The sequence below is a fragment of the Leptosomus discolor genome, chromosome 21, assembly GCF_034619465.1.
Source record: "Leptosomus discolor isolate bLepDis1 chromosome 21, bLepDis1.hap2, whole genome shotgun sequence".
Classification (NCBI taxonomy): Eukaryota; Metazoa; Chordata; class Aves; order Leptosomiformes; family Leptosomidae; genus Leptosomus; species Leptosomus discolor.
The window spans coordinates 3,462,268-3,598,679 of record NC_141411.1 but is presented as its reverse complement, the minus strand read 5'-3'; the positions used below and the strand labels follow the sequence as shown (position 1 = coordinate 3,598,679).

The 136,412-nt window shown below is 56.4% G+C and overlaps 5 protein-coding genes across 9 annotated transcripts; all 5 read left to right on the top strand.

The window, feature by feature from the left end:
• Positions 1 to 4,106: 4,106 nt before the first annotated feature.
• PRELP (proline and arginine rich end leucine rich repeat protein) lies at positions 4,107 to 7,078 on the top strand. The gene is made up of 2 exons (XM_009954613.2): positions 4,107 to 5,043; positions 6,900 to 7,078. The coding sequence occupies exons 1-2, from the start codon at positions 4,107 to 4,109 to the stop codon at positions 7,076 to 7,078; spliced, it is 1,116 nt and encodes a 371-aa protein (XP_009952915.1).
• A 6,101-nt stretch (positions 7,079 to 13,179) lies between these two features.
• On the top strand, positions 13,180 to 15,926 carry OPTC (opticin). The gene is made up of 6 exons (XM_009953375.1): positions 13,180 to 13,404; positions 13,843 to 13,978; positions 14,916 to 15,074; positions 15,184 to 15,386; positions 15,530 to 15,625; positions 15,756 to 15,926. Exons 1-6 carry the CDS (start codon positions 13,180 to 13,182, stop codon positions 15,924 to 15,926), a joined length of 990 nt encoding a protein of 329 aa, XP_009951677.1.
• A 58,085-nt stretch (positions 15,927 to 74,011) lies between these two features.
• On the top strand, positions 74,012 to 100,263 carry ATP2B4 (ATPase plasma membrane Ca2+ transporting 4). Its single transcript, XM_086476457.1, has 20 exons — positions 74,012 to 74,207; positions 78,727 to 78,924; positions 79,783 to 80,040; positions 80,833 to 80,958; positions 81,121 to 81,246; positions 83,149 to 83,184; positions 84,810 to 84,971; positions 85,096 to 85,310; positions 85,402 to 85,644; positions 85,765 to 86,006; positions 86,320 to 86,554; positions 87,699 to 87,878; positions 88,153 to 88,240; positions 88,380 to 88,486; positions 90,014 to 90,205; positions 90,325 to 90,538; positions 90,813 to 91,024; positions 91,388 to 91,495; positions 91,868 to 92,050; positions 99,958 to 100,263. The coding sequence occupies exons 1-20, from the start codon at positions 74,012 to 74,014 to the stop codon at positions 100,261 to 100,263; spliced, it is 3,627 nt and encodes a 1,208-aa protein (XP_086332583.1).
• An 8,471-nt stretch (positions 100,264 to 108,734) lies between these two features.
• Positions 108,735 to 124,320, top strand: ZC3H11A (zinc finger CCCH-type containing 11A). 5 transcript variants are annotated; one of them, XM_086476712.1, is made up of 17 exons: positions 108,735 to 113,738; positions 114,136 to 114,337; positions 114,542 to 114,661; positions 115,404 to 115,527; positions 115,921 to 116,118; positions 116,438 to 116,554; positions 117,089 to 117,166; positions 117,635 to 117,742; positions 118,481 to 118,543; positions 118,711 to 118,806; positions 119,034 to 119,087; positions 119,621 to 120,121; positions 120,749 to 120,822; positions 121,524 to 121,848; positions 122,154 to 122,323; positions 122,732 to 122,799; positions 123,597 to 124,320. In XM_086476712.1, the coding sequence occupies exons 2-17, from the start codon at positions 114,281 to 114,283 to the stop codon at positions 123,859 to 123,861; spliced, it is 2,418 nt and encodes an 805-aa protein (XP_086332838.1). In that variant the 5' UTR covers positions 108,735 to 113,738; positions 114,136 to 114,280; the 3' UTR covers positions 123,862 to 124,320. The 5 variants fall into 5 exon arrangements, with proteins under 5 accessions (XP_086332838.1, XP_086332836.1, XP_086332837.1 ...); XM_086476710.1 differs by having other exon boundaries at positions 117,632 to 117,742; XM_086476711.1 differs by having other exon boundaries at positions 117,089 to 117,169.
• A 1,466-nt stretch (positions 124,321 to 125,786) lies between these two features.
• On the top strand, positions 125,787 to 128,619 carry SNRPE (small nuclear ribonucleoprotein polypeptide E). Its single transcript, XM_086476548.1, has 5 exons — positions 125,787 to 125,877; positions 126,058 to 126,084; positions 127,253 to 127,315; positions 127,638 to 127,716; positions 128,373 to 128,619. Exons 1-5 carry the CDS (start codon positions 125,824 to 125,826, stop codon positions 128,426 to 128,428), a joined length of 279 nt encoding a protein of 92 aa, XP_086332674.1. The 5' UTR covers positions 125,787 to 125,823; the 3' UTR covers positions 128,429 to 128,619.
• The last annotated feature ends 7,793 nt before the right edge of the window (positions 128,620 to 136,412 follow it).

Sequence of the window (136,412 nt, the reverse complement as noted above, 5' to 3'; positions counted from 1 at the left end):
ACAGCTGATCGGACCCAAACTCTTGCCGAGATATGAACGGGCTGTTGCAGTGGTTGGACACGAGGGAAGCCGACAAGGGAGCTTTGCTGGCTCCTTTCGGTTATTTTTAGCTTCTCCTCCTTGTTCTGCTCCAACGTGCAGCTTCCCAGGCTGAGTGGGGACATTTTCCAGCCTGGGGGCTGCAGGGATGATGGGAATTGGGGGTCCCAGTGAGAAAACTGTGAAGGGAGCTAGCAGGGTTATGGACAACGGGCTGGAAAGGATCCCTGGTCCAGCTGTCTAGGCTTTCCCCTCTCCTCCCAAAACTGAAAGCTCCCTTTATCCCTCCCAGCCCCTCCACAGGAGCAGGGGTCCCAGCTGCATTGGCGATAGCCGTCCAGAGCCAGCTGCTGCTCTCCACATGCCTAACTGCTGCCAGAGGAGGTGGGGAGGGCAGGAGACCCCCAAGGGAGAGCGTTGGGACTTCTGCCCGTGACAAATCCCCCTGTGACCTTTACACAGCTCCCTCTTGCCCTGGAGCTTGTGATTTTTGCCTGCCCTTGGCACCGGTCACTGGGCTGGCAGTGAGCACCGCTGGGGAGCTGTGGGTTAGCGAGATGCAGCGAAGAGAAACGCTTGGGGAAGCAAGAACCCCGTGGCATTGGGGGCTGGAATTTCCAGCTGTTGTGCTGAATTTTTGTCAATCGTCATGGGATGACTGAGGGAGCAGCTGCCTCTTTCTGGGAAAAATCCTGGGCTGGCATCTGTCGGGTGCCTTGGTCTTGCACCCAGGCCAAGCTGGTCTGCCCAGCCCGCAGCCCAGGAGGTGTCAGAACCGTTTTTGTCCGTGAATCGAGCCTTTTCTCCACACCAGGCGGTTGGTCTCTTGAATGCATTCATTGCTTCATGATTTAACTTTATTCCAGTTGCGCGGGTTCCTTGTGGGTACCCGGGATCTGAGCTGTCCTGTCCGTCAGGGAGTGGTGAGAAAGGTCAAGTGGAGACATTTGCAGAGCAGGCACCGTGCCGTGGCTCCGGCCGCGGGTTCGGCCGCCGGTGCTCGTGCAGAATCAGGGTGTGGGATTTTGAAATCTGGCTTCTTGCATCCACGCCAGTGAATTCAACTGCATGAAACTGGATAGAGAACAGACTGCCGACTGTGTCGGGTCCAGGGAGAGCTGGCTTTGAACCTTCCAGTGTGTTGGAGGCAATTGTAAAGCTTGTGGTGGCCTCAGGCTTGTTGCATCCCTGTTATCCTGAACGCAGGGCTGTTGAGGGGAATGCTGGCTGTGAGCTGGTTTCCTGCAGATTGCTTGGAAGTGGGTCCTGCTTTCCCGCAGCAGGCTGGGGAGCGGTGGGCAGAGCCTCTGCGGGGAGCTGCAGCTCTGCAGGGGGAGGCTGGTGGGGACCCGCAGCAGAGCAGGGTCGTGGCAGTGCTGGCTGTGCCCTGCTGCGATGGGCAGAGGGGCTGTGGCAGTCCCCACGGGGCTGTGGCAGCGGGTTGCAGGCAGTACGGTGGATAAAAGGGGCTGCAGCCGCCTCCTGACTCTTTCCTTCTGTGCTGACAAACGCCACATGATGCTGCCGCTCTCCAGCCTGAATTTCTGGCTCGCTGACTGTTTCTGCAATATGCCAAGTCCTTAAACATCTGCAGCGTTAAAGCCTCATGCGGAGGGGATGGCGCAGGCTGTGCGGGGCCAGGTTGTTCCTGGAAGGGCTGAGAGCTCAACCGGCTCCTGAGACCAACGGGATGAACGCTTTGCCCTGTCCCCCACCCTCCCTGTGACATTGCCTGGGGTGGCTGCTGGGTGGCCCCGAGCTGAGCACCACCCTCTGAGCCGAGGGAGCCGAACACCCGGATCGCAGCATGTACTGGCTGGAATATCATGTCCGAGCTGCCTCCTCCCCTCTGCGACGGGCCAAACGCAGACCTCAGCCCCCACCGCTCCCCCCCCCGGGGGTTGTGGGTGTCAAAATCCAGGTCCGAGTTTTGGAGCGGAGGCAAAATCCCTAGGAAAGGTCTGGGACAGGGTGGAGGGAGAGCCAAGTGCATGGAGGGATGTGGCTGGGAAAGCAGCTGCGGGGCCAGGGAGGGGACTGCACGTAGAGCAGCTCCCTGTCGCGAATTTGCCCGTTCTCTGCAGCCCGCCTTTGAATCTGAACTCTTACAACACAGAAGCACGCACGTACATCCCCAAAGGGGACTTACTGCAGCACTGCTGAGCTGAGTATCTGGCAGCGTTCGGGCCCCGTTGCTCTTCCCCTGTTCCTCCCTTCCCCCAGCAAGATGCCAGAGCTCTGATTGAAAACAGGAGGCATGTGAGGCTTGTAGGGTTAAACAGAGCCAGATGGGAGTGGAGCAAGACAAAAAGGAAAGTTAACAGGCTGGGCCTGGAGGGGAGGGTGAGAACAGGATCTTTTCTTGGAGAAAGTCAATTACTTGGAGCCCCAGGAATGTGTGGGATGGCTTCAAAGGGAGCCGGGCTGGCGAAGCCCTGGGAGCGGTGGCCCATCGAGGGGCCTTCAGAGCATCCTTGGGTGGGATGCGGAGTCCAGTGGGAGGCTGTAAAGGGGGTTGGTGTGGCAGGGAGCTGCCGCAGCAGTGTTGGTCTGTGCTGCTTGCTGGTCGGATGAGGGCTGAGGACATCCCCCTGCTGGTATGCTGAGCTGAGCGGGGCTGGCTGCGCCCGTGGTGCCGATGCCCCTGGCCCCCGTGGCCACCACGGCTGCGCGCCAGCGAGCTGCGAGCTCCACTCCGTCGGGCTGCATGGGAGAGAGCGATGAGCTCAGAGAGCCTCATTTCTCTCCGGCATCAGCATCACCAGCTCCAGCATCACCAAAGGCTTCTGCCCCACTCTCCAGTCCCACCAGCACTGGCTCCCACAGCAGACGCTCCATTTCCCCAGGAGATCCAGCTTCTTCTGAGCCTCCTCATCTCACTTGATTCTCTTTCCCACCCTGCCTGTGCTGAGAGCCTCCATCTGCCTCACGGTGCATCCAGCTCAGCTCTGTTCCTGCTGGGGTGACAAATGCCACTGGGAAAAGCCTGGCGAACACCCTGCGGTATCTTCCCAGGAAGCCCACAGCCTGGTCTGCTCCAGCTGGCCCCGGGGAGTGTCGGAGCATTCAAAGCACCACCTGCACTGGGCTTTCTGGGGAGCTTGTCTGCAACAAGCTGGATCCCTCCATCCTCTGAGGCATCAGCTGGAGAGCTACCAGCAACAGTCAGTCTTGCAAGGATGATTGCTGCTGTTCCAAGCAGCAGCAGGGAGGGCAGAGATGGGACAGGCAGCTTTGGCAGGCTTGGTAATGACCCAGCGAAGAGGGAGGGGTGGTATGTGTAAGGTGTTGGGCTGGTGTCCAGGGGAAACTCTCTGGCTAGGGGTAAGCCTCGCCTCGTCCCTCCAGATCTCCCACTTCTACTGGTACTTTCGCTCAACAACCGGCCCAGCCCAGCACCCTGCAGTGGGACTGGAGGTGACGGTTCAGTTATTTGGGCAGCACAGGGAGCTGTAGAGCTGAACACTTTTGGTATTGCCCGTGAGTAGTCTTGCAAATACCCCTTTTAGCCCATGGCCTTGAAAATGGGCTGTCCTGCACTAAAGCCTTGTCCCTGAAGCACAGGGCCATCCATCTTTGCTGCCCCGCTAACTGCTGCTGGCCTCCTGGTGCTGTTGCTCAGCCAATTCGCTACTGAATCATTGATTTTTTGGCTCAAGTGCAAAATCAAGCCTAATCCATCAAGGTCTCTGAAGGGACAATGCATCTTTCAGGGAGAGGGCATAGTGGTGCTGGAGCTCCTGGGGGGGCCAGGCTCTGCGGGGTACTGCTGGGGGTGGCATGTGAAAAATCCTCAAACCAAATGAAAAAAAAACACCCCACCCAGCCCACCATGGCATAAAGCTGAGCCAGAGAGAGGGGATCTCAGTGTCTCACGCTCTGGAGAAGGATTGGATTTAAAGATAACTTCCAAGGGGAAGACGAGAAAATCGCAGGTTACTGGCAGGGATGTGGGGTAAATTCCTGCCTGTCAGTGATGTGGGGAGATAGGAGATGATGTGGTACCTAAACTGGGCGCTTCCTAACCCACCCCTTCTTGTTGCCTCCCTCAGGGAAACATCTGGACCATGAAGGTGGCCTTCAGATTGCTTCTCCCGCTTGTTCTTGTGCTGATCTCGGAGGTGAGCGGGCAGCGGAGGAAGCCTCCCCGGAAACCCACCCGCCCGCCTCCCGAGTTCGTCGAGCCCGTCGAGCCCACAGAGCTGCCTCCACCCCTGCCGCCGGGTCCCCCCTCCGTCTTCCCCGACTGCCCCCGAGAATGCTACTGCCCCCCAGACTTCCCCTCTGCCCTCTACTGTGACAGCCGCAACCTGCGGAAGGTCCCCATCATCCCGTCCCGCATCCACTACCTCTACCTCCAGAACAACTTCATCGACGACCTCCCGGAGGAGTCCTTCAGGAACGCCACGGGGCTGAAATGGGTCAACCTAGACAACAATCGCATCCGGAAGGTGGACAGGCGGGTCCTGGAGAAGCTGGAAAACCTCATCTTCCTCTACATGGAGAAGAACCAGCTCAAGGAGGTGCCTGCCTTCCTGCCACCCAACCTGGAGCAGCTGCGTCTGAGCAGGAACCAGATCTCCAAGATCCCTGCTGGGGTCTTCAACAAGCTGGAGAACCTGGTGCTCTTGGATCTGCACCACAACAAGCTAAGCGATGGGGTCTTCAACAAAAACACCTTCAAGGGACTCAAGAACCTCATGCAGCTCAACCTTGCCCACAATATCCTGAGGAAAATGCCCCCTGGGGTGCCCAGTGCCATCCACCAGCTCTTCCTGGACAGGAACAACATTGAGGACATCCCCAGTGACTACTTCAAGGAGTTCCCCAACCTGGCATTCATCCGGCTCAACTACAACCAGATCTCTGACAAGGGGCTCCCCAAGAACTCCTTCAACCTCACCAACTTGCTGGTGTTGCACCTGGCCCACAACAAGCTCACCAACGTCCCTTTCATCAGCCCCAAGCTGGAGCACCTCTACCTGAATAACAACTCCATTGAAAGTGAGTTGTGCTGGCCGGTCGGGAGGCTGTGGTGAGGTCTGGGGGGGAGCAGGTGGGCTTGAGGATGGCAAGTGTCTCGCTGAAAAAGGCCATTTTTCACCCAGTGGGGTGTGAACTCTTCAAAGGGGGGATGCGGTGGTGGGATGAGCTGGGAGCATTTTGTAGGTGAACAAGGCCCTAAGGGGGATGGATTTGCATGCAGGGATGGATGGCCTGAGGATGAAGGTGGCAGCTGAGGAGCAGAGCTGAATTCCCCCTGGTGCTGCAGGGCTTTTCTTGTTCATTGTCAGGGGCAGCTCTTCTTTGGGGCCACCTACCACCTAAATAGTTACTTCCCCAGCAGGGCTCAGAAATAGGGATATTTAAAAAGGAGAGTCTGTGCACATATTTTAAGAACAGATGCCAAATACGCAGTCAAGATGGTGAGAAATAACCCAGCTTAGCTCTCGAGCTGAGCCTCACAGAGAAAGGAACAGGGAGAACAAGGCTGCGATGGAGGTTGCCTTGGCAAACCAACCGGGGCAGTTTCACACCGTTCCAGGCAAAGCACTGCAATTTCATGGAAGAGGTGCTGGCCTGTGAGTTGTGTAACCGTAGCTAGCACATTCAAGAAGAAGATAAGAGACCCACTCCTGGTCAGCCCAGATGTTTCTGCTATTAGAGGTCCAGCAACCTGCTGTCCTTGTGGGGGAGCCAGAACGCGGCGCTCCTGCCAGCAACCCTCCGTGTGCACCAGCAAAAGCGTGCTGGGCTCTTCTGTTTCTGGCTGCGGTGGGGCGTACGGGGGCTGCAGGACCCACCCAGGGCCTTACTCACCCGTGAAGCCGCCGTCGGGCAGGACGCTGGTCCCCACAAGTGGTGTGACACCAGCACTTCCACGCTGCGGTGTTTTATTGTGCAGCAGCGGTGCGTGGCTTTACGTGTCAGGGTGACCCGCTGCCAACGAGGGGTTGTGCAATCACAGAGCAGCTTCAGCAAGGCCAGCTCCTGCCCAAACAGGGCACGGAACGAGCCCAGAAGGGATGAGCAAGAAAGCCGCCCTTTGCAGGTGAGCACTAGTAGGATGTTACGGGATGCGATGCCAGGGAGAGGGACAAAACCCTCACAAAGCCACATCCCTTCTCTCAGGGGCTCTCCAGAGTCGGTTCCCAGGGAATAATGATGCAGTGAGGAGCGTCTGGTTCAAATGCTGGTTAATCTGCATTTTATTTAAATACCACCAAACTGGAGCCAAGGGGAACCTTGGGGCAAAGGTGGTGACTGCTGCTGGCTTCACCGGTACCCAGGTCCTGCGAGGGCTTTCCATGGAGGCAAGCCTGCATGGCCGTGCACATCACGCCCCGGCTCATTTTTGCCCATTTTACCCAGCTTTTACAAGGTTTCAATCCCTGGAATTGGGTAACGACATAAGAATCCGCAGGTTTATTTTCCATAACGCAGGCCCTGGGGTGGGGAGAAACATGTGGAAATCCAGAAGCGAGCAACGAGCTGGTTATTGACGTTATCTTCAGCGTAACGGTGCTGGAGCGTGTTCCCTTGATGTTTTGTTGAAGGCTTAGGGCTGGCTCGGCAGGTTTCATGTTTGAAATAATCCCTTTTCTCTCTCAAACGACACTGCATCCCTCACCGCGCTTTGGCTGAACGTGACCTACTTCATTTCTGAACACCAGCAGGATTTTCCTCTCGCTGGGGCTGTGCCATCTTCTGGGAGAGGCTGGGGATTCTCCCCCTCAGTAGCAAAGCAGCCCCATTTTGGGGTTCCACAGACAGGCAGGCAGGGAGGGGGCGTCTGTAGCATCCCTCTCCGTCTTCCCTTTCCTCTAACCTGCATCCCGCTTTCCCTCTCCTCCCTGCAGAAATCAACGGGACGCAGATCTGCCCCACCTCGCTGATGTCCATCCACGATTTCTCCCTCTCCAACCTGGACAGCGTGCCCCGGCTCCGGTACCTGCGGTTGGACGGGAACCTCCTGAAACCCCCCATCCCCTTGGACCTCATGATGTGTTTCCGCCTCCTGCAGTCCGTGGTTTTCTAGCCCTGCCCAGCAGCACGCCTCTCCCAGGACTTGGCTTTGCACAGAGACTCGGCCCCCGTCGGTATTTGACACCTGGGACCCTCTTTGCCACCCTCTCCCCCTGCTCAACACCTCGCCTCCGTCCCCCTTGCCCTTCCCCCTTTCCTCCCCTGCAGTGGCTGTGGACACGGGGGGCATGTGTGTCCTTGGGGACCGCTGTCTGCAGGACAGCACCGTGTCGCAGCAGCCGTCCCAGGTCACAGCAGCAACCCCGGGGTGGCTGCCACGCTCGCCCCAGCTCCCTGCCTGGGGGCCCTGCCTTCTCTGCCCTCCCCCAGGCCAGCCCTGGAGCTGGCTCTGTCTCTCCTGGCAGATTTTCAGGAGGTTGGATTCGATCCAAGTCAAAAGCATCTCTGGATGGAGCTGACGAGGGAGCCCAGGGGCCACCTCGCTGCAAGAACTCGGGTCACATCATTGCTCCGGGTGGCTGCACCCAGAGAGTCCACGATGTCCCTGGGGAAAAAAAAACCCCTGTGACGGAGGTGGAGGAGGGATGCCCCGGGCCAAGGGTGCAGACGGCCACCCTGCAGCCCCGGGACGTGGGGTGATGCCATCTGGGTGCACCAGCGATGGGTGACTGGGGCAGGCAGAGGGTGGCCGGGTCTGGTGCTGACCGGCAGGACCGGCAACGACACCTCGTGGCCAGAGCCACGTCCCGGGGTCCCCAGTGGGGCGAGGGACACACTCCTCCTCCTGCCTGGACCCGCCTGGGGGGCTTTGGCCTTGGCTCTCCATTGCTCTGGAGGTCAAGGGGCTCATTCCCTCGTGGTGGTGTGAATTTGGCAGGAGGCTGTCCTGTGGCTGGAGCTGGGCTCTCCTGTGCCCCGGGCGCGTTACACCTTCCCCGCAGCAATACACCACACCCCCCCCCTTTGCCAGGCCAGCCCCCTCCCCAGCTTTCCTCCCTCCACTTGTGTTTCGGTACCTGGAGCCAGATGCTGATGTGGGTGTAAAGCCGGGCTTTGCTGGGGCTGGGTTGACCCGTGAGATCTCCGCTCTGCTCTCACAGTCCCTCTGCCCTCCTGCCTTGACTCCCTTCTCGTGGAAGTTTTACTTTCTGTTGCTTTCTTGAACCAAACACACAAGACTGGTTTTGCCTTTTTTTTTTTTTTTTTTTTAATAAAAAAAGAAGGAAAGAAAAAGAAAAGAGAAGCATTACTCTTTGGGAAAAGCTATTTTTTATTCCCCTTTCTCCCTGTTTTCACATGTACCGCTTCCCTCTTTGATAGCTGTACCTGCATATATAGGGTGTCCGGGTTTAGGGGGGGTTATACTCTTTTTTTTCTTCCTGATTCTCAGGATTTAGATTTAAGACCAGAGGGTAAAAAAAAAAAATCCAACCGAAATCAGCATTAAAGCAATAAACCAAGAAATCAGCCATTACCTCCTTTGTGTTCAGCCACCAAAACTGACCCTTGTCCAAGATGGGCATGGATGGGCACCGTGTCCTGCTCCTTGGGAATGGGGCAGGGATGCTCCCCGCAGCCTGGGGACACAGTAGCGACCTTGTGAGCTGGGTGGTCCCCCCTTCCCAGTTCCTTAAACTCCTGTGCTAATTCAGGCTTGTTTTCTCATGATAAAAGTTTCTTCTCCAAATTCTCCTCCAGTGGGCTTTATTGGGTTTGACAGGTTTCAACCTTAAACCCGGAGACCCTATGTATATATTTATATATAATGTGTATATATACTGGTAGACTGTACAGATATATCTAGAGACATATGTAGTTCTCGACTGATTGCAACTTAATGGTATTTTCACTCCTACTCTCCGCAGCAGTGAAAATAAAATGATTCACAAGGGACCCAGCGCCGTGGTCGGACCTGCCTCTCTCTGATCCATCCTCATCTTCCTCGCTGTGCAGGAGCTGCCGCCGCTTCATTCAGCAGCAGATTCCCTCCCTTGGGGCCAACCTTCCCGACGGTCGGAGCCTGGGAGACCCCGGGGGTCCCCGCAGCAGGAGGCTGGGGGGTTGTTTGTGGTGTGCCCTCGCTTGAACCGATGCTGGGTTGGACTGGCAAGCAGTGCCAGCGCCACAGGAGCAGGCATGCCTGCAAAGCCCCCTGTCTTAACGAGCACCTCTGCTAATTAAGAGAGCCCGACCTCGCTGCAGCTCCCAGGGCCGTGGCTGCAGCTGACGGGCGTTGTTGGCCCTGCAAGCCGACCGGGAGAAGCTGATGACTGTGTGCGCTGTGTGTCGGGGCAGAGCGCGTGAACTCGAGCAGAGCAGCCCCCGAGTGACCTCCATGTTCCCAGGAAAGCCAGACAAATGTCCAAGGGGTGAGTTTGCCCCCAGGGAGGGAGCAGCACGGAGGAACTTCAGGGCGTGCACAGGGGCAGCAGCCGGGGGGAGACACCTCTACCACCCACAGCAATGAGCCCGGATGGATCCCCAGGGCTGTGGTCATGCGGGGTGCACGCGTGCTTTCACACGAGCAGAACGGGTGTAGGCAGCGACTTCTCCTCCTGCCCAGCGCCTCGGCTTCACGAAATCTCCTCTCGCTGCCGCTGCTGCTGCTCTCCTCACGTGAATCGTGAGCGGAGAAGGAGGGCGGCTGTGGGCGTGGGTGCGAACGCATGGGCTGCGGCGTGGGGGCTGCCCACGGGAGGGTGCACGCTGGCAGGAGGGGGTGCGTGTGCACGCGTGTGCATGGGTGTGTGAGCGGGGCAGGCCCAGGCAGTGAGGTCCCCTTATGGTTTTTTGTGCTGGAGAATAAAATCTCCGTATTTTGTAAGCGGGGCGTGAATCATGCACGCCTGGGTGTGCATTCACTCGCCGCCTCCCCCGGGCAAGTCAGCCCTGTCGCCCCGGGGGAGCGGAGCACTGGAAAAGCAGGGGGGCTCGTTGCTTCTCTCTGCAAACAGTCGCCGTGCCACCTTGGGAGAGGGACCTGGGCCATCGGCGTGGGAAGTCTTCCCCTCACCGTGTGTGTCGTGGGGTCACGGGGAAGGCTGGAAACCCCTCGTTAGTGGGGGCTGAGTGGGGCTGCTGGGGTGGACATCAAAGGGGGGGCTCCTCAGCATGGTGGGTGCTGATCTCCCTGGTGCTGGGGAGGGGGCTGTGGCTCCACTGCGGAGTGGCTGGATATAGCGAGTGGCAGGTTGGAGCAGGATGAGTTAGTGCTCGAATCAAGCCCCCTTGCAGCTGGTGACACCCCCCACTCCCCCCCACCCCCCCCAGGCCACTTGAGGGTGCTTGAGCAGGGATGTCCCCTGCCGTGAGGGTTTGCACCGACCCTTCGGGTGATGCCATGCGGGCAGGCATTTGCTGCGGATGCCGGGGTGCTGCTGCCTCTGGGGATAAGGGAAGAAGTGGGCACAAGGATGGATTCCGGCTGCTTGCTGCCCTGGGGACCCTGCTGCTCTGGGGACCGTCACAAACCCAGGCTTTTGCTTTGCAGCCATTTCCCCCACGGTGGGCTTCAGGGCAGGAGCTGCCCCCCCTATCTCCCCCCGAGCTGGGGCAGAAGGTGCTCTGCGAAGGCCAAGTCCCCTCCAGCCACGCTGGACCAAAGCCCCTGCTCCCCAGGGTGGGGGACCAACCCTGGACAAGTGCCTGCAGCCCCTCCAAGGAGCAGAGGCACCACGGCAGCTGTAATGTGTCCCCCCCGCCAGCTGCCACATCGCCTCCATCACGGTGGCTGCCGAGCTGCCTAATGAGGGGCTTAACGAAGATTAGCGGCGGCCCTTTGCTCTGCTCCACGCTGAGCAGGGCTGGGGCTGCCCTGGCAGGGGGGGATGCCGTGGGCTGGGGGCTGTGGGTGTGTGGACAAGGCCTGTGCCCACTGGTGGGGGGGCTGCCAGGGTGTCCCTGCCTGCCCAGCAAGCACCGGCAGATGGGTGCGACGTCTCGGGTGGGTGAGCGCGTGGGCTGCGATCTGCCTGCGAGAGAGAAGAACGTGTTTATGGCAGTGGGTGGCTGTGTGTGCACAAGGCTGCCGAGCGCTGCCAGGAGCCCGTGGAGCTGCTGTGCCCACCCTGTGGGTGTCCCAACCCCACAGGACACATCCCTAGCAATGACATCCCCCCCCCCCCCGCCACCGCCCCAGAGGATGAAGCAAGGCTATGGCCCCCCCAAGATGAGCTCTATATGGTGGGTATCAAGCAGCCCCCCTGCCCCAGAGCATGTGGGTGCACACGGGGGGAGATGGGGGATGTCTCCATCCTACCCTGGAGAGGGGAGGAGTGCTGCCCCCCACTCCCCATCCACACCAGCTCCCCCTCCCCAAACCGCCCCCATGTTTCCAAAGCAACAGTGTGCAGAGGGGCGAGCGGCGCTGAGCCCCGCGGGAAGCGAGGGGGGCGGACGAGACGAATATCACGAGCCATCTGGCTGCTGGGGTGGGCCTGTGCGGACCCCCAGCCCTGGGGAGCCGTGAGTCCCCCCCCACACCATCCCCAGGGCTGAGATGCTCACTGGGCCCCGAGGTTCCACCCAGCCGAAACCCACGATCAGCAAGGGGGGGCTGCGCCTGGTGCTTTGCCATTCCCGCATCCCTGGGGATGGCTGCAGCTGGAAATCACCCTCTGGCTTGGCAGGACCTGGGATGGTGGCAGGGCTGGCTCTGTCCCCTTTGCTCAGGGCTGTGTGTCCCCATCACCCATGGGGACACCAGGGCAGGGAGCAGAGCTCACTCCCCATCCTGTCCCATCCCATTCCCCCACAAGCCTGGGCCGTTGGAGGACAGCCACCATTGGGGCTGGCTCACCCCTGGGGACAATATAAGGTCCCAGTGGGGGGCTGCTGGCTTGATTGGCCGCATCCTGCCTCTCCCCTTGGCAGCAGCCATGCCAGGCCCCACTGTGCAGCCCCCTCCTCCTCCCCACACGTTAAAAGCCTGGCAGCCCTTTCCCTGGCCAGTGCACCAGCCCGCAGGAGCAGAGCGGGGCTCTCCCGCACCAAGGAGGAGGGGAAAGGGGGTACGTCCATGTCATCTTCTTTCTGCTCCTCCAGCGCCAAGCAGAGCCCCACTGGGCTGGGGTGAGCTGTAGGGTTGGGGAGAGGGGGGTGTGGGGGGCTGGCGATGCGTGCAGGGGGGCTCACTGTATGTGTAAAAGTTTGATCTGTGGGAAAACGGCAGAAATTAGGGAGCAGCATGGTCAGCGCGGGGTGCAAAAACTCTGAGCTGGGTCGTTGCTGTTCCATTTGGTTTGGGAGAGACGCGTGGGAGGCTGCTGGGTGCCGGGCCCCTCCGCTTGCTCTTCTGTGGGCGCGTGCACGGGCGTGCAGCCTGGCGGGTGGGCGATGCTGCAGCACAGGGTGCGTGGTGGGCTCTGGGGATCCATGCGCAGGGCTCAGCTTTAGGTGGGAGTGAGCTCCTTTTTGGGAAGGAACCCCAGCGAGTTTGGGTGTAGGGGGCTGCCGGGCGCGCCCTGCCTGGGCTGCAGAGCTGGGGGTGTCCCTGTGCAGACAGCCGCTGGGCTTAGCATCCAGTCACAGGGACCCTGTGGCATTTGTTCCCCCCAAAGCTGGCTTGCCCAGGGTGCTGGAGGCTGAGAAACAGCACCTCAGGGCTCTGGACCTGGGTGTAGGAGCCCCTGTGACCGAAGCAGAAAACAGCAGCGCCGAGAGTCCTGGGGTCATTTCTGCTTGGCTGGTGGGTTTATCGAGCCAGCGACCAGCTTCACCCATTGCCCTGAGGGGCCAGAGCAGGACCCTGATCCCCTCATCACCTCTCGACCCCCGTTGCTGCCTCCTCAGGGCTGGGAAAGCCGGGAAGCGAGGGCAGCCTGGCATGGCTGCGGGGCCTCTCCTGCACAGCCGCCCAGCCGAGCGTGAAATGGGCTGAAAAGAAAAGGGACGGCGTAATGTTCCCGGGGCCGGGGGCGGAGGACGTTTGTTCCCCACGCTGGCCACAGTCCCCACCACGGCTGGAGAGCAGGGCTGGCTGCGACCTGTGCCAGTCCTACCTTCCCATCCCTCTTTGCTCTCACCGCTTTGCAATCGTTTCAGGGCACCTGGCCCCATCCTGACCTACGTTGCTGGCCCTGTCGGATCCCTGCATCCCTGGGGACTGCCGTCCTCAGAGCTGCCCTTGGAGTGGTGACCCTGGCTGGGTGCAGGATGAGGACCCTGGCCTGGCTGGGCATCTCCAGCCTGTGTCTGGCAGCAGCTTGGGCTGTCCCAGCCAAGGAGGAGAGGAGGAAGGTGGAGAAGCCAAAAGCTGATCTTGCCCTTTATGAAAACCTGGACCTGGACAACTACGACCTGACGTTGGACAACTACGGTGAGATCCTTGACCTGAGCAACTATGAGGAGCTCTACGACTACGGTGACCTTGCTCCGAAGGTGAGTGGGACGTAAGAGAGTACCCAGCGCGTGGGGCAGGTCTTCCCTGGGTTCATCCTGACAACGGGGCTTGGTCCAAGGGATGGATGGGGCACAGCTGGAGAACCAGGCTTTTGCGCAAGCCTACAAGCCCTGGTGGCTCTTCCATCGCTCTTGCTGGTGGCAGGAAAGGCTTTACCCAACCCCGACCTCCACCGGATTCCTCATCCCCTGCCACCGCCGCAGGAAGGCAGGACATGAGGCTTCCTGCGTCCCCCTGGGCAAATAGGGAGGGGGGTTCCTGAAAACCTGGCCTAGGAGAGCTCTCTGAGGAGGAGCTGGCTTTCCAGTAAGACCTACCCAGTTCCCTTGACCCCTTGACCAGTGCCTCCTACACTAGAGGGGAGCGGGAGGGCTTGCTCGGCCACCCCAGCCCTCACGCCCAGGCTGTCTTTGCAGATTGAGGTTGGCACCTTGGCTCCTCGCCCCAAGGACCCCGCGGCTCTCCCAAACCTGGCCACCACGGCTGAAACCCCGAAGCTGCAGCTTCCAACCGCCGCCAGCCCCATCCACCCAGCACCCATCCCCGCGCAGGGTGAGTGCAGACCCCTGGGTGCAGCACAAAGGCGCAGCTGGCAGGATTTGGTTCCCACGGGGTGCAGCCACATGTCCCAGGGGTGGCAGGGCTGGTGCTCTCTGGAGAAAAAGAAGCAAATCCTTTTGCCACCAGCAGACAGCAGCAGTTATTTGCTCTGCCCCGGGGTGTTGGGGGGTGCGTCTTATCACACAGCAGGCAGGGGGGCTGCAGCGAGACATTTCTGGGAAACAAGAGCTCCAGCAAAGCGGCAACATTTTAATGAGCAGAGGCATTGCGACAGTCGGACAGAGTAGCAATTAGATTAGTGACAATTAAAATCCCGTAGCGAGGGATAAATATCTTTATTCATTTTCTGTCACTCTGGACTGGGACAAATTAAGTAGGAGGCAAAGGGAAATTGTTGCCTTGCTGCTTTGAACTCCCCCACTAATGGATGCTCAGGGGCGCTGGGGGAGAGGAGAGGGAGCACATGCGTGGGGGGGGACATGGCTTTACCCCTCCTGTCGCCTCTGCCTGGACCCCCAAGCAGCCGAGGCGGATGATTTGCACCACACAAAACTGTTTTCTTTTGCTCCATTTCCTTCTGTGGAAAAACTAAGGGGGCCAAGCGAGCTTGGAAACTTTACATCTCCCCCTCTCCCGTGGGAGGCATTTGGCCCCGAGCAGTTTCATTTATTAGCAGCTCTTTTGGCTGGGAGTTTCTGTCCCTTCCCTTGACGAGGTGCCCTGGGCTGTTTCGTTGATGAAGGTGTTGGGGCTGCGACAGCTCCGGGTGCTAAAGACTCCGTGTACCCACAGCGTAGGCAGGGGTGGGCATGTCCTCCCGTCTCCCTGCATGCTGGGGTGCTCCGTGGGGGAAAGAGGGAGCCGTGCCATGCCGTGCCATGTGCCATGCCATGCCGTGCCATGCCAAGGGCTGCCTCTGCACCCCCAGGCCTGCCCAGCTGCCTGCTCTGCCTGTGCATCGGCACCTCCGTCTACTGCGACGACGCCGACCTGGAGCACATCCCATCGCTGCCGCCGGAGACCACCTACCTCTACGCCCGCTTCAACCGCATCGGCGCGATCCGGGCCAGCGATTTCACGGGGCTGAGTACGTCGAGGCAAGGGAAGGGCCAGGCTCTGCAATGGGGCACGGGGACAGGGGGGAATAAGCGGTTCTGCGTGGGTCCCTCTTCATCTCCTCCCTCCTCTCCCTCCAGAGAAGCTGAAGCGAATAGACCTGACGAGCAATTTCATCTCCTGGGCGGACGCGGATGCCTTCCGCCTGCTCCCCAGCCTGCAGGAGCTCATCCTGCCCGAGAACAGGCTGACGGCGCTGCCCGAGCTGCCCCGCAGCATCGTCCGGCTGGACGCCCGTCTCAACAGGATCCCCAGCACCGGCCTCCGGCCCGAAGCTTTCCGGGTGGGTGCTGGGGCTGCCAGCCTGGTGGATGAATTCAGGCTGGTTTTAGCCCAAACTTGCCATGCCATGGGGTAACAGGGATGGTGCAGAGGGCCGGAGCTGGGCTGGGAGCAGGGAGGTTCATCTCTCCTCTCTTCCCGCAGGAGCTGAAGCAGCTGCAGTTTCTCCATCTCTCCGATAACCAGCTGGACTATATCCCAGCACCCCTGCCCGAGAGCCTGCGCTCCCTGCACCTCCAGGTGAGACGAGCCTGGACCCAGGCTTGTCTGTACCTGAGTCTAGCAGAGCCCACCACTGCGTCTTCCTCCTCCTCTTCCTCCACCTCCCCATCCCTTTGAATCTGATTTTGCCCTTTGCCTCCCTGGCCAGAACAACAACATCCAGACCATGCATGAGGACACGTTCTGCGACAGCCAGGACCACAGCCAGATCCGCAGGGCGCTGGAGGACATCCGCCTCGATGGCAACCCCATCAACCTCAGCCTCTTCCCCAACGCCTATTTCTGCCTGCCCCGCCTGCCCACGGGCCGCTTCTTCTGAGCCCCACGGCCCCAAAGCTGGGAAACAAGGGCAAGCATTCCCAGACCCTCCATACCCCCACCCCAGACCCCCTCGGACCCTGCTGCCCCATGGAAAATATGGAGTGAATGCAGATACATTCAAGCCTGGTGTGAGCTGAGCAACTCCGTGTAGGGGTGAACACAGTTCAGGGGCGAACGGAGCAGGGGATGGGCAGCTCTAATAAAATGAAGACTTTAAAAACCCATTCAGTGTCTTGTTCTCACCAGCGAGAGCAGCGGAAAGTCCTTGCCCAGCCCCAGCCCAGCAGCTGCTTTGTGAACGGTGCTGGTTTGCAAAGATGGGGACTTCCCTGTGTCTCACTTCTTCCTCGGTTCCCTCTTGGGGCCTTGGGAAGACCCCTCCATGTCGGCTTTCAGGGTTTCCTGCATGAGGATCGGGAGCTTCTTTGCTCCAGGGAGGCGATGCTTTGCCCACATCAGGTTTGACCTGCATGATCAGGCTGTCCCCGGTCCATCGGGTGGGTCTGTGTGGCTCTGGAGGCCTGTTGCACACCCAGGTGTGAGCTGTGGCCGCTGCTGGGCTGTCCCCGTGTGCTCCAAAAGAGGATGCAACAAGAAACCTCAGCACAAGGCAACTGGTGTCCTCCATCACTTCACCCCAGGCTTGCTGCAGCCCCATGGCCCCTGCTCTGCGGGGACCCTGACCCCTCTCTGGGACCAGGAGCTGTCCTGGTACCCAAACAGGGTGGTGGGGGGTCTCCAACATGAGCTTTGCCCAGAGGGAGGGTTTGGGATTGCTTTGGCTGCAGAGAAAGCCTGAAGCAGCACCAGAGCCTGCAAGAGAAACAGCTCTGGGTCCAGCAGGAAAGAGTCACTCGGAGGCAGTTAAAATATCTTGTATCATCCCAGCTTTCAACACCCAAAAAGAGCTGCCCAGTGGTGAGATATTTTAAATATAATGTATTCATCCTCTATATTTTTATACACATGTAACAAACACGCATACCGTGAGAGGGATGACACATCCCTGGAGAATCCAAAATCCCGAACTGAAACCACTGAGCTCAGCCCACATCCTCCAGGCCCGGGGAGGCAAACTAAGGCGGCTGGAGAAAACCTTGCAAGAAGATCCAGCTTCTCATCTATGGGCACGCTGGAAACGCCGCTGGGCACTCGTGCCTGCGAGCCCGCCTCGTTGGCACAGCATGGGCACGAGCATGTATGTGTGCACCATCTCCCTCCCCTTGCCTTTCTTTTCCATGCAAAACCCAACTTGGACATGGATTATGTTGTTCAAAAAAAAAACCAGGGCCCTTGGTAAATGGGAATTTGGAGCTATTCCAGCCTTTCCTTTCAGGATAGATCTAAACTGCCAGGATTTATTACCACTGTTGTCGTGTCCTTCTTGGAACCGCTGCATCTATCTGTCCCCTGTCTGCCTACCCCCCTATTTCTCCTCCTTCCCCATCCATCCTTTTGACACCTTTACACCATCCGTTACCCCCGTGGATGAAGTATTGCTGCAAGCCAGGCTCAGCTCCAGCAGGAAGGAGTTGGCCAACTTTTCCCAGCAGCAAGCCCTGGTCCTTCACGTTCATCCCACTAGATGGCAAGACAGAGTGTTTAGAAACGCCTGACCTTAACTCTGGACTGCAAACTCACTGTCTGCTGTTTACCTCCCTTCTGGGGTGGTTTTACCGGCTCAGGGGCATGCCCACACAGCTGGGGAACAGCCCAGGTGCTCGGTGTTGGCAGAAGAAGGATTAAAAGGAGCTGCAGAGGGGAAGAAGGGTTTGCTTCGTGGGGGAGGAGAGCAAGGTAAGTGGAGGGATGACCTGGGGGGAGATGGTGCTGCTGGCTTTGCAGAAACCAAACTTTTCTAAGAGCGATGGGGGGGGGCTTTGCTGGGGGAGAGTTGAGGTTCAGCAGTGCTGTCATGTCTTGTGTGGCTCTTGGGTCCCCTCAGACCTGTAGATAGGAAGGAGCGGGATGGGACAGCAGGTCATCCCCTTCCCCAAAGTCCTGGAGAGGGCTGGGCTGGGGTTGTCTTGGGAGGGGGCTGCTGTGGGCTCAGCCCCCCTGTTCTGCTGGTGCAGTTATTAACAGTGTTCTCGTGTCCTTGCTGCTGCCGTGGTGGGGGAAAGAAACCAGTGCCTGTCTTTGCAGCATGGGAACAGCAAGCTCCTTCTGCCACTGGTCCCACGGCCCTTTCCCATGCTGCTGAAGTGCTTCATTCCCTCCATGGGGATGGACAGTCCCCAGGTTCTCCCCGAGCACCCTGGAGTGGCTGGATGGCTCCTGCCCCAGAGCAGCGTGGAGGCACAGAGCCTTCCCTGAGGCTGGAGGTGGCAGTGGGTGTTAGAGGGGCTCTCCTGAGCCCTCCTCCTGGTGGGACAGTCCTGCCCCAGTTCAGCCTGGTTTGGTAGCATGTCTGAGACCTGCCTGCCCCTTCTGCCACCCTTGCTGCCCATGTCCCTTAGGCTGTGGCCAGGCAGCTGGGAGTCCTGCCTCCCCTCCACCCCCTGATGCCCGCAGCGATGCCTCAGCTCACCCCGCTCCCACAAGGCAGGGTCAATTCCATGGCAGAGGCTATATAGGGTTGCACAGCCTGTCCCATGCATATATGCATGGAAGGAACTGTGCATCTCTGCCGAGATACACGTGCTGCTTCTGCCAGCCTGCCCCGGGCACTGTCTGAGCCCAGCTCACGGGGCCAGCAGACAGCAGAGGAGCAGACCTGCTGCAGGCACGCAAGGGAGAGAGCAGAACAGCCGGAGAGAGGAATTAGTGCAGGGCCCTCGTTAGGAGCCGTGAGCGGGAGCTGCGCAAAGGCAAAGCGTTGCTCTGATCCGGGGAGCGTTTGCTGAGTAACAGCAGGAGCTGCGGGGCTTCAAAGTAGGCTCTGAGGGGGAAGAGAGGCAGCCCCATTGCTGGAGATGGTTAAATGGTGGGGGGGGAGCACTGGGGAGCAGTGGGATGGGTGAGACAGGCGGCTTCTCCTGGGCTGTTTTGTTTTAGGGATGTGTAGGGAGCTGTGCCCCCCCCCCCCCAGTAGGGATGGACAGGGAGAAGCAGACTCACTCCGGGCTCTGACCTCCCTCTCCTCACCCTCTCCAGCTGGATCCTGTCCCCGGGCACACAGCAGGCTCTGCAGCAGCCAGGCAGAGGGCTCGCATCCTGCCTGTCCCTCTCTTTCCCCTCCATCCCTCCTCCCTCACCCAGAGAGCATCTCCGTGTGTAATTCATGCAGCTCTCCTCCCTCCGTCTCTCTGCCGCTCAAGGTCACCTTCCTCGCCTGGGCTGGATTTTCACATATTGATTGCTTGGCTCTAACAGGCAATGTCTCGGTTTGCTCCCGGTCTCACGCCAGCTCAGCATCTTGCCACTCTCTGGGAGAAGCATCTCCATATGGGCCCCCCCCTCCTCCTCCAGCCTGCCCTCCGCTCCGTGCCTTCCTCCCAGCCCCAGCCATGCATCATTAACCAGCGCCAAAACAGAGACGGGGGAAAGTCTTCAAGCCCCAGAGAGCAGCAGCCTTCTCCCTCTTCTGCATCTCTGTCCCCTGGGGAGCGTGACACGAGCACATTCCTTGCTGTGGGTTGATTGAGGAGGGGCTGGGACAGCGTGTCGCATCCTTGCAGGGACACAGCATGCTGCTACGCCTGTCCCTGAGCCACCTCCATCTTCTTCTGCTTGAGCTCCTTCCTGCAGGCCCTCACCCCCCAGTGGGAAATGAACTCTTCTACCACCATGCCTGTCCCTCTTCCTGCTCCCCGACTCCTCACCCAGATTTCTTTTCTGCTCTCCTCCCTCCGAGCATGACCAGGAGCAACCTGTGCCAGGCTGGGCCCTGTCCCTTGGCCACCACCTGGGGACAGAGCCATCATTTTCTGTCCTTTTGCAGCTTCTCAGCCAGGGCAGCACAGGCGGCTCGCTGCAGGGTTGATGGGCCAGGTCAGGAACCTGAAACAGGAATCGGAGCAGCAGGAGGAGGACGGAGCCTCTTAGCCCTCCTGGGATCCAGGCAAGCTGGGAAGAGGCCACAGAGACAACACAGGTCTCCCTGTCTGGGACAGCGGCTGTGTCTGCCAGTTCTGTCCCCAACCCATGCCCAGGGCAGGCAACTGGTGGTTTTATTGGCCAAGAGCAAAATTGACGGCAGGATGGAAAAAGGCCACTGAACTGTGGATGCTGACAAGCTCCTGGCCTCCTCCGGGCTAGAAATCGCCCTTAAGTGCTGCTGGGGAGGAAGCGCTGTGGCCCAGCTTGCTCAGCGAGTGAGGCACGGATGATAACAGCTTTATTTATAGCACTTAACTGGCTGTTGGCTCAAGGCACCGATTTGTGCTTAGCATGCGATCGTTTAGGGCGGCTGTTTGTGCAGCTCATGGCTGGAGCGCTGGCGCAGCCCCGCCGAAGCCCTTGGCGAGCTCCCACCTCCCAGCACCAGGGCAGGACTTTGCCCAGGTTCAATGTGTCCCACTCCCTGTCCCCAGCGCAGGCGGCTGCTCCGGAACTGGGCTCCACTGGACTGACCAGAAACTCATTTTCCTGCTTAGATTCATAAAGCATCTCATCTGGCGAAATCCCCGTTGGTGCCTTAGGGTCCGAGAGGTTGTACATCCCTAACGCTAATGGAGTCATTAATAGCAGCCACCCCAGGAGAGCTGTGTGGCTGCTCAGTTTCCAGATTTGCCCTTTTTTTTCTGAAGGATCCCAGTGCTGCGATTCATTAGATGGGAGCTGCAAGGGGTCTGGAGATGAAAGCGCTCTTCATGAATTATCACTGGGTGCAGACAGCTGCCTGGGCCGCTTCAGGGAAACTCAACAATGGAAATAGAGCGGGGAGGGGGGGGGGGGGAACCTGCTTGGGCTTTTCCTCTCCCCATTTTCCACTTCACCACTGGAAAAAGGAGAAGGAAAAACACAGCAGAAGGAGGACAAAGATGAAAACACATTCTTTCCCTCTTCACATCCTCCTCCTCCCAAATGGTGAACATTTAGCATAAAAATAATCTGTAGAAAAGCAGCCCCTTCCCTGCAGCACACTGTGGGTCTCCTAAGGGCTGGGGGTGCCTGCAGCACCTCGGGGCTTTCCCAGCTTTCTTCCTCCACCCTGCTCCGGAGCGAGCGGGACTCCTTGCCGTGAGCTGCTCCAGGATGGGAGACACGACCAAGATACAGCTATTATTAGCAGCCTTGCGTTAGGTCTTGTCAACAGGAGCCCTGACGCCTGGGAAAGGCTTTGTGATGGGAGGCACGTGTCCTCTGGGAGGGGGACCCCCCCGGCTTAACCCAATTCCTGCAGAGGGAAGAGCTCAGAGGGGCCTGGGGGTTGTCTTTTGGGAGGTGGGGGGTGATGGAGTTGAGGAGGGGGAAGTCTCTGCTGGAAGCACCTCTCCCAGGGGGGTGTGGTTGGTCTGGGGGATGCTCAAGCTCATGGCATGCGAGATGATGTCCCCATCGGAGCCAGGAGTGACAGTGCCACCTCCTTGGAGGGGGGTGAAAGCTGCTTGGTGTCTCCTCAAAATGGGAGCATTTCCACCCTGATGCTGCTCCCAGCCTCGGGGCGCCTAGATCCTCCCCCCCGAGCAGTCCTGGCCTGTTGCTGCAGAGGGACGAGTTTCTCCAGCATCATTTCCAAGGTGACTCTATTCCTGCACCGTCTCCCATCCGCCGCCTGAGCACGCCCAGCCGTCTGACCGTGGAGGAATGATGAAATGGAGAAAAATGCCAAGAAGTATGGCTCTTCCATGCTGCCAGCCAGGCATTTCCAGGGCTGTTGGGACAAAGACCAACATCTTGCTGGGCATGCAAGTCTCCCCCACTGGGGATTCATTCCACCGCTCAAGGCTTCCCCACTCCTGGCTTTAGGTTTATATTTTTTTTTAATTGACCTGAAGCCAAACTCTTTCAAGCATGAACTGGGTGGCCATATGTGGGTTTAGGGGTGATGCACCCCTAAAGAAGAGCTTGGCATGGCAGCAGCCGGCGTGTTGGTGTGCTGTGGACCCCGAGCAGGAGAAGAGCCGAGCTTGGCGTGTCTGATTGATTGCCGTCTTTTAAAATAGCCAGCCAGAGCCTGGCTCTTCCGTTTCTGTAGGATGTGGAAAACCTGGAGAGGGGGAAGAGAGAAACAGCTTTGAGAGAGCAAGTGCAAGTATTGCTAATTTATGATCAGAGAAATATATGTTTGAGTTTGAAGATTACAGGGAAAGGACCTGGTGTTCAGCCAATGATAAATCTGTTTTATCAGGGGGTTGTGAAAAGGCTTCCCCACAGGGCAAATTGCGGGAATGCAGAACATAATTACCCCAAATTCCAATTTGAGTAATTATTTCTACCTAGCTGTCACTCCCCTGGTGCTTTCAGCTGGATGGAGAGCTTTTGCTTTCCCTCGCCTTTCTGCTTAAGAGCCAAAGCCGTTGTGCAGCAGCGCTGGGCTCTCTGAAGAGCTGGGCCAGCCCTGCCCGTGGGGAGGCACTTGCCTGCAAGGCTTTGGGGCTCACTGCCATCCCACCCCAGCCCGGGAGCTGCCCTTTTGCTGCCTTTTTCCATTGCTGCTGGCTACGGGCCCTCAGACCTTGCTTTCCACAACCCCATTTGCCCCCAGGCAGGCAGACCAGGGTAGGGGGGAGTTCGGGTCACCACTTCCCAGGATGTCCTTACCTTTGCAGAGAAAGCAGCACCCCCTTGGGTAGTGGGGACCTGTGGGGAGGATGCACGTGGGCAGGATTTGACTTTTTTTTTTCCCCCCTATGTCCATCCCTGGGACAGACATTGGAGGGACGCTGGCTGCTGGGGATGCCCAGCCCCGTGCTCACTCTCCCCGTCACCCCCCTGGCTCTGCACGGTGCCGGTGAGGTAATCGAGGGTTTTACTGCAGTGGGCCGTGGATAGCTTTTCTAAGCATCGTCTCTTAATGCTTCCCTGAAGAGCCAGGCAGGCTACCGGGCACATTAGGAATCGATGCACATCGCAAATGGATTGCCTGCGCTTTCTCCTCCACCTTTCCGTGCTCTCTGGCTGTCTCCCCTCTGCCCATCCCCAGCGTGGCCAGGGCTGCCCCGTGCCAGCTCTGCCCTCCTAGCGTCACCCAGGTGATGGGGGTGGCCCACCAGGGATGGTTTCCCCCCACCCCAGTCCCACCAGGATGGACCATCAGCTCCAGGTGAAGCGGCTGGGTTGCACCCCCTCGCCTTCCCCCCGGGTCTCGCAGCAGACAGGCGCTGTGGCGGGAGCGGGTGACAAGCGTCTGCACGGGCCAGCCAAGCGGTGAGGGAAAAATGACCCTGGCGAGAGCAGGGGATGGGCTTTGCATCTCAAGTGGTTCCCCGGGAGATGCTAGATGGTCCCTGCCGTGAGGACCAGGGACCTGTCACCTCCCGGAGCCTCTGTCTGCGGATGGGGAAGTAACGGCCGCGACGGCACAGTGAGTTCAGCTGCAGAAGGCAGAGGCGTTTGGAAAAGCGATTGCTCTGCCCACAGCGGTGTGGAGCAGCCCTGGGGCTCGCAGAGGGATCAGCGCGGCGCTGGGCTTGTTTCTCGTGGGGTTTTCCTCCAGTTCCATCCACAGATTATTCTGACTTACCCCCCTGTTAGTGAAAGGAGAATCATATCCTCAAAGGGCTCTGAAACGTGCAGCCAAACCTGTGGCTACCAGCTCTGGTCCCTCTCACCCCCAGCTCTGAGTGCTGGTGGCAGAGAGGGAATGAGGTCTCCGTAGGTGAGGGGAAACTGAGGCATAAAGTGAAAGGGGCGTCTCCCAAGTGCTGAGTGGGCACCAGTCCCTCGCACGCCTCTGTGGCCTCAGTTTCCCCCTAACCAGGAGATCTCCCACAGGGCTGGAGAGCCCTGTGTGAGGGTTTGGAGATGCTCTATGGGAGCGGTGGGGGCTGCGGAGCAGGGATGGGGGTGACTGGGGTCACTGCTCATAATCTCAATGCTATTTTGCCCGCTCAAACACAAATTATTCCATTTCCCTGTGGACCTCCTGCCTGGATCCAGACTGCCTGGGGTCTGCTGAAGAGACAGAGGACGCACGTGCTGGTGGCTGAGGACAGACGGACGCCTGGGATGGACAGACAGGGCTGCAGCGGGACATCTCTTGGGTAAGCGGGTGGAGAAGAAGCAGAGGGAGCTGTTCTCCATCAGGTCATTAAGTGGCTTTGCCAAGAGGCTAATTAAGCTGGGAGGATCCCCGGAGTGCCCCGACCGGGTTTGCCCTTCCCTGGCCGGCTGCTCTGCGTGCCGCTGCTGGCACCGTGCGTGGCGATGCCCGGACCTGGTGGGTGCTCACGTGGCTCCGCTGATAAAACTTGCATGAGGACATGCGCAAAAATCAATGGTTGTGCTTATGAATTAATGATCGCTGAGCGGATCGATGCAGCCTGCCCCGTGCACGCTGTATTGCTAATGAACGCCAGCAGTGGGAGCGCGGGAAGGGCCAGCGAAGGACTGCGACGGCGCCTTCCCCATCTCCATTTATTTGTGGTTTAGGTATATTTATTTTCCATTTGCCCCCACAGCTGCTTTAAGCAGAGAGCAGGTGATTTCCATGAAAGGGACCCGGTGCGTGCGTGCTGTGGGGAGGGGCTTGCTGCTTTTTGGAGGGGGGGGTGTTGGAAAGGGCCGGTGGCTCTTGGCTCCGTGCTGGAAGGGGTTGAATCAGAGACAGGCTCTATAAATACGTATGTGGGTAATTTCTAATCGAACACCACAGCTCTCGGTGCTGGCACGTGTCACTCCCGTGGTATTATCTCTGCAATTAGAGCTTTTTTTCCCCACAATTGCATAAGAACCTCTCGGTGACTCACTGGGTTTGGGGGGGAGAGAAGCAAACGGCGGCTCGGAGGCGGCCGGCTGCGCCGGCGCGCGTGTGAGGTGTGAAAATCAGCCGCTCAAGGTGCTCCGTGGTTTGCAACTTACTCCCGAGCAACCCTCGCTCTCCGCTGCCCTCCCCGACGTCACCTCCAGCGCCCTGGTTTGGGGACGGCTTGGCTGTCCCCCTGCCGTTGAGCCCCCTCTCTGCCCGGCATCACCCTCTGCGGGGGGTTTTATTTTTGCCCTTGTCATCGGGGCTGTGTTTGCGCGTTGATGACCCTTTGGCACCAACAATAGCGTGTTTCAGATCCCTGATTAAAACCACTGCGATGTCAGAATCAATAAGCATTGGCGGGTGAGACCGTAATAAGTATAATAATCCCCATTAGGGTAACAAAGGGGGGAGAGAGTGCAGGGCTGCTAATGTGGTAATGCCATGAACCTGCTTCGATCAGCTGAAGCCACAGCATCATCCTGCCCACGAGGGGCAGAGGGACCGTGGCTGCCTCGATATTTGCTGTCGCCAGCAGCAGCAGAGCCTCTGCTTCTGGATGCAGTAATGCCTTGTGTGCCCCAGCTTGGAAACGTGGCTTTGCATCCTTCACTGTTGGGTCTTTGGAAATGTGGGTGACTGGTGTCCCCAGCGTGGGAGAGGGACCAGGGCTTGGTGCAGCCAGGGGAATTGCTTATCCTCCCCCAAAGCTCAAAGAGATCCTGAGATCATGGAGCAGGGGAAATTCCTACTCTGACCCATCCTGCCCATTTGTCTTGCAGAGATCGAGTGTGGTGAGGGCCGGCTAGGAGGGGAATGCCAGTGGCATTAAAGTAGCTGCCTAGGACAAAAAATAAAAATCAATACGTAATTGTGGCCCCATCGATCCATGGCTCTGCTGCTGCGGCGCTCTGCTGCGCTTTGATCAGCTTTCACGGTTGCAGATGAGAGAGTCCCAGCAGCTGGGGGTATTAAATGATGCCAAACACTTTTCAGGTGAAAACTATAGAATTTTTCCTTAAATAAACCCAAAATAGAATAGCAGCCGTGGGGCTGGGTGCACTCTTAGCAAAAAGGATGCTATTGCCTCTCTGCTGGGACTTCCCGGAGAAGCCAGAGCGATTCTCCCTGCCCACAGCGGCTGCTTGGTCCCCTCTGACACCCAAAAAGCTGCTGGCCAAGCCCTGCTGCAAGTCCATAGCCACGGCAATGCCCCCCAGTGATGGGGCTTGGGGGGCTGCACAGGCTTTGGGGGCGGTATCCAACCACGTGCCGTGGAAATGAGACCAGTCCCAGGCAGAACCAGTTGGTAATTTTTAGACCAATAGTTTTCACTTGAAAAATGGACATTTGTTGAAACCCGACGTGTTTACAGAAAAACATCGGTTTCAACAGATTTCTATTTCGACATGTTTTTTTTTTAGAAGAAAAAGCAAAGCTTTCCAAATTGTCAAAAGACCCCAGTCGAACACTTTCTCGGCAGAGCGTAATCCATTTCTCAGCTCCAAATTACTTTTCATTTTGCAATGTAAGTACATGTATTGCAAAATCCCCTTTTGAAAGGGGGCTGAAATCCTACTGAAATGGTTGGGGAGGATCTCGGCAACAGACCGGGATTAACTCATTCCAGCCTGGGGTCTGGATTTTCAAACAATGTCCTTTCTCCTTTCTTTTCAATGATGGTTTTTCATCCTGTTGCAGGATGGTTAATACCAGCAATTCCTTCCTGGTGGGGAAATTACTTCATCTACAGGCACCAAATATTAAGGGCTGGCAGGGAACCCTGTGTGGGGGCAGAGTAGCTAGGCTTTGTGCTGTTTTTCTCTGATTTACCCTATTTCTGCAGCATTTTTACTGGCCTCAGTCAGAGAGAGGATGCTGGTGGATGGTCTCGTCCACTGCAGGCATTTCTCCCATACCGATGGGAGATGCTTTGTGGATGCAAGGGCTCCCTAAATTCTCCGTGGGGTGTAGCCAGAGCTGCTGGGATGCAGGAGGATCCAGAGAAATCTCTGGTTTGGTTCGGGACCCAAAGAACTCTCCCAAAGAGTTCTGCCCAGGGAGTCGCCATCCCTGGGGGTATTTAAAAGATGAGTAGAAGTGGCACTTAGGGATGTGGTTTAGTGGTGGGCTTGGCAGTGTTGGGTTTACGTTTGGACTCAATGATCTTAGAGGTCTTTTTCTGACCTAAATGATCCTGTGGTTCTAAAGCAGCCTCCTCCTCCCTTGCACAAGCTTTCCCAGGCATGAGAGGCCTTTGGGTTTGGGAAGATGGGGGCAGAGATGGGTCTGGGAACCCCCAAATAGTGTTGGGTTCCTGCTGGCAGTTGCATTAATGGCTCAACCTGACTTAATGAAATGGTGGCTTGTGCTGCTGAGTGGTCAAAATCTGACCTGCTTTTCTCTTCGTTATATCTGCTTACAGATCTCATGCAACTCTTTAATCAAGTGTTTCAATGCTGAAACATGTAGAGCTGGAAAGGATTCGGAGAATGTGGCTGAGTTGGTTTGCAAACCTCTTCAGGCTCCAAGTGTCCTCCAAGCTTTTTTTTTTTTTTTCTTTTTCCCCCAAGAAAAAGGGAAATCAAAGCCAGTGGCCAGGCTCGGGGCATTTGGGCTGGGTGCCGGCTAGAGCGGTGCAGGGATTTACAGTAAAGCCCAGGGGCACGGGGAAGGGAGCAACACCTCCTTGCTGAGCCTGGTGGCACTCGGAGCCTGCAAGGGCATGTGGGCAGGACTGGACCCTTTGTAGCTGACCTAGGGTTGGGTTTTGGTGTCCACGTGGACTTTAGTGGCTTTGGGTCTGATGCCTCCCTTGCAATCAAATAGAAACATGAAATTATAACATGCCCATAAGTGCGTCTGTTAGAGAGTCTGTGATGGGTTGGCAGTGGGATATCCAGTTCCCAGCTAGGGAGGGGTTGAGGAGAGTGGAGGGGTGTGGGGAAGAGCCGGGAGCTATTTCAGCTCCCTGTGCCACCCCCTTCCTCCTGCTGCTCCAACTCGAGTGCTAACGAATGCTTTACGGGGAGCTGTGCCAGCGATGCTCGGAGCACGCAGCACGAGAGCAGATCGTCGCCCTGCCCCGCGCAGGGAAATCCCTTTGATGCTAAAGTGGCTGCAGGGGGAAGGAAGAGGAGTGGGCACAAACGCATCCCGCTCGGAGCGACGGGCTGGTTCATTGAGGAGAGCCCTGGCAGGCTCCACCGAGTCCTTCTGCCGCTTTTCAGCGGGTTTGGTAATCGCAGCAGGCTGGCTTTCTGCCTCCTTGCTGGAAAAGCACTGTCTTGCTCCGTGCCTCCGCGAGGGTTGGTGCATCCCTACCCTCGGAAGCGTGGAGGGGAGTCTGATGTCAGAGGATAAACCCCGGAGCAGGGCAGAGATGCTCAGCGCTTGGGATGCAGCTGGAAGAAGGGGCAGAGCGTAATTATGGACAAAACCCAGGGGTTTACAAGCGTCCCGTTGTGCTCCCTGTTTTCCCCTTTTTTCCTGCCTTCGCAGAGCGATGGGGAAGCGCTGGCAGCCTTGACAAAGCTCGAGTGGCCTCTGGTAGTCACTGGGGTATTTTCCGGTGGTGGGAAGGGTCTGAGCAATGATGCTGAGGCCGCTGAGTGTTGTCATCCGTGACGCAGATGTGTCACCATCCCCCGGGGTCTCCGTATAACAGCTTGTGCCGGCTCCTGCCGTCGCGACAGTCTCTGACTCCACAAGCGCAGGCACCTGGGGCAGGAGCGTCTGTGCCTGCAGCGGGAAGCTGGCTACGAACCCCGGCTGTCCTGGGAAGGGCTGCGGTCCTGTCCGAGGGATGGAAATCCTTGCCTGGTCCCAAAGGGCGTGGGGGAGGACGTGCTGGCTCTGCATTCTCCCTTAGACCACCCCCCTGTCAGCATGAAATGAGACGCTGAAAGCACAGCTGTTTGGTCCTGAGGCAAAGCTTGCTTCTCCCCACGTTTTGCCAGGGCTGCCTGCTGCCAGACAGCCCTGCCTGCAGCGCCGGGATGGAGGCAAGGCAGGAATCTGGGGGAGCAGAAAGACCAGGGCGTGTCACCTTTCCCAAACCATCCTGGGAATTCCGGGGGAAGAAACATGGAGCTGGGGGTAAAACCTTGGACCTGGTCTCAGCAGATGGAGCATCTGCTCCAGCTCCGACACAGCCCACGCTGCGAGCCGGGGTGAATCCGGTGACATTCCCTGCCCTGAGCCCACCTGTCGCCCTCGCACACGAGTGTGTCTGTACACAAGCAAGCTCCCAGGGACCCCCACAATGGCCTCCGGGCATTTTTGCCTGGGATCCTCACTCCAGGGACCGATCCAGGCAGAGCACCCCGGGTGCCAGCCCCAAATGCCGGCACAGGGTTTTATGGGGGAGAGCCACGGTTCTGCCGCAGCCGGCGGGATGCTGCTCCCCTCTGCAGCGGTTCTGTCCCCCTCTCCCAGGGTTTTCTCTCTCTTCCCACCTCCCCCCCGAACCTGCCGATCCGAACCCCCACCACACCTTGGTCTTCAGCATTTCTTGAGCCCGGGTTGTTGCCAGGGGTTTCCCCTGAGACCTCGCTCCTGCCTTTGCGCGGCAGCCTCCCTGCAAAAACGCTTTCCTAAGAACCCTGGCATAAAAAAAGAAAGAAGAAACAGCCCCCTTGTTCTGCTGCGATGAACTGGCTCTTTTTCCAGTCACAAGGGTAAGCTGAAGCAAAACTTTCCACACTGAGCAGGAACAGAAAGAGAGAGGGAGAAGTAACGAACCCTCCTTTAAAAAGAAACCAACAACAACAACACACAACCCGACAAAAGACAAAAGCCAGCAAAGCCGAGCGCTGTCTTTCTCCCATCTCCTTCCTTTTTGGAACAAGCCAGGGAGTTTGCAGAAGTGCGTTTTAAGCAGGAGCAGATGCCGGCGTTCCTTGGGCCGGGAGGGGTGAGCTGAGCCCAGGAGGGATGCGGAGATAGAAAACAGATTGCAGCAAATATTTGTGTATTTAATTGCTATGCGGGACGGTCGTGCGAGGGGTGCTGGGAGCCGTCCTGGCGTGCCGTGGGAGCACGCCCCAACACGGCTGGCTGCCCACGGCTGGCTCTCACGCGTTCGACACCTTGAAATGCGAACGTTTAACGGGTTTTATTGCCCGGTTGGTGTGTGAGAGTTTCCTGGCTGGCTTGCTTCAGGGGCCAGAGAGTCCGAAATGTGATTTAAAAGCCCAAAGTCCCCACGAAGCCTCAGGATGCCGGGAGCTGGGGCTGTGGTGAAACCTTGACTGAGGAGAGACGGGCATCGGGTGCTGCCTTTTGGGCTGGGAAACTGGCTGAGAGCCGCAGAGGAAGGGAGAGATGTTTGGATCCAGGGTCTTTGGGGTCCCGCTCGCCCTGCAGCATCCTTTGCTCGACCAGAGGCAAGCGCACACCAAGGGGTGTCCGGGGTGGGTCGGGTCCCCGCAGGGTGCTGGGCAGTGATCTCTGCTGCCTGGAAAGCAGCGGTCCTGGCTATCGGCAGTGCTATTTCCCGCATCGCTGTAGGAACCAGAGGTCCTGATGAATCAAAGTCTGCACGGGGTGAGCTCTGGATGCAGATGGGACTGACAGTCCCTGTCCTGCAGCGCTGGCTCTCCACGCACCACCAAAGCCATGAGACGGTTGCCCAGGGAAGGGCTTGCTCCGGGGCACCTCGTGAGCTATGAGGAGCTCTCGGTTTCTTGATCCTCAGTTATTTAGGATGTATCCTCAATCCATGAATTCATTGAGTGGTTTTCTGGTGCAGATGTGCCCATTAACAGCATCCAAAAAAAAAAAAAAAGGCAGAGAAGTCAAATTGAGGCCACCTCGCTGGCTCACATAAAAACAGCTCCCACAGCCCAACGCCAGCATCGGCCCATTGCTGCTGCTCTGGGGTCCTCAGCCCAGAGGAACACCAGCCTGGCCCCCAGCAATTCAGTGAGTCTGAGAAAGGGAAAAGGGGTCAGAAGGAAAACTGGGCTGTACAAGGAGCGCTGGTGTCCTGGCTCGCCGCGATAGCAGCCAAGAGACTGGCAGAGCTCTGGGCTGCCTGGATCTGCCCGGTTTCCTCCGGTGTCAATTGGCTTTTGCGATGAACCTGTTCTTCCCAAAATCCCGGCTATAGGTTCCTCCCATTAGCAATGCCCTCTGTCCTGCTTCTGCTAAATGATTCAGCCCAAACACTCTCGTTATTGCTCCCATTAGTCACGCTGACATAAATTCTTCTTTGACAAAACGCTATATGTTTCTCATCAACTCCACGCAGCCCTGATGACTCGTGTCCTTAAACCCCGATCCAAATGATGTGACTTTTCCACAATCCCCCCTCCCAGTAATTTGAAAATGATACACCTGCTTTTGGTTTTTAGCCCATGAAGGGGGAAAGAAAGGAAACAGGGTAAGAGCAGCTATGCCTCTCCTGGCTTCTTCCTCCAGCAGCTGGGTGACCCTGCCTGCAGGCTCAGTGGAGGCAGCGGGGCTGGATCCCAGCCTCCCGGTGCCAAGCCCTTTGGGACAGCTTCAGGAAGCAGTACACGATCTGATGAGATAGTCTGGCTCAAGGTGCTTGTTTCCAAGGGTTACCCAACAACCCTGTCCTAGAAGAAACCATCTCCTTTGAAGGTTCGTATCTGGCTGCATCGCTCCTCACCCTCTGCAAGAGCCCAGCTTGGGATGCAAGCGGCAGCAAGCCGGGCTCCTCCGCCCCAGCCCGCTCTCCTGGCAGCATCTGCTGGGGTTTTAGTCTCGCTGGGTCAAGAGGAGGCTTTGCCTGAGGATATGGAGGGAGTCTGGCCTGGGACAGCGTTGCGTGTTAATGCCGGCTGGCTCCCTGGCTCAGCCGGAGCCACGTCCACGCAGCCGCCCTCCTCCTGGAGCAGGTCCCAGCCCTGCAGCACGGGCAGCTCTGGGGACAGCAGCGACAGCCTTAAAAGGGGTGACGAGCAGCAGCCGGGCTCTCGTGTGACCAGTTCGGGCTCTGGAGGAGCACCACGCTGGGAGGAGAGGCAGGGACACTCCGACAGTGACAATTCCCGAAGAATTTCCACCTTTCACCATCTCTTTCCCAACATCAGCATCGTGTGCCAGCTTGGGGGCGTCTCCTGTGCTGAAGGAGGGTGATGGGACATGTGTGGAGCGGGGATAGAGCTGCTCTGGTCAGGCTGTCCCTGGCCACCACGGCTCTGCCGCCATGCTCAGAGCAGGGAAATGTCCCGGCTGCGGTACCTGCACCGGGGAGCAGCCACCCAAAACACTCTCGCTAGCTTTCTCAGGAAGGTTAGATGTTGTTTGCAGAGATGATGTGGGAAAGATGAAAATCCCCCCACCCCTCGAGGCAACCCTCCCGTGGGGAAGCAGCTCTCGCTGGGAGCTGACTTCTGTCGTTTCTGGAAAGCGGTGCTTTGAGCAAACTATTTATAAACTGAGTTTTCTTTAACTCCTGAAATTGAGCCATAACTTCAGACAAACAGAAAAAAAAAAAAAAAAAGAGATGCAGGCAAATAAATGCAGGCAAAAATAAATATACAGGCAGCCTAAATTTGCAAAACAACTAGAGATTCTGGGAAGGGTCTGGGTTTGGAGGCATCTGCAACGGGGCTGGTAAAGGGTCTTCTCAAAAGGCTTCCAGTGGCCTGGGGGGCTGAGGACCGGTGGTGGCGCTACCTGTGGGATGGGCTCGGTGGGGTTTTGCCCGGCTGCCCAGTGCTGCAACCACCCCCCGACCAAAACCCTGCTGATATTTAAGCCCCGCGTTGCCTCTGCCCATCACGGCAGCGGGAAGCGCCGGGCAGCGTGACCTTTCTCGGCGCGCTCTGCGCCGCTCCCACCCGGGTTCTCGGGGGGATTTACGGCCCCACATCGCTCAGGGTTTTACAGGCTCGTTTGTCACCGCTGCCTCAAACGCCAGCAGGGTCGGGCGATGCTGCCCAGCCCTCGCCGTGTGCTGCAGGGCACGGTCAGGATGGCGTCCGTGTGGCACCAGGGGCTCAGTCCAGGCTGTTGGATGAGTGACACCTCCTTTTCTTATCAAACTACTGCTTTTATTTTAAGCCTTTTTTTCCAGCTCGTGCTGCCGTGGGACTCGCTGGCACGTGCTCACCCATGGTGACTCCGTGCCTCCCTCCTGCCCGTCCCCATTCCCCCGCTGGCACCCCCAGCCCACCCCTAAACACCTTCATTTATTTCTGCTGCAGGAGAGAGCGGCTGCGGGAAATGGGTCCATAAATCACCAGCAACGCCTGGAAATAAAAATCATTATTGTGATGAATGGGGTTTTATTTCTCTTTTAAGAAGGGGGATCATGAAAGACCAGGGCAGGGGAGAGCGTGGAAGAGGAGGCGTTGCATATTCTGGTTTTGACAAGTTAAGGGTGATAAAGCTAATGACATGAGAGCTGCGGGAAGAGAGAGAGGGGAAGAAAGAAACCTTTGCTGCCTATCCCTTGCTGGGGAAGGAGGGAACATAGGCGTGTGTGAAGGCTTCCCGTACGACTCTGCCTCATTAGGACAGTATATTGCACCGCTCAGGGCCACGCTCATGCCTCAGAGAGGTTGTCCTGGCCATGGCCTGGTGGTTGGTATCATACAAACCCACAACAAAATGTTGTCCCTGGCTCCAGTCCGTGGGTAATTTTCCGCTGGCCCCACCGGCACCCGCAGCACCCACATCCTGCAGGACCCACACCCCTCAGCATCAGTTCGGCTCTTGCTGGCACCACAGCCGCCACCGGCTTGGGGAGCAGCTCCCGCAGCCAAGGGGAAGCTTTGCACAGAATGACTTCAGGATTTGGCCCCGGGCTCTCGGGGATGGGAGCTTGTATTAATTAAGCAGCAATGATCCAAGTCACAGGGCATTTCCTGGGGATTAATGACTGGCTGGGAGGAGTTAATGATTTGAGATGAATCCAAAAATCCCATTTACCCCAATCGGTGCTGAGTCCCAGCACACACTTTATGCCAAGGTCAGCACCACCATTTTAAGGCAATTTTTAAAATTATTATTAATAAGAATAATAAAGAGTTGGAAATGGATTCTCCCTCCTTCCACAGCGATGCAGCTCGATTGCTGCGGGCAGGCACTCAGGGGGAATGGATGTCCATCGTATCAAGCCAGTGTATCAAGTGGAAAGAGCATCCCTCTCCCTCAGGGGCCCTGCCCCGACCCTCCAGCACCTCCCATGGATGGGAGGGTGTTGGGGACAGCGTCCTTAGCCCCTGCTTGCAGCTTCCAGCCCAGCTTCACCGGGATGGTGATGCTCAGAAGACACAGATTTCAAAGTGAAGAGGAGCAGCTGGGCAGAAGGCAACCTGCCACAGCGTTGTGCCCAGAGGAGATCAGGATCCGGCCTCTCGGCAATCATCTGTGATAAGTGTTTTAGGGTTGTCATGGCAATGAAAAAGCCCAGCTAATCCTTGGGTTTCCTTTCTTCAAAGCGAAGGAAGTTTGCCTACCTGACTGCCGGCGTGAGCAGCCCGGTGGGATGCTCGGTCTCTGTGCTGCCAGCCCTCCCACGCGTGCACACACACACACACACAGAGGCTGGAGTAAACGCAAACCGAATCCATCCTGAGGAGCAGCAGAGCACCTCGCTTCTGGTCTCCCTTGCCACGCGGTGGTGGGCGATCCAGCTGCCCGGGGTTGCAAGGCCAGTCCTCCCCTTTGTGAGCGCTGGTTATTTACTTGCGCTACACCCCTGCCGGCGTCCCTGCCTTTCCCCGTCACGGGTGGGGACGATGGAGCGCAGCACCGGGGGGAAGCTCTGGGTGCTCCCCTGGGCGCCGAGCTGGCCCCAAACAGGGATGCAGCTCTAGGGGTGGATGCAGCCAACGTGATGCTTGGGAGAAAGGTGATCCAAAATACACCCTGGCCAAGCATCTGCTATGAGTGGGAACCAGACCCTGGGCAAACCCTACCCTTGGCCTTCCCCCTCGCCCCAGCCGAGTGAGAGCAGCCCCGGCATGAGCAGACGGCCGTGTGGTGGGCACCGTGGCGAAGAGCATCCAGCCCAGTGAGCGTTGCCGTCTCCTGGCCAAGGGGATACCTCCAGCCAAGTAGCTCGTCTCTCTCTGAAGCCAAAAGGGAACTCGGTGCTTTGTGAGCAACTGGGGACCGTCCCTCCCCTCGGCGGGAGCAGCGCTCGTCTCCCAAACCCTGCTGGAACCACAGCACTGCTCCCCTGCTACGGCCGGGAGCCTCTTCAGCTCCCGAGCTGCTTATCCCACTCGCACTCCTATTACTGGAAAGTTTTATAGCCTCTCACTGTTTATGATTAATCATTTTGTTTTAATTGCCGCTCCTCGGGCTGGCAGAGGCTCAGCAGGGATTTTATGCCTCTTGGCTGCTTCCCCCAGGTATGTTCCAGGACCGGCTGACTGCAAAGCAGTGAGCAGGAGCAGCTCCATGACAGTGGGTGCCCCAGTTCAGCGGGGTGCAGGTTTGGTCCACGCACCCAACAGTTGGCTCATGAACCAACACCCTGATGGAGCCCCAATGCCATAATGACCTCCCTCAACAACGCAGCCAAACTTGCCGTAGCAGTGGCTACCCCCGGGACCACTGGCTGTGGTAAGGAGTGGGGGGCATTAGGGATGCTCTGCATCTCCGTGGTGCTCCCCGTGGGTGCTGACATCCTTCTGCCAGAAGCTGGGAGCAGGCAGAGGAAGGGTGAGACCTGGGAGCTGTTAAATATCCTTCGGTGGTGTTGCTGCACACAACGGGAATGAAATGCAAGCACCAGCTTCAGCAGGGAAATAAGAAACGCCCAAGCTGGAGCGTGCCCAAGGCCGGGCGGGATGCCCCTGCCTCTGCAAACCATGCAGCACTGGGGTGTTCCCAGGCTCGAGCTGGTCACGGCTCCACATCGCTCTCCTGGGGGAAACGATGGCGTTTGAAAATGTGATTTTGACTCAAACAATGCTCAAGGTTTGACCATCCGGCATGCCAAGTGTGGTCCAACCTACTGCCCTTAGGGACCTGCCCAGTGCTGTCCCAGTGGGTGACACTGTCCAGCCGCAGGCGTGTCGCACCGTGCCCTGTCCCACCGGGGCAGGAAGGAGCCAGAGGGGCAGAGAAGACTTTGGCCTGATGAGCTGTGGCCCACGTAACCACAACCTTGGTCATCCAGAGCACACAATGAGCATCCTCCCAGTGTCTGGCACGTCACCGCTTTTCCTGCTTTACCCAAACCTCCCCCAGGCAGGAGGTGAGCAGGGATGTCTCTACGCTTCTTGTAGACAGCTCAGACCCCTGCCTAGCCCACCAACAACTCTGCAGGACCAGCCCAGAGATGGGAGCAATGGAAATCTTCACCTTGTCCAGCCTCAGGAACAGGGGGATCAGCGTCCCAGCTCCTGGTGACCCCGCAGATCCCGCTCAGAGCAAGCCTTGGGGATGAGGACACACCGTGCGCCCGGAGCTGTGCCGCCAGGAGCAACTCCGTGGCCGAAGCAGCAAATCCAAGAAGCAGCAGCAACCATGTGAGTGTGGAAACCAGGCAGCAGATTTAAGTTTGCAGCAAGGTGTCGCAGCACGGCCTCCACCCCAGCAAGGCTTCACCTGGCTCAAGTGGCCTCTCGCTCCCTGGGACAGTTTTCATGGGAATTAAAATGATTTTGCTGGTGAAGCGGCTTCATTCCCGGAGGTTTTTCCCTGCAGCGCCGGGTGGAGGGTCTCAAGCTGGCTCTGTCCGGGCTCCCCAGTGTCCCACACAGCCACCGCATCCTTCACTGCCATTGGGAGAGCCCAGCAGCCCAGGACACTGCTGCCGGAGCTGCCTGCACCTTGCCTGCATTTTCATGCTGAAAAATTGAAAGCTCATGCAATGGCCACAAATATTTAATAACGTCCTCATCAAAAATTTACCCCTGTTAAAGCTGTCATTTTAGATGTCTGACAGGGCTGGGGAAAAGGCAGTGGGGGGGCACGGAGCGGGCAGCGAGGAGGGGATGCCCTGGCCAGAGGGAGCCATAAAGTATCGTGAATTAGGGGATGCCATGGTCCCGTGGGCAGCTGCTGGCCCGGGCAGGGGGCTGCCCCAGTGAGGGGTTCCTCCTTGCTGAGCACGGGGGGGCTCAAAACGCATCTGAGTGTGGCGGTGCCACCATCTCATGCTCACCCCCTCCGTCTGCTCTGGCACGATGTCCCCTGCCCCAGGAAGGGCATGGCACGAACTCAGCCACTTCAATTAATTCCCCATCCCTTGTTCCTGGCTGGAAGCCATCCCAGGGTGCTCGGAGCCTCACACGGTGTTGGATGCACCCGGACGGCACTGATGGCCGGTGCCCGGGCTGGGTGAAGCCCCTTCCAGCGCTGGCACCGCCATGGCACGGGGCCGGGTGCGAGGGCAGCCCAGCTGCACACACTCCGCTTGCTTCTCTCCTCGGCTGCCAAAGGCCTGGAGCCTCCACAACCACCGGCAGCGATGGCAGAAAGAGATATAAAAGGCCGTCCTACTTAACAGGGTTTATATAAGGAGGCGTCTCCATGGCAGGATGGGAAAACAGACGGATATTGGAAGTGATGCTTCGAACACTGTGTTCGCAGGGGCATCCCTGTTGATGGGTGACGTGGCACCTAGAACCCACTGAGGCGCCCAGGGGTCCCAGCTGCCCCCCGCTGTGTCCCCACCACGTCTCCACCATCTCCCCGTTGCAGCTCGCGAGGGGGTTCTCCTGACAGGGCTGCCCTTTCGCTGGGGGTGCACAGGTCAGCCAGCTCCCCCACCCTCCCACCTGCTCTCCTAAAGCCTCCTCGTCTCTAATGAACACTCTCGTTAATTAATTTATTTAATGGCCTCTTTGCTTCAGCTCACCCAGGGCGGTGACCAGCAGGTCGGTCTCTACTGCTGAATTCAGGCGTGGTGAGCAGAGGTGCTGCGCTGCCGGGGAGAGGGATGGTTTGGGAGGACAGGAGCCACGGGTGGGCTTTCACCCCGAGCACCCTGCAAGGGGTGCCCAGCGGACACTGGGCTCTGCAGGAGCATCCACTGCCCCTTCCCTTGCCCCTGGTGACCCGCTGGGCTGGAAGCAAGCCGGGAGCGAGCAGCATCTCTGCCAGCAACGCGTGGTGCCGGCAGGTTTGCTCCCCTTATGGAAAGGCATGTTGCGAGCGGACTCGTGGATGTGTTTATTCCCGTCAGCCCTTGGCTGGTGGCAGGATTAGTCGGTGAGGAGCAGGGACCTGCTGCCAAGTTCCCTCAACAGGCACATGGGGCTGGGCACGGGCGGCCCTGTGCCCCAGAAATATAGCTGAGGGGGTCCTGTTTGCAGAGGGGGTGGAGGGGTGGGTGCTCTGTATCATCAGGGTCCGTGCTTTGGCAGGGTGGGTGCCTTCCTGGGAGGAGCACAGGTCCGCAACCACAGAGGCTGCAAATTAAAGTGAAGAAAAGGAAAGAGAAATCCCCATAATCACAGGGCTCTGGGAGCGGAGGCTTTAGGAGACGCACCAGATTTCCTCACAGCTTGGCTCCTCTGAGGGCCGGCGGCAGGTCACGGCACCATCCCAGCTCAGGGCAGGGAGGAGGGGAGCAGCAAACCCTCGGAAGCGCTGGTAAGGCAGCAGTTGCGCAAGGATGTCCTCTGGAGGGGGACGGGGCAGGTTTGGGTGTACACAAGTGGCAGGCAGAGCGTGGAGCTCCCCTGGAGAGCCGGCACCAAGCTGTGTGGAGTTCCAAGCGCTGCTTTCGCTCGGGCGCGGGCTCTGACCATACGGCTGGGCTCTGCCAGCCCCCGGATCTTCCCAAACGGGCTGCAGGGGATGCTCGGAAGTGCTTGGTCTAATTAAAAGCTGGCTGACGTGGCCAGCAGCCGCTGGTGGAAAAGCAGGTTAATGTCCTGGTGGCTTCGGGGCTGGCTGAGGCGTGGGGCCAGGGAAGGCAGCGGGCAGGCAGGGCTGCAGCAGACCTCGTTCCCTCAGCCCCTACAAGCCTGGCACGAAAGCACAGCTAAGCCCGAGTGCTTATTCATTATCTTAATTCATTATTATTATTATTATTATTATTATTCAGGTGGCTCTCCTCCAGAGGTAGCACAAGTACTCGTGCACCTCGCACGCTGCCCCTGCCCACCCTCCTCCCCTCCATCCCCAGGCTGTGCAGACCTGCGCCCGCCGCCTTTCTGGCCAGGCGGCCGCCTGTCTGGCCATGCCCTTGTCTCTCTGTCCCTCCACACCCATCACTCTGCCCACTTCTGTCTGTCTTTTATGCCTGACTGTCTTCGTCATTCATTGCTTTCCTCGCAGCATCTATTTCCCCGTCTCACTTGCCCCCCGTCGGCCTGCCCAGGTGCTGGATTAGGGCTGAAGGGGATGTGTAGGGGACGCCGCTTCCCTGTCCAAGTGTTCTCCCGAGCTTTCTCCAGGGTATCCTCGCTGTCCTCAGCTGCCTTGTCAGCTGCCAGACAGAAGCAGCAAATAACCCTCCTTTGGAGCTCCCCAAAGGACTCGGTGATGGACTGCGGAGCCCATCTGCCCCCAGGCAATCGGCTCAGCCCCATCCTGGCTCACGGTGACCAGAAAGCGCGTGGATGCTGACGAGCTGCTGGGGGAAACGCAGTTTGGTGAGGCTGGCCAGGCTTGGAGCTGCTGCCTCAGAAATGTCTCCCTACTAAAAGCAGGGCCAAAAGCCACCAGGTCCTTGTCGCAGAGCCCATCACCGGGGGTCTGGTCATGGGTCGCTCAGCCTTGAGTCTAACCAGTCCCCAGGAGAGCTGGATCTGCTTGGCTGTCCCCAGCATGAGTCACCTGAGCTTCCCCTGTCAACCAGCAATAAACAGCTATTCCTGCTTAGAAGTTGCGTCCCAGTTTCTCTTGCTGTTTACATTCATCTACCTTCAAGGGTTTGCTTTGCTCTGCTCCACTTTTAATAATATAATTTCACCAGCCATTAGCCCAGAACGCAGCTCAACTCCTCTGTCACTTAACACATTTTTATTTTTTTCCCTGAGCACCTTCATTTGAGAAGCCACGGAGCTGCTCCGATAGCAAAGGCACTGAGGGCTCTGGCCCCTCGCGGTGACCTGGCAGTGGTGGAAGGAGCACGGAGCTCGTGCATCACCGAAACAGCCCGATTATGGTAAAAACTGCTGAAAACCAGCTCTATCTGCATCCTTGACCTGCTGGGAGCCTTGAGCGGGTGCTCCCCAGCCCTGGGGAATAGCCCTGTGGCTTTTTCACCTGCAGGCTGGTGATTTCCCGGGTAGGTCTGGGTGTAAGGGGGGGGTTAATTTGTTTCTGTGCAGGCTGTATTAGGAGGGAAAATTAAATGCTGAGGCGCAGAAACACTTTCACTTCCCTTAAAGCTAATAATAGCACCTGATGCTTTCAGCGGTGACGGCAGCCAACAGGCTTCCCGTGCCTAATGCACCCTGTGGTGCGGGAAAGGAGGGCAGCAGGGAGCTGGGGAAACTGAGGCACGGAAGACCTTAACCTCGTTTAAGGGAGGGTTAGGAAAGGACTTGTGCTCTCCTTGCACCCCGTCTGTGTCACTCTGCTGTCTCCTGTGAGGTTAGTGATGCCACATGACGGGGGACATCCCCTGTCCTTGCCTGATGCCGGGTTACACGAGCCAACCCCGCTGATTTCTCAGCTCTGCAGAGCGTCCACGGCCCGGCGGGGAACCCTGTGTCCGGTGGGAACCTGGGAGAAAGCGGTGGGTTCCTGCACCCCAGCGCTGGCCCTGGCGAGAGTGCTCCTGAAGGCTTGCTGATACCTGGAGATGAGTCAAAGCAGCTCGTTCAGAGTAATTGCTTTGGAAGGGTTGTTTCCGTCCCAGCTCCCCTCGGGGCTTGGATGCGGTGACAAGGAGCGGGCGGCTGGGGACGCGGGGCTGGGGTAAGCTGGGACACTGGCTCTGCGTCGTGCTGGGTGCAGCTCCTCCGCCTGCAGTGACAGCCCCTGGGGCTGGCAGCATCCCCAGCATCATCTCTGCGGCACTCCCAGAGCCATGCAAAAAAAAAAAAAAAAAAACCCAAACCCAAACCACCCAATCCCCATTTGTCCCAAAGCCAGGCGTTTTCTGCTGGAAACCTCCAGCCTCTGCTGTCCCCCGGCCAGGTACAGAGGCTTTACCACCATTTTGACTCTCTCCATTCATTATGAGCTGATTAACCACTCTGCTGCCTCCTTTTCCAAACAGATCATCTGTGATACCTAGTCACTAATGAATGACTCCAGCAATTAATTGCAGGGGTAAGTCCACTCCTAATTAGGAACAGATTTAGGGAACGAGCGCTGGGAGAGCTCCTTGGCTGTTGGTTACCTCTAGTTGAGCATGGACTGGGGATTAGAGTCTGCAGGGCTTTTTAATTAATAACCGAGGAGGTGATGAAGGCTGAGCTGGCGCACTGGAGGAAGCAAGTCGTGGAGCTGGAGGTGGTGGTGCGCATCATGGTGGTGGTGCTGGCCAGGGAGGTTGGATCCAGCAGGGCTGGGAGTCATTTTGCTGCCAGAGGAGAAGGTGTGAAGGTGGCCAAGGGCTGCAGAGTGCCCGGCTGGGCAGGTCCGGCTCTGCCGGGGAGCTGGAGCAAGGCTCTGCGGCGCCTGGCTGGGAGGTTTTTGCCACCTGCTTTTCAGACTCCCAAAATGTCTGAATTTTCCACCGTGTTATCAGATTGATACCTGGAGGGGTAACAGGTCTGTTCCTTTCGGATGTTTGGGTGCTTCAGGCCTCATGTGGCAACTTCTCCTCCTCTGCAGCTCGTGCTGCTCCTCCTGGCTTAACAAATCCCAGGGAACGGGGGGGCTTGCTGCATCCATCCTCCCTCTCTGCTCCCCGGCTACTCTTATGCTGCACCTCTGGAGCCTGTCCTCAGCAGAACTGAGCCCAGTAACGCTGGAGCCAGCCCCTGCCGTGCTGGTGGGCTGTGTTTTGTGTCCAGGGCTGGCTCCCTTTTGCTGGGGACCCCCGATGACCCATGTTTGGAGCTGGGTGCAGGGGAATGAGGCACTTGTCCTTGCAGGTCTCCTGTGCAAAACCAAGCAAGTCCCCTGCTCAGAGGCAATAGGGCGATGCCAGAGATGATGCTCATCCTCTGAGGGCGGTCAGTTCAGGGCAGATGATGCTAAGAGACAGCTGGGAAAAAAAAAAAAAAAACAAACAAAAAAACAAACCCAAAAACCAAACAGCCCAGAGAAGAAATGGTCAGAGACTGGGCAAGTTTCCGTCAGCGCTGCAGAACGATCGGTCACTGGAAAATCTTAGTGGGGAGCAAGAGGGAAGGAACCAGCTTCTGCTTTCTGATAGCAGTTCCTGCCACGGCCCCGGAGCAGAGGGTGTGTGCGAGGGAGCGAGTTAGTCATCGTGGGCAGATAGTGCTGCCTCCAGCCGCCGCGGAGCCCTTTCCCTTTAAAGGCATCGCCTGAATTACGCTACTGGTGAGGCTGGGCTTCGGCTGGCCCCGTTGCCCAACGCTGCGGTGCCGTTCGTCAGCTGATGGTGAACGACAAAAAGCGTCTGATCTGTCCAAAAGCTGGACACCCACCTCCTGGGCTGCCCGAGGGAGTCACCTCGGTCCTGTGGATGCTCTCTCTCCTTTTGGTTTTGATCTAGAACTTGGGTTGGAAGCCACGTTGCCAATCCCTGCTCGGGTTGGCTGCGGGAGGAGGAGGCTGGGGCTGTGGGCAGGGGTGGAAGCAGGAGGGCAGGATGAACGGGAGGAAGGATATTAGTCAGAGGGGGACCAGGACAAAGGATAAGCGATGGGTCTGTGAGTTCGGCAGGGCTGGAGGGCTCAAGCCTCCCCAAGCCCTCCTCGGTGGCACGTAGGCATCTTTGCCTCCTCTCCCTGCTGCAGACATCTCCTTGCCTTGAATGGGGAGAGCGGAGCCCGCACCAGCTGCCGTGGAGGACCCGAGGGACCGCCTCAGTCCTTTTCCTCCTCCCCATCTGCTTGGGGTGTTGCCCACAGCTAATGACTGCAAGGAGAGTCTATTCTTCAGACCTGGGTGATGGTATCTGCAGCCAATTTCCAGCTTGGCAGAGCAGAACCATTTCTGCGGAGCTCAGTGAAGAGCGCAAAGGCTCCGCTCCCTGAAGGTTACACTCCCGTGCGGACAATTGCAGGCGCTTGGCTCGTGTCTCCCTCTGCAAACCATGGGCTTAGTGTGTTTACAAATCCGCGCACAAAGCTCCGCGGCTGCCAGACCACACAGCGCACGGCCCTGGCAACTGCCGCGCCAGTTGGCCAACCCCGCAAGCGTCCTGGCCGCCGGCTGACGTCCCTGCCTCTGCACACCCGGCCTGGGTGTACGCACGCATCCATCCACAGCATCCCAGTCCTGCAGAGGTGCGTGCAGCTTCATCCCTTGTCCTGTCTGCTGCCACATCCCCTTGGCTGGGCTGCAGCTGTGTGCTCGGGCTTACAAAGGGATGCTCACTCATCCTCCTGCCTACACGCCCTGTTGGCTTCCTTCTCCAAAGTGAACGCTGGGTTTGGGGTTGGTTTTCTTGCTGGGAGCTCTGCTCTAGACTCGTACGTACACATCCTTTATGTATGCGGTGTGTCATGCCTGACCCGGGTTCACTGTGAGCTGCCAGGGACGCTGCTGGCTGGCGAGGCCAGCCCAGCCCTTGGCCTCCGTTAGCTAATTGCTCCTCAGGAGCCTGAGATGTGCCAGCCTTTGGGCTTCCCAGCATCACTCAGGGTGCTTTATCACTGCCTGTCATGTCCTACATGGAGCAAACTGGGGCTGGCAGAGAAAAAAGGGAAAGAAGAAAACATATTGGTGCCACTGGAAATCAAGGGCAGGTTCACACGTCACAGCTGAGGAGCGGATCAGCCGTCTCAGCAGTCAGCGGGGAAATAAGTTGCTGGCGTCACCGCTGATGTGAGACACATGCACGTCTTGCAGAAGAGATACATCTGTGCCATGTTTGCAGCACAAGCTCTTCCAGCACCGCAGTTCTGTGGGCATTCAGGATCTGAGGTAATCCCACTGCACCCTGCCCGCTGTCCCGGGGCCGGCTGCGTTGAGGGGTCTTGCACTTTGCAGAAAGCAAAGTTGGTGGCCAGGAGGTTGGGTCTGGTTTGGGGGGGAGCAGAGCCTTGGGCACCCTCGTGGCTTTGGGGAGACTGGTGTTACAGCTGGGGTGCCACCCCCCAGCCACGCTGCTCACTCACATGGGTGCCTGGGGATGGAGCTCAGCATCAAGCGAGGACGGCTGATTGAGATCCAGGAGAGGCGTTTAGAGCCTGACCATCGCCGGTGCTGTGGGTCAGGGCAGTGCCTTACACAACAGGCGGGTGGGAGGTGCCATCACCTTTCCAAACGAGCCAGGGATCTGTCTTTCCAAGTCTGGTGTGCCTGGATGCCGAGCCAGGGCTTGGTGTCTGCAGGGCTGTAGAGAAAAGTTCTGCTCTCAGCTTGGCGGGGACGCACCAGGCAGGGCAAGGGGAGATGCCCTCACCTGTATGTGGCTGTCACCCAAATATCCAGCTCCCCCAGCACGCCCCATCAGGTGTCTCTTGCCTTGGCCGCTTTCCATTTAATCCCCATCCTTTTGCCCAGTGCATCAGAGATGGTCACGGCTCCAGCCAGCCCCAGCCCTGCTGCTGGCTCTCCTTTCCTCGGTGATTTGCAGATGCCACGAGCTTCATCTCTCCCTGTCATGACTCATTTCTTTCTCACTGAGGCTTTAAATTTTAAAGAGACACTCTTAGGCGCAGGGGGTTTAATACCTGCAGAGGCTCCCAGCAGGTGCCACTGAGCTTTCCCAATCCGTGTGGATGCAGATACGGGAGGAGGGATGGCTGGGGCTGGCGCCCCCGAGCAGCACTCCAGTCGCACCCAGGACCACACCGAGACAGACGCACAGCAGATGGAGACCAGGCTTGGACGTGGGAACGGGGGTCCCACGCTGCCTGCGGGATTGTCCCTCTGCTGAGCCCGTGGAGGAAGGAGACAGAGAGGACGGGGACGTCCCCGCTGCTGCCAAGCGCCTGGGATGGCTGGGAAGCGCTAGCGGAGAGCTCTGAGGGAAAGAGGAAACGTTTTGGCCTCGGGAGGATTCTGCTGGTCCTGCCACACGCTGCAGGTCCTGATAAGCCCACAGCCTCCCACGCTGGCTTGGGTCAGCTCTGGGACGGAGCAGTTTGGGGAGGGTGGGGAACGGCTCCAGCTGCACAAACGGCCTTGGCCTCGCTCAGCTCCAGCTCTGCTGACGCTCTCCTGGCGCAGGGGAAGACGAAGCTGCTTCAGGGCAAGTGTTTGCTCTCTGCCGGGCAGTCACCAGGTTTGCTGTCCCCATCGAGGGTGACCTTCGCTGGAGGGCTGATTCCTCACTCCCTTCCCACCAGGGTGAGGACAGGCAGGAGGTGAGGGCCAGCCAGCCCAGCACCTGGACCTGTTTGCTCCTCTTTGGATAGCGGAGCCGCTGTTTGGATAGCGATAGGAGGGTTTGCCAGCTGGTGTTTGCTCTGCCTGTTGGCTTTGTGAATGTCAGGGTGCGAGGTGCAGCGGTGTTATCGTGCTGCCTGGGCTGCAGCAGCAGCAGCCACGGCCTCTCCTGCACCGGGATCCTGCCCGCCAGCAGCTGGGAGAAGAGTTTGCGGGGGGCAGCACGCCTGCATGACTCGGGTGGTTGCGGGTTACCCTCCTCCCGCAGCCCCGGTGTGGAGGCAGGTTGTCCCCAAGCCCCTGGACCAGCACCCGCAGCAGAGACCCCCTGCACGGGGCTGTCCCAGGGCTACAGGAGGCAGGACCCTGCACGACACCCGGGCTGTAAAGCATGGCTCCCAGCAGAGAGCACTTCCAGCCCCACCTGTGGGGTTTCTTGGGGGTTTCCCAGTAAATATTTACACTCTGTATTTCCTGAGGAATCAATGGTGCCTGTCCTGGGTGCGGCACACTACTCACGGCACCCATCAGGGGTAGGTCATCATCACCGAGTCACATTTGCACCCTCTAGAGCAAACCCAAAATCGTCCATCCCCAGCACAGGGACCCTCCGGAGCCGTTTCGGCCGTGGGTGTGGGCATGTGATCCTCGAGAAAAGTTTCTCCTCCGTTTACGTGATTAATTCCTCCCTCCCACCACGGACGCCCGCAATTGCATCTATATCCGTGGCTCCCCACTCCTCCTCGGCTGTAAAATATTTATAACCCCCTACATTAGGGCTCTTCTTCTTTCTCCTCGCCTTTTTTTCTTCTTTTATGCCTTCCACCCGGGCTCCCCAGCTCTGCTGAGCCATGCCGCACCAGGAACCGCTTCATTTTAATATAACTCAGCGAGCGGGGAAGCTGTGAGGAATAATTTAGATTTTGCTCAGGGAATGCAATGCTTTTTTTAATTGCAGTCATCTGCAGCTTCTTAGCAATGTATTATTGATGGTTATTATTCAAATAAAATAGTCATTTCTTTTTTTGTTTTCCTGTGGACGCAGTTGGCAGTGGTTATGGTTTTCTCTTCTCCCTCTTTCTCCATTTCGGGAAGAGGTCACCTTTTCATCTTCTACGTTGTCAACCCACCTTCACCACCTCTCTGCCCCTCATGGTGGGTGGGTGCAGGGGCTGAGCTCACCCCTGTGGCATCGACACCAGCAAAATACCAGTGATACTCCTTAATTATATCGCCCAGGGGCCCAACCAGCAGCCTTAAGGTAGGGTTAGGGGAGGCTTAGCCTTTTTGGCAATAGTGTGCTGGAGCCTGATGTCGTGCAGTGGAGCACGTGGGAGTGGAGGAGGTGAACGCCTGCAGGCTCGGGGTGGCTTTGCTGGGGCAACGCCAGCCCTGCCTGGGCTCCACATGTGGCGCGGTGACCTGCAGCTGCTCTCCCTGGGCTTTCACCAGTGCTTTGGGCTCCAAAAGCAGGTTTTTGGGAGCAGCGGGCTGGAGAGAAGTACCTTCCTCTCAGAGGGCTGCTCCCAACCCCACAGAATTAGAGAGGGGCAGCAAAACGGCACAAATATCCTCCCAGAAAGGGACCTGCGGGGGTTAATCCTGCCTTTGCTGTGCCATCCTCATCCCTGCCGTGTCCTGGTGTCACGGCCCCTCATGGGTTCTGCAGCATCTCTATGTCGGGTACCGCAGCGCCCAGGCTGGGACCAACAGCATCTCCAGCTCCAGGGGACTGGTCTCAAGCACCAGCCTGGCTTTTCCCCCCTCATCTCTGGAAGGAAGGCACCAAAGTAGGACTCGGGAGCCTGGGTGCTCCCCCGCCTCCCCAGCTCCGGGACTGACAGCTTGCGAGTGATGGGAGAGCGGCTCTCCCGTGCTGTCACTTCTCCCTCCTCTCTTTCAGCACTACCCACTGCGTTGTCACTCCTGGCAGCAGGGACTTTCCTCAGTCCCACTAAGGTCCTGGAGCTGTTACCGTGATGCAAACACCGAGTACAAGGTTCCTCCTTGATGTGAGGAAAGAAACGAGGTCAGAACTGGAGGGAAAAATGTTCATTTTGAGATGGGGCTGAGGATCTAGCTATTTCCCTCCGACCAGGAGGGGACCAGGGGGATGGTCTCCCAGCCCTCAAGGTGCTCTGGTGGGGTGCTCCACGGAGAAGGAAGGAGCTCCACCGTGCCAGCAGCCCTGGCGAGGCCTCGTCGCATCCCTGCGACACGGCGTTTCCCCTCACCCTGCCCATGGGTGCTTGGGAAGAGGCAGCTCAGAGGCTCTTCCTCAGCTGTTGCAAATATTAGGGGTTTAATAACAGGCACTAATAGATTTAGAGCCTGTTGTGGCTCCAGCTCCAAATGGGGACGTGTAGGGGTGGGGAAAGGAAAAGCACCGTCAGTCACAGGGCTCCCAGGGAAAACACAGCGTGTCTGTCAGCTCACAGGCAGTTGGGTGAGGAATTCCTTAGGTGAGTGAACAATTTTGTCTCCTAATTACATCCATAAAGCAAAACTGGGCCCAAATCCCTCCTCTTCTCTTTGGCTTTTTATTTCCAGCCCCCCTCCCCGTTGAAGTAGCTGCTTAATTGGAAATTAACAGGGCTGTTCGAGTAATTGAGAGCAGAAATGATCTAGGAGAGGTTTATTAGCAATCCCGTGGCTGTGGGATTTTTCTGGGGCTGCAAAGCCATGGGGAGCTGCTCCAGAGCAAGGGGAAAGCCCAGAACCCAGCAAGACAAAGCAGGCAAAAGGGAGAGAAGGGAATTGGTGTGGCCGTGATGGGACCCTTCCCCCCGGCAGCACGCAGGCTGCTCTCCTTGCGCTGAGCGTGAGGCTGAGCCTTGCAAACAGGCATCTGCGGGTGCTGAAGCTGAGCAGAGAGAGAAAAAGGGAAGAAAAGGCGGAAAAACCCGCCCCAACTCCTTTTGCACCAGCCCCACATGGATGTGGGCATCACCTGGGAGCATCTCGGCCAGCCCTGCCTTCCCTGCCCTGGCCCACGGGAGGGGACTTTGGAGCGGGGGACCCCCCGCCAGCCCCTGGCATTTCCAACAAAGCCTCTCCCGCAGCAGCGATCGAGGGTTTATTTATCCCTGAGCACTGAAAGTTGGATCGCTGGCGCTCTCTCTCCCTATATTTAGCCCGTGAATGGAGAGAGATTTTACAGACGCCCGATTCTGCCTTGTGCTTAAGAGTCAGTCAGTGTTTCCATTAGAAACCCTGGGGGTCCAATCCTGCTCTCTGCTATCCGGCACCATGACAAAAATCTTCCCCGTTGATTCCAGCGGAGCGACGCTGGATTTATACCCATGGGGATGAGATCAGGATCTGGCCTCGGGTTTTGACGGGTTTGTAACTTGGCTGATACAACTTGGCTGATTCAATTCATTTTGGGCTAAAACTCCACCTACAAGTTCCCAGCCTGGGAGACATTAAAGGCAAATCATTATAAAGTTTCATACTGGTTTTAAAGGGAAACCATCAGTTAAGCCCAATCTTTATAGAGAAGAACCTGGTGGACTGATCTTTTCTATTTTGGGGTTATTTATTTTATGTGGCTGCTGGTCTCTTTTAGGCCAGACACTGCTCAGGCCAAGGACTGCTGCCTGCTTTGCTGACAGAGCACCCAGCAGAAAAGCATTTGGAGAAGAAAAGAGATGGCAAAATACGGGTAACAGCTGAGGTTCCCATCGCAGCGGGGCTCCCCACAGGGTTTAGGTCCCTGATCACGGGCTCTGATGCTGCTGTTGGGAGCCTTTGCTCCTTTCCCAAAGAAGCAGAAATTGCCTGCGGGGGGGGGGAAGGTGCCTCCTGGGTTAGGATGGGGCTCCCACCTCTCTCCCGGTACAGCCCTGCCCGCGTGCGACAGTGCGAAGTGTCGCCAAAGAGGGGAGAGCAGCGGGGAGCACTGGTCTGTGCATCCCTTGGAGCGTGACCCCCCTCGGCAACATCCCGGCCGTGAAAGCTGACGTGGTCCCCGCAGACGTGGCCAGAGCTCGTTCTGGGGGAACGTAAGGGAACAAATGAGCATCCAGCCATCATCCGAGGCGAAGGAGGAGGCCAAAGGCACAAGGACAAAGCAGCGGAGCAGCCCCGCAGAGACTTGCCAGCGGGATCCAGCGTCTCCCTCGGAGCTCGCCTGTGAGCGCCTGCCAAGAGCCAAACGAGAAGCAGCCTGTCCCCGCTGCCACCCCCGTGGCTGCAGCAGCCGGAGCCCCGGCTAATCCTGGGAGGTCCCTTCCTGCAGCTCGGGGCTGGCTGCGTGGGAGACAAGTGGGGAGCTTTGCCGGCTCAAGGCTTGCGTCCTTCTCCCTCCTCTTCTGGGTGCGTGCAGAGCAACGGCTGTGCCCCCCGCGGAGCAGCGTGGGGCCACCACTGTCACCTCTCCAGGGATGGCAAAGCTCCGCGTGTCCCAGCAGCAGGAGAAGCCCTGTGGCTGAGCGGGAGGGCTGGCACCAGCAAGTACCAGAGCCACCATCCTGGGAAGCCGGGACACGCGAAGGGTCTTCAGAGCAGGTTTAGATCAGCACCAGCCATGGGTCTGGACGACCCCAAAAATCCTCCACGAAGGAACTTTTCACTTGGCCGCCGCGTGTGGGGCCGCGTTGGTGCGAGCAGGGTCTGGCTGCTTGCTGGGAGGCGATGGTCCTGCTCCCGCTCCCGCTCCAGCCAGGCTTTTGACTTCTCCTCCATGTGCTTTGCCTTAAATGTAAAATGGAAGGGGCTTTCGGCCTCGGTGTTTATGGTCGCTCTTGCTGTAATGGAAACACCCCAAGCAGGAGCTGCTAAGTACCAGCTCGGTAATTGCAGGCTGCCACTGGATGGGAAGCACATTTTTCAAATGGATTTTGGCTAGTGCCTTCAACGGCAAGCGCCCGGGCTGTAAAATCTGCCTTTCCCCATTTCAGCTGACGTCCAAGGAGGCTGCAAATTCTCAGCATTTCTGAAAGCGGGAATTGCCCTGTTAACACCAGGTTCCCCCAGGCAGGAAGGCTGATTTCCTTTCAGGAGTTCAAATCCAGATGGTCAGAGATTCCTTCCAAGCTCAGAAAACCTGTTTTAAAAGGCCATTATGTCTCAACAGCAGTTTTGCATCCCAGCCCACTGAAAGCAGCGCCTGCCGTCTGCACCGCCATCTATTTCTCAAGCTGTTTGGCAGCCGCCTAGACCCGATGTGGTCAGTGCCGTCTGCTTTGTATTTTGGTGGAGGGGGGAGCCGGGCACCAGCTAAAAAGCCATGTGTTTATTCCCACTTTCTGTCGTGGGCAAGCTGTGGAGCCAAGAAATGGAAGATGCCTGAGCTTGCTTGTTGAGTTACAAGGTTTGCTCTTGTCATGAGAGTCTCCAGCCCTGGAGTATTTTACGTTAGGAAGGAATAATCTCACCTAACTCCCCAAGAAAATGCCAAGGACCCCACTACTGAAGGCGAGCGAGGCGTTACCAGCCCAGGCCCCTTTCCTCCCCTCCACTGCAAAGCACAGGAGCAGGTTGATGCCTCCTGTGCTGCCAGCAAGCCGCTGAAAGGATGCAGAGACTTTATTACGTCCAGCACCAGCAGCTCTGAAGACATTCAGTCGACTCCAAATAACTGCCCGGGCACCAAAACTGCCCAGGCACCAAAACCGCACCGCGATCAGCTCACCCGAGCGGGCAGGGCCCCTCCCTGGGAGCCGAGCGGAGGCGATTTTACCAGCACACCTTTCGGGTAGCGGCTCCGCAAGCCCGGGGAGGAATTTCCCCAGAAAAGGGCCCAAAGCGTTTGCTGGGGGCTCCTTGGCTGGGCTTGGCTCACCCGGCGCAACCGGCCTCCTGCAGCACCACGTTGCCCTGGGACCGCTCAGGAATGCAAAATTATTGAGGTGCAGGCCCTCAAGGGGGGAAAAAAAAAAACGTTACAAGCGCTAATTAGGGCTTGTGCGCGCACAGATGTTCCACTGGTTTAACTTGAACCGGGTTGCGTGCCCAAACGTGGGGATACAGCCGGGATTAACGCTGATTTAAGGTTGCCTACACCCAGCGTTGCTGCACCGATGCCACGCTGCGCTTTCAGTGCAACCGCAGCGTTTCGCACGCTTCAGGCGTGTTTTCAGTGAAGGTTTTTCTCCTGCTTGGTTCTGGAATGAAAGGGTGAGGGTTGGATCCGCCCGGGCGAAAAGGGCAGCTGTTGATGCTCAGGGAGAGCGAGCGGGTCCCCCTCCCAAGTGATGCTGTCACCCAAGGGGACAGTCACTCTCAGGGGATGTCAGAGGACTGTGCCCCATGGTTCGCAGGGCTGGGCACGCTCCAACAGGCACACGCCAGCCCCTGGTGATCAACCGCAGTGCCCATGAGGAACCCCGAAACCACAGCACCCGTGAGGAACCCCGATTTCGCCACCGTTCACGGTGCTCCGCGGATCTGCCGTCCCCGTGCCTGGGGTGGGGAGGGCTTTGTGTGTGAGGATCCCCCCCACTTCTTGGGGTACCCACACTTCCCTGGATGGGGAGGGGGGGGGGGGGTGTCCCTGCTGCTTGGGAGTGTGTGCACCTCACTGCCGTGGGGAGGGTCCCACGCTGCCCAGGGGGGGCATGTACTGCCCTGCCCGGGGGATGCCCACACTGCCCGGGGGGTGCCCACACTGCCCGGGGGGTGCCCACACTGCCCGGGGGTCTATGCACGGTGCTGCCCGGGGGGATCCCCACACTGCCCGGGGGTGCACACACCGCCCTGCCCAGGGGGTCCCCACACTGCCCGGGGGTGCATACACTGCCTTGCCCGGGGGGGTCCCCACACTGCCCGGGGGTCCACGCACGGTGCTGCCCGTGGTGGGGTACGGACCCCTCCCGTTCCCTCCCGTCCCCCTTAAGCAGCCGACGGGGCGGGCCGCCACCTTAAGAGAGCCCCTCCCCCGGCGGGCTGGGGCGAGCCCTCCTCGGCTCGGCTCCGCACGGCTCGGCACGGCACGGGTTGCCATGACAAGCATTTTCTCCCGCTAGCTCCGGGACCGCTTCTCCGCCGCCACCGCCCCCCTTCCCCATCCCGCCTCCCCCCCATCCCATGGCCAGTCGCGGGGGCTCCGCCGCCAGCCGGGCGTCGTGGGGGCTGAGCTGGTGAGTGCGGGGGGGGGGGGGGAACGACGGACGGGAGTGGGGTGGGAGGGGGGGGTCCCGTGGGTGCTTCTCGGTGCTTGGTTTTTCGGTGCTGGGTGGGTCAAAGCGCCGCTCCCACCGCCCCACCCGCGGGCTTAGCCCCCCGCCGCGGGTGGGGCGGTGGGAAGCGGTGTTTTCACCCACCCCAGTCCCTCCCAGTATGCAGCGCTGTGTGCACTGGGGTGCTGCACCTAGGTGCAGCAGGTGGGATGGGATTGGGGGGGGGGGGGGGGGGCTTGGCGTGGTGTCTGTCCGTCCGTGTCCGTGTCCCCTTCCCCCGCCCCGGGGTCCCGCCGCAGCGCGGAGCCGGGTGGGTCCCTGGCGGTGGGTGGGATGGTGGTGGGATGCCCACGGTCCCTCCGTTTTCATGCGGAGGGGTGGGGTGGGGGTGTCTGTGAGGCGTGCAGCCCCCCCCCCCCCCCCCCCGGTATATCTGGGGTGGGTGGGAACCCGCTCCCGTCGTATCCTGCAACTTGTTGCCTGCCCTTGATGGGGGGGGGGGCGTGGGGCTGCCGGTCGCTCGTGTTGTTGGAGGGCAGCGTGTCGTGGCACTGTAGGGAGGATGAGGAGGGGGGTCAGGACGCCCCCTCCGTGGGTCGGGCTCCCTCTGGCCGATGCCTCCATCCATCCCAGGCCACGCTGCAGCTTGGCACTGGTGCCGGAGGGAAGGGCAGAGGCAGCGCAGGCAGGCGGGGGGGAGGCGGGGGGGTGGGGGGGGGGGGTTGTGCGCCTTGCGGCAGCCCAAGGACAGAGCGGGGAAGGTGCTGCGTGGGTGTTTTTTCCCCATCCGTGGGGCAGGAGCCGGGCGAGGTGATTTTTGGAGTTGGGGGTCACCCGTGTTGGGGTGTGAGTGAGGCCTGAGCTGGACACTGGGGTGGAATCGGGGCGGGGGGGGGGGGGTAGGACTGCCTGGTGTTTGCCCACGCCACGGCCAGGCACGTCCCCCTCCTGCCTGCACCAATCCAGCTGATTAAATCCACAGCGGAAAACAGGAGGAGTAGGGGAAATAAAGGAAAAAAAATTTATAAAGGGGGGAAAAAAAAAAAAGAAAAAATAAGAGGAAAAAAAAAAGAAAAGAAAACCAGCCAGGCTCTGGCCCACATGGCCAGCAGGCAGGAGCCTCTTCCGCCTCCTGCCTCTGCCTCCAGCGCTCTCCCTGCATCCCAGCCCTGCCTGCGTCTTGGCTCTTGGAGCCTCCGAGCATCCGCTCCGGCTGCCTGGCGGGCAGGGGCCGGGGTCGTGCCCTTCGTGGGGTCCAGGCGAGCCCCCGGCGGTGGTGGTGGGGGGGATGTGTTTGGAGCTGGGTGGTCCCTCCCTGCATGGCCGGAGGCAAGTCGAGATCTTGCGAGGGGAGGGAGTGGAGGAGGGACAATAGGTTATTGTGCTCTTATCTCTGGAGACCTGAGGTTGGGTGGGGGTTTGGATTGCAAATCTCAAACCAGTGCAGCCTGTTTCTGCCCGTGGATGGGCAACCTGGCCGGGACCCAGGGGCAGGGAGCCGGGGTGGAGGTGAGTGCCTGGAGCTACCCATGGGATGCCCAGAGCTGTCCTGGGGCTGGGGGGCACCGTTCTGTGACACCCTCCCCCCCCCCCCCCCCCCAAATAAGCACGATGCTTCTGCTGTTGGCTGCTCCAGCAGGCAGGGTTTGTGCCGGCTGCCTGCGCTCTGCCTGGCTCCAGACAGTGCCCTCAATCTTTCGCTTCCTTGAGCACTGAAACGCACCTAAATTATTTAATCATGAGCGAGAGAAGCTGACGCCCCCGCGCTCCGCCAGCCCCACCCCGCAGTGGCATGGGGTTCCCTTCCCAGCTCCCAGCCGTGTCCTGCAGTCTGTCCCCTCGGGTGACCCTCCCCAGGAAATCCCACCCGTCCCTTCGGGATGGCGTGGGGCTGGGTGGTGGGGTCAGGGGTGGCCGCAGGTGCCCACCGGGTAGCGGAGGGCTCGCCCAAGCTGAACGGAGGGAGCTGGGTGGTCTTGGAGGCCTCCCAAAACCTACGTGCCCTTCGATTCCTCAAAGCTTGTTCGGAGCGGTTGACTCGGGTACGTGGGTTTGCTGCCCAGCGCCAAGGCGGGCGCCGCACCGGGGCGGTGGAAGAGGTGCCAAGGCGGTGGTATGGTGCGAGGGGAGCGGGGAAGCACCCGGGGCAGAGCTTCCCCGTGTTTCCCGCTTCCCTGCACCTCCAGAGCCCAGCACCATCCCCATCCCACCCTCGCCGTGGATGCTGCCGTCGTGCGAGGGGACACTCGGGGGACCTCCGCAAAGCCTTGGCTCCTTCCCTGCAGGAAAGAGGAGCTGGCTGGCGCTGGGGAGGTGGTGCAAGCGCTGCAGGTAGAGGCTTGAGAGGGCGAAGGGTGTTGTTGGGCGGTGGTGTGGTGGTTGGTTGGGTTGGTTTGTTGTTTTTTTTTTTTTTTTCGGTTGAGATGGTGACGGAGGGAATTCCCTGCGCCGGCTCGCCGCTCGCTCGTGTGCCGTGGGTCTGGCTCTCCCGGTGCTTGAGATCTCTTGCCGTTCGCGTGTGACGCTGTCAGCCGGAGCATCACCGAGCCTTGCTGCCGAGGAGCTGAGACCCGCCGTGCTGGAGTCCCCTGGGCAGAGGACGGGGCAGGGAGGGGCGAGCCGTAGGGTGGCACAGGTCCTTGGGCAGGGTGAGTAAGAGCAGGGAGGGACTGCTGCTCCTCTCCACTATTGTTTTGCAGTAGAAAGCACCGGGGTGGAGCTGTGCTGGAGTTCCCCCTCTTCCCCAAGGCCTGTGCTGGGAGATGAGCCTGCTCCTTCCCTGCCTGTACCTCGCAGGAGCTGCGGGTTCCCTGCACGCTCCCTGCTCCTCTTGTACGTGGTTTTTCTTTTTTTTCTTTTTTTTTTCTTCCATTTTTCTTCTTTTCTTTTCCCCCCTGCTATGCCACGAGTGGAGTTTGCCCGCAGTGGTCACAGGCGCCTGTTGCAGCAGTGCTGGAAGGAGCCCACGGGGTTTTGGGGGACGTGGGGAGCCCGATGCGGAGCCGATGCCTGTTTGCTGCTGCTCCCCATGTCCGCTGCTCCCCAAGGCAGGGCCTGGGGAAGGATCTGGCTGCTGCTCCAGCTTCCTCCTCACCCAGGGCCCCTCCCCACTGGGGAAGGCTGCGCTGCGCTTGGCAAATCACCCAGATCACCGTCGCGCTCCGGGAGCCAGAGGAAAACCTGGGTTCAAGCCCTGGCGAGCGGTGGGGTGGGGACCCCGCTTTGCTCCGGGTGCTGCCGCGCAAGAGATGCTGCAGGGACCAGGTTTGGGGAGCGGGAGCCCAGGGAGGGATGTGAGTGATTCTCGGTGTGACCGTGGCAATGGGATGCGGATCCTTAGGTGGGGAGGCGGCCGCTGCAGCGCCAAGAGGTGCCACCTCCTCTGGTGGTCCCCAACTCCTGTGTCGAGCTGGGGATGACTGGGAGCAGATGGAGGCAGGGTGAGGGATGCTGGCTGATGCCTGTTGGGTGCCTGGAGCCCTCCTGGTCCAGATGGATGGAGGCAGCAACGTCCTTTCTATTGCACAAGTGGAGAACCGGTGTGTGGAAGAGGAGATAAATGGGTCTGGGTGAGCTGGGAATTTGAACCTCTCCCTCTCGCCATCGTGCTGGATCTAGGAGGGAGTAAGGACCATCCCGTGGTGCTGGTGGTGGAGATGCTCCTGGGGGAAGCAGCTTTGATGAGGTGAGGGTGGTGCACCTCTTCCCCAGCCTCCCTTCTCTTAAAACTGGTGTGTGAAAAGGCATCCTGCGATGAGCAGTGACCAGCCCAGAGCTCCCTACTGGGTTTCCCATTGACACTGGGACAAGGACTGTGTTTTGGGGCGCGGGCCCAGCCTTGGGGTCCCTCGGTGCAGCCAGCCATGAGAGCCACGTTCCCTGCCACCTCCTGCCAGGGTTTGCTGAGGCCAAACTAATGAAACATCTGACTTTGATGTTTTAATTAGTTGCTTTTGGCTTTAATGCAGAGGGATAATAGAGTTTCCATGGACTTATAAAACCTGCCCCTCTATTTGTTCATTAGAAAAAGGAAAAGGGAAAAAAAAAAAAAAAGGATGGAGAAAGGAAGAAAGCAAATGCTTGAGACATGTGGAGCACATGACAACCCGCTGGTGTGTCACCCACCTGGTTAGTGACTCTCTTAAAGCACTAATTAAGCAACTTAGCTCCTGAGAGAGCTCTCTGTGAGTAACATATGAGTTCGGTGTCCTCCTGCATTTGTGAGCTTCTGGGAGGGGTCTCGGATTTAAACGTGGGAAGCTGGTGCACAGCAACGTGCCCCTGGGGGGTCAGGAATTGGGGCCATGGGGTCCTGGCCAGGAGCATCCCTCTGCCCCCACCACCTGGGCGGCCAAGCGAGGGGCTGACCCCGCTCTTGCAAGCGTGGCCAGGCCACTGCTGCCCTGGCAGATGGAGGGGGACGTGGGGAGCCCTGGTGTGGGTGTGAGGTCAGATGCCAAGTGCTCCTGGGCTGGCTCCCTAGGACGTCTGTGCTTCTGCGTCGTGGCATCCAGTCCTAAACGTCGTACGGACTGGGAGGGCCCAGGCTGGGGAGGGGGCACAGCTGTGACCCTGGCCCTGCGTGTGGTCCTTTACCAAAATCCTGCAGCTCCCTCGTTTCAGAGGAAGGGAGGGGGCATGGGAAGGATCATCCCACCGGGCAGTGCCAAGGGTTGGCTCAGGAGAGCTCCTCGTCTTGGCAAGCCCTCCCCTCCGCGCAGCACGAGGGTCTCTGGTGACCCCATGGGGACGCACCGGTCCCCTCGTGCAGGGAGTGGGGCAGTCCCCTGCAACCCCCAGCCCGTCACGAGCACCCGAGCTGGGACACGGCGGGTCCCCAATATAGGAACTCCTCGCCAGGGTGGCAGAAGCCCAAGTCGAAGGTTTGGCCAGTTGTCTGTGTTTTATGCTGACGGGGAAACTTTTCCTTCTACGCTTCCATGGCAGGGATGAGTCGGCAGCTGGGCTGAGCCGAGGTGCCGACAGCCAAGGGAGCCAAGCGCTGCTGCGGCTGCTGGGGGCAAGTCTCCATCCCCCCACTTTTTCTTTTTTTTTTTAATTTTAGGCAGTATTCCTGTATTTTTTCCCCCTACTAAAGCAGCCAGGGTCTGCGGGGAGCAGCGAGCCGCTGGTGTGCCTGGGCAGAGTGCAGCGCGTAGGAGTCCCTACCCGGAAGAGTTTGTCCAGCGGGGACAGGGAGGGAGGAATCCGATCCCTCCTTTTCCCAGGCTGGGATCCCAGCGCTCTTCGCTTCCCGTGGCCCTGGCCAGCTCTCCGCTCCCTGACCCCCGCCCCCCTCTGCACCGATCTGGCCTCCTGCTCCGTCCCGGCTGGCAGAGGAGAGCTTCGTTCCACCGATCCTGTGACTCCACCGGCGCCGCGGCCGCTGACATCTCTTCTTTGTCTCCGGCACGCAAAGGTCAGCCCTGCCGAACTCGCCGCGGTCCGTGAAGGAGCTGTAAATAAGCCGGATCAGTCTGCCGCGGGGCCGTGGCAGCTGCCAGCTCCTGGGTTGATCCCAGCATCCTCCTCCCTGGGCAGAGGAAGGATTCGTGCCGGGGCGGGGGAGAGGGATTGGGCTGGTCAGTGATGTCAGCCAGGGGCTGAATCCAGTGCCGCAGAGCCTGCGGGGCGCTGGGCCGGGCTGAGGCCCGAGGCACTCGCTGCAGCAGTGGCAGCAGTAAAAGCAGGGAGCAGCCCTGTGCCAAGGGCGAGGGCCGGGAGGGCTGCTCGCGGGCTCCTGCCTTCCCCTGGCTAAAAATAAGCTGCTGGCCCTTGCGGTGCTGCCTCTGCTCCCACCGGGGGGGCGAGGGGCGAAGCCGGGCCAGAGGGGACCACGGGGGAGCTCAGCCCTGCGCGGCGGTGGCAGGGCCTGCCTGGGACTTGGCGTGACCTTTGCTCTTTGAGCATCGGATCCAGTGATCAGATTTTCAGGTCCGGGCTCGGATTTCGGACAGAAGGTGTCTAATTTTCAGCACGGTTTCCCAAGATACTAATTAAGGACCCTGCTGCGGCAGCTAGAGCTTTACTGTCCCTTCTCCACCCCTCGCTTGCCCGGGAGGTGCCGATCGCCCCGGCCAGCCCCATGGCATGCCCTCTGTTTTTTCTCTTTTCGCCCTTTGTTCCTGCTTGGAAATGCTGATGCTTCGTCTCTCGCTGCTTCAGCCCTCCCAGAGGCTTAGTGGCTCAGCATCACGGCGCTCCGGCTCTTCATCTCTCTTCCCACCTTCTCACCAGCTACTTAAAAGTAACCCCGGGTTGCTCGAGCACTTGGCTGCTGCAGGCAGATCTCTGGATGCTTTTTAACTGGAGACGGGAAAGCTGCTTTCCTGCTCTTGCCATCTCGCAGGCTGTCGCTGCTGCAGGCAGCAAAGGGACACGAGGACGAGCGAGAAGATGGCTCGGTCCTCGAGCATCTTCCCGTCTCATCTCCTTTCCGCAGGGGCTGAAGCCCCCGCCTTGTCGTTGGCTCTGCCAGCTGAGCCGGGCTGTACCCCAGGGAAGGAGGCTGGCTCCAGGCACGATCCGCTGGCCGTGAAATTCAGGGCAGGGCGTCTCGTTGGCTGCGTGGGGCTCCCAGATCAGCGTGGCACCTGTACGGCCTCCCTGTCGGTCCCGTGCGCCGGGAGAGCCGCCTCGACGCCGGCTGCATACAAAACCGTGCCGTGACATATCGCTGCAGCTGGCAGCCGGCAGCGTGCCGTGCCGAGCTTCCCCGGGGTTCCCCACCCAGCGCTGCCCGCTCCAGAGGGGCTTTCTGCCGGCGCTGGGCTCTCCCGTGGGCACGTGGCTGTGCCGGGAGCACGGGTCAAGCGTGGCTTCTGTGATGGAGACAGCCTGGGGGTGACCCAGGCTGGGAGGGAGCTCGTGCTCCAGCGGGAACTGGAGTTAAACATTATTCCTGCCTCTGGAGCAGGGAGAGGTTGGCGCAAGGAGGGCGATTGCAGGGAAACGAAGGCAGGCTGGATTTAGTGGCTCTGCCCCAGGCTGTTTGGTGCTGCCGGTAACGCCAGGCTGGCGATGGAGGAGCCCCACGGGATGGGCTGCTCGGGCTGTAGCAAGGCTTGAATTGTGCCTTGCGAGGGTCGTGTCGCTTGTGACGGGAACGGGGGGAAAGCTGTAATAACAACCCGCCTCTACGCATTACTCGGCGCAGGGGATTTGTCCCGTGTGCGGGCAGAGCTGGCAGAGAGGCCCGACTGCGTTTGCCTGGGGGTGCTGGGGGAAGCGGGGGTGAATCAGCTGCAGGGAGCCGGGACCAGAAACTTGGCTGGGCTGTGGAGAAGCTGAAAGCGCGGCTGAGCTTTCCTGGGTGTCCTGGTGCAGACGTGGCTGTGAGTCACTGCATCCTGCTTGGGAAAGTGTAGGGACCCGAAACTTTCCTCGGAGCAGCTGTGCAGGGTGCCGGTGGCCCCAGGGATGGGTCCTGCTGGGCCCATCCTATTCGGCCCTGGGAGCAGGGACACTTTTGGGGAGCCGGGGGGGGACCCTTCTCCTAGCCAGAAACCCCCGTGTCCCGGCTCGAGCTGCGAAAGTGTGAAGCTCCACAGCTTGCATTTTCCAGTGTGACTAGTGCTGGCTATTTTTAGTTGTCCAAATTAAGCTTGCCTAAATGATGTCTTTTGGGGTTTGTTTGAGGGAGGAGGCCTGAAGTGGTGTTATTTCCCCAGTGACGAATTGCTCTTAAATCTAACCCCGGATGGACTGTCCGAAAACGAAGGGAAGGACTAAAACAGGTTGTGTTTGGGCAGCGTTTCCTCCCTGGAGGGCTGCAGGGTACCTGGGAGGGTTTCCTAAGCAAGCAGGACATCTCCTGGGGGAAGGAGAAAGCAAGCAGCCAAGACCCGCTCACCTCCCCACAGGGGAAAAATCAGCTGTATAACCTCATCCCGCTACCTGCTTCAGCATCCCCGGGGATACGCTGCGCCCCCGGGAGCCGGCCTTGCAAGCACCCGTCTGCTCTGCGGCGTATTAAATCCACGGGCTGCTCTTCTCAGGCGCAGCTTGAATTACTCGGCGTGTGCCGGGTGCCAAGCGCAGCCGATCGCGGCTCCCGGAGCAGACGGCTGCTCTGCCTGCTGGGGGAGGAGGCTGGAGCCGTGGGTTGGGGTGCTGAGATGTTGCTCTGTAGGTGCCTGTTTTGGGGGAAGCTCATCCTGGGGCAATGGAGAAGTGGCTGCCCTGGTACCCAGCACATGCTTGAGGGCTGGGTGCAGCTCATGCCCTGGGTGCAGCCGTGGGCCGGGTTCTGGTGAGTCAAAATCCTTCCGCAACGCGCTTTGGCTCAGGGTCTGCCGCTCAGTTCTGTTGTGTTAACTCCGGACCCGCTGCCTTTCATCTCTTTCCATTCGTTGCTTCCCTTCTTGGTGTTGTTTTCCCACTCTTTCCATCTCTCCTCGTCCGTGCCCGCCATCTGCGGACACGCTCATCGCCTGGGCGCCTGGTCTCACCTCGCTGAGCACCAGCACGAGCATCCCACACCGCCTTTACCCAGGGCTCAGGGCAGGAATGGCTGTTCTTCCTCCTCTCCTTCCCTTCCCAGCAGCATCTGGGTGTTTCTCTGCAGGGCAGCAGCCGGGGGATCTTCCCGCTCCTGCAGTTGAACGTGAAATGCATCAAATCCTTGCAAGATGTTGCAGATCATGCTTCTGCAGCGTGGGGGGAACTTAGGCTGCGAGCAGGTGTCCTCTGCTCTCCGTGGGCAGATGCAGCGTGGAGCGAGGAGGCTGGAGGTGTTTCCTGCCCTGCCTGGCACTTCCATTCAGGGGACTGTCCCTTTTCCCTTTGGAAAGCACAATGGAGGATCCTCCCTTCCTCCTCCTGCTGCCCCGGACGCAGCTGCCTGTGCAGACGGGCCTTGCTGTTTCTCAGCCGCTGGGACCTCGCTGCGCTCCAGCCGCGCTCGAGGTGGTCAGTTTGGGCAGAGCGTTGCAAAGAAGGGACCCAGAAATGCAGGCAGAGAGGGGATGGCCTTTTCCAAACCTCAGCTTCCTCGCCCTGGGACCCTGTCTGGCTGCCTTCCCTCAAGGGGCTGCGCAGGAGCAGGGTGCTCCCCAGGCAGAACAAGCCCAGGAGGTGGCTGGGGGACCCCAAACGGTGCTGGGGGACCCCAAACGGTGCTGGGGGACCCTGAACTAAGCAGGCTCTCCTGGCAGCAAGACTTGCTTTTGGCAATCCCGCTGTCCTTGTTATGCAGAGAGCGAAAACACCTGCCCTGACCCTGCCTGGGGTCAGAGGATGGTGCAAAAAGGCTGATGGAGAGGATGATGAAGGACTCATGTACTGCGGGCAGCTGCCCGGGGCAGCCAGGACATATGGGGGCAGAGAAGAGGAGCCAGAGCCTTGGGAGCAGAGGGGATTACAGCATGCCGAGCCATCCTGGGTAGGATGCCCGGGGCAGGAGGAAGAGGAGAGGGAATCCTGTTCACGCAAAACCCCCGGCACTAAGTGGGTTTTGCATTTTTTTTTCCGGCTGGGCGGCGAGCAGGCTCACCGCAGGCACCGTTTCCCCCAGCCACGGGCCAGCGCATCTGCCTCCCGTACCCCAGTACCAGCCCAGCACTGGGGAGCTGCCGGGAGCTGGGTTGCAACGCCGGCCGCTCGCTTTATTCCCCGTGGATCGCCTCGCTTCGTCTGCCTGCCTGCTGCGCTGCTTGCTGCCAACGGAACGCCCCTAACGCCCGGATTGCGGCAGTAATCTCTGCCCTATCGCTGCTAAAGCTGCTATTATCCCCAGATTAGCGCTGGTGCTTAGATACCCACCTGTATAAATGCTGGTGATAGGCAGGGACTGTTATAAAGCTTCCCACAGCTCCTGCGCCTCCAGGTCCAGCCAGTACAAAGTGGCTGGTGTCCAGCAGTCACCTCGGGTGACCCTGGGGCTGTGCCGGGCTCGGCTGTGCCATGCGGGGCTGGTTTGTTCCTCTTGCTTGGAGGCTGGGCAGAGGCTGCAGGGTTTTGGGGCCGGCTCTGTGGTAGTGGGGGGCGTTGCTCACTGGGGTGGGGGTTCTGGGTGGTGTGAGCCCCCCCCATGCAGCTGGGTGGTGTCCTTGTCCCTGTTGTATCTTGTTCTGGCTCTGCAGGGAGTGACTCTGGTTGAAGTAGGGCTCAACCCAAGCTTGGGACTCTTGGCATTGTTGCAAGTTCAACAGCAAGCTTTGGGGTTTTTTTGGGGGGGACACCACACATGACCTGCAGGCTGCCCTCCCCAGCACGGTGAGGTGCAATTTATGGGCACGAAGGACACGTGCAATGTCAAAGCCTGGGGTGTGGGTCAGCGCCCGAGGGGCTGGAAGGCACCATCCCACTTGGAGGGATGGAGGAGGTGGGAGCCTCGCCGGCAACTTCACGCTGGCGCTTGAGCAAAGGGATATCCCAGTTTCTCCGGGTTACTGGTGCAGCTGGGAGCCTCTGGGGCGTTGCCTGGGGTTCGAGACGCTGCGCAAACAGGACGGCGGGTCAGGACGGTGCTGAGCGCCCGGGGCACAAGGGGGTGTGCGTGCACGGAGGTGGGGCTGGGGGCCGGGGCAGTGCCGGCGGTGGCGGTGCCCAGCACACCGGGGTGGCAGCGGCAGAGCAGTAGGTCTGGTTTGGGGGCGCAGAGGGGACGGTGCCCAGCCGCCGTTGGGAGCGAAGCACGCGGCGCCCGTGGGGATGTCGGGGACGGCGCTGTCGGCCCTGAGCGATGCAGCAAAGCCCGCGGGCGGGCGGTCAGCCGGGCTCCCCGCCAGGGCTCAGCCGAGGTAGGGCGACTTTTCAATATATCGGCGCTTAATTAAAGTACGTTAACGGTTTGGAAGCGCCTTGACACCTCGTGTAGGCAGAGGACCTAATGACGCCGGGGATGTGCGAGCTGGCTGTGGCTTACCTTGGGGCTGTGGCTGGCGCTTGTGGGAAGTGCAGCTCTAACAAAGAGGCTTTGAAGAGCAGATCGGGTGCGTGGGGGTGGTGTGTTTTTTTTTTTTTCCCCCCCATCTGACCCAGCGTGCGTCCCCCCCGTACCCCTCCTGCCCTGGCTGGGTTGGGGATGCTGGGAATGGGGTGCCCCTGAGGCAGCGGGATGTGTGGGTGGGAAGGCCAGGGCTGGCGTGTCCAAGTGGGGCGAGGACTGGGTGTTGTGTGTGTCGCCCCTTGCGTGGGATGGGGGGCCCAGGATGGGTGCCCACCTACAGCCTCTTCCCACCCATCACAGCACCGAGCCACCGTGCCGCTCTCCTCCCTGGCGCCTCACATCCTCCAGCCCCGTTCCTGCGTGTGTGGCTTTACTTTAATATTTATTTTTCAAGCAGATTCTTGCTATTTACTTAAATAACCGGTTCTCCAGTCGCAGGATGCACGGGGTGGTAGGGGACAGGGAGCGGGGACCCCGGGGGCCAGGGGTGTATGTGCACCCTGCCGCGGCACTCTGCCTTATCCCAGCAACTGGCTCAGATTAGCTTTTCCTTCCCCTGCCCCTCCCCGTGCTCTCCTGGCCCATCTGGCGCTCTCGTCTTATTTATTGGTACATATTTTCCAGGCTCTGATTTGCCTCTTCGGCAAAGCTGCCGCTCTGCCCAGATTTGATCTCCGGGTGATATCACGGGCTTTGCTCTGCAAGGGTCTGATTTGGTGCCCGGGATGCAGGCTCGCTTCCCTCGTATAAATATTGCCTTTCGGTCTTCTGCGTCTCTCCCGCTCGCCCTCCCTCCCTTTAATTAGACTTCTTACTGCATGGAACAGTTTGCAGTTATATATGGAAAACAGCCTACACTTTCCCAGGAGCGGGGCATGTCGGGAAGGGAAACGGCGAGCAGCCGGCGCGCTCTCCCTGGGAGCGCGTGTGTTTTTCCTATCGCAGACACACTTTTGCTGGATTTCTTTTTTTAACCCTTTGGGGCAGGGGGGGGGCTCACAGCTGCATCACACCACTCCACCCCCCCACCCCCCCCCCCCCCCGCCTTGTTGCTGACTCTTTCGCTTCGCCTGGAAAACTCCCCTCTCCGCTTGGACTTTTAAATGGAAAAAATATGGATTTGCTGTTGGCGTGATCCGGCGTGAGGGATACCTGCTAGCTGGGATCGAAGTTACCCTTCGCCCAGCACGTTCTCCATCTGGGATGTGATCCGGCACAGGACTGTGCGGGAGCCCTCGGAGCTGAGACAGGCGGGAGCTGCGGGTGCCGGGCCCAGGGGCACCCATCCCGCCCCCGTCGCTCGCTTGGCGAGGGTGGCAGGAGGGGCGTTTTTGTCCCCAGCCCTTCACCGTGTCCCCAGGGCTTCTGCCAGCCTCGGGGTCCGGATCTGAGCATTGGGTCATCCCTCCTGCTGTCCCAGCCCACTCCTGGAGGCTGCTGTGGGGTGGCTGGACTTCCTGGGGGTTCCCCTCCTGTGCATCCCCGCTTTGGGGGACCCCCTGCTCACCGGACAGGCCGTGCATCCCAGCAAGCCACTGGCTTTCCCTGTGGTGTCAAGCGAGCTCCGCTTGCCTCAGTTTCCCTTGCTGTGAATGAGAGGGGTATTTTTTTATTATTGCCGCTATTTTGGTTTTTGCACGGGCTTTTTCTCTTCACGGAGCGGGGCAGGAGGAAGCAGCTCATCGTGGTGCTCTGGTGTGACAGGTTAGTGCTGCGCTCACCCTCCCTGGGTCTCGGGGTGTCCCGCGGTGCTCCGAGACCCAAGGGCTCAGCCTCTCCTCCTGGTTTCCAGAAGACGCAGATGCTTCTCCCAGCCGCTGCTGGGAGGAAGTGACGGGACCTATTTTAAGCCCCCAGGGATCTTCAGGGTAGGAATCCCCTGTCCCTGTGTAATACTGCTAAAAATATCATGGCTGTACCCGTGTGTCCCGGCCGACAGCTCGCTCATTCTCTGGGTGTTTTGCTTGTGAGACTCCCTTGTGCTCTGCAGGTTGGTTCTTGCCTGCTGGTTTTTACTTTATTTTAAGTTAAGCTGTTCCTTTGCTTCCTGAAGAGGACGTGGAAAGGTGGGAGTCAGGACTGCCGGGATCTCCTCCCTGCTCAGGGGCTGGGAGAGGGCTGATGCTGTGCTCAGATGTGTTGCTGCCTCAGTTTCCCCATTGTGCAAGACAGAAGGATGTGCGGGGAGTCGAATGCGGCTCCTGCCCAGAGAGCATCTGCACCCAGTGCTCATGGGCTGCCCCGTCCGATGGGTGTCCGGGCTGCAGGAGCGGTGGGGATGGCCGAATGCGCCGGGGCAGGCCTGAGCTGCCCAGAGCATCCCTGCCTCTCACCTGAGCTGGCAGCGAGGGCTGCAGGGGACCTGCGTCGGGCTCGGCTCTGCCTGAGCTCCTGCCAAAGCGTCGGTGTCCTCTGGCCGTGCCTCTGCCCTGGGAACCGCTCGTGAGGAGCAGAGAGCGCCCATCCCTCAAGGGGTCTTGCTTTCTGCATGAGTCTGTGGCTTTAATCCTGCCCTCATGGCCCGTGCCCTCTCCTCCAGCCGCCTGGCATCAGCACGGCTGCTCGGCAGGGGCCGGCTGGGAGAACCCCAGCACCCGTGCAGTGGGTGGGAGCCGGGCGAAACTGCAGGGATGGAGCATCTGCTTGGGGCCGGGACACCCAGCTGCTTGCCCCGACGGGATCATTGGGTGTCCTCTCCCTTCCGCAGTGGGCGCCGAGACCGGCGGGCGTCCAGGCGTGCCGTGAACTGGGAGGATCCGGGTCAGCCTGAGCGCAGGGCTGGGATGCGATCGTTGCTCGACGTCCATCCTGGGAGCGGCCCAGCCTGGGCGGTGGTGCTGCGAGAGGGGTTTGAGAGACAGAGCCCCGGGCCTGGTTTGCTGTCTTGTTTCTACCATCAATTCCTGCTGCCTGGTTTCAAAGTCATCTAAATCCCAAACCTTTCCCTACCTTGCTTTGGACTTGCTCGTTTGCTCTAGGCTGTGAAACAGCACTAAGACAAGCCCAGGACTGGGTCCATGGTGAGGCTGAAGCATGGGAGGAGAGGTTGACTGACCCCTGTGAGTGGAGAGGCTGTGGGGGGCAGCTTGCTGGGAGCTGTCTGCCCCGGACACCAGCATTGCAAAACAGATTGAACTGGAGGGGAAAGCGGTGGATAAAAAAAAAAAGAGAACTGGAGCAAAGAGTTGCCCAGTGTGTGCCAGCCGATGCCTTATCGCCCAGTGATGGGTTCCTGGTGCCAAGTGGGAGGGAGAAGAGGCGAGTGAAGCCTCATGCTGCGGCGCAGCACAGCCCCTCGCTCCGGCAGCACCGGGCACCCTGGGGCTCTGCAACGCGCCAGTTCACTGGGCACCAGCTGCCTCTGGTGCCCAGCGCTGGCGGAGGGGTGGCAGGAGGGGATGCTGTGCCCCTCTGAAGGCCAAAGGCTCGAGGGCTGCAGGTATTTGCTGGTGCAGAAGAGGCTGGGGTTTGCTTTCTGCATTCTTCTGCATTCCTCTGCCGGCTGTGCTACCTTGTAAAGCGCAGAAGAATAATGAGAAGAGCTGGGGTGATTTAGTGCAGGCGCTGGGAGAGAAATACCAAGGCCTTAGATGGAAACATTCCCCTTGACAGCTAGCCTGGAGACTCCCTCCTTTTTCTTTTTTTCCATACACCCCCCCCACCCTGAAATTCCTGGGCCACTGCACCCTGAGGCTTGGGGAAACCCCGGGGGTGTGGGCAGATTCCTGAGCCCCCAGCACCGGCAGCTGCTCCGGTGGCTTTTGCATGTAGATGTGTCATGCCAGGGCTCTGGCAGTGGGTGCCAAGGGCTGCCCTGGCCCCTGGGCTGGCAGCAGGCTCAGGGCAGCAGGTTTCGGGGAGCCACGTCATGGATCGCGGCATCCGCGCTTGTTCCACGCCTCCACAGAGCACCCGGTGCCCTCCTGCCTCCAGCCTCTTCCCTGCCTTTTGCAATAGCTAATTGCTGCCTTGGGCATGCAAAAAAAAAAAAACCCAACCCAACGGTTTTCTTACCTTCGTTAACAGGAGGCAAAATACCAGCAAAAATGGAGCCACGGCAGCTGTAATTAGTGGGTTGATGGCAGCCGCTGGTGTTCCCTGCGGGGTGGCCTGCAAAGGGAGGTGCACTTTTGGAGAAGGTCACCTCTGCCTGCCTTTCACTGGTGCTTCCCCCGTAACCTCAGCCCCTGGTGCGTGGCTCAGAGCTGCCATCCTTCCTTTTGGTCCCCACAGCCTGGTGGGGGAGGCAGGAGAGGAGGAGGAGGAGGAGGAGGGTGCGATGGTGCAACGCTGCTCGGGGTGGGATGATGCTCCGGTTTCTTCCCCATCTGCGGTCGCTTCAGTGCTGGTGTTCGTGTGTTGTGCACCCTGCGTGGGGATGAGTGTGCAAATCCGGCCGGGGCGGGTGACAGCTTGTTTGGTGACGTGAGCCCTGACTTGTGCCCTTGCACGCGGCAGCCCTCGGCGGGCGTGCTGGCGGCCGGTGCGCGCCAAGAGCGCGCCGCGTGTGCAAGCCGCGCTCTTGGCACCCGAGCGAGCACTCGCCCCGCTCCTGTCAGCGGGGACGCGTGTGCCTCGGCAGAGGTGTGTGGGAGAAATACTACGGGCTCTGCCGCCCGTGGGCTGGTGCAACTCATGCTCTGGTGGCAGAGGAGGGCGGGGAGCTGGGGCTGGTGACGGTGACATCTCGGGGCCGGCAGCTTCCTCTCGCGTGTCACTCCGAGCCAGCGACCACGCGTGACAGCGTTATGCGTTGCCTGCAGTAACCGGGCGCTGCTTTTTGTGTGTGTGTGTGTGCGTGTCCCCCTCCACCCTCGTGTCACCTCCGGCGTCCCAGCTCGCAGACGGTGAGGTGCGTAGGAGTCGGCACCGTGTGGGAGTTTGGGAATTTTAACTCGCTGCGTTGCGGACCTGATGCTGTGCCGGCGGTTCCCCCCGCGGGGATGCGGGAGGAGAAGATGTTGCCTTTCCCAGGGGGCTGCCGGTGGGTTAGGGTGGGAGAGGCCCTGAGCTCCTTCTGACCCTGCACCAAATTTCCACTGGAGTTGGTGCTCCCCAGCTGCAGCATCAGCCCTGTGCTGTGAATTGAGTCGCTTCGGTGCCGTGACTCGGTTTCCCCTGGCACGGTGTTGCTGCCGTTGAGCTCTGCCGGGGCTGCGTGAGGCCCCAGCACTTCCTGGGTGTTTTGCTGGCTCCTTTTCCAGCTGCAATGCCGGGATGGGGGCATGCCGAGTCCCCACCACTCTTGCAAGGTGAAGGCTGGGAGCTTCTTCCCCCTGCTTCATGGCAAGCGCAACGAGGGGGTCTTGCAGTCATTGGGGTCTCCCCCATCTCAGGATTTTGGCTCTTGCATTTACCCGTCCCCATGTGCAGCACCCCGGGGTGTGGCAGCTGTGCGGCGGGTGTCGCTGGGGGTTTCCCCGCTGGCGGGTGCTGGAGTGGCCCCACTGGGGAGGGAAATGCCACCGTCCCCTCCCCTGGGGTACCCGAGGCAGCAGCGAGGAAGCGGATGCTGCGGTGGGAGGAGGCGCCAGCGAGGAGGTAACGTCCGGAGGGCGATGCAGGTGCCTGCCCAGGGTAGCCCTGGCGGGGGAAGATGTCTGGTCTTGGCACCCAGGGCCCGGGGGAAGGAGCAAGGAGAGGTGGACGCTGGTGTTACTGGGGGAAGAGGGACAGATCCTGCTCCTTTGCTGCGTGGGTGCTGGCGCAGGGTACCGTGAGTGGAGCTGATGCCTGCAGAGGTCTGTCTGGGGTGTTTTGGGCTGGTCCCTTCCACCCTCGCCTCTTCCACCTTTCCCTACTTGGGGCATGGCCCCTCTCTGTGGTGTCGGGGTGGAGGGTGCAGATTCCTTTGCTGCCCGGCTGAGGGAAGCGCTTGGATCCGAGGGTGAAAATCCTCCCTGGGATGCTCCAAGGGGCTGCGGGCTGCACCGCTGCCCCTCAGGAGTTGGCCCTGGCCCTCCGGAGCGTGGGGTTTGCCACCGTGAGTCACCGTCTCTGCTCCTTCCACCCGGCTCTCTTCCGAGGAGGTGATAACACCGGGTAACTCGGAGGGTGTCCCCTTTGGGTGGCCTCCTTGGGGTGCCCTGGCTGCCTGGCACGGCAAGGGTTAAGCGTGCGGTGTTGAGCGTGGAAGACTTTCAGATGGGTGTTGCTGGGAACAAGCGAGCAGAGCAGCTCGCTGCCATCTGCACATTGCGATTTGGTGAGTGTGCAGGGGAGGGGCCCCGGGGCCCCTGGGGTGCTGCAGCCCCCCCCCCCGCTGCATGGGGAGAGGTGGGGGCTCTGCTGCAGCGCAGGGTGGGAGGCGGGGGACTTGGGGGGAGGCTCTGTGGCGGCTCAAAATCCACCAAACGTTGGTGTCGCCATGGCTTAGGGATCACTTCTGGCTCCACGTGTCCCTTGGGCAGGTCACTTCATCTTGGTCGTGCCTCTGCCACGGGAGACGGACCCGGCTCAGCCCCGGCAAGCCCCGCGGTGGGGAGTTGTGCCCCCCACGCCCGCCAAGAGCAGTGGCTGCCCGAGGCTCTCATCTCTCTCAAAACCGGGCAGGGGGTGTTGTGCAAAGGTCCCGGTGCAGACACCCCAGGGCAGGGGTGTGCATCTCCCCCTGCGAGGGGCTGCAATGCCTGCGCAGTGGGGTCCCTTCCCCTCCCAAAACACTCTCCACCGGTGGCAGCGCTTAATGCGTCTCTCCCCGTGATTTTTCTTGGCAGATGCGGCCGTTCCAGCAGCATTTTGGCTCCCTCTCCCCTTAGAGCATCGCTCCCACGTGGGACCATGGCTCCCAGCAGCCGATGGCGGGTGCTGAGTGGTGGTGGGGTCTGTGCCGTGGGAAGGAGAGCCAGGAGAGCCGCACGGTCTCTGCTGGGACACTTCCCAGCGAGCAGGCAGTGAAAGGTGCTTTAGGTCCGTTTTTCTGCTTTCAGTTTCTACTTTGGCTTTTGGAGCCCGTGTGTCCATCTGGAGAGTCTGTCTGTCAGTACAGCTGCGCTCTGGGGCTCAGCATCACCTCTGCACTGGGGATGGGGCTCAGCTTTTCATTTCTAAAGAGAAAAATCTTAAACTCAGGCCAGGAAAGGTAATTTTGGGGGTTTTGTGTTGGTTTCTTTTTTTCTTTTTTTCCTCCCCACTTGGCAACACAAACAGCATCCCTGCCAGCTTTACATTGAGTTTGCCATGGCAACCTACAGCAGCCGAGTGTTTCCAACACCCCATCCCCGAAGCAGGAGAGGAGACAAACCCCAGCGGGTGCTGCCCAAGGGGCAGGGCAGCCTGTGAGCCAGGGGCAGCGTGTGGGGCTGGGATGTGGGCGGCCTCTGTACTGGGCAGCGGATAAACTTGGATCCAAATGGCCTGAGGTTTCCTCAGTGGGCCTGATCCTGCCTGGCTAAGCTGCCCTGGCAGCCCCACGGGGTTTGTGGCTCTGGGTAGGGGAGGCAGCGGCTGGCGTTGCTCTTCCTCGGCACGGTGTGTTCTGCCCTGGGTGGTTGGAGATGTCCCGGCTGGAGCAAGACGAGGGGGGAGCTGAGCTGGGGCATGGATTTCCCCCTCCTTCATGGGTTTTAAAAAAAAAAAAAAAAGGGCAACCAAACACCTGAGCTTGGTCAGGGCTTGCTCCATCTCTGGTCATCAGTCTCACCTCTGCCTGCCAGGGTCTGGTCCAAGTGCGCTGAGCTGAGCCGGGAGGATTCGTGCTCTTGCCCCGTGGCCCAGCAATAACCGCTCAGCGAGATCGCTCGTGGCTTGGCTGAAGGGGTCACATGTGACATGTCCAGCTGATTATTTTTTTTTCCCTCTTGTTCCTCTCTGAGCAGCCCATTTTCCTCTCCCCTATGTTTAAAAAGCCAGCAGGTCCTTTTCCTTGTGCCAGCAGCCACTCCACTGCCCGGGGCAGGCACATGCAGAGGGTTGCTCCAGCCCCGGCGCTGGCCTGCGGCCGCTCTCCCCAGCCAGGACGGAGGTGTAATGCAGCCGTTTATTATTCCGGGCAGGTTTGTCTGCAGCACCGCATCGGCTTCACCGCTCCTCGCCAGTCGCTCCCTCCTCCCCAGAGCGTGGACACTCCTTTCCCCCAGCTCCCACCCCGGCCCACGGGTTGCGAGGCTCCGTGTCCTTCACCACTGCCACCCCCAAACTCCTCCTTGTCTGCAGCTACCCTTGTCCTGCTCGGGGATGCTATTTGGGAGGTGACACGGCACCGCCGGCAGCTCAGGGGGTCCCGTGCAGGACAGAGCAGTCGGGTTCCTGCTCGGGCTCTCCCACCTGGGCTGTTTTCTTGCCCTACGTGCCGAGGGGACCCTCTGCGAGCACTTCTTCCCCTCCAGTGCCTGGGGGCTCTGGAAATGAATTATTGGAGTTAGGGACAGCCTGCTGCATGCTGCTGGAGTCATTAGGAGCTCGTTAGAGCGTTGGCTGTTAGGGAAGCGTGAGCGCAGCTTTCTGCTCTCCTAGGATGGGAATCCTAGGAGAGCAGAGATCCTTCCCGGCCTGGCCAAGGAGCGCGGGAGCCTGTCCTGTGCCACTGGGATGGGGCAGAGATGGGTGAGGAACGGGTCTCCGACCCCAAACTGGAGCTGGAGGGGGCTGCTCAAAGCAGGCGGCAGGAGCCTTCCCCCTCACCACGGTTCCTCCTTTCTTCTTGACCAGAAGAGCGAGTTCCTGGGGCTGGCGCTGCTGGAGGGAAGGAGCCTTTTGGCTGGGCATGGGCTGGCGATGATCGGTGCCCTGTGGGCTCTTTCAGGGGTAATTATGGACTAGGCCATTACAGTATTAATTAACTGTCTTTCTCTTAACCTCTGAGCTCTCTTCAGAAGATGGTAGTTGCTGTGAAAGAGGGGAGAAAAATTAGAGTGTTCAGGTGGGGGGAATTATCTTTTTTTTCCCCCCCTTCTTGATCAGCAGGAGTCCGCTTAATTGGACCTGCCGTCTCCTACCTCCCGCTGCCGGCACCTTTCATGGCTTTAAATGATAGATGACCTCGGCTCTGCCGTTTGTCCGGCCTGGGCCCGGGCAAGGATGCTGGTGCCCCAGCTGCTGCTGGTGATCTCTGCTTTATGGGGCAGCAGCAACGTTCTGCCCCAAGGCTGCAAGTTTGGGTGCCCCAGGAGCTGCAATGCTGGGGGGGGGGAGCACACCCCTGTGCCCCCCATCCCTTTGCTGCCTGCAGCTGGTGGATGGGACCCTCCCGTGGTGGTGGCATCGCTGGTGTCCCTGAGGTTCGGTTGGTGCCTGTTGCTTCCTGATAACGCCGAGAACCGCCCTGGGTGTTGCTCTCGAGGAGAGGAGCTGCTCGCAGGGGCCAGGCCCTGTGCGGGCGTGCAGGGAGGGGTTTGCTTTTTTGGGATCTTGCTGCCCCAGGCGTTGCAAAGGCAGGGTGACCAGAATCAGGGTGGTGCTGGGATGGTCCCATGATGGTCTGGTGCCTGTCTGTTGGGTTTGCGAGGGCTGGTGCATCCCGTGTGCTCCTGGGAAGCAGCGATGGGCGTTTTTCCCTCCTTCCTCCCATTCTCGTCTGGCCGCTTGCTCTTTAGTGATGCTGCCTTAGTAGCCGTTCCCTTTTGTTAGTCATTTATATTGCTCTAGGAAAGATTTTATTTCCTCTCCATAAAGAGCCTCCCTTGCAGGCTCTTTGCCTCCGTAGCACTGGAGAGGTGTGTGGGAGCATCGCTGCTGGCACCTGAGCTTGGGAGCAGAGCCAGAGAGTGCCCTGGGTGAGATAAAGCCCCCTCTGGCCTGTGCTGCTCTGCCTGCCCCCTCCATGTCCCTCGCTGTCCCTAGCACCCGTCCTCTCTGCCCAAGATGCCAGCAGGTGACCTGAGACCCCAAACCCCAGGGCAAGGCGGGGAGCTGTGGGATGCTCGTGGTCCCCGCCTGGCCGCAGCGCTCGGGTCTTGCTGGCTGAAGTGGTTTTGGGGCTCGCCTGCCCTCGCTGGCAGAGCTGGGGTGTAACCTGGCAGGTAGTGGTTTGGGGCTTCGAGAGCCGAGTTGCCTTCGAGGGGGCGGCGCGAGAGCTTGCAAGCAGAGTACAGAGGGCTTCCTGAGACAGGGTCTGAAAGGGTCAGTAACGCAAAAGCGTCTTTATTTTGGAGAAATGTGCAGGTTTTAGTAGTTTCTCTGGTGCCTGTTGAGACTCTCCATGGATTAAAAGTCTGCTGGGTGCTGCAAGCCCCTCTCCATCCGTGCTGGCTACCTCAGCAGGATGATCCCGCTTACCTGTTGGCAGCGCGGTACAGCGGTGCTCCCGCCCCGGGACAGCAGCCTTCGGAGGAAGCAGCTGTTTTCCACTGCCGAGATGTATTTTTAAACCAAACTGAATGGGAGCTTTTTTTTTCTGGGCCGGGCAGCTGGGGGTTGAGCGAAGAACCACCTGGGCGCCCTTCCTGCCCGGCCCCGCGCGCTGCCGGAGCTGCTGCCGCCGGTTTTCCCCGCGGCATGGCTGAGCGCCCGTGAAACGCCTTGGTCCATGCTGAGCCTGTCTGAGCTCCCTCCCGAGGAGTCAACTTCTGTTCATCCAGGTTTTTCGGTCAAATCCCGCTGACCCCCGGGGCTGGGTGAGCAAGCCGGCGCCTCCAACCCATGTTATTTCTGGCAGGTGCCCACCTTTGGGTACCATTCCTCCCACTCGCCCAGCCCGTGGGGTGTGTGCCTTTATTAGTAAGTCTCCTAATGCCGATATTTTTGTTTCCCATCCTTGTTTTTGCAGCTCGAGTTGCTGTGGTATCCAGGGAGCCCTCCTCCTTCTGCGGGAGATGCACGCTGGTCGTTGCTAAGGTCGCCTCTGCGGTAACATGCACATCCTGTTTACACCTTTATCCGGAGAAGTTGGGCTCGGTTAGAGGCACCCGCTTCACCCGGGCAGTCCCCAGGGAAGGGGCCGTGCCCAGCATCCCCCCACCGGACCCTCGAGGAAGGGCGCTGCAGGAGCCGCAAGCCGGCATCGCCGCCGCTGCGCCGGCAAGATGACGAACAACGTGGCCGACCACCACCCCGGGAACTCGGTTGCTGAAGGCAACCATGAGGGGGACTTTGGTTGCTCCATGGTGGAGCTCAGGAACCTCATGGAGTTGAGGAGCGCCGAGGCGGTGGCCCGGCTCAATGACTCCTACGGCGGTGTGCAGAACGTCTGCAAGAGGTTGAAGACGTCGCCAGTTGAAGGTAAGGGGCCGTCCTGCAGCCTGCAAAGGTGGGACTGCCTGCTCGGGTCCAGCTGGTGCCTCTGGGCTGGAGCCGTGCAAGGTTCAAGCTGGAGGGTGGTGGCTCAAATAACCATCCCGTGGCTGAGCTCCAAGCGTGGTCCCGTTGCAGCAGGCATCCATCGCAAGCCTTGTGGCAGAGGGCTCCCTGCATCTTAACGAAATGATCATTTAAGGTAGAGAAAGAGGAAAAAAAATTAAAAAAAAGAGAAGCATCTTCCCTTGGGGGTTCCCCTGAGGCGTAGCCCGGAGCACGGCATCCCCTGGGAGGATGGAGCTGAGGCGGGTTGCAAGCAGGAGTGAGGAGCTGAGGGGGTGTAAGAGGGGTGCCGGGGCGGGGGGGCTCCCCTCCGCAGCCCAGCTGCTGTCCCGCAGGTCGGCGCCAGCCTTTCCCCTGTTTAATAATTGACAGTGCTAACGGCAGGGCTGCGGGGGCCGGGGGTGAGGAAGGGTGTAAAGGTTGGAGAGCGCTGGGGAGGTGGCCCTGGCTGTGTGGAGCTCCTTTGCCGGGTGTTAGCATGGCGGCCGAGGGGATCCCCAAAGGCACACGGGTCTCCCCCTGATCTGGAGGGCTTCCCGAGTGGCCGTGGGAGCTTGAAACCTGGCTGGGCGCTTCTGAGCATCAGAGGTTTTGAGCGGTGGCGGTGACGCTTGCCTGCGGGTGCCAGGTCACTTCTGGGAGGTTTTGGTTTAAGGATGTCACCTCCCGCCGCGGACTGGGCTGGCCTTTTGGGGCCCCCTTTCTCGGTGAGCTGGGGCTGATGGTGTGAGGTGGCTGCGGGTGCCTTTGCGCCCCTTCCTTGGCATTAAAAGGGGTACGAGGGGGGAGACCCCCTGCTTACAGCCCCGAGGGTTTACCTGGGGCTGGGAACAGCACTGGCAGGATGCGGCCCCGCGGCGGCTGTGTGGGATGGGGGACATGGCTGCGCCTCTGCTCTGAAATCTTGTGGGTTATTATTAGTGCCGTAAGCTGGGGATTAGCGTGTTTCCCAGCTGTGAGTGGGACCGGGAAGGGGAGACAATATCGGGATGTTATTAGAGAAGGGGGGGAGTCCCGGTGGAAATACCAAGTCTAGTTCGCAAAACAATGTGTTTTGGTCCTGCCAAACTGGGAACGCGCCCCTTTGGGGGTGGGAGGAGAGGGGAGGGTGGGAAGGGAACCCGAAAGGCTCTGCCTAGGCCCGACGGCTCTTGCTGAGGGTGAGGCGAAGGGCTGCCCATCGATCCCGAGTGCTGCTTCCAGGCACTGGTTGGCGTTGGTGTATCTTGTGCCCCCGGCGTATCCTCACATCACCCTCTTGCTCCGGAGGTGAGCTTGGTCACCTGGCCCAGACCCTGTCCTGTTGAGCCCAGAGAGCAAAGAAAGGTTATTTCCGACAAGTTGGGATTTTTAGGAAGAGCGAAAACCTAAGGCAGCCTGTGGCACCTCCGTCCGATCCCATTGGAGCAGGACGTTTGGCTCCTGCTGTGCCAGGGCCGCCTCTCTGCGGGCACGGCGTGGCACCGCTGCGGTGCCGTGACAAGGGAAATCCCGGCAGGTTGGGAAGCTGGAAGCCAGGAGCACGTCCCTCTACCTTAATGCATCCACAGGTGAAGCCTGGGAGATGGGGAGTGAGGTTTCCAGGCGGCTGCTTGCCCTGGAGGCCGCAGGGCAACGCAGGCGAGCTCAGGTTGTTTGCAGGTGAGATGTCCCAGGTGGGGTTTAGTGGGAGATACGCAATCTGGGGAACACCAGCTACGTCTTAACGCTGTCGTGTGGGGCTTCTTCCCTCTGGGAAGTCTTTTGCAAAGAGCTGGAGCTGCCTCAGACTTGATCCTGAGCCCCTCTCTGCCTGCAAACCCCTCCTGAGCTGGCATTGCCTGGCCAAAGCCCAGGGCGTTTGCTGGACCCATGGGACATAAGACTGGGCGCTGGGTGCTTGTCCCAGCTCTGGGTTGCAATAGGCAGCGCTGGGCAGATGTTTATGCCCGGCCCCATGCTCGTTATCCCTCTGCTCATTATCCCGCTGGGATGGTGCAGGCAGGGAGCACGTGGCCGTGTGCTCTTCTTGGGTGTCACCAGAGGATGCTGCTGGCACATAGCAGAGCTTGCCCAAGGAGTCCTCCCAGACCTCCTGCCCCGCTGTGAAATACAGCAGCCTGTTTCGGGTGGCGTTTGGAGCGGCTTGATCCCGTCCGGGTGCGTGTGGCTCCTGCCTCCCAGTGCTGCCGCCTCTCTCCGTGCTCCGGTGTTGGCTGTCCTCGGTCAAGCCTGGCACTCTCCTCGTGGGGCTGACGCTGGCCACAGTGTCCCCCACCAGGGGCTGCCTGCACCCTGAGGGGCTCTTGGGTGGTTTGCCCTCATCGGGTGGGATCTCAGCACGCGAGGGTCTCTCCAGCAGCAGGGTTGGGGTCTGCTGGGACCTGCTGCTCAGGCTCGTGCCCTAAATGATGTCGGTGGACCCCAACCCCTTAGGGCTCCTCTCAGAGGGGCTTGGGGGTGGCTAGCTGCTGGGTGCTGGCTTGCCACCACCTCCATCTGCCCTGTCTCCGAGCTGGGTAGGATGGGAAGGGGAGCAGGGCGGTGGCGGTGAAGCACAGGCGGCTTCGGTGAGTCACCCATTAAAGCGTCTCCCTTCCTGGTCTCCCCTGGGTGACGAGTGTCAGCAAACACCACCCTGACTCACCGCTGGCAGTAGCGGCTCCCAGGGCTGCCACCTCCTTCCCGAGCCGAGGAGCCTGCTCTGGGGGCTCCTTACGTGGAGGCTTTGCCACCCAAAAGCAGCTTTCCCGGGCTGTGGTGCCTCCCCTCTAATCAGAGACCGGTAACTGCACAGGGTTTTGTTCTCCTGCTGTCACTTGTGGCCTCCATCCAAAATTTCTAATCCACTCCCCCACTAATCAGTCCCCCCCCACCAGGCCCTGCACTAGCTCCAGCCAGGAGGGATTTGGTGGCAGCCTGGAGCCGCGGTGTGGGGTACGTGCCCACAGCTTCTGCTCTTTGCAACCCTCCCTGTGTCAGCACAGATAAATTGAAGGGGGAGACCCCCCCCCCCCCCCAACCCTTCCCCAATTGCCCCAGGAGGGTGGGGGGCAGCTCTGGGGTTATGCCCATGGGTGGGACGTGGGCTTTGGAGGAGCCACGTGTGCAACCTCCCATGCCCTGTGGCAGCATCCCATGTCCTCGTGCGGGAGCACGTGTGTTCCCGGCACGCCTGCCCGTGGCACACGCCTGCCCGCGGCACAGGCCGTGCCTCCCCAGCCCTGGCGTGAGTCAGGCCGCGGCAGTTAGCCATATTTTCCATCCCGATGTTGGGCGGGAATTGGGGCCGGGAGATCCCAAGATCCTGCTGCCTCGTCACGGCTGGGTGGGGACGCCCAGGCTGCTCTGCCAGCGTGTCCCCTCCCTGCAGCCGCGGGGTGTAGTCGCAGCAGAAAGTGGGGGTGCGTGGTCGAGGGGAGAGGGGAGGAATGGGATTCATCCTGCTGCTGCCTTCTGGCTGGGATGACATGGAGCTGGCGGGGAGGTGTCCCCCTGAGCAGGAGGGCTTGGTCCCCCTGGGAGGGCATCACTGCCAGGCTGCTCCAGGCACCGGGATGTGTCCAGGGCTGGGTGTTACAGCCGCCTGCCTGGTGCATTTCGGGAGCTGGCAGCAACCCCATGGGCCATCTTAAGGTGGAGAGCAGGGGGGGGCTTGGCATGGGGCTCGGTTAAGGTGGTCCTGGGCAGGGGAGGCTGCTCTCACCTTGGACTCCATCAGCTTTTTAATGGTTTTAACACAGGGGATGACCGGGGAGGCGGTGGGACGAATTGCCATCTCCCATCGCTGGCTCCTGCCCTGGGATGGGAGGGCTGTGAAGGCTGCTGTGCTCGCACCCCCCTGCTGCCCTGAGGCAGGGGCTCAGGCTCCCCTTTTGCTCCCCTCTCTCTGGGGTTGCTGCGTGCTGTCCTGCTCCTTTCCTTGCCCCTACCCCCCCTTTTCAGCAGGACCAGCCCCCCGCGTCTCCTCCACCAGCTCCCCGCAGGAGCTGCGCTGCCCCAGCCTCTGCGGCCGTGGCGTGGCCGTGGGGCTCGGCTGAGCTCGGAGACGCTCCTGCTGCGCCGAGTCGCTCTCTGCTGCGGCTGCTCCTCCGAGCTGGCAGGAGAAGAGGGATCAGGTGGCTCCGACAGCTCCGAGCGCCGCTCGTGGTGCCAGATTTACGGCTAATTTGATGCAGCATGTAAACAAGCCGGCCAGTGCCAACTGGCATTAACTGGCACTCGGGCGCTTCGTGAGGCTGCAGCACCGGGGAGAGGCGGCTCGGTGTGCTCACCCTGGCCCCGGCAGCATCCTGCCCCACCACTTGGATGTCCCCTGCCCCACAGGTGACAGGAGTGAAGCTCTGCCTTGGCTCCCCACTGCCTGCACCTTGTGCCCCCCCATGCAGGCAGGGAGCTGGTGATGGTGGGAGGCTGTGGGGCAGCAGTGGGGTTTGCCCCTCATCTCCTCTCCCCTCTCCAGGCTTGTCCGGGAACCCGACCGACCTGGAGAAGAGGCGGCAGGTCTTCGGCCAGAACTTCATTCCTCCCAAAAAGGCCAAGACGTTCCTGCAGTTAGTGTGGGAGGCACTCCAGGACGTCACGCTGATCATCTTGGAAATTGCAGCCATAATCTCTTTGGGCCTGTCCTTCTACCACCCTCCGGGTGGTGACAATGAGCGTGAGTCCCTGCGGTGTGGTGGCGTACCCAGTGGGGGACCCACACGAGGTGCCACCCTGCTCGTGCAGGGGCAGAGCTTGGGGAAGGGTGCTGTCTCTGGAAGGTCACCCCGTGGGTTCCTCCACCCTGGTACAGATGGAGCTGGGAGCTACTTCTGTTCACTCTTTAGGTGGTGATGGTGGCATCTCCCCATCTTTGGGGTCCTTGGCATGGTCCCATCCAGGGACCTTCATTGATCGGTGTATCTGGGTGCAGCTGGCACCACGGCATGGCTCAGACCTGCTCCGTGCTGCTCCCCCAAAAGATACTCAAAGACCAATGGGTCTGTCTGGTCTGGTGGCTTCCCAAGTCCCATGGGGCTTCTTTTTTGGTTTGGGCATGGAGGGACAAGGCTGTCTGTCCTCCCCCGGACCAGGGAATGCTCCTCCCAGCTGTGACACTCCATGTGTGGCTGAGTGACAGCACTGGGTGAGTTTCTCCTCCCCGGCCCTGGATCTCTGTATCGTTGGAGGGGTCGAGCAGGGGCAGGGATCTGGAGCTGCAGGGAGACAGTGACTCACTCGAGGGTCACGCAGCAGAGGGAGGGCTGGGTGCTGCAACTGGAAATAGAAGTTGTCCTGGCGCTTCTAGCCCAAACTCTGCCAAAAATGACAAGTGAAAAAAAGAGGAGGGAGGGGAAAAAATCCTACAAATGTCTCCAGGGATGTAAAAACCCTCTCCTGAGAGCAGGGGAAGCCCTTGGACCAGCTCAGGGAGGAGGAGAGACGAGTAACTGTCTTCCAGGCTCTACTCTGCACACGTTACTGGGAGGGAAGCGGGTGTCTCGCTGTACAAACGAGTTTTCTCCTCTGACTGCAGTGTGCGGCCAGTCGACGGGCGGCGTGGAGGATGAGGGCGAGTCGCAGGCTGGCTGGATTGAGGGGGCAGCTATCTTGTTCTCGGTGATCATCGTCGTGCTGGTGACCGCTTTCAATGACTGGAGCAAGGAAAAGCAATTCCGGGGCCTCCAGAGCCGCATCGAGCAGGAGCAGAAGTTCACGGTCATCCGCAAGGGGCAGGTGATTCAGATCCCGGTGGCCGAGATCGTGGTGGGAGACATCGCGCAGATCAAGTACGGTGAGTGGAGGCGGTGGTGGCTGGGGTCTGTCCCTCCGCCTCAGGAGCCTGGTGGGTCCTCCTCTCTGCTTTGCCAGCCCTTTTGCCTTGAGGGCAAGCGTTGGCTCCTCCAGTTACTCTGTTTTGCAGCGTGCCAGGGCCGGGAGCGATGGGAGATGCTCCCGTGCAGGTGATGGAGCTCCGCTCACCTTGCTGCTTGCCAGCCCGGAGCTGGGCTGGCAGAGCTAAGCTAGGCTCTGCACACAGCCTTGGATTGCTTTAGCGACCTGCTGGTCTCCAAAATGATTCATTTTGACAATCACGTCCTTGTTGGTGAACATTTCCTTAGCGAGGAGATGTAGCCCTTGGGCTAAACTAGGTCCTGCTCCTTGTTTACCAGGGAGTGTGCTTATCCCATGCTGCTCCCGTCAGGAAGAAGACTGGTCCAACATGGTGTTCATTGTCACACAGGGCTTTTTCCTTCCTTGGCAGATGGGTGATGGCATCGTGTAACGGTTTGGGTGTATCAGGAGGCTTTGGGAAGGACGTGGTGTTGATTCAGATGGGCGAAGCACTGTCTGATTGAGCTAAAGTCCTCACAACAAATGCTTTTGTGCATCCGTGAAGATTTTGGAGCTATTTGATATCATCTTATAATACCCATCTGTGGCTTCTCGTCCCTCTAGATTTGGTCTGAGACGGAGTTTTGAGTCCTTTTGCTGACACACGAAGCCTCCTTCTGGGATGGGGCAGGCAGGGGTGAGCTGTGGCTGCCTGGGCCGGGGCTGACACCCCTCTTTGCACCTCTCCTAGGTGATCTCTTGCCAGCAGATGGAATCCTGATCCAGGGCAATGACCTGAAAATAGATGAGAGCTCACTGACTGGGGAGTCAGACCAAGTCAAGAAATCGCTGGATAAAGACCCCATGCTGCTGTCAGGTGAGGATCCCGGGCGGCTCTCGCGTGGTGGGTGCAGGGCTGGGATGGGTTTGTGCTGTGATGGAGAGATGGTTGCTCCTGGCTCCTGTGTCCTGGTGTTGGAGAGGAGATGGGAACTATGTGCCGGTGTCCTGTCTCACCGTGGCCTTCCTGCTGTGCCAGGTACCCATGTGATGGAGGGCTCCGGCAGGATGGTGGTGACTGCCGTGGGTATCAACTCCCAGACAGGAATCATCTTCACTCTCTTGGGTGCGGGAGAAGGAGACGAGGAAAAGAAGGTGAAGAAAGGTAAGGAGATCCACTGAACCTGCTTTTTCCCTCCTTTGCCTTTCTCCCTTTCCTGGGAAGCATCCACTGGTGCGCAACAAGCTACGCCCACATCCGTGGGATGCGGCTGTGGGTTAGTGCCCGTGACCCAGGCAGGTACGGATCCCTCCCTGCCGCCCCTTCTCCTGCAGCATGGGCATCGTGCTGCCTGAGGAAAGCCCCCCCATGCACCCAGACCTCTGCTCACCACCTTTTTTGGACGTGGCTCCAACTCTCTCTTCTCCAGCCGGCTGCAGCCTGGAGTTGCAGGGTCGGGGCGGGGGGCCTGTCAAGGCTCAGAGGGAAAAGCAGCCGGTAGCGATGCCCCGTGGTGCTGTGGCACGGTGCTCGTTGCCCGCCACGTGGTGGGAAGGTGAGTCCTGGTTGTCCGCAGGACGGTTAGTAGCCCATCCAGAACCTTGAGGACTTTGCTGAAGATCTCTGCTGGTATCCCCTGAGCTCCCTGGGGAAGGAGGCGAGGTGCAGAGGATGGCAAGGGGGAGAGGAGGGGTTGTGTGCTGGGGGGTGGAGGGTAGGAGAGCAGCCAGGCAGGAGGCTGAGGTGTTCCTGATCATGCTGGGACTCGAATGCTTTCCTGCCTCGGCTCTCACATCTTGCTGCTTATTCTTCTGCTCGGTGCCAGCTCCGATACCAGCTTTAAAGCCAGCACTGGTACGAGCCAGGCTTGGGAAGCTCCTGCTCTCCCCCATGTCCCTGCACTGCTGTTCAGCAGGTCTGGGCTTTCTGGGAGCAGCCACGAGGTGCAAGGAGCTGGCAGGACGGAGCTGCCGGCTGGCATCACCGGCTGTGCGGCATCCCTGTGCCAGGGAGCCCTTCCCGGGAGGCGATGCCAGGCGGGGAGAGGTTTGCTGGGCCTCTCCTGGCAGCCGTTTTGGCTCTGGGCTGCGTGTGCGCTGGGTTTCTCCAGCTCCGCTCACCCCGGGGCGGGCGGCTGGCTCGCATCGCTGGGCTTCGGTGGCGGTGGAGCTCTCGGGGGGGGGGGGGGGGGGGTTTAGCTGCCAGCTTGGAGGTGGGAGTACGGGGTGAGACGTGGGAACGGCACGGCTGTTGGAGCTGAGCAGCAGCTCGCCGGGCGCCCAGGCATGGTGCTCGGTATTTTCCCAGCCTTCAAGCTCTGTCACTCAGCCCTGCAGCAAACCCAGCTCTGGGCCTTGCAGCCTTTGATTTGGCAGCAAAGTGGGGCAGGGGGCTTCACCGGCTCGTCCCCCACTGTGCTGCTGGGGGATGATGGGGAGAAGGTGCATAAACCCCTTGTCACTCCAGGTTTGTTTAGATTGCAGCAGCCCTGTGCTCCCCGTGTCGTGGAGGCACGTTGGAGACCCCCCCCCCCCCCCCCGTGTGCAGACCTTGCCCACCCTAGACATGGGGGAGAGCCCCCCTGCTGTGGGTGTGGTGCTGCCCACGGTGGGGGAGAAGTCTGTGCCTCCTGGGCGGATCCGCTCGTACCCGATGGCAGCGGGAGGTAGGGAGCACCGGTGCTCGGCACGTGCTGCACGGAGGTCAAGCTCAGCTACATGGTTTTTTTTGGTTTTTTCCTCCCCAAAGGTCTGAGACACCACTGGCACCCTTTGAAGCACTGGCAGGGGTTGTAGCGGGTGCTTTGCAGGTGGGGAAGTCTGAAGCCTTGGGGATGGGGTGCCTGGGAGAGCCAGGGAGCTCTGGAGCCTTCCCGGTGCTGCGAGCTGTGGACCAAGGCACGCGTGGTGTCCGGAGGGTGACCGCAGGGTGCTGAGCCCTGCGCACGGATGCCGCTGGAGCGGTGCGCGGCCCCTCAGAGCAGGGCTGGCCCCAGGCGGTCCCACCAGCCGGACGGTGAACGTGGGTCCGTGTGCTCAGCCCTCCACCCTTTCTCTCTTTGAACAGGTAAAAAAACCGGAGCCCCCGAAAATCGCAACAAAGGTAACCAGCCTCTCCATCCTTTGAACCAGCACCACACTAACTACCGAGCATTCCTCCTTCCTTCCTTCCTTCCTTCTTCTCATCAGTCTGTGCTCTTTGCTGCTCCGGCGGGACTCTCGCCTCGTTGTCCTGGGAGAGGGTGCAATGGTCCCGTGGCCTGTGGCCCCAGCATGGCATCACGGTGCCCTCTGGCACCCCACCGTGGGCCTGTGCATAGCTGGGATGGGGCTGTCCGGCTTCCCCCATGGCCACATTGGCCCTGCAGGAGGGAAAGCCTTTGTGCAGGGAGGACGGGGCTCCTCCAGCAGCCTGGACCATTGGTAGAGATCCCTTTCTTGGGGTGAGCTTCATCCATGTTGAAGCGAGCCACAGCCGTGACCTAGTTGGCTCTGAAGCCCTTGTGCCCCTCAGAAGCCATCCCTTTGCAGGGTTTGTGTTTGGGCACGGCTGGGGGAAGAGATGTGGGTCCCCTCCTGCTGTTCCCGGGATGAAACGTCCCCCAGGGGCCTGGCCAATGCGACGGTTGCACCCTCTCCTCCCATGGCCTCGACTCCGTGAGCGTCTCCTCGCCAGTGTTTCTCACACTGTTCTTTGCAGGCTGTGGAGGAAGCCCATTTCTGCACCTCTCTCTCCACCTCTCTCTCTCTCTTTCTCTCTCCTCTCAGCAGTTTGAGTTTCCCTCCTTCCCGTCAGACTGTGTCCGGGTGCTTGTTTTGTCCGTGTCGGGTCTGTTGTAACCATGGAGGTGTCCCGTGTGGAGCTGCTGTGAGCGCCGTGGTGTCTCAAGCCATCGAGCGGTGGCAGCCGGGAGGGGACAGGTCCTGGGGTGTCCATGGGCAGCTATGGGGTCACTGCTGCTCCTCCAGCCCCGACAGCTGAGGAGGAGACTCTCGGGGTGGGGGGGTTCCCACCCTCTTCCATCCCTCTCCAAAACTTCCAGCTGACCCGTGTCTCCCTGGTGCAGACCTTCAGCTGGACTGAACTGATTAAAGCAACTGAAAGCCTGGCTGTCTCAGGTCCTAAAAATGGATGGCTCAGGGCTGGGATTCAAGGAACTGGCTCACTCCTCTTCAATCTCCATCTGAATTTCTAACCGTCCCCCTCCATCTCACCCCCTCAGTCGCTCCCCTGGCAAGTGATTCCTGCTGAGCTGCCCACAGGGCACTGCAGAGGTGGCACTGGGAGGGAGTGGGGATGCTCATCGGGGGACTGGGGGGACCAGAGCCTCTCTGGGATCAGCCCAAAGTGCTCCCCATCTGCTGCAGGGTGTAAAGCAGCCTGCAGGGGAGGCTAGAAGAGACCTGCCTCCACCCCAAAGCCTGGACAGAGGGTTTCTTGCAGCGCTGCCTTAGAGCTGTGACCTGTGCAGGGGTCACATCGCCAGTGGCAGCTCTGAGGACCCTTTATCCGTGGGGCTGGGGTAGATGGCAGAAAACTGGCCTGTAGAGAGGTGGCAGGGCCCTGGGACATGAGGCTTCCTGTGCTCGGATGCGTGTGTCGTCGGGAACGGTTCTTGTTCTGGGTTTTCTCTCTCTCCCACCACCATCTTTCTCAGTGGTGTCCTACAGGTTTTCCGGGTCTCTCTCCTATTCACACGTGGTGTCTTATTTTGCCCTGGGCTGTAGCTAAAACTCAGGATGGTGTGGCCTTAGAGATCCAGCCCCTGAAGAGCCAGGAAGGGGTGGAAAATGAAGAGAAAGAGAAGAAGAAGGTGAAGGTGCCCAAGAAGGAGAAGTCTGTGCTGCAGGGGAAGCTCACACGCCTGGCGGTCCAGATCGGGAAGGCGGGTGAGTGGCAGTGGCTTGGCATGAGCTGTCACCCCAGAGCTCTCACTGGAAGTGGCATGGGGAGAAGGGACTGTCCCCTTCCCATGCGTCCCCTCACCTGCCACTCTGCCTCTTCTTTCCCCAGGGCTGATCATGTCGGCCATCACGGTCATCATCTTGGTGCTGTACTTCGTGATCGACACGTTTGGGGTGCAGGGGCGGCCCTGGCTGGCAGAATGCACCCCCATTTACATCCAGTATTTCGTCAAGTTCTTCATCATCGGTGTCACCGTGTTGGTGGTGGCTGTGCCTGAAGGGCTCCCGCTGGCGGTCACCATCTCCCTGGCCTACTCCGTGAAGGTGAGACCACAATGCAGCGGGGTCGCTGGGGACATGATGGGGAAATTCAGGTTTTTGGCTCTGACCTTCCTGGTCATGGTGCCTGTTGCAGAAAATGATGAAGGACAACAACCTCGTGAGGCACTTGGATGCATGTGAGACCATGGGCAATGCCACTGCCATCTGTTCGGACAAGACAGGCACGCTCACCATGAACCGCATGACCGTGGTGCAGGCCTATGTGGGGGACACCCACTACCGCCAGATCCCTGACCCCGAAGCCATCCTGCCCAAGATCCTGGACCTCATAGTCAACGGTGTCGCCATCAACTCTGCCTACACATCCAAGATCCTGGTGAGTTGGAGAACCACAGCCTCATGTCTTCTGGCCTTCCCACCGTTGGCCATCCCTGCAGCTCCCGTCCTACCATACTGAGGTTTGGCATTGCTTTTCCTTTTCCTTCTTCCCTTCCAGCCACCTGAGAAGGAAGGGGGGCTACCTCGGCAAGTGGGGAACAAGACAGAGTGTGCCCTGCTGGGTTTCGTGCTGGACCTGAAGCAGGATTACCAGGCTGTGCGGAACGAGGTGCCGGAGGAGAAGCTCTACAAGGTCTACACCTTCAACTCTGTGCGCAAGTCCATGAGCACGGTGCTGAAGAACGGCAACGGTGGCTTCCGCATGTACAGCAAGGGAGCCTCCGAGATCATCCTCCGCAAGTAATGGTCCTCCCTCACTCTGCCGGTCCTCTCCCCGTCCCATGGGCTTTTGGCTCTCGGTGCACCACGGAGTTGTTTTGGGGAGGCTGCAGGGTGAAGGGTGCTCAGCCGCTGTGGAGTGGGGAGGTGGCTCTCGCGAGGTGCTGCCGTGCAAAATGTTCTTATGGTGGTTTTAGTAAAGCCGTAGGGAGCTGTGGGCAAGGGGGATGCCCCTGTTTTGCAGATGGGGAACCTGGGTGACAGGGGGAGCAGATGGCTGAGCTGACAGTGCCACCACCAGTCTCCCTCACCCTCCATCCCGGTCCTGTGTTAGGTGCACCAGGATCCTGGATAAGAACGGTGACCCCCGGGTGTTCAAGGTGAAGGACCGGGATGAGATGGTGAAGAAGGTGATAGAGCCCATGGCCTGCCACGGGCTGCGGACCATCTGCCTGGCTTTCCGTGACTTCCCTGGTGATGCCGAGCCGGACTGGGACAGCGAGAACGAGATCCTGTCTGACCTGACCTGCATCGCTGTGGTTGGGATAGAGGACCCCGTGCGGCCAGAGGTACTGCACCCCAGCTCTGCTCTGGCTGTCGTCCACCCCAGCCCTGTTCCTGGGCCAGGAGTCCCTTTCCCTGCTGCTCAGGACCACAAGCCCCTTACGAGAGCACAAGCAGCTCCTCTGCATCCCTCCCTGAAGTGTCTCACACTACCAGCTCCCTGCTGCAGGCATTTCTTTCCCATACCTGGACAAAATGACCTGGTGACAGGGTGTTTCCAGCCAAACTTTCCCCCCTAGCGGCTACCAGGGGCCTGTGCACAAGCCAGACTGGTTCCACACGCAGTTGAAAAGTGTGAGGAGATGTAAGGGGGGACAGAGGGGTGTTGGAGAGGGACAGGGCTGATCTAGCTGGTTCCTCCCTCGCAGCTCACTGCCCCCCTCTGCTGTGGGGGTGATGGGCAGGCAGCTGGGCTAATGCAATAAGCCCTCCCATACCTGTCTCTTGATTACATTTTGGAGCTTGCCCCTGCACTTCTGCCTTGCTTGCATCTTTCCTGATTAGATGTTCAAGTATCTGGGTCTGGGAATTGCATTACAGATGCCCTGTCTGCACCGGCTCTGGAGGCCGTTGATTCAATTTGCTAATTTCTCACTAATATCCTCTTCCCCCACCGCTCCGTAATAGATAAACCCATTAGCGCAGCAACGTGCTGCCAGAGCGGTTGAGGGGGGAGTGGATGAAATGCCCTTGTTTTCATGGATCGCCCGGCTGCGCCTTGGCACCCAGCACGGTGGCGTGCTGGGGAGGAGGCAGTGAGGTTGCCATCCCCTTGGGGCAGGGGCTGGAAGATCTCACGCTGTCTGCGCCGGAGGAGCTGCTCCGGACATGCATGAGAGTCTGGCTGGAGCTGCAGCGAGGGCAGGCATCCTCTCCGCTCCCGGATGGCTTCCCCCTGCACCCCAGGGATAAACAGCCGAGCTGGTATGCAAGGTGGCAAGGGAATTTTGGGTGCAGCATTTCATCCCCAGTGCGAGCACCAGCTGAGCTGTGGGTGGGTGCAGGATCCTGACCCCACCAGGACCTTTTCCAGATCCTTTTAGGGAGGATGGGAGAGGAGCTGCCTGACTCCCAGGATACCCGGTGCCAAACCCAAGCACGCTGCCCTGCCCATCTGCCCCCAGCCCCGACTCTGTCCTTGTCCCCCAGGTGCCGGACGCCATCCTGAAGTGCCAGCGGGCGGGGATCACTGTCCGGATGGTGACGGGGGACAACATCAACACCGCCCGTGCCATCGCCACCAAGTGTGGCATCCTGCTGCCGGGGGAGGACTTCTTGTGCCTGGAGGGGAAGGAGTTCAACCGGCTCATCCGCAACGAGAAGGGAGAGGTGGGAGAGCAGCCCCGGGTCCTGCTCTGCAGCGGGTGTGGGTGGCCTCTCCGACAGCCCCAGCAGCGTAAGGCGCTGAATCCTGCTGGGTTTTTCTCCTCTCCTTGGATAAATGCAGCTGATCCCTCCACTTGCCGGGATCCTCAGCTGCAGGGGTGTCCGGGTGCTTGGAGGCAAAGGTGCTTTCCTGTCCCAGGTGGGGTTTGCTCTCCGGTGGGGCAGAAGGTTTCGGGGGGCGATGCCTTCCCTTTCTCACATGTGCCATGTCCTGCAGGTAGAACAGGAGCAGCTGGATAAGATCTGGCCCAAGCTGCGTGTGCTGGCCCGCTCCTCCCCGACAGATAAGCACACGCTCGTGAAAGGTGAGTGTCTGCCAGCTCCCCCCCTGCCACTGCTGCCTCTCCCTCATCCTGCTCTGCCCGGGTGCTTTTTGCAGCATCCTCCGTGCTGGGAGCCTGCCCTTGGGACTTATTTTCTCGGAACTGCTTGTGTGCATTTCAGGAATTATCGACAGCACCGTTGGTGACCAGAGGCAGGTGGTGGCCGTGACCGGGGATGGGACCAACGATGGCCCAGCTTTGAAGAAAGCTGACGTTGGGTTTGCCATGGTATGGATGGGCGGTGGGTTTTCCCCAGGGGTGGCCTTTGCTCTCTGGGGTGAGAAACTAATGGCATGCTTGGTTGTTCTCCACACTGAAATCATTTCTGGACTGGTGGAACTCTTTTCCACGTCTACAGGATGGCTTAAAAAGAAAAAAGAAACTTTCTTTGGAGCTTTGATTTAATTCTCATGAACTTTATAGGACTGTTAAAAGATTGATGGGAAGCAATCCTCTGAGAGCCTGGCTTAGGGCTGGGCTCCTCTGTCCCACCTGGAGGGACTGTGTCAAGCTCAAGGTGACACAGTGCTTGCAGAGCACCCGGAGCAGGGACCTGCCTGGCCCTGGTTGCTGACCTGTGGGGTCCAGGAGATCTGTGGGAGCCCAGTAACTCAGCGTGACTTGGTTTATCCCTGCAGTTCTTCACCCAGGTTTGTAACGGGCAGCCCAGGCTCCGAGCAAGGTGCTGGCACTGCCGTGGGGAGTTTAGTGAAGAACTCTGACCTCTTGGTTTGCTGCTTTTCTTTGCCCTGTCTGAAAGAAGCAAGAAAATGAACCTGCCTGTTTTGACGGGTTTCCTGTGAATTGTTTAAGTTTAGGTACCTGAGGAGGAGCCAGCTGCTGGGTGGAGCCTTATGAGCCCATGTAGGGAGCTTGGAGCAAACGGGAAATTTGGAGGAGCAGGGCTTTCTAGGAAGGTGTTAAATAACCAAGTGTAACTCTGGAGCCTTCAGGACGAAGGCAGAAGGCAGTCTGTCTTCTCTTGGGGACCATATAGCAGGTCCCACGTGCAGGATCAGTCCCTGGCCAGGCGCTGGGCTTCACTGGGGATGAGGCACCGGGGCTGTACCACCCTTGAGTCTCCAGAGAGCAGGGAGCAAACAGCACATGGGACAGCTCTGTCCAGCTGCCCCGGGTTCCTGTCTTGAGATGGGTCTTGGAAATCTCAGGAGAGCTTCTCCAGGAAGGCATCAGGGAACCACCATCACTTCGGTGCTTTTAATTACTGCAAAGCGAGCGCCTCTGTGTGCTGGCGGCGAGAAACGCAGCGAGCACAGCTCCTGCAGAGCAAACTGTGTCCTTCTGAGATGCTGCAGCTGACTTGGGAGGCTGTGGGCAGCCCTGCTTGCTGCTGCTGGATGGGGCAGAGGGCACCAGGAAGGCAATGAGGCTTTGGGCTGCTGAGCTCTCTTTCATTTGGGGGGCCCAACTCTCGTTTGAGGCAGAGGTGCCCAGCCAGGGATGCCCGTGTTCCCTGGCATAAGGAGGCAGACGTGCTTCTAAGCTGTTCTCCCGCCTTGCTGTGCTGGCTCAGAGCCCCGCTCTGGAGCTGAGCCGGTGTCTGTCCTTGAAGGCTTCGCTGCTTTGGAGCCTCCGCTCTCTCGGGTGCGTTTGGTGCTGTTAAACACAGGACTGGCACCGGCTCCGGTGGATTTTTCTCTCGGGGCTGTTTCTGGGAAGAAGCAGAGCCGGGCGGATGGCAGGCGTGGAGCTTGCTCCGTGACTCACCCCATCGCTTTCTCCCTGGTCCTCAAGGGCATCGCAGGCACGGACGTGGCGAAGGAGGCTTCGGACATCATCCTGACGGATGATAACTTCACCAGCATCGTCAAGGCGGTGATGTGGGGACGCAACGTCTACGACAGCATCTCCAAGTTCCTGCAGTTCCAGCTGACCGTTAACGTCGTGGCCGTCATCGTGGCCTTCACGGGCGCCTGCATCACGCAGGTACGGGGCCGCTGGGCTCGGCAGGAGGAGAGCGGAGGCTCCTGCGAAACAAGGAGTGAAAAGAGGGCGGTTTCGGTGGTGTAACGTGTTCTCCCTTCTCTCTCTCTCTCTCACTGCAGGACTCTCCCCTGAAGGCTGTCCAGATGCTGTGGGTGAACCTGATCATGGACACCTTCGCCTCCTTAGCCCTGGCCACGGAGCCCCCGTCCGAGTCCCTGCTGCTGCGCAAGCCCTACGGCCGCAACAAGCCGCTCATCTCCCGCACCATGATGAAGAACATCCTGGGGCACGCGGTGTACCAGCTAACTATCATTTTCACGCTGCTTTTTGCAGGTGAGCTTTGAGGCCCCAAGAAACGGTGGGGAAAACAAAAGGGGCAGAGTCAGTTTTAGCCAGGGAAGCAGCTTTTCAACATTTTTAAGGAAATAAGGGTTCAGCGGGACTAGCATGGGACACTCCAGCTGGGTCAAGGGATCTTCAGGAAGAGCCTGGGATCCTAATTCCACCCCTACCAGTGCAGAGCAGAAGAAAGAAGCAGGATCTCTCATCTTCTCTTCTCTTCTCCTGCCCTTCCCCATCCCCTCTCCAAAACCTCTTGTCTGCTTAGGGGAGAAGTTTTTTGACATCGACAGTGGCCGGAATGCCCCGCTCCACTCCCCGCCCACCGAACACTACACCATCGTCTTCAACACCTTCGTCATGATGCAGTTGTTCAACGAGATCAATGCACGCAAGATCCACGGGGAGAGGAACGTCTTTGAGTCCATCTACCGCAACCCTATCTTCTGCACAGTGGTGCTGGGGACGTTTGCAGCTCAGGTGAAGCTGCGGGAACAGCATGGGAATGAGATGGTGGGGCTGGGAGGGGACCACGCCGCAGGCAGGATCTGTGTCTGCTGCAGTCACTGCCCACAGCTCTGTTCTGTCCCCTTATTCTTCTCCAGCAGCTTCTTGGTGACACAAAACCTCAATATTGGGGTCTAGAGTGTGCCAGGGCCGGCCAGCCAGTGTGCCTCTGGTGTCCTGTAAAGTTATTAGCCTAGATGTGAGGTCCTTGCTCCTCTCATGACCCCAGGGAAGGGGGGAAAGATGTGTGGCTGTAGGTGACCTTTTCATCCCATGGCTGTGCTGTGCAGCCCTCGGGGCTCCCTGACGGGTGACTTGTTCTCTCCCGTGCTGTAGATCATCATCGTGGAGTTTGGTGGGAAGCCGTTCAGCTGCTCTGGGCTCACCCTGAGCCAGTGGTTCTGGTGTATTTTTATCGGAGTGGGAGAGCTCCTCTGGGGCCAGGTAAGAGCCAGTCTGAAAAACATCCCACGTTCCTCTCTGCCCCAGCGTGCTGGCAGCCCAGCCTGCCTTTCCCTTTCTGCTGCCTCGCTGCCCTTGGTCTCCCCAGTATGTACTCAAGGCAGCTTTGGAAGGGGGTGATGCTCCATCCCAGTACCACACCAGCAGCGAGGAGAGGAGGTTGCTAATCTACTCCTCGTTCCCACCCTGCTTGCAGTGGGGGCACATCCAGCGCTGGCATGTCTCCACGGCATCCCGGCATCTCTCAGCTGGATCCTGGCAGCTCGCTGCTCCCCCTTGGTCGAGGCTGGTGGTGGGCTCCATGTTGCCATAGCCCGCAGGCTAAGGAGCTGCTCTCTCCCTGCCTCTCCCCAGCTGATCTGCACTGTCCCAACCAGCCACCTGAAGTTCCTGAAGGAAGCTGGGCATGGCATCACCAAGGAGGAGATCCCAGAGGAGGAGCTGCCCGAAGACGTGGATGAGATCGACCACGCTGAAATGGAGCTGCGGCGCGGGCAGATCCTGTGGTTCAGGGGGCTCAACAGGATACAGACACAGGTACTGTGGGGCAACGGGTCCTGTGGGGCTCTTCCTTCTCTCTCTTTCTTTCTCTTTCTTTCTCTCCAGGGGCTCTGTCTGGAAGGAGGTAGCGGCTGCTGCTTGGAGGATGCCATCACCTCCTGGGCTAGACTTCTTCCACCACCTGTGCCTTTCTGGGTCTGCCCTGGTTGGGGAACCAGGACAGCCTGCCTTTTGGGACAGCTCGGGGTGGGGGGAGGCACCGGTCTGTTCCGATGCAGAGCACGGTGTCCTGCAGCCTGAGGCCAGGCTGGTCTGCAGGAGGTTGGACGTGCTGCTGACGGGCACCTCACACGGCAGAGGAGGGTGCTCGGAAGCTGCAGGGGGGCCACAGTGGTGCCCGGGCTCTTACCGAGTTGTGTAGCGAGTGCGTCAGCTTTGAAACTGCTCTTGGTCACTGCTGGGATGCTGCTCCCTGTGGGGAACGTGCCCAGGAGGGATCTGCCTGCACAAGACCCTCTCAGGTCTCGCTCCTCTGCTGCTCTCTGCCCTTCCCGACAGCCCTTTGGCCAAGGGCTCTTGCCACCCTTCCCTGCCAGCTCTCCGAGCTCCTCGCCTGGAGCTCTTGGCCCTGCAGCACAGAAGGGGAGGAGAATCTCTTAATATGGTTTTTATATCAGCTGTTTCTCCCTGACTCAGTTTTTCCTGAAAGGGTGTTTTTTCCCCCCCCGGACTGCTGGCTTGGCTGGGCAGGGAGAGCTCCCAGCAGCGAGATTGCTGCCGCTGGTCTTTCCTCGAGGCCTGGGCAGAGCTGCCCCGTGGAAGAAAACTGTAGGTCCCCAGTGGCCCCTGGCATGCAGGGCTGCTGTGTTACCTGTTGTTCTTCCTCCTCTGGCCCTCCGACAAAGAGAGAACCAAAATGGCCTGAGCACAGGGACTGGAGCGAGCACAGCAGTGTTGTGCCATGTTAACTTCGCTGCTTCTCTGTGAGACGTTGCCTTGATGGTTTCAAGGTGAGGTTCAGCCTTGATTCCCTGCCCGTTGTGAGTGGTGAGGGGTGGCCGGGCTCTTCTAGGCACCCAGGGCAGCGCTGGTTGCTGGTGCTGCCAGCTCAGTCTGGTTGATTGACTGGGAGCACTGGGCTGTTTTGGAAGCAGTCCAGATGTCTTGGAAGCCTGGTAGGTATGAACGGCTGTGGTACCAGTGGCCAGGTGTGCCGCTGGGGCTGAGTCCGGAGCCTCCCAGGTATCTCCCTGCAGCCCTAGTGGATCTGGGCTGAAATGAGCTCTTACAACATGGAAAAAGCTCCCGGACACTGGCATGTCCTGGAGCCACTTTAGCAACGTCTTTCCTGGCTGGGGTGCCCTGTGCATCGAGCAGAGCAGCCGGCAGGTCCAACCCAAGCATCTTGGGGCTTCTGTCCCGACTCAGTGTGTCTTAAGCAAGAGCACGGGGCTCTTCCCCACGGGCCAGCCTGGTGCGCTGGGGAAAAGAGGGTCCCTCTGTGGAGGGAGGTCAGACCAGGGAAGGAGTGAAGCAGTGTGTAAAATACTTCCAGGGTGAGCTAGAGCCGCACACGTGTCTGGAGGAGGTGCCCCTTCCCAGGGAGCCCTGTGGGCAAACTGGGGTGGTGCGGGGCTGTGCGCTCTGCCAGCGGGCTGGCTGGCATGGCGCTGGGGCCAGTCCAGCTGCAAATTGTCTGGGAAGCCACAGTGGCACCCGGGTGCTGCTCTGTTCCTCCAGCCTTTGTGTGCACCCACGGAGAGACTGTGGCCCATCACCAAGGGTGCTTCCTTTCTGCATCCCTCCGCGCCCCTGCCAGCTCTGCTTGAGTCCGTGACCTGGGAGAGAGGCTGAAACATCTTCCAGCACGGCTGGCTGCCGTGGGAGCTGTGGGCATGTGGTGTGTCCCAGGATTTGGCCCCCCCAGTTGTACATCCCACGGGGCTGAGGGACCAGAAACCCTTCCCCAGTGCAGTTTTCGGGACCACCAGCTGCCAGCTCGCACCTCTGCCCACCCTCTCTTTTTTTTTTTTTTCTCTGCTCCTGCTGCAGATTGTCGGGATAACCCAAGGTGTTTGTTTCCTCTGTCGCTCCCTCCCACCGCAGTCTCTTTCTTGGTGGTGGGATAAACCCTGCCCCTCTCACGCCTGCCAGAGCAGGGCAGAGGCTGGAAGCCGACCTCTCCTCTGCTCCCAGAAACACCAATCGAACCCGGTGTGGTTTATGGGAGCGCGGGGTGGGGGGGGCTCTCTCCTCCCTCCTCCCCACCTCTCCGTCCTCCTTCTTCCTTCCTGTCTGTGTGTGTCTGCCCAACCTCCCTGCTCCCCTCCATCCCCGACCCCTCTCCCTGTCTCTGGCCGGGGCGATGCTATCTCACTCTCTGGTTCTTTGCAGATGGACGTAGTTTACACATTCCAGACCGGCGCCTCCTCTTTGCAGGGAGCCCTCAGGAGACAGCCTTCCATCGTGAGCCAGCACCACGATGTAAAAAATGTTTCTAGCCCAACCCATGTAGCTCTTTCCTCCGTCAATTCCACTCCCACCACTTCTGCTGTTGCTGCTGCTGCTGCATCTCCTCCTGCGGGCAGTGAGTGATAGTCTATTACAATGCATGACTTCTAATAACCACAGAGAGCACCTGCACCAACCTAACCCAGCCTGTTCTCTCTCCCTCTAAACCTGCACACTGATTTCCAAAATGAAGGATGGGGCGGGAGAGCATTTTAAAAAAAAAAAAAAAAAAAAAAATCAGTTTTTATGCTGTTGCATCCTTAACAAGGTTACGATACTTTCTGGTCCTCCCCCCGCCCCCCCATTCCTTGTTGCTTCCTCCATTTTTACCTCTTCTCCTCCTTTGCAGGACTGACGTATGAGTCCACCCTCCTGAGGGGTGCAAAAATTGGCAGTTCTTGGTAAAAGAACCGCGTGTTCATGAGCAACTAAAAGCAGTGCTGTGAAAAGGGCACGCTGCGCCCAAAAGTTGCCGTTCCTTCCCGGTGCGGCTCTGCCCAGCCCCGGGATGCCCCAGGAGGGCAGAGAGATGGGCAGAGGCGTTGCTTTACCGAAGCTGTAAATCTGTTGGGAGGGCAGAGTGGCTGCTCCGGACCTTCCCACAGCCGTTAGCGTGCTCCCGGGCTCAGCTGAGCCGTGGTGACAGGCTGCCTCTGTACCCTCTGCCTCCTTGGACGTGTGTGAGAAGGGCTGGTTGCTCCTTGGTTCGGAGGCTGGAGGGTGCGTGAGAGCAGCCAGTTACCGTGGCTCCGCTGGCCGGTGGCGATGCATCGGAGCCGCTCACCTGCAGCTCAGCCCGCTGTTTCAGAGCTGGCCTGGAAGCAAGCAGCCTGCAAACTTGCATGCCGTGCGAGACGGAGCCGAGCGAGCCCGCGCACGTAAGCGTGCCCTTCGCCGCCCCGGGGCTTTGCGGGGACGGCCCAGGGCTCCGCTGGTCCCCTCCTTGTAGCCGGAGCGTCGCTGCCCCGTTGCAGCGGCTCGTCGGTGCCCAGCTTGTCCTGCACACGCTGGTTCTGGGTGTCCGCAGAGACACGCGGCGCTCTGCATGCGAACGGAGACGGAAAACACGGCCCCGCTGAACCTCAGCGGCAAAGCTGGATCCTGGATCTAGCTGTGGGTTTCCAGACCAAAATAAAGCCCTCTCTGGTGCAGTGCCCCTCTCTGTGTTCGTTGTGAGCTGCGTAGACGGGCTTGTGAGCACGTGAGCGTGAATTCTCTCTGCAGGGCTGTGCCAGGCTATGAGTAGGTAGTGTGTCTTTCCTGGATAATTGGCTTTTTTTATTGCACAGTCATTTCCCATGTTCTGCTCTTATTAAAAAAATACCCTCGTTGACTTTTTGAATAGCTTTCAGTTTCCACTGTTTATGCACTGTGGGAGAGAAGAGAGAATTTCTGATAATTTTGTTTTCTCTCTATTTAGCTGACACTGATGCTTGAATTTTGTTTTGTTTAACCCCAGTGTTTCTGAAGCAGCGCAGCTGCCTTCTGTTCCTGACTGCGTCTGTGCACCACCAAGACTTTCTAATCAGAAGAATTAACCTGCTTAGAGGGGTCTCAGGGTAGCGGGCTTGGGTGGACGAGACCAAAATGCAGGTGTTTTTTGCAGTCTGTGCATTAATGTTCTCCCTGATTTGCAGCAAGGGAATAGATAACTGGGATAGCTTGTGCCCTTCCAGGCAGCAAACAGCTTTACCAGAAGCTAACCCAGGTCGCTAAGTCTTCCCTCTGTTTTCTGCCTTGACTTCTCTCTGTTTCCCTCTGCCGCTTCCCTTCCCTCTCTCTCAAAGCTCCACACGGATTCATGGTGTCCCTCTGTCTTCCACTGCACTTCTGTGGGATGAGTTCTCCAGGGCTGGACCTGGGCAGCCTCGCCTGCTGTGCCCCCGTTGGGGGGATGGAGGAGAAGGGAGGTCTCGGGAATGATGCTCAGGAGATGGTTTGCAGAGCTGAGCTGGTCTCCCTTGGGGTTTTGCCCTGGTTTGAGGGAGCTGGGCAAAGCAAGCCAGGGGTCAGTGGGGGAGCTGATGCTGGCTTCGTGCAGAAGACGTCATTTCCATCTCCGTGTGAGCAGTGGGGTTTGCCCAGCACGTTGCAGTGCTGCTGTGATGGTGTGAAACGAGAATAAATTCCGAGCTTGGAGGTTATGTAGGTTGCGAAGGCTTCGGGTGGAGAGGAGGCATGAGCTTGACCATAGGCAGGGAGGGAGGTGGGCTTTCAGCTTGGTTGGGGAGGACTTCATTTTTGTTTGCATTGCCCGGCTCATTCAAAACGCATTTCCGTGCTGGCAGAGATGGTTAAATCTAAGTAAGAAAATCTGAGGAAAGCTGCAGCAGAAGTTTATTGGTGGAGCTGAAGGCAGTGATGTGGTAGACAGCGTCTGGACTCCCCAGTGCTTGAGGTGGTGGGGCAGGGAGGGCTTCTGTGAACCTACTGCTACCTCTGAGCTTGTACTAGATGGACCACCTAGTTGCTTTGGCCGTCACCTAGGCTCTCGTTGGCTTGTTCGTGTTGGTTATACTTGGTTTAGTTGGTTTTGCACAGTGATTTTAGGGATCAGTGCTTTTGTTGATGCTTGCACTTGATGTTCTTAAGATGTTGATGTGACAGATTATCAGTCTTGGTAGAAGGTGGCCTGCTTGGTGGTCTCCCTTGTCCTGTGCGTTCACACTAAACACTGAATTTATCCAGGATCTTACTGTGGTGGTTAGCACAGCAAACCCAGCTCTGAATTTCTATTCCCAGCTACATAAACTTTCCATTTTTGCCCTCCAGCTGGTGCTCCAGCATCATGGGGGGTACCTGGCCCACGCTCATCTCTTCGTTCGTGTCTGTTATCCAGCTCGGGTGTGCATGCAAGAGCTGACTTGTTTGTTCCTAGCCAGGATGTGCTGAGCCTGTGCCAGGAGGATGCCACATTGCTGCCCTGTGTGGTGCAGCACCATCTTTCTAAGCCAGATGGAGAGTGAACTCAGAAGGGCGTCCCTCCCGAGAGGGGAACCCTGGAACATCTTGTAGGTAAAATCTCCAGGGTTCCAGGCATGAGACTCTTCTTTGAGTAACTTCTCTAGTCTGGTTTTGTGAGTGATGGTTGTGCTGAGACCAGAGATCCCTAGGACGCTCTCGCTGGCTATGCTGGTTGGTGACTTCCCTCCTAGCCTGCCCGTGTACCAGACCGAGGTGGACTCATCTCACTGGGAAAAGGGGTGTCATCTCTGTTCACCCACCAGATCTGCAGCCCACTCGCAAAGAAGCGGCAGAACACACACGTATCTTTATTCGCCTCGTCAGCTTGCGAGGGGATACCTGACCGTTCTCCCTCCAGCAGCTCTGCACACTCTCCTCCCTTGGCCGGTGGCTGAGTGATGGGGAGGCTCTCCAGGGCGTAGCGTAGGGATGTTGCGGAGGAGCACCCCTTTTGTGGGATGTGTGGATCTCCTCGCTTTTGTGCCCCAGCTTCAGCCCACAGGGACATCATGAGAGCAGGCAGGGGATGTGGGTGGGGACTGGGTTCCTCGGGTGCTGGGAGCCGGTGAAGGTAGCTTGTGAGTGGCAATGCTGCTTCCACGGGCAGCAGACAGAGCAGGATGACTGGCAGCGCTATGGAGAGGTGTTACCAACTTGGCTGCTGCGCCCAGCGTTGCTGAACAAAGTCTCACGGTGGTCTGGAGGCATTTCCTTTGGAGAGGAGGAGCTGAGCAACTCTCCTGGTCCCAGATGAATTCTGCTTAACAGAGCAAAGACTTCTGTTGCTTCCATAAAACAGGCAAGAGCTTGTGCAAGATGCTGGGTCAATGCTGACAACTCTTGTTAGTAGCTTCCACTATAAAGGGAGGAGACGGCCCAGTCCCCAGGTGACTGGGAGAGTGCCACAAGCCAGGAGGGTGCTGGTGTGACCTGCTGCAGCAGGATGGGGGGGGGGACACACCTCTGGAGAGAGACAACTTGCTGTCTCTGGCCTGAAAGAGGCAGTGGGGAGAGCATCGGTGTAAGACACAGTGGAGCAACCCCAAGGGTGCTTTGGAGGGCACTGCGTGGTGGGTTGCCCTCGGCTTTGCAGTAGAAGGCAAAGCCACGCGTGTGATTTCACCTGATCCTCTCAGACTTGGGAGACCTTCAGCTGCTCGGTTTGTTGGCTCTGCTTCAAAAGCCCCCATACTGCATCGCTCTCCTTCAGTTTACACCTTTTGACATCTTCTGAGTGATTATAGCCCTGGGTCATCCACGAGAGCTGGAGCGCTCTGCCGCACCCAAGGTACACGGGTCGGTTGTCTCACGCACGCCAGTCTGCACTGGGGTGGAGAGGTCTGCTGCAGCCCCACGGCGGTGCCGCCTCCTGCCCCTCCGCTCACCAGATCCGACGCTTGTCACCCACCCGACCAAACAACCGTGACTTGGCTGCAAGGGAGGGCAGGAGCTGGAAGGGTCAAGGCTGGATTTCCAGAGAAACTGGAGGGAGCAGTGGATGCGCTGCTAGCCACCATCCAGGCTTGTTTCCAGACCTCTCCCTTCCAGTGCAGTGGGGGTAGCAGAGCCATACCCTGGTTGTCCAAACCAGGCTCTGGATCTGCTTGTAACACGTTGAGCCTGGCTTTTGGCAGCGCTGACAGGGCTTCACAGGAGCGGTGGCGTGGCCAGGCTTTCTAGCAAAGTTTGAGATTGTTTTTCATGCAGAGCATCCGAAAGAATAGCTGCCTTTGGAAACTGCTGGGTCTTCTTCAGCATGTCGGTGTAGGGAAGGATCCAGAGTTCCAGCTTGGGATCCAGGGGGCAGCCGTGTGGGGGAACTCACATGGATCTGGCTTCCTTCATGCATGTTTGGCTGGGTCTGGTTTTACTGGTCATGGCATCCACTTGGACCTACTGCTTCACATGGGCTTGAAAAGTTCGTGACACCTTTTTAAAGCCCATTCCTTTCTATAGGTCTAAAAATGAAATAGGACAAACACCCGCATCGCTCCCACAGTAGAGATTTTTGCCTTGAAACTGAACCCGCTGTTTGTCTAACCCACCTCTTTTTTGAGTTGTAGTTCCACTTTTTTGTCCTCGTTTATACACACAGATACGCGTGCGCACACATCATGACAACTAATGCATTTTGGCTTCCGTTCATCCAAAGTGATTTGTTTTTTTTGAGGGTGGTTTTTTTTTTGTGTCTTTTCTTGCAGCTTCTGAAGTCGCCCCATAGTCGGTTGATTCCCTATCACACACCTAGTGCCTGAGTCTGATCCATGTTGGCCCTCCTAGTTCACCATAGACCTCTCATTTTGACTTAGCTGTCTGTTCAGTGGTGGTGACTGTCGTTGTTGTTGTTGTGCTTTTTGTTTTATTGTGTCTTTATTATTTACTTTTACTTTCTCCTGGGAGCTCTGACCTCTCGTAGCAGCTACTAACCCCTCTTTTGTTTATCCCCCACGCTCGTCGCCTCCCGGCAGATCAAAGTGGTGAATGCGTTCCGTAGCTCCTTGTACGAAGGCCTCGAGAAACCCGAATCCAGAAGCTCCATCCATAACTTCATGACTCACCCAGAGTTCATCCTGGAGGAAGATGAGCCTCGAACACCATTCCTTGACGGCGCTGAAGACGACCCCGAGACTGACGGACTCAAAAAGCGAGGTGGGGGTAGCCTGGGTGGATCTACATCCCTCAACAGAAATAACAATGCAGTGGACAGCGATCAAGCTGAGGTCACCGTCCCGGAGCCCGAAAGCCCCTTACACAGCTTGGAGACATCAGTTTGACCTTAGAACTTCAAACCCCCCCTCCTCCTCCACCTTCGCCCCTCGCCCTGTGTGATGTTGGCACCAGTAACTGATCACACACTGCGGTCACTTCGTGTCAAACTGCTCATACGTATATCATTTTGGTGTTTTGTTTTGGGGGTTTTTTGTTTTATTTTGTTTGTGGGTTGTTTTTTTTTTAATTTTATTTTTAACCATTATTTAGCAGTGGGAACCAGAGTACCACGATGCTGGGTGTTGGGAGAGAGGCTAAGCCAAAATCGTGCATCTCCATCCCTAATTTTCAGTGGTACTCACCCAAGTGAAGCAGCCAGGTTATTTCCTCTCCGAGAGTTGGGCTCCATGCGTCTGTTGGGGGGTTTTCACTTTGAAAAATGCATGTTCAAAGGAAGTTCAAATTGTTGTAGTCTTACATGCACGCTCTCAGCCTGAGGGCTGGGGTGCACTTGTGACTTTTTTTTTTTTTCCCACTTGTGGTTTTTAGGGTTTTCTTCTAATGTTGGGGTTTGTTCTTTGCTTGTGGGATTTGCTCCCAGTAACTTCACAGTGGGAAGTGGGGGAGTTAGCACTCTAGTGCGAAAATTTAAAAATAAAACAAAAAAAAAAAAAAACACCCCAGCCAGGGGAAAGGTGTTTACTCACAGGTTGATAGATACAGGGATGTACACCAGTCTTCCACCTTGAAAAATGGTACCTAGCCTTTACAGTTCCTCCTCTGTGTGTGCACACACACTTTTCTCTCTCTGTTTCCAAAGCAGTAATTGGTAGACAAGGAACAAAGGTGACTGGGCTGTAACCTTGCTGGATGTAAAAGATCCTGGGTTTTCCACAAAGCAAGGTGGAGGTGAACTGGCAGTGGAAAGATGGTGAAGAAAAACCCCATGGTTGTGAGAAATGGGGCTCCTTCCTGGAGAGTCTTAAGAGATGCATCTCTTCTGCTCTTGAACAGCTGTGAAACTTTTGGCGAGAGCCTTGCAAAGGTTTAACGGCTCCTGCCATCAAGAGCAGAGGGACTTCTGCCCATTCTAGCTTGTGTGTAGTTGGGTTAAATAATAATCCTTCAGCCTTGGAGTACAAGCTCCCAGTTAACTGCTGAGGAACCTCAGAGGATGCTCCAGCCATGCCCACCAGCTCTGTGCATCGCTGCCAAAGCATTAGCAGGCTGAACGGAGAACAAGCGTCGGGTTATTGACAGTACAGTGGGTCAACTGCTAGACCATGGAAGGGATGAGTCAGGTTGTCTCTTTAGCTGGTGGAAGGGAGGGAAGGAGGCTCCGTGGCTGATGGAGGACCCTTGATTTCCATAGCACTTCTGTAGCTGATTTGCCAGTGGAGGCAATTGCTCGCGGAGGTGGCAGGTTGGTTGGTTGGCTGCAGGTCTTCCAGAGAAGGTGCTGCGTGGAGGCTTCGCCTCACTTGCTGCTTTTTTGAAGGTCATCTCTTCCCCTTGCGTCCTGCCTCACCTCGGTCTCTTGTAACCATTTGGTGAGAGTCCTGGTTTTTTTTGGAGCAGAGGCCCCAGGTGTCCTGGGCAAGTTGGCTCGGAACCGACCCTCCTGTGAAGCCGTGGGACTGAGCAGGAGGCAGGAGTTTGCTTTGCTTGGGCTTAAGTTTCTCCCCCGTGGGCTCTTGCTGGTGCACCCTTGGTTACTGGCCCCAGGCAGGCAGGGCTGGAGGAAGCTTTGCTGCCTTCTCTCCTTTGTCCTGTTGGGCTTGGTTGGAAGCAGAGAGAACCTGGTTGTAACTGGCTGTACAACGTCATCGTCTTTGCCCAGCCTCCATCCCTAGAAGCAGAGAGGTTTTAGCGAGAGGGTGGGCTGGCTGGTTTCTTCTTTTCTTTCCTTTAAGAACGCACAGCAGAATCTCCCGTGCCTTCTCCGAGCACTGCCTGCAGCACCGCCTGCCACGCGAGGGCCCAGTACTTTGCCAAGAAATAAGTGTTCCTTAAACGACAACACGAACCAAGTGTCTTTGTTTTGTTTCCAGCCCGGCACCAATTCGTCCCTTCCTTGGGGTGGGAGGAGGGAAGGACGAGGTCACCCCATTCCTGCCCCAGGTAGCTGAGGAAAGGTCCTTCTCCCAGGCCTCCTGCCTCGGTGCTGGCAAAGGGGGTGAAGGCTGGGCTCCGTACACTGCCAACAGCAAGAAGAAATTGCCACCACTGCCCATCCCAATTGCAAATTCAGTGTCAAGCCCCCCGCCCCTGCAGACGAACCCATCGCTGCCCTCCCCGTTCCTTCTTCGCACGAGCTGAAAAAATACCTTGGGCAGGACCGGGGGGTGGGGGGGGTGTTTTCCTGGGTTACACAAGTGGTGACAGGAAAGACAAAAGGGGTGGTTGTGGGGTTTGGTTCTGTGCTGAAGGTGACATTGCTTAAAAGATCACTTTTTCTATTTTAAATACTTGCAAAAAGAAAAAAAAAAAAAAGAAGTATGAAAATACGGTGTTCTTACAAGCTTACATAAATATTTATTAAATACTTTGGGGGGGACACACACCGATTTTTTTTCTTTTGATATTTTTTTAATACCTCAGACCTGTTTTAAAAAAAAAAAGGAAAAGACTTAAACCAACAAAAAGCCAACTTTGGAGGCTCTCAAAGTCACTCCCAGAAATCTGTGACTGGCAGGTTGCCACAAGGGTCTGGTTGTTCTTTTAGTTGATATATTTTTGTTGTTCTAGTTGCCATATTAGGAGGGGGAGATATAATTATATATAAATATTATGCAAAAAATATAGTTTTCTTTAGATCAGAAACTGATATTTTTACGTCAGCCATATGTATTTTGTTTAAAGAAAAAAAAAAAATAAATAAACCTTGAGTCCCGCGTCTGCAACGGCGCGTGACTGCGTGACGGCAGTTCAAAGTGACAGGTAATTAATTCAGTGTATCAGCGATCGGATGCCAGTCAGCTTCCTTTTCTCTGAGCAGCCATCTTTATACTAGACGTTAGTTGGGTGACACAAATGGGGTTTTTTTATATAAATTATGTTGGTATGGCTGGTTGCTTAAAGTATAAACGTTTATTGTGCATACATCTTTTCTGTAAAGTATTTTTTTTTTTTCTATTTAGTTTCAGTGATATACTGGCAGCAGATGACTATTGGGTTAAGTTATTTGAGGACATTACAAAAGAGTTGGGGGAGATCGGTGCTCTACGCTGAAAGGCACGGTCAGCAGCACGAACTTCTGGGGACTCTCTGCGACCTGCCTTGAAAGAGGGGGAGATATATATATATATATATATATATATTTTTATTTTTATTTTCCTTTTGCTTTGTTTGAACTGCCACGAGTGTGCACGGGGGAGAGTGCCATGCCAGACAGGAACCGAAGTCATACCCTGTGATACGTGTTAACTTGCCTTGGAATGCTTTGTTATTAAAACACTCTGAACATAATTTTGCATCCAGTTCTTAATAACAGTAGGGTCTCTGGTGGTGGTGGTGGTTTTCTGTGAAATAAATTGGCGGATTGGTACCAAAGACATTACACCACGTCCTGTGTGCATTGCTGAACAGGCATTTTTAGGCATTTGCATTCTGTGATAAGGTTTCCTTTGATTTGCACAGGGTTTATACGTCATTTTCAAAGGTTTTGTGCAATAAGCTCTGAGGAAAATTTTGAAACAATCTCAAGAAGGAAAGAAACTAAACCAAATTTTAGCATGGGCAGCCTTTGGCTTTCCCCAGCTGAGGAGCAGGCGTCCCGCCGCGCTCAGCCCCTCTAGAAAGGCTTCTCGGGGTGACGCGATGTTGGGGTGAAGGGAAAAGCCCCATCCCAGATCCAGGGAGGGCATCTCCAAGGTGCCCTTGCCAACTCCTGTGGCCCTCCGTGACTGCAGGGATGAAGCACCTCAAAGAAGATCCCCTGCAAGCTTTTGGACCTCTCGGGGGAAGGACACACGTACCTGCCTGCCATCGCTTTTCACTGCTCCGTCCAGCTCCTACCACTTTACCAACCCATGGAGCATCCAACCCCTAAACCCCCCTCCTGCAACCCCAGCTCTTCCCCGCAGGGCACGGCGCTGTGCGGGTACCACTCTCCTGGTCCTGCCCCAAACAGCGAGGCTGTGGGGTAACGCCAGCGTGTTTCTTGGCGCTTGGCTGTTCCTCTCCGGTGTCCCTCTGCCAAGGCTGTCCCCTGCCACCGAGCCTGGCTGATCGCTGGCTGTCCTGCCTCTGATACCCTCCCGCTCAACAAAAAAAACCCAACAATTTTCATTCAGCAAAGCCCATGGCTAAAACTGCCTTTAGTTTATTTCCTCCCCTTAAATAAATATATATATATACAGTATTAAATCAACATTTATGTGTGTATATATATTTATCCAACGCTCTCACCACAAAACTTTCTTTTGAAGAGGGCACGCAGATCTGAGTTTTTCTTTTCCAGTAACTAAGTATAATAAGCACTGGTATTTTTGTATAAAAACAGAAAAATACAAAACAAAAGACTGAGTATTATGTGGTATGCATGACATTAACAACAAAAAAAAAATAATGGTGGTTTCAAAGCAATATGTACCCTGGTGTGTTTGCCATATCCTAGAGTCCAGCTTAAAGTGCACCTGATCTGTATTGCATTTTGATATTAATCTCTATGTACAATGTTTTGCATGTAATTTATATGGTTCTTGGGAGAAAAACATTTTGAATGAATTGTCAGTTGGCTTCTTCTGAGAAAACAGACTCCAAGCAGAGATAATACTCAAAGTGGAAGCAGAAGAGTGGTTGAGGGGTGGGAAAGGGGGTACATAGTAAAAAAATATAAGCGTGCTGGGGGTGGGGGAGAAGGCTAATGGTTTTGAATCAATAAAGCTTTGGCTGTTGAGCAGAAACAATGCGCAAGTGCATCCAGAGAATAAAATGTGCCCACGTGTAACTGTGACGTCCTCAGTGTGTCCACCAGCTTGTGAAATCGCTCCCGCACCCTCTCCTAGCGCTGGATGAACGGCTGGGCTTCCCGTCAGAGCAAGCCGGAGCGTGAAAGTGGGGTCTGCAGGGTGGAAAGAGGGATGGGGAGCAAAAGCAACCCCGCCGCTACGAAAGCGCCCCCTCAGCGTGGGGTTTCTCTCCGTGTAGGCCTCGCTACCGAGAGGCAGGGGCTGCCTGGTTGCACCCAGCGCTTTGTCTCAAGCATGGCTGCTTCCATCCCTAAGCAAAGTCCAGAACTGGCTGTCAAAGGCCATCCAAACCAGTGCTCCTGGGCTACGTGTGGAGCTGCCCTGAAGCAAAGATCCTCCCTCGGCCCCTTCCCCCATGAGGTGCCTCCAAGGTGACGCGTGGTGGAGGGTGTGATCTCCATCTCCCGGGGACTGGCTTCGAGCCGTGTCCTGCCTCTGTACCGAGACTATTTTGCTTCCATAGGGGCTCTTTGCCCAGACAAGAAGGACAACGGGAAATAAAAGCAACTGGCCCCTGAAACACTCTCATTCCCAAGCAGGTTGATTACACCGGAGCTGTTTTAACTCCCCGGCTTCTGTGGAGAGGTGGTTGTTTCTGTGTGTCTTTAATAACTCCAGGGGCAAGCCACGATGAAAAGATCGAGCTGGGTGGGTCTGTCTGGGAGAAAGTTCAATCTAAAACTTCTCCAAGCTGACCCTTGGAGCCGACGCCAAGTGATATGACCTGGGTGTAAAAGGTTCACTGTGCAGCGTCGGCCTCTTTCCTGCTTTCTCGGGGGGGTGTCTGTGCCAACAACATCCTCCAGCTCTTAATGAAACCGAACAGCCACAGTTGCATCTTTTTTTTTTTTTTTTTTAACCATGGTCCAGGTTGGATGCAAAGAAAGAAACAAATCACAGGACTTTTAGTCATTTAATGGGGGGAAATGGCTGGGCCTGCTGGGCCTGTGCAGTAGCAGGGCTGGCCCAGGCAGCGTCCCCTGAGGACAGACACTGCTCATGCTGCTGGGGAAAGCAGGGATGGAGAGGAGAAAAGCAGAAGGTGGCAGGTTGAGGCCTGTGATCTGCCATGAAGTCCTAGCAGGCCCTGGCAAGAGAAATGGCTGCTACCCAAAACACCCCAGCCAGGCCCAGGCCACCCTCCCTGGGGCGCAGCACGGCCTGAGGTGCCCCGAGGCGCCAGGGCAAGGGCCTGCCCGCCCGAAAAATCGGGTTGAAAACGTAAAATAGCTTCTAGCTCGGAAAGCGTAACCCTGAGGCAGCGAGGAGCAGCGAGGGAGGGGACGTCCACCTCAGGGGCTGAGGGCTGGCACCATGGCCGACAGGGGCACACGCCCTGACGGGAAGACGGGCACAGGGCACGGCAGCCGGGATGGGGGGTACTGCCCGGCTTGCCCCACAGCGAAGCGGTTAGAGTCGCCGTTGCGACCCGGCCCCCCGCCCCGGAGCACGAACGGGTACAAAAACCGCCCGCCCCTCTGTGTTTACCGGCCCCGCCCGCCCCGCTTTTGTCGCCTCGATGAGCGCTGCCGCTGCGCCCGCGCGGAGCCCCGCCCCCGCCGGTTGCAACGGGCGGAAGTGGGCCCTCGTTTGAAGCCGTTCCGCCCGCCATCTTCGCAACGGGCGAGTTGAGGTTGCTCGTATGTTAGGCGCCATCTTTGAGGCGGGCAGCGGCGGAAAGGAACGGCCTGAGCGGCGGCCCCGGCGGATCGAGGCGGCAGCAGCGGCGGTCCCGTGGGGTTCGGTAAAGTCCCTGCTCGCCGGTAACTAGAGCCGTTCGTAGACCGCAGGGGCTGGGGGATGGCCTCTCGCCAGGCCCGGGTCCCCTCCGTTCGCCTCAAGAGAAGCGGGCCGCGTCCCCTGCGCCCGGCGCGGCGGGCGGCCCAGGCCGCTTCCCCGAGTCCTCCCCACCGGGGTCTCCGTAGCCACTGGGGCGGGGGTGGGGAGGCCGCTGGGGTCCCTGGGGCAGTGCGGGCCCTCTGGGGGTGGGGGTGAGCTGTTCTCCCCGGCCTCGGCGCCCCGGGAGTTTAAAGGAGAGCTGCTTCCCCGCTGCCCGAGGTAGGCCCGAGGTCCCCTGTGCCCCCGGTTGGAGGGCCGCAGCCCATGGCGCAGCTCTCCCGTTCCCCACCCCTGCCGTTCCCTCGGCCGTTAGCCCTTCTGTAGGGCTCGGCTGCGGGCTCTGTGCGTAACCATCCATCCCCCTGCCGTCGTCACAGGGGTTTCCCGGGAGATCGGAGCCCTCGGGCAGGCTGTGGAGAGGTGGGGTTGGGCAGATCGACGATCGCAGCGCAGGTGCCTCAGGAGCAGACGGTATTTTCAGTTAAAAACTTGTGCCTTCCTTTCGTAGCAATGCGTGTAAGGGGCGCGCTGTAATGTAGTCATCTGGCAAATTGCTCTTCCGTTCCGCAAAGGAATCCCCTTCAGGATCTGACTAACTCTGGATGCACCCGGTTGTCATCTTAATTTCTCGTTTAGGTTGTTTAAGACAACCCGATTGGGTAAAGTTTGTGTTTGTTTTTGTTTCTTAAGGATTAGATCCAAGAGGTTTCTGTTTTCTTACATTGACGTTTGTAGGTGATGTTTGCTGTTGCAGGGATCAGTATGTGGAGCCTACAGGTTGTTCCCCGAACTGGTGCTTTGGGGTGCACTCTGCACTCGGAGCTCTGGGCCATACTTTCAATGTAAAGCACTGTGTTATGTGACTGTAAAAAAAGAGATCTCCTGGGGGTGTAGGGCATTTTGAAATTCGGTCAGAACCACCACCGTGGCATGTGGTTGAATTGGGCACACGTTAAACTGATCAGGATGAATTTGTGGCTGGATAGGCAGGTGTTTCAGGAAGAAAGCTAGTCTAGAGAAAACTTCCTCTTGCTGTTGCTTCTCGTCTAAAATGGCACCTTTCCAAGGGGTTGCTTCCAGGGGAGATTGCCTCTTCTTTGAGCTTTAAAAAAACATTTCAGTGAGGAAGATGAATCGTCATCGTAAATTGCTGCCAGGCCCCAGCATTGCTTTCAGAAATAGAAAAAGAATTAATATCTTTTATTTAAGTATGCCTGTCTCGCCCAAGAGTAGGTGTAGCAGCTTTAGCAGTCCACGTAGTTTGGTGCCCGTTTGGACACCGAGGAGGAAAAGCTGTTGGACAGAGAGAATGACAGAGGAGAGATATGAGGATGGGAATGATTTTATTTTAGTGGGGAGAACCACCCACTAAAAATATAGGAAAGAAGGGGTGCTGCATTAAGGGAAAGCCACTACATTAAAACTTGGTGCTATCTAAAGAATTGTTAAGGATTTGGGACCTGCAGGTGCTGCTACACCGGCATATGCCGCGGTCGTGCCTGTTGCCAGCGAGCAAGGTGGAGAGAGCTTCCTTCCTGAATGCAGGGTGTTAAAGTGTGCGTTGCTGCCTGGAAGAAGAGCAGAGACTCCCATTGTGTGGAATTTCGGATCTGTGGTTCACCTGGTGTGCCATATCCAGAACCAAAATAAAAAAAACAACAAAGCCCCAAAAAAAAGAAAAAAAAAAAAGGAAAGAAAGAAAAAACCCCACCCCAAAACAACAACAACAAAATACAGCCGTGACAAGCCAGGTACTCATCTGGGGACACTCTTTGGCGACATCTCCGAGCAGAACGTTGTGTATGTTGTGGCGAGCAGCCGGGGTCACAGCTCTAAGTGCTTTAGGGGAGGGTGAACATGCTGGGGTGTGTCTGTCAGTCATCTCCCCTGACAGTGCTTTCCGCAGTGGGAGTTTGACCTGTTTGTTCCCAGCTCTCACATCGGCAGTGACGGTGTGGCAGAGCCAACGGGGTGGTTTTTCAGCTGGAAGAAGAGGAGGAGTGGGTTGCAGATGTGCCTGGGTGAATGAGAGCTGTCAAAGTGCCATAGATGTGGGTCGTATTGGTGCAACCTTGCAGCTGCAGCAATAGTGGATTCTGGAGCATCTGGAGAAGAGTTTTCATGAAAGCAATACTGTCAAAAGCCTTTTGATGCCAGAAATTGGGACAGTGAGGATTTTTCTGCTGTTCTTTGTGAGGTTTTTGCCCCATGAAGGTGATTATTGAGCTGTTTCTTTTCAACAGATGGGCTTAGTGCCAGCTATGGTTTAACATCTCCAGGTTTGGGTGTTCCTGTTCCACCTTTGCCTACTGAGCAGGTGCTTGGTAGGAGAAAGGACGTGAATCTTAACCATGGGACTCAGACTGTCAACTGTGTACTGCTGTGAAGGAACTCAGATGTGAGAATACACTTCAATAACAGATAAACAGAGCTATTATAAAATTGATTACTGAAGCCACTTTTTTTTCAAGGCCAACTTATTAGAAGTTCGTACAGATTGTGGCGCTAAACAGGCAGTTTCCATCGATAACGTGACTGTACAGCATTGTAGAAGAAACATTTTTTGTGGCTTTGGAGAAAGCACAACGCAAAAATACACATTTGACTGTTGATACACGTGTACCCTGAACCAACCACGGACTGCCTGTCAGCGATGGCCCCCTGGATATCTTTGAGATGCTGCACCAGCAGACGTCCCCTTCGGGAAAACAGGCAGCTCCCTCCCACTGGCTTTGCTAAAACTTCTGCAGTAGGAAGTGTACTACAAGAACCAAGTTACCAAATTGATGTGTGGCTTTCCCTTAATCCCCTCACCCCTGGCTTTCCATGTTTTACATATATTTTAAAAGTAATGGTCCAGGATTTTGAGCACAGGAGCACTGACAACAGGCTGGCAGGTACTTAAGAGATTTTCTGGCTCATTCTGCTAAGGCCCATCAAATTCTTTAGGAACTGCAGCATTCAAACCATCTTCCCCAGGATCACTTGAAGCAGGAAATAGCTGCTCAGTGAACCTCTCTTTACCTTTTGTATGTAAAGTGACCTTAAAACAGCAGGAGGTGGAGCAGCATCTTCCTGGGCGGGGAAAATGGGGCTATTCTCAGCTCATTCCAGTGGTCCCAGATGTCTCATGGGTGCAAGATTCTTGTCCTGCAGGTAGAGGCCAGTAGGGAACTGCAGTTCTTAGGTGCTGCCGCGGGTCAGGTCCTTCTGGCTTTGCAGAAGATGTGGGAAGATTTTAGATCAAAGATGTCGCTGTTGCTCTTGGACTGCGAGATGGATGGAATATCTTAGTCTTGAAACGAATTTTCTGCGGAGTGGTGCTCTCAGATCTGAACTCTTTGTCTTGGCCAGTTTAGCAGATCCTTGCTGTAAAGGTTGCTCTGAAGAATTCTTTCTCCTGCCTCTTGATGTGTCAAGCTAAAGACAGATCCATACTGAAGCAGCACCAGATCTGGTGAGTGCTTCAGTTCAGGGTTATTCTTGGCCAGTTACACAACACCAGGCTGATCGGCCCTTTCAGAAACAGCTTGATTTGCCTCTTGTTTTACAGAAGAATGTCCTAATTCAGGACCCCGAAGTGGCACATCTTCCAATAGAATTGCTCCAGCCAGCAAGGGGCAGCTGTGCCTCATGGTAACTCTTGGCTCTGACTCTTGGGGCTCTGACTCTTGGAGATCGTGACGAAAGGTGGCCCCGACTCAATGGCAGAGGAAGCTGAGGTGATTTTCTGGTTTAGCCTTTGCCTTCTGGGCTGGCAGCCTTGCAGTCTTCACCCTGAGAGGGTCTTGTAACCCCCAGTCTCAGAACATGCCCCCCGTCCATCTTTGTAGGCAGTATTTAACAGCCAGAATTGACTAAAACAAATGTAAAGGGGAGAAATCACGACTGTTCTGCTTCAGCTTTGGACAGCTGGGCTTTAGATTCGTGTTTGGAGAATGAGATGTGTTAGCAACAGGTTGTTCTGTGCTTCAGCCGGTGTTAGGATGCGTGTGTCCGAGTGAAATACTTTGTACTTTATAACCAGAAAGTGTCCGTAGGGAGGTGCATTTGCTGGGGTGCACAACAAATCTTGTTCCCTTCTTGCTCTTGGGCAGAGCACAGAGGCAGGTCAGCACACTGGAAGGTCAGACCAGGGAACAGAAATGTTTCTTCAGTACCAAGAAAGACTAGCTTGGAAAACAAACTAGGCAGGCTTTCATTGTGCTATTTATCTTCCCTTATGGCACTTCTTGGCATTATTTCCTGACCCCTAGCTACTGCATCTGTATTTTTATTTATTTTTTTTTTTTTACAAAATGAATTCAAAATCTCTTAAAGCAAAACTTTACTAGACTTCTGGAGGAAAAAAAATCCCGAAGCGTTTAAAATTCTTATCAGCTTCCATTAGACACCTGCTGAGTGCACCAGAGTTACTCATTTTTATTCAGATTTTCAGGGGTTAGTTCAGCTGATTTCGGTTTAGCACTCAAATTGCCATGTTAACTGGCACCAGTTTAAAAAAAAAAAAAAGTTTGAGTTGGCCATTTTCAAAATGAAAGGACACTTATGGAGTTTAGAACTTTCAGAGGGTTTTGAGGGGTTTTTGTTTGGATGGGGGTTTTTGTTTAAAAGTTTTACTTTTTTTCCCCCCATTCCTTAAACAAGATCCGTTCAAATTCTGAGCAGCTCTTGAAGTCTGCTCAGGAATATGGAAGGCAACAAGCAAAACGCTGAGCGGGTTGGGCATTCAGAAGAGCTAAATCTGTGGGGATTTCTTTTTTTTTCCCCCATGGTGGTGGATATAGTAATGTTGCATTAGACAGGTGTCTCTCACTTCCCAGGGAAAAGAAATGCCGACAGCGAATTCCTTCTGATTTGTATTTGAATGCCTCTGCTCAGCGAAGCAGTGGCCCTTAATCTGTTTTAGTGTTGGCCTGTGCAAACTGAAGCAATCGGGTTTGAAACCGAGTTTAACTGTCAGTGGTATTGGCAGCACGTTTGGAAAAATGTTTCTTGTCAAACTTCTACGTGAAGAAGCACCAGTAATTTTTAGAAGTAGGTGCATAGGAATCTGTGTGACACAAAGTCTGGCTTTGGAAGTGCTAAAGGTCGAAAGTGAATAGTCCATCGATGCTGAAGAAGGGAAGAAAACCTTGCATTTAACTACTGTTTTTATCTGTTTTTATTCCCTTTGTCAAGCAGTCAAAAACCAATAACTAATATGAGAACCTACCTTTTCCTCTCTTTATTTTAGATTTGGGAAAATTCCCTGCCAAAAAAAAATATCCTGGAAAATTCACTAGTGTTTGTGTGAGTAAAAGGTTCCAACCTTTTATTATTAATTTGTAAGAACTATTTCATTCAGTTTTGTCAAAAAGACTCAGTAATACTTGCACAGAAATGTGCAACATTTTAATGAAAGGGGTCAGAATCACTTTAATTTGAACTTTATCTGGTCTGGTTGCAGGTTTTATGGCATTTCATGTCTTTAAGAAAATAAGAAAGTATCTGACTTCACAGTAAAAAAAAAAAACAAAACAAAACAACTGCTTGTGGCTAAATAAAATCAGTTGCAGCTCTAGTGACACCAAAAAAAGTGTTGAATTGGACCTAAGCCATCTTTTCAAACCTTCTGTGATCTTGCAGTCATGGATAATGATGGATATACGGATTAGGGAACAGCCTATGATGGCAAACTTGTAGTATTTGCTGTGATGTAAAAAGAAAACAAATTCTTTCCGAAAAATCCGAGTAATTAAAAATTGTTGGTCTCATGCAGCCATGCCACTTGCAAAGTGAGCATTTCCCTGCCTCTCAAAGCTTGCTGTATCCTCGAGCTGCTGTCTTCCTGCTGTTAATGGATTGCAACTCTGTCTGATCAGGGCTAAAAGTTGTTCTCGATACGGATCTCGTACAACATATACTGTGCACGCCTGTGTGTATAGATATGTTTCTCCTGTATGCATGTACATATGTATGCATATCTGTGTGCTGCCCCCGAGTCACTCATGTTACAAAGCATCAGCCTTGAAGGCATATTCATCAAAATATTCTGTAGATCTTTCATTTTTTGCCAGTTCCCTCAAAATGAGAGGCTTTGTATGCAGTCTTCTGTGGCAAATAGCCCCGAGTTCTGGTTTTTACTATGACTTGCTGACTTTATTGTTACTCGCTCTTGGCGTGTGTATAAACACATATGTGTATGCACATACATATTTGTGTATTTATACACACAAGTTTGTTTTTGCTGTACAGGTAATAAAGATGGGGGAAGGTTTTTGTGTTTTCTTAATAGGTGAAGAAATCTTGAAGACCAGAAATTGCAACTTACTGAATTTTAAATTTAAAAAAAAAAAAAAAAAAAAAAAAAATTAAAATGGCCCGGCTGTGGAAGATGGATCCTCATTTTTGCAGCCACTTTGAATCACAAGTTCATCTTTAAGTGCACTGGGTTTTCTTTTTGGTTTTTTTTTTTTTTTTTTTGGTTTTTTTTTTGGAAGAGCTAACTAACCCTGGCTGTCTCCAGTCTGACAGTATTCAAATGGACTTGCTTCCTCCATTAGTTGTAAGATGTTTAAAAGCACATCCCATGTTTGAATTGTGGATGAGAGGTTCCCTTGGCAATGTGAGGAGGAAAATTCTTTCTACCCCTTTATTATTAATTCACGGATTCAGTGTTGGTTCGGCCTACAGGAGAAGTTAACTGGAAGTCTTTGAAGATCAATATCTTTGCTGAAGTTGTCCAGGTACGTGAACTTGAAGATCCATGGTGATTGGAAAATAATGTTTAATATGTCCGTGGTGTTTTATAGAAATGTTTAGTACCCACAGCTAATAATTGACTGAGAACTGAAATGTGTGACCAGTTGTTTAAGACGTGGCTCTCTTGTTGGGCTTACAGCCGCGCGCAGCAGCTGTTCCTGTGCTCCAAGGTGTGTGACTATGACTCAGCACACGGAAGAGAGCGCTTGCTGACAAAGCCCGCGTGGTTTTACGGAAGTTTGTCTTAGTATTGGGATAGTTTTTGCGACCAGCTGATTTTAAGACATTGCCCCCCTCAAGAGACTGATTTGATGTACAGAAAGTAGCTGTAAAAAACTCACATTACTTAATGATTTTTCATTTATTGATGCCTTTCTTTAGGGTTACTTTTAAAAAGAAGATTTCACTGATAAAGCCAGTAGAAGACTTTCAGTCCAAGAAGGAGTGAAGCCAGCTCTTGCCAAGACTGGAGGAAGTCCCTGTTGAGCAAACCCTTAGAACCTGAGCTTGTTCTAAGAGTTTGTCCATGATGGCTAACCGAGGAAATGACTGCTACTTCTATTTCTATTCCACGTGTAACAAGGTACGTTTGGGTTTCTTTTGCTTTGGGGTTTGTGGAGTTTTTTTTTTCCTTTTTAGTTTCTAAGAGAGGAGCGGGAAGAGTAGGAGGAGGCATACAGAGTTCTGTTAACTTAATAAGCAGTTAGATTCTGCTTCTGATAGCACGGGCATTTTTTTAGGCTGTACTGTTTTATTTTCCTTTTTCTTGATTTCCTTTTGGTTACAGGGAGACAGCTGTTCCTTCCGCCACTGTGAAGCTGCTCTGGGAAGTGAGACAGTCTGCACGCTCTGGCAGGAGGGCCGCTGTTTCAGGCATATCTGCAGATTCAGACACATGGAAATCAACGTGAGTGTTTGCCTGAAGATCTGTTCTCAAACTAAATCACTGAAAGCATTTTCCATTGCTGTAGGTGGACTGAACGTGCTTTTACCCCATGGCTTTAAAATGATGGCGGTGTCTGTTACTAGGAGGGCTATGAGAGGAAGTTGGGGGAAGAAAAATCAATCTTGGGTATATCTCAGCAAGGAATTTTTGGTTTAGGTGCTGCCGTTATTTTCTTAACAGCGGCAAAAGCAACCACGTTGATCAGCCTGCTTAAATGTGCTGGAGCAGGGTGGTAGTGAACAGCCTGCACTGGCCTCGGAGGGCTTGATAATGGCCTCTTCTGGCCTGGGTGTCTTCAGATAACGTTGTTCTGACCTCTGGGAGTAGTGCAGGGTGGGGAGAGAAAAGATGGGAAGGAGCTAAGGCTCTGAAAGATAAATTCAGATAGATTTAACCTAGGCAATTTAAGATGTTTTTCCCTCTGCATAATCCCAGTATTTTGCATGTGGTATTAGTTTCAGCCACCCTGAATTGATGTGGGAGAGTGCCTGTCTTGTCAAACTGAGTGACGGGAAAGCTATAGAATACGTAGTTGTTGCAGCTTACACTTTGTGTGTATGCCCTGAAATCCTTCTAGTGATAAGCTGGATGATGTTTCAGCGTTGCACAGCAATAGTGCTGTCTCTGGCACGATGTGAAACTATGGCCCTTTACAGCTCTAGGGTGAGTGTTGCCATGAGCTTTTGTTTCTTTCTGTCTTCAGAAAAAGCGCAGTGAGATTCCTTGCTACTGGGAGAATCAGCCAGGAGGCTGTCAAAAATCCAACTGTGCTTTTCATCACACCAAAGGACGTTACGTGGATGGACTGTTCTTACCGCCAAGCAAAAGTGAGTTTCTTGGGTCCTCTAAGTATTAAATGATTAATTTTGAATATTACTTAGGAGTGGGTACGATACTGTAGAAAACATCAAGTAACTCTTCCTTTATGAGTGCAGGGAGAAGTCTGTAGTCATAGGCTCTCAGGTAAAGAGGATGTATTTAATTTTCTCTGTGCTTTTTGTGATCTTTGCTTTTCAGGTTGCTCATTTAATCCTTTCTGGGTGGTGGGGTGGTGAGATTTGTGTGTGAAGGGAAGCCATTGTTCATAGTGTAACCAGGGGTGGGGAATAGGAAACTAAATTCAGTAGCCAGGTGGGTTATCTACCTTACCTACTGCAGTGAGTGCAGTATGTGGGTCAGTATTTTAATTGGCCAAGTTACAGATGATCCTTCTCCTCTAGCTGCGCTTCCAAGTCCGCCTGAGTCTGCAGAAGATGATGCGAAAATGGCTCAGATGCAGCAAAACAAACTTTCTGTCCAGTCAAATCCGTCTCCACAGCTGAGGGGGGTGATGAAAGTGGAAAACTCTGAAAACGTCCCAAGTCCTACACATCCTCCGGTTGTAATCAATGCTGCAGATGATGATGAAGATGATGATGGTGAGCATTTTTTACCGATTGAAGACGTTTCTGCCATAAGTGAATGTGTAAATCACAGAGTACCTGAACTGTGTAGTGGTTAAAGCTACAGACGAGTCTGGAGTCCTGAATTTTTTTTTCAGAGTATAGCTCTTTTACTTATATGAGTTTGTCAAGTCAATATAGCTGTTTAAAAAAAAAAAATAGATTGTGTTTGTAGTTAAGAATACGAACAGAATATGAACCGTGGACTGAAATGTCATTGTATGAGCTGCCTAAACGTGGAAAATCTTGTCTAATCTCTAGTCCATAATTGAATGGGTTTATTTTTGCCTTTCAGACCAGCTTTCTGAAGAAGGAGATGAAGCTAAAACACCTGTCCAGCCGCCAGCCACAGAAACCCATAATGGGTTGCGGATAATTTCCACTAGGAAATCCAACGCTAATACAAAGCAAGGTATTCTGACAGCTGTAGGATGGATTGGAAGGACAATTTGACAATTGACTCGAAAGCAATATATTCTAAAAATACAACAGAACATAGAGTAGCTGGATGGAGTCAGTTATTTCCATGAGCTCACTCCTGTCTAATAGTGTTGAATGTCCCTTGGGTCAGACAGGTAAACTCCTCCTTGTTTACTTTTGTAGAACAAACAGAGCCACAAAGTGGAGTTTAAATGCCTGCAGATGTGTCCATTCCAACATGGTGGAAAGTCACATCTAATGCTAGAGGAATCCAGTATCATATAGATGGATTAAAATGCCTAAAGCTACAGGACTTACCCTGTGGGGTGGGAGGAGTGGTGGAGAAATTGCCAATTGCTTACCAAAATACCATCCAGTCTGTGGCTTTTTTTTACTTGTGGGGAGTGTTGACAGGGTTTACTTGAAATGCTTTGGAAAGATTCAGAGCTGTAAGAAGCTTGAGGATCTGGGCTCTTCAGCACGTGCCTTTTAAGCCTCAGTTTCTTTAACCGTTTTGTGTTTTCAGATGACAATTTAAATTTCGGAATAAAAACACTTGAAGAAATCAAATTGAAGAAACTGAAGGAGAAAACAAAAAAACAAGGTGGTGAGTTAATGTCCCCTGCTGTCTTATCCTTCTGCCTTCTGTTCATCTTCGTCCTTTTTATTTTGTTTTTTTTTTAATCCTTCTGATACTACCTGGATAGCAGCAGTGAGTACAGTTATTTGCAAAGGAAGGGATTATTTCTTTTTTTGAGCTATTGAGTTCAGACTGGGAGGTGATTGCAGCTGAGAGCTGCTTGAGGGACAGACTTTCATGTTGAGCTGGGAGCCTTGAGCTACTTTGGCGTGCAGCCTGTTTTCTGAAGCTCGAGCAGCTGGTATGCTCGATTGGAATTCCAAGGGCAAATCCGAGGGAAATTGCCTCTCTCTTATTTACATGCACCGGTCGTTGTATGTTTGACAGTGATGAATAACAAATGGCTTTGGTCTTCGTGATAGTTCTTCTGTTCTGTTTGCTTTTGGGTTGTTTTCCTAAACATCCTTATGGTTCGCTTGCTCTGATCAGAAGGTCCTTCAGGAGTTTCTGTTCATCCGCTCCAATCTCGGACTGTTCCTGTGCCAGAAAAGGAAAATGTACGGACAGTAGTGAGAACTGTGACTCTGCCTCCAAAGCAAGGTAACAGTGAATACTGTTGTTCCCATTCCATGGCTCCAAGCCAAAGGGTTAAGTAACAGTTAAGATAATTCAGACATGTTAGTCTGCTCGTGCTGCATTTTCTAATTAGAACTGTGCTTTTATGCTTAAAGGCCCCGGTCGTATTGGAAAGATTTGGCATTTGTAGGTGCTCCGTTTGTTGTATTGCAGTACAAGATCAGGAAGTGGTTTTTATCAGCCTGACATTCAGCCAGAGGTGATCCTATATCATCCCCCTCCTACAGACTCTCCAGTGTGCTTAATTTGACTTTTGTGTTTCTGAAGTTGAGCGAGATTTGTGAACGAGCTAATGTTTTGACAGTCTGTGATGCAATTAGTGTTTGGGTTAAGTGTGGTAGCAGCGGAGGGAGAGGCTGAAGTCAAAACAGTTCGTCAGTATGTAAAGAAGGGGATAACTGACAAACAGGGGAGTAATGAAAGGGAAGGTGGCCTTGTGCAAGTAGCCAGTTTTTGAAGCATTGGAGGGGCTGACAGTGGCAGTTGTGGAGTGTGATATGAGCCTGTGTATAAATGGTGGTGTTTAGATCTGCACAAATGCCTTTTAAAGGCAAAAAAATGTGTAGAACGACTTTGACTCGTGGTCGTTCATTTATGTGGTGTGGCTACCGACAGTGTCTGGTTTGGGGACATGGGCTCGAAGGACAGTACTTTTACTGGCTGCTGGTTTCTGTGCACTGAAGAGACTGGTCTTTGTTTTAGGGGAGAAGCCTGTGGTTCGACTGAATGTTGCTGATAGACTGGGAGAATGGAAAACCGCCTTGGGTAAGGGCTTTTTGTGAGCTGTTGTTTGGGTGCCCTCATCTAACCGTGACTGTACTTGAGGGTATTTTTGCTGTGTGCAGGAGGACAATACGTTGTGGCAGAGATCTGTGAAATCCTTCTCCAGAGAGAGGTTCTTAAAGTATTCCTTCTTTTCTCTCTTCCTGAAGCTGCTAAAACCGACCTTCCACTGAAGCGCAGCATTGTTGAAAGGCTGGGGAAGAAAACGGAGACTCTGGAGAATGCTGACAAAGCACCAAAGAGAGGTACAGCTACTGAACAGGCATCGGGATTTGATGCACAGATTTTCTGTTTAGGTTTTCTGTTTGTCCTTTCTTCTAATGGTTCTTTTTTTTTTTTTTTTTTTGCGTGTTGGTTGAGGGCTCAAGGGAACTTTGAATCCCAGTGAAACGATCTCCTGTCTCAGTTTGAAATGTGAACTCGAAACGGAGATTTACGCAGTCTCCCTAACTGTTTCTGTTCTGTCTTGTAGTTCAAGTCCCCAGGTCTCTGAAGGAGAGGCTAGGATTGTCCTCTGAACAGACAGGTAGTAACTGGATATTAAATACACCTTCCCCTTTTTCCTTGCCCTGAACTTCCATATGGCCCTAAAAGTTAATTTTAAAAACCTGCCTGATTCCTCTTGCTCGAGCGCTGAAGCTGTCCTGACAGCCGCTGTCAGAGGCCTGGCTCTAGGTGTGGGTGGTGTTTTCCACTTGTGCCTCACCGAGGTTTCACACCTCTGCTGTGAACAGGCAGAAGCTGCGCTGTGCTTACGCACAAGTAGAACAGAACCACTGCCAGGAGCAGGAGTTTGAGAGGCTGATGGAAAGATGCGGCCTGAGAAAGAAACAAGATAAAATAGACTCATGTTTTTTTGTGTAGCAGCTCTCTCTGGGTAGCACTGGTGTTCAAAATACTTAAAGGAGGAGGAGAGCATTATGTGGAATGATGCTGTCCAAAGGTGCATGCTTGGGAACACTCAAACCTAGTTTTCCTTAGTGCTGTGACTGATTTTGAAGATTTTAAATACTGGACTTGCCTTAAATGTTGGTGCTTCTCTTTTTTTGGTGATGACAGAGAAGGCTGCTAAGCCAACAGGAGAAATCCATGTGAAAACACTGGAGGAAATTCGACGTGAGAGAGCTAATCGTAAACGGGGAGAACCTCAAGCTAAACCCCAGACTGAAGGAAACTGTAAAACAGAAAATCCCGGCTTGGGGGCAAAACCTTCGCCTGCAGTTGGCGTCAAAACTTTCTCAGGAGCCCTGGCTGAAAAAAACCACAAGCGATTGGAAGAAGAGAAACAAAAACCAGAAGAGTTTCCTACCAAGCCAAAAGTCGAGAGCGAGCCCAAGAAGCGGCCCATACTCGCTCCCTCTGCCTTCAGCAAAGCGCAGCTGGCAGAGCCGGTGGGGAAAGCCAAGCCGGCAGGAGAAGTGCGGATTAAAACCTTGGAAGAAATCAAGCAGGAGAAAGCTCTGCGCCTGCAGCAGAGTGGGGAAAACGTGCCAGCTCCTCCGGCACAACCGGAACCTGCCCCCACAGGGAGGAGGTTGTTACGGGTCACCAAGCTGATAGGTAATCAGATGATTTGGTACCTGCCCCGGTGAAGGGCTTTCTCCTGTCGAGCAAATTCGGTTTGTTCAGGATTTGCCTTGCATTTTTCTTCTCTGAGGATAAAAGAGTTTAAGGCTACAAAGTCAAAAGGCAAGGAAGTGCCAGAATACACAACCATATTATTATCCATGAATTACATGATAGTTCTCTGTATTTCCCGCTGGAAAATTCATTGATTTGAGGAGCTTTGCAGTCTAATTTCTGGCTATTTCTGCCATCTCTTTGTGGTATGGGATCTTCCCTGTGCTGAATCCAAGTTTACCTTCCTCGTTGGCACATGAGTTGTTTAACTTCGTTGTTGACGTGTATGTGTTTGCAAAGCCTGTATCGGCTTCTTAATGCGAGAGCTAGTTTTTTGCCAAAAAGGACAGAGCAGTAAAGATCTCATTGTTAAGATTATGTAAACCATGTAAAAAGAGAGCGTGATTGAGGGAAAGAGCGCTCGAATGCTGCATGGATTGTTTGCTGTAGCCTTTCCCTCTGTCCCATTATTGGACATGAGGAAATAAACGCACCAAGGAAGCAGAGCTAACTTTATTTCCGCTGTTGACAAAATTAATTTTTTTTTTTTTTTTGCTTGTTTTAAAGCACCTGGAAGAGAAGAAAAGATGGTAGTGGAATTGAGCAAGCCTTGTCCCAAAGCAGGCTCTGCACCTGCAGAGGTGAGTCCTTTGTGAAGACGTACAAATATCCCTGCAGTTTGTTATAGATTTTGTTACGTTTTGTTTGTAACTCCCTGCATGCTCCCGAGTTGGAGGGTGTTGCTGCCTCGCTGCGTCTGGCGAGTGCTGCGGTGAAGTCCTACGTCCTGGCGCTTTCAATAGCGTTTTCCAGACAACGTTGTAATCCTCGTGCTTTGAATTAATCTGATTATACCTGACAATGAGTAAGAAACCCCATTAGCCCCAGATAAAATCTGCAGCGTTCATGTGGAGGGAATGTTTTTGTTCTCAGTGACTCTGTCTGTCAGACTGGAAGGGTCTCTTAAAAATTCTGAGGCAAGTATTTGAATAGGGAAGGCCAGGGCTTTGTATTAGAGGAAGTCAGTCTGTCGGTGAATGCTGTTTTGGGGAGATTGTATGACTGTTGCTTAAGAAGAGTGTGATAGATTACAGCTAGAGTCTTGTGCTCCGTTAGAGAAGCTTGCTGTGTTGGGAATTGCAGGCTTTTGAAACAGTATTTCCATAGCAAAGCGTGGATCTTGTTACAGGCAAGATTTTATGGAGAAAATGTCAGATCTGAATGGTATGAACATGCTCTGTTCCACATGGAGCCATTTCGGAGGGATTGCCACTCAGATTTTCTTAATGAAATCTCCATGGATTCTTGTCCTCTTAGTCCTCCCCTTTTTGTTTCTGTCTAGCCCTCTGATCAGAGCACAACTAATTCTAAAGTTCAAGTGAAGAGCCTTGAAGAGATAATGTGGGAGAAGCGGCAACTGAATCAACGCCAAGAAGAGAAGCTTCAGAAGGAAGCAACTGCTGTGCCATCTCCTGCTGGAAAAGCCATCAAGGATAAAACTCCAGCCTCAGGGAGTGCTGGATCCACCGTGGTTTCAGGGTCAGATTATCAGCTTGCGAAGAGGATATTGGTGAAATCTCCGGAAGATGGGGTTAAAAGCCCACGAAAGAATGCTGCTGTATCCTCAGGGAAGCAGGCAGCTCAGCTTCTGGAACGGAAAGCTAAAAGTAAGCGTTGACTGTATGTTCAAGAGTTACTGTAGGTCGTGTTTGGACAGAAAGGCAGCAGATGACAATTTTCACGTTGTAACTCTGGCTCCTTTTGTAACTCGCTCCTTTTTACGGCTTGTTGGTAAACAGTTTAGTATGTGGAAAATACTGCTGAGAATCTGGGAAATGGCAGTGTAATTGTGCTGGCCAAGTGTACTTAACTAGAAGGATGATGAGTCTCTTAGAAGAACTTGGTTTGGTTTGGTTTTTTGTTTCCTGAGGCAGAGCAAGACTGTATCAGTTCTTTCTTCCTTTTACCCTAGCCAAATCTAAGGCGTGCCTGAAGCCTTTGGATGGGAAAGCCACCTCCTCCACAAAGCAGACGCTGAAGCGTAAGGCAGCTGAGATTCATCCCTCTGCCGTGGCGGCTGTGAAGCCACTGAGTACCACTGGTGGTGTCACCAAGGTGCCTTCAGCCAAAAAAGCAGCTGCGGTAAGGACAGTTGCTGAGGCAGCACTGGATCCTAGTAGAACTTGTGCCTGAGCTTTACCCTTCTCTTGGAGAAAAGATGGAAAACTGAAATGTTCTACAGGTCTCTGTTCACTTTTCAGCCCAGAAGTGCTCTACAGGATGGCTGTAGTACCTCTCTGCTTTTTGTTACATGAGTGGCAGCGTTTGCATCATGCTCTGCTGTGATTTCTCTGGTGTGAAGGATTTTGTCCATAAATGCTGTGTCCTCAAAGACACAAGGTCCTTAGTAAACTTGAAGTGAATACTGGCTTTTCTTCAGGTGTGCCCTCATTCTGTGTTTTGGTTAAGGCTCAGCAATGCCAGAGAAGAAACAGTGGAGGGAAAAATCTACTAAGTTGCCTTTGACCTGTGTATCTTGCTTCTTCCTAGGTCATTGTTACCGCTTTGCCAGAGGACAGCCTGGTCTCCATCCCTGGGAGAGAAAAACCCAAAACCAGGTAACAACCCCAACTTGTTCTTTTTCTTGGTCAATGTGTCTTTCATGTGAAAAGCCAGTTATTTCACGTGTGGAAAACTTAGTCTTGAGATACTTAATGCCAAAATCCAACAAAGGGCATTATGAAATACCTGAAATAATTCTCTAGCAGCCAGCAGGAATGCTTTTTTAGATTCTTTTCTTAAAATGCTACAAGTTGGTACAGCTGTTCAGTGACTCTTGAGTTTTCTGAACGCCTGAATGAAGATGGGGTGAAGTAGGAGATGGGTCAGGATGGAGAACGGCCTCTGTCTTCTAGTTCCTTGCGAAATGGCAAATGCTGAGTCGCGTCCCGTGGTTTTTGTTGTGATGGTGCTCTCGAGGACCAAACACCCACCTTGGCAAGCCTGTTGGAAGGGCACAGAGAGGTGGTAGATGAAGATCAGAGAGGTGGTAGATGAAGATCAGCTTCCTGTACTTGGGAGCAAACTGCTGAGCGTATTGTGGGGAAAAGAACTGAATTAATAACCAGATATTTGCAGAGGTTGACTTGGTGACATTTTTACAGCCAAATTAATAAAGGTGGTAACGTGTCTCTGGCTACAAAAATTGAACATTCTTTGCCAGACCCCTCTGTCTTCACAGATAAATCCCAAAACTGAGAAGTGTACCTGCTGATACACTGGGCTCTAGAAGTAGCCCCTGTGTAAGGTGGAGGTGCAGGAGGGATTAACTACAGTTTTAAGAGCTGGTTTGCAGAAAACATCTCTGTGGTGAAGGACTGTCATGCACTGATTTGCTCTTTCTTGTTCTTCCAAGTTCTGAGCTGCATGTTGGAATCCAGGCAGGCTCTGTGGCGCAGTTGGAGGTCTCGAGCTCAACTTCAGCTTCTCCACAAGTGCCGGCAAAGACGCGCCGGCTGAGCTCCACCGGGGCTGGGAAAACACCCGTGTCTGTAGAAGATGACTTTGAGAAGCTTATTTGGGAAATCTCAGGAGGCAAACTGGAAGCAGAAATTGACCTGGACCCAGGGAAGGATGAGGATGACCTCCTCCTGGAACTTTCTGAAATGATTGACAGCTGAACTACATCGTCTTAAGATTTAAAAAAAAAAAAAAAAAAAAAAAAATTTATTAAAACTTTGTTTTTTTGTTGGATACCCAGAGGTGATCCTTTTTCTAGCGGAGGCTTTGCAATGAGTCTTAAAGCACAGATGAACTGGTAGAACGTGGCAGTATCTGCACTCAGTTGTCCTAAATTTCCCTGCTGGTCAGAGTCAAGGTCCCTGCATCCGCTCTGTAGCTGTCGGTGGCTGCCTTCGACATTAAGAGGACAAAGCACTTGTTTATTTTGGGACTGAGATGCCCATCTACAAACTGTGATGGCTGTGAACTGATCTGCTGATTCAGTGATGCCCTGAAGGTTTAAACTTAAAGCTTCTTCCTCCCCTCCTTGGCAAAACTCGACGTTCAGCGCCTTTCAAAGCTTTGATATTCTGATTTCTTGGACAGTTGGTAGCTAAAGCCCGGAGTTACTATGTCAACTCTTGAGTTTTATTTATGTATGCTGTCGTTTGGATGTTAATCTGTATGAGTAACTTAATGAAAATCTTGTGGGGGGGAGGGAGCAGGATCATTACTCCAGTATTTTTGGACCAAAAGTGCTGCCAAGGGTGGTGGTTAGGGTCAGTCCCTCCAGCCTTACTTTGAATTATCAGGGACGATACAGTACCGGGGTGAGAAGCAGGGGCTCTGCGGCACAGCCAGAACACCCCCCTCCCCTGCTGGTGTGCTGTACCAAAGCTTGGCAGGGTTCGGTGCTGCTTTGTGCCGAGGTGAAGAGGATTGTGGGGCAGGTGGTCAGGCTTCCTCTCGCAGTCTGCGGTAAATCGGTAAACTGGGAAGGGCTTGAAGTGCCTCTCGGTTCCCAGAATCGCTCCCCCCAGCCGCTGGCTCGTCCGCTGCCGGGAAGCGGCAGCTGCTCGGACGCCGTCGGCTTTGTCCCGCCGACCGTGTGGCACCGTCATTGGCACCAACCCGAGCGTCTGCCCGGGCTGGCGATCTTGGAACCTGGTACTGCTGCAGGCCCCACCCTGCTCCCCTTTTTGGGCATGGCCCGAGGATCCTCCCCTGCACCCCCCCTGCCCACCGCTGAGCTCTGTAGAAGTGCTGGAGGCAGGACTGGAGGTTACTGGTCTGCTTCAGGTGCCTACGTGCAGTCTGAATGTGTGACCCTGAAGAACAGAGCTGAGCCGGGTGTCTTGGGTACCGTGCCACCAGGGATCACTTGCCCTAGCGGATGATATATTTTTGAATTATTTTCTTAATTTTTTTTTTAAGACCTTTAGTCTCTCCCTGCTATGATTTGTGAAGCTGGAGGGGCCCTTGGCTGTTGGCTGCTGGGAGAGGAGAAAGATCTTGAGTCGATTGTAAATATTTTCTCTTTGGAAGAAAACACTTGTGTGCTTTGATAATCCACTGTGATGTCTTGGGTCCTCGAGGAAAGGGTTGAAACCAAAATGTAGAAAACTGCTGTTCCAGCTCCAGAAGGGTCACCCAGCCCCGAGCCCTGCCCCCATATCCTGCTGAAGGACTTTCTGCCGGTGTCGGAGGGACGGTGGAAGAGTGGGAGAGAGGAAGAGTGCGAAGAGCCCCCTGCTTCCCCCCTCCTGCCCTGCCCTCAGCCTCCCCCCGGCAGGGGGACGGGGTTCCGTGTACACCATCGTTTCTGTAAATATTTTATTCTTCCGTTTTATATTTGTATTGTATTTAAGGTATTGTATTAAACGTAGTCCGGCCTCCTTCCCCGGTCCCAGGACGGCACTTAACGGTGTTTTTAATAAACCTGCCCCCCAGAGGTGTACCCGCTTGGTCGGTCTGGGGGGGGCTTGGGAGCAGTCGAGGCGGCGGTCCTCCCAGGCGCCTAGAGCGGCCGGGTCCGCCAGTATCCCACAGCTCCTTGCGCGCTTTCCCGCCCTGCCTAGCGACTTCCGGCGCGGCGGAGGGGAGTGGGCGGCGGGAGCGTGTGCCGGGCAGCAGCCGCAGCCATGGCGTACCGCGGGCAGGGCCAGAAGGTGCAGAAGGTGATGGTGCAGCCCATCGTATCCTTCCTGGGGCGGGGGGGGGGGGCGCTGGGGTTGGGGGCGGGGCGGGGGGGGGGCGGGGAGGAGCCGCCGCGTTGGCCCGTGAGGCGCCGAAGGGCCGCGGGGCCTGGCCCAGCCGCGGGGGCCGGTGTCGCCGAGGACGTGGTTCCGCGTTGAGTCCTTAACGCTCCGCTCCAGAACCTCATCTTCCGCTACCTACAGAACGTGAGTACCGTGGGGCCGCCGCAGCTTCGTCCTGGTGTTGGGGGGGGGGGGTCGGGTCGGGGTCCCGGTGCTTCTTGAGCAGGGCCCGTGGGGAGCCGCCTCGGGTCGGTGTCTCCCAGTACGTAATTCGGGTTTTGAAGCCGGTTTGTGTTGAGCTGCGGAAGTTTCTGTCGTTCCGACCCGTGAGGAGAACAGCTGGTTCCGAGCTCAGCCTTTCCCTCTCACGTTACGGCGTTACCTGTGTAACGGGCGTCCGATCCGTTTGCTGCGGCAGTTTAAAATCCGCGCTGGTCCCCGTTCCTCGGGGAACGCTTCAGCGTTCACACTGTTGGCGGAGGGTCACCATCACGACACGCTTCCCTACCCCGTGGCAGAGAAGGACAGGCACTTCTGTACTGCAGCGCTGGGAAGCACGGGGGTAGCTCCTCCTGACGGGCTTCAGAGTTACATTGAAAATTCAACATTTTTATATACTTTTTCGGCAAAGTCATGGTCTTTAACGTATTTTAACATAAGCGTGCCTGTTATGCCCGCTATTAATTTTGATATTTACAATGGTTGGTCCACCCTATTTTGTGACTTTATTAATACTCCTATACTAATATAGTCATTGGTTATTTTACTGATCAAAATCTCTGATATACAAATCAGGATGGGGAGGATGGGAGAGTCTTCACAGCAACATTCCTTTGTTACTATGGTTTCACCCCATAAGAGAATGAGCTGAGAATGTACAATTTCACCCTCTGTACCTGCCTCCTGCCTCCCTGTTCTGTTCTGCACAATTTCACACCCCGCAGCAGCTCTGGCTTTGGCCGTTTTCGTAAGGCAGCTGCTGTTTCTGAGCATCAGGGAGGGTTTGTCTGTTTCTTACCATGATGTAAATGGATTGAATCAGGAAATTAATACGAAGCATTAGTGGTTCATTAAAAGCAATTAATTATCAATGCAAAGTAATTAGCTGTTCAAAATGCAGACTTGATTATAACACCACCAGAGCAGGACACCTTAAAAATAACCGAGGACGTACCTGCAGCCGCGTGTGAGAGTTACTGCTTTGAGTGTTACAGAGCTCCCGGTGGCCGGGGTGTCTGAGGGCGTAGGAGAGAACAAAATTGCTTGGGGTGTTGATGTTCCTGTTGTGCTCTTCTCCTCCATCATTTTACAGAGGTCGAGGATCCAGGTGTGGCTTTATGAGCAGGTGAACATGCGGATAGAGGGCTGCATCATTGTGAGTATCAGGATGGCCCCCTCGTTATAGCTTTTGGTTGGGTTTTCTTTTTAGATTCATAAACCGATTTCTCCTTGTCAAGACAAACTAGCGGGGGGGGGCAGAAGTGCTTCATGCCTCTCCTGTGAATAGTCCTAATTGCCCAGCCCACGTCAGGACGGCTGAGGATAGTTCATGGTGGTGTTGCTGACGTTTAGACCGGGACACTTTGCTCACTGACTCCTTTTGTTGCTGATTTTGGCTGATGATAGTTCGTGGTGGTGTTGCTGACGTTTAGACCGGGGCACTTTGCTCACTGACTCCTTTTGTTGCTGATTTTTAGGGGTTTGATGAATATATGAACTTGGTGCTGGACGACGCGGAGGAGATTCACTCCAAAACCAAATCCAGGAAGCAGCTGGGTACGTCGGTGGGGCTGCCTGGAGCCCGGGTGCCTCAGCGGCGCTTTAGAGCACAAAACACGCGAGGGTTGAGGGGGACGTACGCGAGCGGGTGCCGGTCGGGTCTCGGTTCCTGCTGTCTCGTGAGCTGGTGGTTTTGCGGAGAATCTGCCTCTGCCTGAGGCTGGTTTTTGTCTTCACACGTGTGTGACAACGCGTGGGCTGCGCTTTCTCCGCAGCCGGGGTGGCTGGAGGGGTCCGGTCGAGCTGCTCTTGGCTGCGGCTAACGCCGGTGGCCCTGAGCCCTTCGCACACTTGCTGTGGCATCTCCGAGGCGAAACCAGGAGCTGCTTATGGTGGCATTTAACTTTTACCGCCTGCTGGCGAGGGTGAGCAGCAGTCTGTGACAGGTGACGTGCTCGGGCTGTCAGGGCGGGCAGAAGGCCCTCGGACACCGAGCGCCGGAGCGGAGAGGGCGCGTTGGAGGGTGACGTGTCACCGCGGCCCATCCCGCGGAGGGGCAGGGGCTCTGCGTGGCGGCTCAAACCCTGGTCAGTCGTCGTGTGGGCGGCTTCTCGCGCGCCCCGGTGCTGGTGTGGAATGGTTTTGGAAAACACCAGGTTCTCGCCAGGGTCTGGGATCTCTCTAATCCCCCGTTTCCTTTCTCTGTGTTGCAGGTCGGATCATGTTAAAAGGGGACAATATCACTCTTCTACAAAGCGTTTCTAACTAGGAGTTGTGGCTCTTCGCTCAGAGCGATGGCTGCGGGGTGAATGAAGTGCTGGTGGGAGCAGGAGCAGCCAGTGGGAGGTTGTGTGTAATTGGGGTCGCCTGCAGAGTTGAAACTGCATGCTCCTTTTTTTTGTAGTTTGAAACGATGCACAATGTATTTCGCAAATAAACATTTTTCACGTTAACTGTAAAGGTAAATCTGCTTGCTTTCACTCTCGCCCCCTTCTGTGAGTAGAGAAGGGGGAGACATGCACTCAGAGGGGTTTTCACCGTGGATCTGTTAAGCCTTAGGTAAAAACCTGTGCGTTCTGGGGTGTGAAACCTGCGTTGGGTGGACGAGGTGGGCTCGTTCAGGGCGCTGGAGCGACGTGCGGGCCTTGAGCTTGCGTGGTTGTAGTGAGGGGCTTGGGGCTGTGGTGCGGTAACCCCACATTTACAGACTTCACTGCTTGTAAAATAACTTTTGTCTTCAGGCTAAGGAAGCAGAGGGGGCAGTTGGTTTGGATTAAATCTCTGCAATTTCTTGCTGCTTTGGGCTATCTAGATTAAACCATGGCACTCTTAAATAAATTGGGGTATCAGATGTATCCGTTGGGTTTTTATCACGTTGGTTTATTTTTATTATCCATTTGAGGATCTGGCTGTTCTATTTCAGTTTCCACAAGAGAGCTGAGCTGCTTATCACAAAAGATAAGCTTGCTTGGGACTACCAGTCCTCTCTGCTGCTTTTCTGATGTACAGAAAGAGAAAACTAGAAAGATTTTGACTTGTAACTCGGAGACTAAAGTTACCTGGATGGAGAGAAATGAATCTGGATACAGAGACTAGAAGTTATTTAATAAGCTTTCAGTATTTCGAAACTTAAATTTGTGTATCATCTTAAGCATGAAAATTAATAAATTCAAGCTGGAAGGTTTCTTGTTTCAAAGGTAGAAGCGTCTGAGTCTTCTGGCAGAGATCCTCCAGCGCGCTGCTCCCCTCCCAAACGGCCGTCCCCCCGGAGTGCCGCAGCAGCCGTCCACGGTCAGGAGCCTTTCAGAGGCAGCACGACCAGCTCCGGCTGTGCCCGAGTCACCAGTGGGGTGAGTGTGTTCAGGAGCTGCAAAGTCCTTTCAGCACGGAGCAGACAGAACCTGCCAGTGTCGTTTAGTGACAGAAGTCACCGCCAGAAGGTGGCACATAAACCCAAAAGCTCACCTGCATCTGCTTTCCACTTTCTCCTTGGCGTACCGGGTGAGGCTTTCGGGGAAGGCAGGGAAGAAGTTGTCTCGGTCGATGCCTGAGGTGTGGCAGGAAGGGGTGTTTGTGACGCAGTGCTGCCGAATTTACCTGCCTGCCTCTCTGCGTGGCTACAGACAGATGATGGCCTTGAGCCTCCGTGAAAACGGGGGCTCTCTTCGAGGTGATCCTGAAGTAATCATTTCTCTTTCCAAGTGAGTGTAACTTCGTACTGATGGGGTGTGTTTAGAAAAAAGGTTATTTAACGGGATGTGTTGCATCACGTTGCTTGGCTCCAGTTTGTCCACTGAAACAAAACTGGCTCGGAGCCCAGGGTATGTCCTGTTTCTGCTTTGCACGTGGCTGAGAAGTAGCTGCTTTTTGAGAAGAGCTGGACATCATTAGGAGAAATAGCTCGTCCTTATCAGCAGCGCTGCTGCCGGCTCCAAATTGTGCCCTTCAAGACACCACAATGCCTCCTAAAGCTCCTCTGCTCTTCGATACCATCAAATTACTGTGAATCAGCGTCAATATTGGAGTAGGTTGATGATGGGAGGAAGGAAGTCCAGGCTAATCAGCTCTGAAGCATCTCATGATAAGGTACCAAAATAGGCAGTAATTATGGCAGGGGGGGAGTTGCAGAAGAAAAGGAGAACCTCCCCAGCAGGAAGCCCTGAAAACTGCAGCAAGCCTGCAGGAGAGTCCAGGCGGGTGTGGATGTCCAGGAGGAAACACAGCCCCATTGTTTGAGGAGTGCCTGGCAATGGAACGTTGTGGTCCAAGAGCAGAGCTTCTAGGCATTACCAGCACATAGACGGGGCACAAAAACAATTCTGGCTTTGCCAAAACCGGCTTCCCAAGAAGCACTTGTCTGGCCTCATGAAAACCACAGGACTGACTCATCTAAATGCTTGCTGATTTTTTTTTAATTTTTTTTTTTTTTCTGGTTTTAACCCCGAATCCTTCCAGCTTCCTGAGCGTTTCCAAGCTGCCAGCAGCAGGAAGGTAACGTCTCATGAGCTGCTTGAGCCGTGCGGTGCCAGGATGAGACTCAAAGTGGCTGCAAAAGAGTGCGGTAGACAGAAGGGGGTGCTGCGGGCTCGGCCAGCTCCCCCTGCCCCCTCCAGCAAAGTGTCACAAACCTCGGGAGGAACACAGAGTTCCCCAGCCTTCAAGCGGCTTTACTGGCTCCCAAACAACCTGAAAGAAAGCGAACTGGGCTGTCTGGTGCGGGGCTGCTCTCAAATGGGGCCGTGGCCGGACAGGGTGCCTGCATCTCCTGGGCACAAATACCTTCCCCAGCTCCTCCGTGCCCTGGGGCGTCCTGCTCCAGAAGGGGATGAGGAGTAGAAGGTTCTGGTTTTGGCTGAGCAAGAGGCAGTGAGGAGGAGCAAGGTAGAGTGAACGCTTGCAGTGGGGCTCCGTGTTTAGAAAACTCCCCTCGCTTGGCTTTCTGCTGCCCTGAAGCCTCTGGTGTGTTTTGCAAATTGTGCTTTTCCATAACGTGCAAATTCCTTTCCCTCCAGTGAGGGGGGGGGGTTGGGGGGGGTGGGGGCGTGTAAAGGCTCCTTTTGAAGACGATGCCTTGAGGTGGCGTTATGAGGAGTGCCCCAGCACGCTGGATTCTTGCAGCGGGCACAAAGCTGCAGCGTTCACGCATCTCTAGGAAGCGAAGTGCCTACGGTGGGGGGGGGGGGTTGCCAAAGTTTTCTGGCCGCTGCCGGCACTCGGATGAGCTGTCACAACCAAAAATCAAGCTGACGGTTGTTTTAGATACCATCTCACCGTAGCTGAACGCCTGTTTTGTAGCAATGGAGCTCGTTTTTTCTTAAAAGTGAGTGCTTGAGACCTGCTTCTGCGCTAATGATGGCACGGGTTACGTAAGGCGCAGCTCCCTACCCTGCGGCGTTCCAGTTTGAGACCATTGAGCCGATTGTGGCAGGCGGATGAGAGCCCACTCAGATCCAGGTGGGGCTCTGCAGTGTTTGATTTGGATTTTTTTTTTTGTCTTTCTTAAAAGAGTTAGCACCTTTCACAGCACTGGAAGGTGCTTGGAATAAATATTTGTCCCTTTTCTTTGCCTGTGGCATTGGGGTTCTGGGAAAAAGGCTGCATTTCTTCCCTTTTGCACTTGGGAATTGCTTGTCCTGGCCCAGCCCAGTCCTTTTGCGGGATGAGACTCTCGGTGCTTGTGAAAGAGCCCTCTGAGGAGGGAGGCAGAGTGGTCCTGCCTTTCCAGAGGGGAACAGTTTCTCCGTGGTTCTTTGGAGGATGCAGTGATTTGTAGGGTGATTTTTATCTATGCTTGACCCTAAACCTCGGAGCCAGCCAGCTGCCTGCAGGCTGGTGCCCTTCCTGGCTCTTGAAAGGTGCTGCACGTTCGCTCGGGCTGCGCGGGATGCAGCGGGCTCCGTCCTCGGGCGAGACAGGGGTCTGTGTTGGCAGGAGCAGCCGCCTTGCGTAGCCCATGGCTGCTTGCTGAGCTTGGGCTGCCTTCAGCATTGACGGCCTTTTCAGGCCTGTAACCTTCTGAGCGTCTGTGAAAGCAGTGAGCGGGGAGATGGGATGTGCCAGGGGAAAAACACCTTTTCCTCCGTCGTGCTTTGCCACCACCCTCGATCCCGCAGAGCTCCGTTCTCCCTCGCCACCTCGTGCTTTAGCACACATTATCAGGGAACTTATTTCAAGTGCTGGTATGTTTTAAGGATCGTGTGCCTAAAAATAATAGTATCAAACAGACAACAGTGGAAGGTCAAGGACTCAAATGGCTTAGAAGCTGTCCCCTTAGGGCAGCATCTGAATATGGAAAACTTGTGTGGAGGATAGAGGCAGGAGCTGGGGGAGAGCAGCCTTAAAGCACTGTAATGCTTTCCTCAATTCCCTGCCTGCTCTGGTTCCAGTCCTGCATGGGGATGGAACTGTTTGGGATTGGTTTTGTGATTTATTTTGTTTGTGGTTTTTTTTTTTTTTTTCCTCCCTGGGCAATAAAACCAGTCCCCGCTTTGGCCGAAGGTGGGGTTGGTACCCGTCACAAGCAGATAGGATGCGGTGGGGAGAGGAGTTTGCTGGGCAGCCATTTTGCCCTTCTTCCCCCCCCCCCCCAAAAAAAAAAGTCCTTGCAGAAGGGTTCTCGTCGCACACAATGCCAAAAACTGGCTCCAGCAGGTTTTGTTCGTGGCGGTACCCTCCGTTGGCAGCCCACACACAAGGTGCCCAGCATGGCTGCCCCCCCGTCGTGCCTTTTCACATTCATACCCACCAGGGGCATCGTTACTATTGTTTGTAACATCTCTTTGGAAAAATGAGTCATGGGCATTTTGCCTGCCCTCAGCGGGGAAACTCTGCCACATTAGCAGCAGCAACGCCCGCCCCCCCGCCTCGCATACCAGCAGGCCCCTTCGTGCAAGGAGCTGGACTTGCTTCGCTGAAGTCGCTCGACGTTGCTGGTTTTTCTTGCCAGCGGTAACCTGGGCTTCGGGGAGGGTGTTGTTCCCCGATTCCCCGTGCACAAAAGCCTGGACCGAGTTCAGACCAAGGTGTCATAGCCAACTCCATCACCCAACAATGGGTGATGCCCCTGTAGGGCTGCTTCCCCCCCCCCCGGTGCCTCGAGCTGCAATATTGAAGCCCCGTTTTCCTGCACTTGTCTTCGGGCCCGGCGTCACGGTGGGTGATGTTTTCTGGGCTTCTCCTGCAACGATGCCGGTTTGTCTGCAGCGGAGAGAGCTCGTCGTTTACAGCTCCGCTCCGTGGGGCAGGCTGTCATCCAGCTGCAGGGTTTGGGGTACAGACAGGGTAAAACCAAGACAGCTTCAGGTTTGGACAGTTTATTTTACTCATATGCGAGTGTTTACTGGGATGCTCTGGTCCTATTCCAGGTTTTGCCTGTCTCACCAGAAAACCTCTATGAGGTTTGCTGTGCTGCAAGGGCCAGAGCTTCCGAAGCAGACTGAGCTTTCCTCCAGGTCCAGCCCTGATTCTGGCTGCTGCTTTTCAGAATTTTGCCTTATCTGCTGTTCTTCAGTCTCTTGTCTGTGCAATAGGAGCAATATATAATAGTTCCCTGAGGGGGTGATGGCTGATGGAGTGGTGTGATGTCCTCAGCTGAGTGGAACAGCGCTGCACACCGACCTGCTGTCTCTGTGGCTCTCCTGCTGCCAGGCAATCTGGTTCGTAAATAAATCTGAGTTTTCCGGGGACACTTCTCTCCTTCCCTGTGCTCCCTGTTGGGTGCGTTAAGAGTTAAGGAGACTATTCAGGTGGTTGTTTTTCACCTCATAAACTGAGCTAGAAGTAGGCCAGGTCCAGCTGGTGAGGGATCTCAGAGGGTTGCCAAACCTTAGTTGCATTTTGTACATTAAGATTCTGCAAAAGAGAGGGGACGTTTGTCCGGCTGCTGTACCCCGAGCATTTGACCCAGACACCAGTGTCCCCCACTGCACAGGAGCACAGAATCACAGAAACGTTTAGGTTGGAAAAAAGACCTTTAAAATCGCTGAGTCCAACCGTTAACGCAGCACTGCCACGTCCACGGCTAAACCCTGTCCCGAAGCGCCCCACCGACACTTTTTAAAGCCCCCCGGGGATGGTGACTCCACCGCTTCCCTGGGCAGCCTGTTCCAGTGCTTGACGACCCTTTTGGTGACGAAGTTTTTCCCAATATCCAATCTAAACCTCTCCCGACGCACCCGGGGGTGCCTGACCGTGGTTGGTGTCGGTGGCACCTGCTCTGCCCCTCGAGCGCTCGTCACCCTGCGGAGCACGGGCAGCCCCGGGCTGCTCTCGCGGGCCCCTCCGCCTTGCCACGTGCAGGTGTCGAGGGGGGACGGCGGGAGGGCGGTGCCAACGGGAGCCACGCTGTGGTGGAGATGGGCTGTCGAGTTAGCGGTGCAGCAGGTCCCAGCATCCGCTCTTGAAAAGGCTTTGTTCTCAGCTGGGGCACGGCAGGCCGTGGTGCACCCCTGCCTCCTCCCCGAGGTACAGTGTTTTGGAGCCCATCCCTTTATCGTAAATCAACAGCAGAGCTAATATTCATATCGAGGAAGTGAGATAATATCAGAGCCCAAGGTGGGCTCCGAAATGGGTGCATGAGACACGCACAAGTTTTGGGGGGGAGAGGGAAAGCGGGGCTGTGGTAGGAGCTCTTTATCTGAGAGGAAATTGCACTATTCGAGGGGGAGAGCGAGCGTGTGTGTGTGTGTGTCTATGCGTGTGTGCGCACACATCTGTGTAAATAACACCTGTCAGGAGCGTGAAGGAGCCTCCGGAGCGGGACAGGCACCTGGGGTCAGGTTGGCACGTTGCAAACGCTGGCCGATCCCTGTGCAGCACCCAGGCTGGGGTGGGTCTGGCCCCAATGAGAGGCTGGTCACTGCCATCTCTCCGGGCTGGCAGCTTCAGAGGATGAGAGCGAGTCCCCAGGAGACCCAGGGATCACAGCAGAAGCAGCCAAAGCAGTGTCAGAGCTCCCAGAGCCCCTCGGTGCAGTCCCCAGGGGATGGGTACCCTTGGTACCCCGTGTGCTTTGGCCTCTGCGGGCTGCAGCCAGGCTCCTCGAGGCAGGAAACATCCCCTTGCTCCACGGCGGAGACATGAGGCCCAGGGGAGCGGAGGGATGTGGTTAGAGGCAGGCAGCGCAGCAGTGCCAAGATCCAGCGTCTCTTATCACACCTTGCCTGGTTTTTTTCTGCGTCGCTTCTATTGATCCCCAAGCGAATCCCTCGGTACTTTTCCCAGAAATTAATCTTAGAGGCATTTGAGAGGCAAGGTCCGCCCTCATCTTCTGATTAGCAGCAGTGGGAATTCCCAGGATTAAAACATAAACAAACCAACCCAGGTTGAGTTTATACCTTTATTAGCTGCGGTTGCTTCCCTCTCTTTGAGAAACCTGAACCTTGTCACTTGTTCTTGCCAAGCTGAGCTTGGTCTGGGGCTACTGATGGCCTGGGCTGGGCTTTGCCCCCTCCGAGGGTGACAAGACCAGGGGGGCTCGGCTGGCGCCCAGGCAGCACCAAGGTGCATTTGGGCAGTGGGGAAAGACGCTCGGCGGCAGCTGATCTGAGCCCAGACCTTGCGCGGCCTCTCAGCCCTGCGGCGAGAGGGCTGCGGTCCAGGGAGCGGGGGGACTGGTGGCGAGCCAGGCTGTGCAAGCCAGCGCTTCCATCTTGTCCGGGACCTCTCTGCGGGTTATCCGGGAGGGTGGTCGGACCTGTGAGGACGGGGATTTTACTGGGTCTGAGCCCAGCTCCCTGCGTGGTGATGGGCCATGTCCCAGGCTGATTGAATTTCTGCAGGGTGGGCGTCCCCTTCCCCCGGCTGAGCTTGCCAGCGCTGCTTTGGACCCCTCCTGGGGCTCAGCCTGGGCTCCCTGGATGAGTTACTCCCTTCCCCAGCTGTTGTGAGCAGCCTCACGCTGAAAGAGTGTCTCTGGGGAGAGCGTATCTCTTTCCTGCTCCATCGATCTCCCAGCCCACCTCCGGCACCGCCTGGTGTGCCGGGGCAGCGGCAGGCTCAGCTGTGGGCTGGAGATGGCTCCCTGCTCCTTCCCCCTTCCCCCAGCTTTTGCATAGCACCCAGATTTATTTTTACATAGGAAGGAGCTATGCAAAGGATCCTGGCCCTGGGGTGCTGCACCAACAGGGAAGGGAGGACCCAGGGCTGTGTTGTCCTTTCCCAGGTCCCTTTGATGGTACCAAGTACCTTTCTGCTCGGTACTGATGGAGAAGTCGGGCTTTGCAGTGGACGACAGCCAACGCCCCTTGCTCTGC

Coding starts and splice junctions, on each gene's coding strand:
- ZC3H11A (XM_086476709.1), top strand. CDS start 114,281: ATGATGGCTAACCGAGGAAATGACTGCTACTTCTATTTCTATTCCACG. Junction 114,338..114,541: donor TCTATTCCACGTGTAACAAG/GTACGTTTGGGT, acceptor TTTTGGTTACAG/GGAGACAGCTGTTCCTTCCG. Junction 118,807..119,033: donor TGACAAAGCACCAAAGAGAG/GTACAGCTACTG, acceptor TCTGTCTTGTAG/TTCAAGTCCCCAGGTCTCTG.
- ATP2B4 (XM_086476457.1), top strand. CDS start 74,012: ATGACGAACAACGTGGCCGACCACCACCCCGGGAACTCGGTTGCTGAA. Junction 74,208..78,726: donor GAAGACGTCGCCAGTTGAAG/GTAAGGGGCCGT, acceptor TCCCCTCTCCAG/GCTTGTCCGGGAACCCGACC. Junction 80,041..80,832: donor CATCGCGCAGATCAAGTACG/GTGAGTGGAGGC, acceptor CACCTCTCCTAG/GTGATCTCTTGCCAGCAGAT.
- OPTC (XM_009953375.1), top strand. CDS start 13,180: ATGAGGACCCTGGCCTGGCTGGGCATCTCCAGCCTGTGTCTGGCAGCA. Junction 13,979..14,915: donor AGCACCCATCCCCGCGCAGG/GTGAGTGCAGAC, acceptor CTGCACCCCCAG/GCCTGCCCAGCTGCCTGCTC. Junction 15,075..15,183: donor CAGCGATTTCACGGGGCTGA/GTACGTCGAGGC, acceptor CTCTCCCTCCAG/AGAAGCTGAAGCGAATAGAC.
- PRELP (XM_009954613.2), top strand. CDS start 4,107: ATGAAGGTGGCCTTCAGATTGCTTCTCCCGCTTGTTCTTGTGCTGATC. Junction 5,044..6,899: donor GAATAACAACTCCATTGAAA/GTGAGTTGTGCT, acceptor TCCTCCCTGCAG/AAATCAACGGGACGCAGATC.
- SNRPE (XM_086476548.1), top strand. CDS start 125,824: ATGGCGTACCGCGGGCAGGGCCAGAAGGTGCAGAAGGTGATGGTGCAG. Junction 126,085..127,252: donor TCTTCCGCTACCTACAGAAC/GTGAGTACCGTG, acceptor ATCATTTTACAG/AGGTCGAGGATCCAGGTGTG. Junction 127,717..128,372: donor CAAATCCAGGAAGCAGCTGG/GTACGTCGGTGG, acceptor TCTGTGTTGCAG/GTCGGATCATGTTAAAAGGG.